The 144,179-nt window shown below is 41.9% G+C and overlaps 4 protein-coding genes across 6 annotated transcripts; 3 read left to right on the top strand and 1 right to left on the bottom strand.

Moving 5' to 3' along the window:
- Nucleotides 1–1,689: 1,689 nt before the first annotated feature.
- LOC147896504 (pentatricopeptide repeat-containing protein At4g13650-like) lies at nt 1,690–4,272 on the top strand. The gene has a single exon (XM_087381772.1). It carries the CDS (start codon nt 2,085–2,087, stop codon nt 4,149–4,151), a length of 2,067 nt encoding a protein of 688 aa, XP_087237898.1. The 5' UTR covers nt 1,690–2,084; the 3' UTR covers nt 4,152–4,272.
- A 30,356-nt stretch (nt 4,273–34,628) lies between these two features.
- On the bottom strand, nt 34,629–71,228 carry LOC147896503 (transcription factor MYB3R-1-like). Of its 3 annotated transcripts, XR_015541731.1 has the most exons (10): nt 70,472–71,228; nt 70,331–70,385; nt 69,978–70,035; nt 69,669–69,763; nt 69,453–69,556; nt 69,183–69,311; nt 67,415–69,074; nt 51,917–52,010; nt 35,396–35,532; nt 34,629–34,967 (listed from the first exon to the last, which is right to left on the bottom strand). XR_015541731.1 is itself a non-coding variant. In XM_087381038.1 (9 exons), exons 1-8 carry the CDS (start codon nt 70,588–70,590, stop codon nt 51,963–51,965), a joined length of 2,268 nt encoding a protein of 755 aa, XP_087237164.1. In that variant the 5' UTR covers nt 70,591–71,228; the 3' UTR covers nt 34,629–34,967; nt 51,917–51,962. The 3 variants fall into 3 exon arrangements, 2 of the variants coding, with proteins under 2 accessions (XP_087237164.1, XP_087237166.1); XM_087381038.1 differs by lacking the exon at nt 35,396–35,532; XM_087381040.1 differs by lacking the exon at nt 34,629–34,967 and having other exon boundaries at nt 35,287–35,532.
- A 14,572-nt stretch (nt 71,229–85,800) lies between these two features.
- LOC147896502 (uncharacterized) lies at nt 85,801–107,453 on the top strand. The gene is made up of 9 exons (XM_087381887.1): nt 85,801–85,806; nt 86,701–87,024; nt 87,113–87,166; nt 87,315–87,390; nt 87,480–87,559; nt 87,649–87,698; nt 106,584–106,668; nt 106,812–106,910; nt 106,995–107,453. Exons 1-9 carry the CDS (start codon nt 85,801–85,803, stop codon nt 107,214–107,216), a joined length of 996 nt encoding a protein of 331 aa, XP_087238013.1. The 3' UTR covers nt 107,217–107,453.
- Nucleotides 107,454–124,897: 17,444 nt separating this feature from the next.
- LOC147896501 (pentatricopeptide repeat-containing protein At1g08070, chloroplastic-like) lies at nt 124,898–127,297 on the top strand. The gene is made up of 2 exons (XM_087381643.1): nt 124,898–125,101; nt 125,200–127,297. The coding sequence occupies exon 2, from the start codon at nt 125,276–125,278 to the stop codon at nt 127,208–127,210; it is 1,935 nt and encodes a 644-aa protein (XP_087237769.1). The 5' UTR covers nt 124,898–125,101; nt 125,200–125,275; the 3' UTR covers nt 127,211–127,297.
- Nucleotides 127,298–144,179: the final 16,882 nt, after the last annotated feature.

Here is a 144,179-nt window from a genome sequence, read left to right as displayed (position 1 = left end):
AGAAAAGTCTTCGGCCCATAGTAGACGAGGTGCTCAGGAAGCAAACATCATGGATTATCAGTATGAATCCAGAATTTTTGCAATTATGATCAGTGCCATAATCTTAAGCACCAACAACAGGACAATTATAATCCCATGCCCATGTAATCCATCACGTCATGCACATGACCTGAATCAAACACTACAGATCTAGAATTGGGAGCAGGTTTGACGTCGCAATTCCTCCGGACGTAGCTGACAATCGAGTTGTGGAGAAACAGTACTCAGGCTGCACTGTTGGAATGAGAAGACTCGAGGAATTCTCGACTCTAGACATGCGATCCAAGAACTCGAGTGTGGTGCTACTCATTAGCTGATTGGTTGGCTTGATCCTTCTTCACAAGATCAATAGAAGACATGTTGCTTTAGACAACAAAGCAAAACCATTGGGCGACAGGGAGGAAATTCGTGCTAGTGTTCGTACCTTGTAGCAAACGTCATGCGGCTTCATCGTATGCACAAGCCGCTTCTTTAGCAATGTCAAAGGTGCCCAGATCTTTTGAGTGGCATCTTTGATCTCGACCACCCATCTGGTTGAGGGTCTCTGCTACCCTCTCTCTGCAACATTGCTCACATCGAGAAATAGAGAAAGGATTTCCACTGTAGATGACGGAAGAAATCATGATAAGAATTTGGTCGATGCTCGAGTTGGAATACATATACACTCATTGAGATTTAGGTAATATATCATTCTTTTACATATTCGTGATATTCAATCTTGGCGCTAATTTTTTACGACGATTACAATCTCAATGCACGAGGAACAACTCGTTCTCTCGGATTATAACTATTTGGGAAAGGAAGCGTGCCGCCTCCTCGCCCACACTATGTGTGGTTACATACATACATACACACATACATACATACATACATACATACATACATACATACATATATATATATATATATATATATGTTTTCCATTTCATGTTCTGTGTTTTCTTTTGCTTTTGCATATTTTAAATTCTTCTTTTTTCTATTTGTGTGCCGTGGTGTTCGCAAGAAGGGAACACTTAAACACATACGCCATTTGGTCGGGACTGCTATTGTCAACTTAGTTTATTTGACCTGTAATCCTTTCTTCATCTTTAATTTATAACCAACATATTGTAGATCACTCTCTTCATTCATTCCCCTTTGGCAGTGTACCGTACCCTAGTTCAATGTATGCTTCATACTTGGCTTTAGATCATCCAACTTTCTACGATTGAAAGAGAGTACTCTTGGTGGCTGATCTCCATTATGCATTCTGTTGAATACAAGGAGTATCTCTGTCCTTGTCTGCTACTACGTCTTGGTTCCCTTCCCATTCACCATGCTCACGTCCAGCCTCTCCATCCACTCCTTGCCCCCCTTCTTCCCTTCCTTGTTCACAGGGAAATGCAACAAACCTTATGGGAAACGCACATGAAAAAGAGTACCAAATTGTAGGAGGAAAAAGGATTGCACTTGAAGCATAAAGGAGAGACCTCGTTTCCGCCTGCCCGCCCCTCAACAACAGGAGGATTGCAATCTAAAGCAGGAAAAAGGGGTGCAAGCAGGAAAAAGGGATTGCACCTGAAGCATAAAGAACAGAGACCACCGCCCACGCCCAAAAACAACAACAACAAAGCATTCAACTCATAAGCTTCAAATTCTAAACTGATTCTTTAGCAGAAATTGCTGTAAGAGAGTGTAGAGTACTATATGCGCCTCAAAGAATCTCGAACTTGAACTACCGCTTAGTTAGGCGAGATGAGCCGGTTCAGCGGTTCAGATTAACACACGAAGCTGCAGATTTTCTGGCAGGGATCGGCGTCAATAATAGCAAAGGGAAAATTAACGTGGCTTCTAATAACCTGAACAAGGACTGGTGCCATAGGCTTTGTCTTGATGTCTTGGACGGCCTTAAGAAACCCAGCATACAGGAGGAAACTGCCACCTTCGCTTCTACCCTATGGCGTTGTGCCACTGCTCAATCCCTGGCAAATGGCAGGCTCGTTCACGGCCACATTATCAAAGGAGGACACCAGGCAAACAGCTATTTAAACAACCTTCTTTTACAAATGTATGGAAAATGTGGAGCGTTGGAGGATGCACGTGCATTGTTTGGCAAAATGGATCAGCGGGATGTGTACTCCTGGACTGCTATGATTGGAGCCTATGTAGAGCAGGGACAGGGCAAGAAGGCGTTCCAACTGTTTCAACAAATGCGTTTGGAAGGAGAGACGCCCAACAAATTCACTTTCCTTAGCATACTTCCTGTATGCGCAAGCCAGTCAGCCCTACCTGACGGCAAGCAGATACATGCATTGATTACGGGGACTGAACTTGAGTCAGAAGTACTTGTCGGGACCTCCCTTGTCAGTATGTATGGTAAGTGTGGAGGACTGGAGTATGCACAAGATACGTTTGACAACATGCATAAACGAAATGTGATCTCGTGGACGGCTATTATTACTGCATATGCCCAGCAACGTCAGGGCAAGAAAGCCCTCCATTTATTTCAACAAATGCTGCTTGAAGGCCTGTTTCCAGACAAAGTTACTTTTATTAGCATTCTTGATGGATGTCAATGCTTGGCCGAAGTTGCCCAGATCCACGTCTACACTACCGTCACTGGATCTGAGTCAAACGTTGCTTTAGGGAATGCTCTTGTCAGTACGTATGCCAAGTGTGGCCACCTGTTGGATGCATGGAAGATGTTCTGTAGAATGCACGAACGCAATGTGGTTTCATGGACAACCATAATTGCGGCATATACTCAGCATGGCCTTTCCAAAGAGGCTCTACAAGTCTTCCAACAAATGCATTTAGAAGACGTGATGCCTAATAAAGTGACCTTAGTCACAATCCTTTCTACATGTGCCAGCCTGGATATCTTTGCTGAAGGCAAAAGAATGCATGCCTGCACTGTGGGCTCTGAGTTTGAGTTAGATGTTGTAGTGGGAAACACCATTCTGAATTTCTACAGCAAGTGTGGCAGCTTGGAGGATGCACAGTCCATCTTTGACAGAATGTCCGAGCGAGATGTGATCTCGTGGAATGTCATTATGACAGCTTATGTCGAGCATGGGCAGTCCAAGGAGGCTCTCCGGTTGTTCCACCGTGGGTGGCAAGAAGGTCTGAGTCCAGACAAGGTTACATTCATCAGCATTCTTGAAGCATGTAATTGTCACGCACTCCTCGCTGAAGGCAAACAGGTGCATCACTATCTGCTGGATAATGGTTTTCAGCTAGACGCTGTACTGGGCACTGCTCTTGTTGGCATGTATGTCAAGTGTGGCAGCTTAGAGGGTGCATGGAGAGTTTTTTACAACATGCAGGAGCGGGATTCGATTACATGGACTGCAATGATAACAGGTTATGCTGATGATGGGCAAAACAATGAAGCTCTCTACCTGTTTCACCGAATGCAGTTGGAAGGTTTTATACCGAACAAGGTGACATTGGTTAGCATTATTTTTGCCTGTGGCAATCAGGTGGACGTAACTGAAGGTAAACAAATGCATGCCCATGTTGTTGCTTATGGTTTGGAAAAGGATACGGCCATAGGGACTGCACTAGTCCATATGTATGGTAAGTGTGGCAGCTTGGAGGAGGCAAGGAAGATTTTTGATGAGCAGTTTAAGGGGAGTATCGGCATCTGGAATGGCATGATTACTGCATATGCCCAAAACGGTCAGGGCAAGGAAGCGCTTTGGCTCTTTCAACATATGCAGAAGCACGGCCTGATGCCAGATGAGATGACCTTTGCTAGCATTCTTTCTGCATGTAGCCATACTGGCCTAGTGGATGAGGGTTGTTTCTACTTTCTTTCCATGATTCTAGATCATAGCTTGAAACCAACAATGGATCATTTTGTCTGTATGATTGATCTTCTTGTGCGGGCAGGGCAGTTAGAAAAGGGAGAAAACTTAATCAACAACATGCCACATCAACCTACCACTACATGTTGGACAACCTTGCTTGGTGGCTGCAGAATGCACTTTGATGTGGAGCAAGGTGGGTGTGCTGCAAAATATGCTTTTGAACTAGCGCCAGACAATGTAGTACCCTACGTGATGTTAGCTAACATCTTTGCTGCATCTGGCAGGCTGAAAATGTTGCAGAAAGGTGATCTTGAGAAGTAGAATAGTTGCAGATTAGCAAAGCTAGAAATCAACGCGCCGGAAAGGCATTCTGTACTGACTTTCAGGCACTAAAATACACACAACATCAACTTGTGCAGTCTAGAAGAGGAACCTTGGGAGCACATTGTCTGTGGCAATGAGTTGGTCGTCTCCCTTGTAACAGCTAATAATCATGGTATTGGGAACACCATTAGGTTTCTGAGTCCTTCTGTCTTGTATCATTATTACTCTACGCTGTACCATTGGGATTTTCTTGCCTGGGGATTGTTAGAAATCACCCAACAGAGGGTATGCACAGCGGAAGACTGAGAGAATTGCCCAGGAGCTCACACAGTTTGGTGTGGGGTGTGGAATCACAAACTTCTTAAACTAATGTGCATAGAATAGATGTGCAGACTCATCAATAGACAATGAACCAACCAGATAGAGAAATTACCAAAATAATATATTTCCGTCCAAAGCTATGGACACAATACAAAAGAGATAGATCCAGAGTCCCACCAATGGTGTGGTCCTCTGACCTTACCACAAGATCCTTCTCCTATCTGCCGGCTATCTCTAGACTCGAGCCCGCGTGCTCCACCTCGAGCGTCTGTAGACTCTCTGTCCAGAATGGTTCTCTCTACCTTACTGCCTGTAGATCAGCCTAGGTAGGTAGCACTTACTAGCTCAGTCTGCAGCCCTCTTTAGGTCTCCTCCACCTCCTGGGAAAAGGCCCAAGGAAGCCCTGTCTGCTGTAAATCTGCTGGTCCGGAGAGGAGATATTAGGGCACAAAGGCCCTCCTTATATAGGGCACAAGGCCCTCCAGAACCAACCGACCAGCCAGCCCTAATTGGGCCGACTGGCTGGTCTGTAGCAGCCCTAACCAACCAACCAGATGGTTGGCTGGTTGGCTGCCTCTCCAGCCCTATTTAGGGCCCTTTGTTACATGCATGGCCCAGCCCCTTTGGACTGCTTACCCCGCCACCTGCCAGCCCTGTTTGCAGGCCATAGACTTGCCCAATACCTGCTGCAACAGTGCGACTCCATGCTGCTACTGTTCCGCCTCTGCTCAGCCCTTGTCCGGACCCTGGCGCACTCTGCACACCTTCTGTACACTGCCCTGCAGCAGTCCGTACTGATCCGTACAGTGGCTGTACCCTTGCTGATGTCACCCGCCATGTGGTGTCATGTCCAGGGCCTGTTTGCAGCCCATACACACACGCTTTGCTGTGCCTCTTCCAGGCTGTTGTGCTGCCCACATGGCAGCCCCTTTAGCCCTTTCCCTGTGAGGTGCTGCCCATGTGGCAGCCCCTTCTCCACCTTGAGTCTCCTGCCCACGACAGCCAAGATGTTGTCCATGTGGCAGGCCATTCCACCTAGGGTTCACCCCCCCCATGCACTCCTCATTTGGGGGCTCACAGATGGGGAGGTGACCATTCCAACAGGGATGTGTTCTCTGTTTGATTGTGTGGCGGTCATGGGCCCATTTGATATTATGGTCATGGTCATAGTGTGTGCACATTAGATTAAGCAATGAAGGCTAACAGAGTTCTGGCTCCTGCAAAGAACAATGCACTTTGTATCAAACAAAGAAAGTAACAGCATGATAGATAATGGAGGAACGGCTGTCTCAAAACTCAGAGCCAGGTAGCACAAAAAGCAGGTCTCAAAGTGCAGATAATGTGCAAAAATTCATCATGCAAATGGTTTTAAGGACAAATAGAAGATTCTGACAAGAGATGCTAATGCCATGGCATAAGGTTCTACTTCAAAGTACAAAAGTTTAATACTTTAGATTACAAAGAGCATCAGGAAAAATTGTATGTTAAATTTGCATTTCCAATGAAAAAGATATGTTGGAATTGAAACCCTTTGGCATAAAGAGCATTTGTACTTGGGAGATTAGAAGCCCAAGATGGCTAGCTAATACCTATTACTCATGAACAGCACTGAGACAAAGAAGGGCAGAAATTTCATGAATTAAAACCTAAGCCACAATCTAAGATGACAGTTGCAATAAAAGAGGCAGGCAATGCCCCTGAAAGGAAGATGAAAAGCTAACCGAAGGTGTCAGTCTTCCTTGATTTTAAACTGTCCTAAAGTTGGAAGTATCCTAATATGCAATCACAGGCTTCAACCACTGTCGTACCGGTTTGAGCCTTTGCTTCATGATCTGCCAGTACATCTGAACATTTGACAGCTTATTTACATGTTTCGCATATAGCTCTTAACGCCTATCTTGGTCACATGGTTTGAAAAGCTAATTTTTGAATCTCGGTGATGTGGATCCCAATTGATAGTAACAACTGTTTTTTCACCACCCTGTGTATTTAATCAACCCTATGCATGGAAAAGTTGGACTTGGAAGCTGATCTCCTAAACGAATACGATTGGCGCTACGAATGGGGTGGTGCTTCGTCATATAATCTTGCTCCATTGTGAGGAACTTGAAAGCAGCTACACGTGGTCCTCCCAACAATTCATCCTTTGACTTTCAGTTCTCAAGCGTATATCGTCAATAGTCCCTATTAAAAGTAAAAGATCCAATTGTGGCCTTAACATCCGCGTTAGATCTCCATTGTCTAATTTTGGACCTCTTGCTCAAAATATAAAAGTGTGCTACTATCCCTAAAACTGATTCTTACGAGTGTTATCTAACGGCCCTCACGTTACCTTTTTTTGGGTACCTTTATATATCTTCTATTCTCTATATATCTTAAGGAGAAGGTGGCTCGGGGATGAATTTGGAGCTTCGAGGAGCTTCGGCAGTTCTAGAGCTTACGCTTCGTTCGATCGTGATGCAAGTTTACCGACCCAACCAACGTGGTGCAATTTAGAGGCTCGAGAAGAGCGTCGTGGGAGGCTCGAGGTGCGGTTCAGGAGCTGTGGGCATGTGGCAGCAGGCAGAGGACAGATAGCTGAAGTTCATGACGGCGTGGGGCACAGAGATTGCCACATGGCACAGATAGCGATGTGGGCGTGATGTGGTGCGAGTAGAGCGACATGGCGCTTGGGTGTAGTTTGGTGACTGTGGCTGAGCCAGCACACTCGTAGACGCAGACTGTCAAGACCTCCTTGCCAGTGACACATGCGCGGCACTGACAACCGTGGAGCAAATGCATTGTAGAGAGAGAAGAGAGATGAGAAAGAGGGGAGTGGTTCTATAGCTTTCGACGAGAGCTTGAGAGGGTCCGCGTGAGTAGAGAACATGTAGAAATGTGCCACGACGGTTGTAGTTGTGTTCTGGGGTGAGGCCCGCGTAACGTCGTAGACTGTAGAAGAGAGATCGGCCACATGGTGCGGGTGTAGAAAGCGGAGGCGCGGTCGTGAGAAATGGGACCAACGTAGATGACACGTGGCAAAGGGAGAAGTCCATTGACAATCACAATATTGGACCCGACATCACGCACGCGTCCCGACGATTGCTCAGTGCTCACTGTTGATGCACAATGCAGTGGATTGCAAACAATCTGGCCATAAGCACTACGCAGTGCGATGATATGGTGGACGCAGCATGGTGCATGATGATGTGGCGAAGAAAGCACAATGCATGATGACGTGGTTGAGCAGACGGAAAGGCAGCATGACACGTGCCAAGTGGCAGCTAAGCATGGGTAGTCTGACGCGACAAATAACGTGTCTCACACGTGGAGAGAGAGAGAGAGAGAGAGAGAGAGAGAGAGAGAAGAGCTAGAAGATATATATATATATATATAGAGAGAGAGAGAGAGGGGGGGGGCGGCAGGGGGGAGAAGAGAGAGAGAGAGAGAGGATGCGCGCAAAGAGCACGCAAGAGAGGGAGGGAGAGAGAGCCCTTGCACTAGCTTAACTATCTTGGGAAAAGTTTGCCATGACCACAATTGAGCATGTTGTACTTCACAGCTGTTGTTGGGTAAGTACCTATAAATGAATGCCTTTATAACTAAATATGGGATAAAGTGTATGGCTCCACTTTGTGACTTAAACTTCACTTGTGGCTAAATTGTTTTTTTAATTATCTAAGAATCCATATGGTTGTCCATATTCCTAGGTTCAAACCTCTAGGAGGACAAGTGGAGGGTTGGCACAAGGAATCTTGCCACCTCATCCTACTTTCCCCATTATTTAACTAGCTCTCTTGGTCCTTCTATACCTCCCCCACATGGGCCTATCCCATATGGAGGGAATAACTCAATATAATATCTATCTCCACCTATTTTATATTGCTTCTCCCATGGACTTTGAGCCATATCTCACTAAATGCAGCCTAGGTGGAGGGGTGGCACATGGAGGAGCCATGCCACCTTGCATTTTATAATATTACTATCATAGATTATGTACAACACACCTTATGGGTCCTCTTACATGGAAGGGTGGCACATGGTCATGCCCTGCCACCTCAACCTTGGGCCCTATGCACACCATATTTTATTATACTATTGTCACATATACAAACACACATACATATTAATGCCTTTTTCCTTAGACAATTTTATCCATAACAGTTCCCCTCCCCAGGCAGGGAATGCACAGCATTTCCATGCCTGGGACCATCACGCACAAAGAAAGGCTTGAGGTAACGCTTGTTGATCACCTTCTTGCCATATGGTTCATGTAGCTCCTGAACTTGTACAGACCCATTGCTACGTTCTTTGATGACTTTGTATGGACCAGCCCACAGTGGCAGAAACTTCTTATCCATTTGGTGGTCCAATCTGTTATCAAAGCATAGCACAACATCCCCCTCAGCAAAGTGTCTTTCCCATCCCTTGCGAATCTTAGCATCCAATCGGGCCTTTTATCGATTCTTTTGGATCTCTATTTGGTGTAGTGCAAGGCGTCATTTCTTATAGTCGATGCAGACCCGCCACTTGTTGTTTTTCTTTCGGATGACTACCACTGGTGAAACCCATTCAGTATTGTGAACCGGAACAATAAACCCAGCCTCTACAAGCTTCTGCAACTCTAAGCGCAAAGCATCGGTCTGCAGGGGCCCTAATCTCCGATACTTCTGAGCCACAGGCTTCGCATCTGGCTTCAGCTCTATCTTGTGCTCTATGGCAGTCACATGGCGAAGGTGGTGGTAGCTAGTTGCAAAGAGGTCAGGGAAATCTTTGAACATTTCTAGAAACTCATCTTTCTCACTTGGAGTGAGATCTGGGGAAAGCATAGATTCAAGATGTTGAGGACTAGCTGTTATCTTTTCTACAGGTGGCAAGGTCGGAGACACCCCCATCATGTAAACTTCCTCCTCTGAGAATTCCTCCCCCCCGTCTGATTCTTCCATGGACTCAGACACTGAAGATGAGATAGTATCACTGTCATGCTCCTCTTCTTCTTCCGGTTCCATGGCACCACCTGGGATCTTCTCCTTCGAAGCACCAAAAGACATGTGTCCTGTCTTCCAATAGCTGACTGCATCACTTTTTCTCAACCATGGTCTCTCGAGTATGGCTGGGTAACTTCGGCCTGTATCCTCAATGTCCACTACATAGAAATTGACAGTGGTGGTCAACCCATTGACAGTGATGGGCAAATCCTTGATGACTCCCATGGTGGAGAGTCGTCGACCATCTGCTACCTTGATTCGAGTGGAGGAACGCCTTGTACATTTCAAATTCAATTTCTTCATGATTCGGGGCACCATGATATTACATGCAGCTCCCCCATCAACACACACATTTTTGACATGGCAATTATCTATGATGACATCTACTGTATGTGGGTGCCGATCAATTTCTTCAGAGATAGAAGATACCTCTCGTACCTTTCCCTTTTTCTTGCTCTTCCTTGTTGAGAGACCTTGCTGCAGCTCACGTCTCACCTTAGGGCTTAATGCTATTAGTTGAGGGAGTGTGATGCTCAAAGACCGATGAGCAAGGTCCTAAACGACCGAATAGTCCTCTTGCCCTGAGCCGATGGGAAAATCCGAGGGTGACCACTTACTCCTGCGAGATCTTTTAGTCTTCTCTGTTGGTGGGTCTGCCATCTCAGCATCTGAGGGCTCTGAGAAGGACACCTTCTTCTTGGGGCGGCCCGGTCCACGGTTTGGAGAGGGGTCCGAGGTGGCACGACTTCTTTTCCCGAGGTCGAGGATCTCTACATCAGAATCCTCAGTGCCCGACTCACTTAGAAGATTCACCCTTGGAATATTGGGACATTCTGTGCGATAATGACCGTTCTGGTGGCACTCGTAGCATACAACATTAGCACGGTCTCTTGGAGGGCAGTTGGCTTGATTTTTTATGCCCACCATCTCAAGCCGAAGATCATTCAGGGCCTTGGCTAGGTCATTGACTCCAGGTTCTGTTGCAGGGGGGGCCTCTTTAGTTGGAGGGGCCACGGGAATAGAGAGGAGGGGGGCTCGTGGGCGAGGCTGGGGAAATCTTCGAGGCGGAGGGTGAGGATATCCACCTTGTTGAGGGTAAGCATCTAAGGGAGGACCATACATTTGAGGTGGAGGCAGTGGATACATCCCTGATGAGGGGTGGGGGTATGCCCCTGAGTTAGACCCCCCAGGTTGTTGTTGCAGGAATTGAGGGGGTTGCGGAGGGACAATCATCTTCTTTGAAGCAGGGTCAGACTGAACTTTATCAAACTTTTGAGCAATCTCATGTGCTAGCACCATAGTTTATGGATTCTCCCATTTAAGCTTGAGGCGGAATTCATCACTCGCTCCTGCTACAAGGTAGCCCAGCACATGCTGAGTCATTCCAGCGAAACCCGGCATTGTCCTCCTGTGTGGCAATCAAACGGTCCAGGAGCACGGCCACTCGATCCACATATCGACATGCCGTCTCACCTTCTGACTGCTTCAAGTTTGCCACCTGCAGGTACACATTCTCTAGCTCCTCTTCTTTGCCGAAATACTCAATCATTGCTGCTGTCAACCTTGGCCAGCTTTGGCGAACGGCTTTGGCTTGCTTCTCATACCACACTTGAGCCAAACCCTCTAGAAATGTGGAAAGAACCAATAGCCATCTGTCTTCAGTAAGAAAGTTGAGAGAATCACAACGGCGCTTAAAGGCCACAAGATACTCATTTGGATTTTCTTCTACCCGTCCACAAAACACGGGAATGTCAGCCATGCTTGGAAGATGGAAAAGAGGGGCTTATCTATGGACGAACAATAGTAAGAGGAAGCTTGAACTGAAAATCGTCCACAAAACACGGGAATGTCAGCCATGCTTGGAAGATGGAAAAGAGGGGCTTATCTATGGACGAACAATAGTAAGAGGAAGCTTGAACTGAAAATCGGGTGAAGATACATCCAAAAAGCACACATAGGCAGGGTAGGGTGTGACTGGTGTAGTGTGAAATATTACACGAGAAGAATCTTCAGCATAGAATAGCACATAGACAATCTTAAAAGGACCAACCCTCATGATATCACATCGATCTTTACAAGCGAGGGTTAGAGGCGCGGCGTTGCATGAGGTTGTTCATCAAGGCAAACAAGAATGCCATGACAAATGTCAACAGTTGGAGAGCTTGCACATCACCTTTAGCTTCTTCCAGTTCTTGTAGTCGCCATGCTATTTCTTCAAGGGGTGTGCGGTCTGGCATCCTTCTTTTGAGCAATGTCCTTGAGAACCCTCCTGATGATCTTCCGAAGTCGGTGAACTCGTATCAAGTATGCCCAACACTTAGTTTCATGATGACCACAACCTTTGCATTCCTTACAAATGATCACCCTCCTTTGTGGCTTGCGGCTTTGTTGGGGTGGCGCTTCCACTCGCGTCATGCGTGATTGAAGGTACAAGCTTCACGTGCCAAGAAATCAGCAACAAGATTTCGAGCTCGAGGGATATGCTGAATTTTTACCTCTTTAAATTGGTTGCAAACTTCCAAGGCTTGTTGATGTCGTGGAACCAAGCCTTTGCTCCGCACCTTCCACCTTCCACTAACTTGTTCACACACTAGTTGAGAATCTCCTTGCACCTCCAATTGCTTGGCATGATGTTCTTGTGCCTTTTGTAGCCCAAAAATGAGCGCCAAGTACTCAGCTTGATTGCAAGTACTTGCAGGTGAAGACTTGCTGTAACAATACTCACCACTCGGTGAAGTGAGCTTCACACCCACGCCAGCCGCCTTGGTTGAAGGTTTGTAAGCTCCATCAAATTGAAGAATCCAAGATGTCATCACACCAAGACTAAAATTCGGACATCCCAAGTTTCTCGGTAGTCCAAGATAGGTAGGAGGAGAGGGTGGGGAGAATTCAACACTTGAGCCAAACGTTCAGCACTAAATAAACTTGCAATCCTTTGTTGATAGTTTATCTTAAGCCCAAAAAGAATTACAATTTGAAGCTCGAAATGAGGCACAAAAGGTTGATTAGGTACAAATGGATTCCTTGGTCGAAACATTACCAACCATAGCCGAGGCCTAGAAACCTTTGTAATGAGATTGTGAGTAAACCATTCAGGATGAGCTTATCCACAGGAATCAACAAGCAGATGCACCAAATCTCCCCCCAAGCTTGGGGAGCATCCCACCCTTCGATGAAGGACACTGTTTTAATTACCTCTAAAGCAGCAAGTAACCTCCCACTTAAAGGACAATGTGCCTTTAAGAGAGAACAACTAGTGAGCATACTATCCAATGCCCATCAATACACGACAATACTCAAACTGCTGACTAGGTAGACTCTTCGTTAGCATATCTGTAGGGTTATCATCTGTATGAACCTTGACAAGCTCTATGCGCTTGTCCTCAAGTACCTCCCTGATGAAATGGTACCTGACCTCAATGTGTTTGGTCTTTGCATGAAAGACCGGATTCCGTGCTAGCTGAATAGCACTCATGGAATCACTATGCAATGTCGGTACACCTGTATGAATCCCCAAATCTCCCACTAGCCGATCAAGCCATATAGCCTCCTTGCAACCCTCTGTGGCTGCAACATACTCAGCCTCTGTGGTAGACAAAGCCACGCACTTCTGTGCACGAGACATCCACGACACTGCACCACCTGCAAAGGTGAACACATAACCAGAAGTGGATCTCCTACTATCCACATGCCCTACATAGTCTGAATCTATGTACCCAAGTGTACGCATGTCTCCTTTACCAAAGCAAATGCACATCTCCTTGGTACCCTTCATGTACCTCATGATGCACTTAACTGCCTCCCAATGGCTCTTTCCTGGATTAGCCATATACCGGCTAACAACTCCCACTGCAAATGCAATGTCTAGTCTAGTAGCTATCATAGCATACATAAGACTCCCAACTGCTGATGCATAAGGAACCTTGGCCATCATGGCCCTTTCCTCATCTGATTTGGGACTATCTGTATGACTCAGTTTCACATATGGAGGCAATGGAGTACTCACTACCTTCCCCCCCTCCATATTGAAACGCTGCAATACTTTTGTAACATACTCTTTTTGTGAAAGCCAAAGGAGTTTCCTACTCCGATCACGCGTGATGCGCATACCAAGAATATGACCTGCAAATCCCAAATCCTTCATATCAAAGGCCTCATGCAACTTGGCCTTTAAGGCATCTAGCTCATAAGTATTCTTGCTAGCCAATAGCATATCATCCACATATAGTGCCAGGATTATCAGGCTACTATCCTTAGCCCTTTTAGTGTAGAGGCAGTGATCAATTTCACTCCTTCTAAAACCCTGGGACCGAATGAAAGCATCAAACTTCTGATACCATTCTCTAGGTGCTTGCTTAAGACCATAGAGACTCTTCTTTAGCTTGCAAACTAAATGCTCGTTGCCCTTTTCTTCAAAGCCTTCCGGCTGCACCATGTAAATTTCCTCATGCAAATCCCCATGCAAGAAAGCTGTCTTGACATCCATCTGCATAAGCTCCATATCCTCTGATGCCACTAGTCCAAGCATGCATCTAAGTGTGGTCATCTTCACAACCGGAGAGAATATCTCATCAAAGTCCACACCCTTCTCTTGCTTGAACCCTTTAGCAACCAAACGGGCCTTGTACCTAGGCACATCATCACCTGTGACCTTCATTTTGTAGACCCATTTACATGGCAAGGCTTTCTTTCCATGTGGCAAAGAAACCAAGTCCCAAGTCTTATTCTTCATAAGTGAACTCATCTCTGATTGCAGAGCATACTCCCACTTGCGTTGATCCTCACGCATCATAGCCTCTTTGTAGCAAGAAGGCTCCCTGCAATCAGTAAGCATCACATAGTCTACCCCTGGAACAAACCTATCAGGTGGTCTAGACAATCTAGATGATCTTCTCAAGGGCATTTCAGCTTGCTGTCCCATTTGCATATCAGCCATATTTGGCTCATCATTTCCACCAATAGATGATCCATCATCTACCCTTGATTGTATACCTGTGGGAGTACTTGGTGGTACCATTTCTTGCACATTTGGTGCATGGACAGCTTGCTGTCTATCAACATATGCAGGTGGATTCACATCCTGGAAAGTGATTCTCCTCATTTCCACATTCCTCATGGGTGCCTTATGCATCTTCTTCTCATTGAAGACCACATCATGGCTACGTATGATCTTCTTTGCTTCTGGATCCCAGAGACGATAGCCCATCTCTCCACTTTCACCATAACCCAGAAAGATGCATTTCCTAGACTTAGGATCTAGCTTCTTTCGAAGCTCTTTTGGCACCTGTGCATATGCCTCACACCCAAATATACACAAATGAGAGTAAGAGGGCTTCTTTCCACTCCATGCCTCTTCAGGAATACCACCATCCAAACTCTTGCTAGGTGATCTATTGATCACATGCACTGCAGTCTTCATTGCCTCAGCCCAAAAACCACCAGAAAGACTTGCATTGGAAAGCATGCATTGCAACCTTTCTTGAATGGTACGGTTCATCTTTTCTGCAACTGGATTTTGCTCTGGAGTACGGGGGGATGTAAGCTCCCTCTTAATCCCACGAGTATCACAGAAATGCTGAAAGTCATGAGAGAGATACTCTCCACCATTGTCAGTCCGTAGGCATTTAAGCGTTCTACTTGACTGATTCTCAACCAAGGCCAGCCATTTCTGAAATACCTGGAACACATCACTCTTCCGAGCTATAGCATAAGCCCACACTTTCCTAGTTGCATCATCAATGAATGTCACATAGTATTCAGCCCCGCCTAATGACCGTGTAGGCATGGGACCACATACGTCTGAATGCACCAAATCAAGCATTTCAAACTCTTTCTTTCCCCTTCTTTTATGGGCTGATTTAGTCTGCTTCCCATAGAGACAATGCTCACAAAATTCAAAATCAGAGAAACTCAAATGCGGTACATAACCCAAACGGCATAAGAGTTTCATTCCATTCTGGCTCATGTGCCCCAACCTGCAATGCCACAAAGAAGTGCTTGGCTGCTCGGTTATTGCAACAACATGATCAAATATCCTTGATACATGTAAGGGATACAAAGTCCCACACTTGGCACCCCTGGCCAAAAGCATAGAGCCCTTTTGAATTTTCCAACTCTGAAAGCCAAAAGTGGTGTGAAAACCAGCATCATCTAGTTGACCCACTGAAATAAGACTCTTGGTCAACTTAGGCACATGTCTCACATGTTTCAAAACAAATGCAGACCCATTTGCAAAAGAAAACTTTATGTCACCTGCTCCCACTATGTCACATGCATAGTCATTTCCAAGATGCACACAACCTGTCTTTCCACTGTCATAAGTGGAGAACCATTCCCTATGGGGAGTAACATGGAATGAAGCACCAGAATCCAAAATCCAATCCTAAGAATATGCATCATCTGAAGTGGCAAGCAACTCTGCAGATAAACTAGACATGAAGAGAACGTCATTGTCACTATCATGTGTGACTGCATTGATCTCCTCGATCTTCACTTTTCCTTTGTCCTCCCTTGGACTCTCTTTCTTTTGATTTGCACCCCAATTTGCATTCTTTTTCTTATCCTTTTGCTCTCTTTTCAGCTTGTAGCAATCCTTTTTCATATGGCCCTTCTTGCCACAATGGTAACACTCAATGTTCCGTGCCCTGGATTTGCTACGAGACTTCCCTCTTTCTTGGGACTTCCCCCTGAACTGTGATCTGCCACTTTGCACATTTAAGGCTGCATCCTGCTTGTTGCCATCCATAGACTTCCGTCTAATCTCCTCGGCCAACAAGCTACCCACAACATCATCAAATTTCAGTACTCCACCAGGTGCAGAGTTACTGACAGCTGTACGGAAGGTATCCCATGAGGATGGCAATGAACATAAGAGAAATATTACCTTAGTCTCTGCATCAAAATTCATTTTCTGAGCCTGAAGCTGGCTGAAAATAATATTGAATTCATTCAAGTGAGAAGCAATGGAGACCCCTTCCTTCATCTGCAGCTCAAACAACCTCTTCATGAGGTAAACTTTATTAGAGGCAGTTTCCTTCTCATAAGTGGCACACAGTTTCTTCCACAAATCTTCCGTAGTCTGCTCATTTACTACTGTGAAATAAACTGACTCTGCAAGATGAAGTCTAATAGTAGACTTTGCTAATGCATCCAACTCATTCCAATCATCCTCAGACATATCCGCAGGCTTAGCTTCAATCCCTGCCAAGGGTTTAATCTGCTTCTTTTGAATAAGCACATCCCTTATTTGTTCTTTCCACAAAGAAAAGTTTGTCCCATCAAACTTTTTAATGCTGAAAAACTCCTTTTCAGACATGGAAGAGAATGCCATGATGCAAATAAAGCAAAATCCCAAATGCTAGTGCCTCAAGAGAGAATCACACCAAATACTAGGTGCACCCAAATGTGTATGCCACAATAGAGTGAAATATCACCAAAATTCAAAGCTCAAAGCATCAAAAGATGCATCTGACTCATGTGCATATACTATGCATCCATATGAGCAAATCTGGCCCAAAAGAAAATGCCAATGAGTGCCAAATGACTCAAGCATAAACACTGTCCACTGGCATATGCATCAATAATATCTCATCCAAGAGAGCATAGCACTATCAGTGCATCACCTGCAATGTGTCAAAGCTGTCCCTCAGCTTAAAATAGCATCCATGTGCAAAGCGTCCATAAAAATAGCATCCCACAAGGCAATTTGGGCCTATCAGCACATCCAACAAGGACCGCAATGCATCCAAATGGCCTATAAATCATCCACTGCAACCCAATGCATACCACGAATGAGCGCACACTGCTCAAACTGCAACCAGAGTGATTTGCATAAGGTATGCTCAAGAAATCATAGTCCCACGGTAATGAGCGCTACTAAAAATAGAACCTAAGATGCCTGAAAACATGGGTGCCATCGCATAATTGGACTCAGCAAGAAAATCTGCAAATATCTCTCTTCTGTCAGAACTCCAAAATCCCAACCGATGAGTGAGAAATGGGAGTCAATACTTATCCACTACCATGTGGCATAAATCTAAGGTTTCAAAACCTTAGAATGAAAAATGCATAACAGAGAGACGAAATCGAATACACAGAGATCTATAACTCTGAAAATCCTCCACCGAATCGCACAAGAACTGACAGGTAGGGGTTTTTGGGTGTCCGGAACGCAATGGGACAGACGGTTTTGGAAACCGTGGTCTCAATCACTGGGTCCAACACACGGGCTGAAAAACGTTTTTGAAAACATAGCTGTTTGTAAACTCCACCGGAGTGCGAATGATGAGCAACATAGAAGTTTTAGGACCTCCTGAGTCCACCGGAACTGACAGATCTGCAAATGGTTGCTCCAAACTTGAGTTCCAACACCCGGGCAAAAAACGCAGGAACTGACACAGTGAGTCAGAAATCCACTGAAATGATCCCAGATTCAAGAATGAAGGTGTTTCCAAGCTCCTGAAGTAATGTGGACACCAAAAGCAAGCAATAGTTGTCTCTACAAGTCAATACGGAGTCTCTGTCATCGAACGGAACAGGGAAAAGCTCAAAAAACGACTTTTTCTTTCAAACCACTTAACAGGCTCTCAAAACCACTTCGTAAAGCCAAAGTGACTTTTCCAAAGGTTTCTCCAAGGTCTCTGCACACTCAAATGCAAGTAAAGTCACCCACAAAGCTTCCCACAGAGCTTCTCCTTCCTCCCACAGAGCTGCTGAGCTTCCAAGCATTCACGCATGCTCAGCTAGATCACCCGGGCTCTGATACCAGTTGAGAGTGCTCTCAACGGAAGCAAGAACGGAAGAAGGAGAGAGAGAGAGACAGAGAGCCACACAAGTTTGGTGGGTGCAGAACCACCCTAATCTTCTTTTTCATTCATTTATATATGTGTTTGAGTATTGTACATAACCGGGGTTAAGGCACAGTGACCTTTAACCCCCACAGCAAGTAGTTCGATCACCGCACAATGAGTAGAAGTAAAATCAAAATCCTCCCAGCGTATCAGTAGTTCTTCACCATGAATCATCCACGGTGTATCATTCCACCCGTCATCTCCTTCAATAATGCACTGGCGTTGAAGGTCGACATGAAGATCAAGGAAGACATCTCGTGCATTGGTAGCCGTAAGGTGCGGAGGAATAGGCACCAACTCCTTAAATGCGTCGAGAAGTGACATAAATGTCCACCCTTCTCGTGTGGCGTGCGTCCGTGAAGTGAGCTTGGAGAAGTTCTGAATCGGCGATCTAGCAAGAGATGTGGATAGAGCACATAAAATGAAGTATTTTTGCTTTTTATAGCAAGAGCAAACTCCCTACGGTTAGAGAGTTACAGTTCTAGCGATTTCAATATATGAACAAAAATCATTACATTTGTACCACTTTCAACTTGTTGTCCCAATGATAAGACTTTCTTTTGTGAAGGGGGAGGTCTTGGGTTCCAATCCTACTCTTTAATAAAAAGAGAGGAGAGGAGAGGAGAAGGAGAAGAGAAAGAGAAAGAGAAGAAGAAGAAGAAGAGACGAAAGAGGGGGGGCGCGGGATCTGCTGTTACAATTTTGCAGGAGCTCAGAAAACTACCTGCGACCAGAAGCCGCAGTAGTCCAGAGAACTGTCGCGCAGGTGAATGCAGAAACTATCCGCAACCAGAAGCTGCAGCAGTCCAGAGAACTGTCGCGTGGGTGAACGCAAAAAACTGTCCGCAACCAGAAGTTGCAGCAGTCCCGAAAAAAACTGTCGCACAGGAAACGCGCGAATCGAATGCACGCGCAGTAGCTTAGAAAGAGCACAGATGGTATAGTTTTGTAGATGTGACCCGTACGAGTAGAAGATTCGCCACTAGCCGTGGAGATTCGTATCCCAGTAGCCACACCAAATCTATTAGCCAGAAAAGAAACCGAGACCAGAGGCTAGAGGCTAGGCATGGCGACGCTCAAGGGCCATGGAGAAAAGGAGATCATGAGAGCAAACGGTTGTCATAGGAGGGAAAAAGGAATTAGAAATGGAGGGAAGGAAGAGGGAGACTATGACACAAGGGGAAAAGGAGAGGGGGAAGAGAAGCATGTACATGGTAGGAGGAGGAATGTAGAGATGGAGACATCAAGGGAAGAGAACCATACTTTATTTGAAAGAAGGGATGAGAGGAAATATCAAAATACTAGCTAGGTGGCTTTACAAGAATGAGCGTGTCTCATCAAGGAATAGCCTCTTCCTTTTATAGCCAAAAGAGGGGGTCTCTCCTCATTAATGTATCCTCCCACATGCATGGTGTGTGTGGAAAAGTCTCCCATGTGGGCTAGGCGGTTACTCACTCTCAATCCTTCATATCAAAGGCCTCATGCAACTTGGCCTTTAATGCATCTAGCTCATAAGTTGTCTTGCTAGCCAATAGCATATCATCCACATATAGTGCCAAGATTATCAGGCTATTATCCTTAGCCCTTTTAGTGTAGAGGCAGTGATCAATTTCACTCCTTCTAAAACCCTGGGACTGAATGAAAGCATCAAACTTCTGATACCATTCTCTAGGCACTTGCTTAAGACCATAGAGACTCTTCTTCAGCTTGCAAACTAAATGCTCTTTGCCCTTTTCTTCAAAGCCTTCCGGCTGCACCATGTAAATTTCCTCATGCAAATCCCCATGCAAAAAAGTTGTCTTGACATCCATCTGCATAAGCTCCATATCCTCTGATGCCACTAGTCCAAGCATGCATCTAAGTGTGGTCATCTTCACAACTGGAGAGAATATCTCATCAAAGTCCACACCCTTCTCTTGCTTGAACCCTTTAGCGACCAAACGGGCCTTGTACCTAGGCACATCATCACCTGTGACCTTCATTTTGTAGACCCATTTACATGGCAATGCTTTCTTTCCATGTGGCAAAGAAACCAAGTCCCAAGTCTTATTCTTCATAAGTGAACTCATCTCTGATTGCATAGCATACTCCCACTTGCGTTGATCCTCGCGCATCATAGCCTCTCTGTAGCAAGAAGCCTCCCCGCAATCAGTAAGCATCACATAGTCTACCTCTGGAACAGACCTATCAGGCGGTCGACACTCTAGATGATCTTCTCAAGGGCATTTCAACTTGCTGTCCCACCTGCATATCAGCCACATTTGGCTCATCATTTCCACCATAGATGATCCATCAGCTACCCTTGATTGTATACCTATGGGAGTACTTGGTGGTACCATTTCTTGCACATTTGGTGCATGGACAGCTTGTTGTCTATCAACATATGCAGGTGGATTCACATCCTGGAAAGTGAGTCTCCTCATTTCCACATCCCTCATGGGTGCCTTATGCATCTTCTTCTCATTGAAGACTACATCATGGCTGCGTATGATCTTCTTTGCTTCTAGATCCTAGAGACGATAGCCCATCTCTCCACTTTCACCATAACCCAGAAAGATGCATTTCCTAGACTTAGGATCTAGCTCCTTTCGAAGCTCTTTTGGCACATGTGCATATGCCTCACACCCAAATATACGCAAATAAGAGTAAAAGGGCTTCTTGCCACTCCATGCCTCTTCAGGAATACCACCATCCAAACTCTTACTAGATGATCTACTGATCACATGCACTGCAGTCTTCATTGCCTTAGCCCAAAAACCACCAGAAAGACTTGCATTGGAAAGCATGCATTGCAACCTTTCTTGAATGGTACGGTTTATCTTTTCTGCAACTGGATTTTGCTCCTGGAGTACGAGGGGATATGAGCTCCCTCTTAATCCCACGTGTATCACAGAAATGCTGAAAGTCATGAGAGAGATACTCTCCACCATTGTCAGTCCGTAGGCATTTAAGCATTCTACCTGACTGATTCTCAACCAAGGCCAGCCATTTCTGAAATACTTGGAACACATCACTCTTCCGAGCTATAGCATAAGCCCACACTTTCCTAGTTGCATCATCAATGAATGTCACATAGTATTCAGCCCCGCCTAATCATCGTGTAGGCATGGGACCACATACGTCTGAATGCACCAAATCAAGCTTTTCAAACTCTTTCTTTCCCCTTCTTTTATGGGCTGATTTAGTCGGCTTCCCATAGAGACAGTGCTCACAAAATTCAAAATCAGAGAAACTTAAATGCGGTACATAACCCAAACAGCATAAGAGTTTCATCCCATTTTGGCTCACATGGCCCAAGTGGTAATGTCATAAAGAAGTGCTTGGTTGCTCGGTTATTGCAACAACATGATCAAATACCCCTGATGCATGTAAAGTCCCACACTTGGCACCCCTGGCCAAAAGCATAGAGCCCTTCTGAATTGTCCAACTCTGAAAGCCAAAAGTGGTGTGAAAACCAGCATCATCTAGCTAACCCACTGAAATAAGACTCTTGGTCAACTTAGGCACATGTCTCACATGTTTTAAAATAAATGCAGACCCATTTGCAAAAGAAAACCTACTCCCACTATGTCACATGCATAGTCATTTCCAAGATGCACACAACCTGTCTTTCCACTATCATAAGTGAAGAACCATTCCCTATGGGGAGTAACATTGAATGAAGCACCAAAATCCAAAATCCAATCTTGGGAATATGCATCATCTGAAGTGGTAAGCAACTCTGCAGATAAAGTAGACATGAAGAGAACGTCATTGTCACTATCATGTGTGACTGCATTGATCTCCTCGATCTTCACTTTTCCTTTGTCCTCCCTTGGACTCTCTTCCTTTTGATTTGCACCCCAATTTGCATTCTTTTTCTTATCCTTTTGCTCTCTTTTCAGCTTGTAGCAATCCTTTTTCATATGGCCCTTCTTGCCATAGTGGTAACACTCAATGTTCCGTGCCTTGGACTTGCTACGAGACTTCCCTCTTTCTTGGGACTTTCCTCTAAACTGTGATCTGCCCCTTTGCACATTTAAGGCTGCATCCTGCTTGTTGCTGTCCATACACTTCCGTCTAATCTCCTCGACCAACAAGCTACCCACAACATCATCAAATTTCAGTACTCCACCAGGTGCAGAGTTACTAACAGCTGTACGGAAGGTATCCCATGAGGATGGCAATGAACATAAGAGAAATATTGCCTTAGTCTCCACATCAAAATTCATCTTTTGAGCCTGAAGCTGGCTGAAAATAATATTGAATTCATTCAAGTGAGAAGCAATGGAAACCCCTTCCTTCATCTGCAGCTCAAACAACCTCTTCATGAGGTAAACTTTATTAGAGGCAGTTTCTTGTTCATAAGTGGCACACAGTTTCTTCCACAAATCTTCCGTAGTCTGCTCATTAACTACTGTGAAATAAACTGACTCTGCAAGATGAAGTCTAATAGTAGATTTTGCTAATGCATCCAACTCATTCCAAACATCCTCAGACATATTTGCAGGCTTAGCTTCAATCCCTGCCAAGGGTTTAATTTGCTTCTTTTGAATAAGCACATCTCTTATTTGTTCTTTCCATAAAGAAAAGTTTGTTCCATCAAACTTTTTAATGCTAAAAAACTCCTTTTCAGACATGGAAGAGGATGCCATGATGCAAATGAAGCAAAAATCCCAAATGCTAGTGCCTACCAGAGAGAATCACACCAAATACCAGGTGCACCCAAATGTGTATGCCACAATAGAGTGAAATATCACCAAAACTCATGTCTCAAAGCATCTGACTCATGTGCATATTCTATGCATCCATATGAGCAAATCTCGCCCAAAAGAAAATGCCAACTACAATGGCAATCCAAAATGCCAATAAGTGCTAAATGACTCAAGCATAAACACCATCCACTGGCATATGCATTAATAATATCTCATTCAAGAGAGCATAGCACTATCAGTGCATCACTTGCAAGGTGTCAAAGTTGTCCCTCAGCATAAAATAGCATCCATGTGCAAAGCGTCCATAAAAATAGCATCCCACAAGGCAATTTAGGCCTATCAGCACATCCAATAAGGACTGCAATGCATCCAAATGGCCTATAAATCATCCACTGCAACCCAATGCACACCATGAATGAGCGCACACTGCTCAAACTGCAACCAGAGTGATCTGCATAAGGTATGCTCAAGAAATCATAGTCCCACGGTAATGACCGCTACTGAAAATAGAACCTGAGATGCCTCAAAACATGGGTACCATTGCATAATCGGACTCAGCAAGAAAATCTACAAATATCTCTCTTCTGTCGGAACTCCAAAATCCCAACCGATGAGTGAGAAATGGGAGTCAACACTTATCCACTGCCATGTGGCATAAATCTAAGGTTTCAAAACCTTAGAATGAAAAATGCATAACAGAGAGACGAAATCGAATACACAGAGATCTATAACTCTAAAAATCCTCCACCGAATCGTGTAAGAACTGACAGGTAGGCGTTTTTGGGCGTCCGGAAAGCAATGGGACAGACGGTTTTAGAAACCGTGGTCTCAATCACTGGGTCCAACACACGGACTGAAAAGAGTTTTTGGAAACAGAGCTATTTGTAAACTCCACCGGAGTGTGAATGATGAGCAACATAGAAGTTTTAGGACATCCTGAGTCCACCGGAATTAACAGATCTGCAAATGGTTGCTCTAAACTTGAGTTCCAACACCCAGGTAGAAAAACGCAAAAACTGACACAGTGAGTCAGAAATCCAATGAAATGATCCCAGATCTAAGAATGAAGGTGTTTCCAAGCTCCTGAAGTGAAGTGGACACCAAAAGCAAGCAATAGTTGCCTCTACAAGTTAATACGGAGTCTCGGGAAAAGCTCAAAAAATGACTTTTTCTTTGAAAAACAAAGTGACTTTTCCAAAGGTTCCTCCAAGGTCTCTACACACTCGAATGCAAGTAAAGTCACCCACAAAGCTTCCCACAGAGTTTCTCCTTCCTCCCACAGAGCTGCTCAGCTTCAAGCATTCACGCACACTCAGCTAGATCACCCGGGCTCTGATACCAGTTGAGAGTGCTCTCAACGGAAGCAAGAACGGAAGAGGGAGAGAGAGAAACAGAGAGCCACATAAGTTTTGGTGGGTGCAAAACCACCCTAATCGTCTTTTTCATTCATTTATATATGTGTTTGAGTATTGTACATAACCGGGGTAAAGGCACAGTGACCTTTAACCCCCACACATGGTGGTGCTTTTGCCCACTTGGGTTGCTAGCCGCCACTGAGCCTTGATGGTTGTTGCTCCTACTATGTGTTAGGAAGGCAATGTTGATGTCAATGGAGTCCAGTCGTGAGCCTTGGTGTTGTTGCACTACTGCTTCTAAGTCGGTTGTAAATTTGAGTTGCTCTGAGCTACAGAGAGTGAAATATGTTTGTTTTAGTTTTAAATTTCCATGAGAGATTCATAGGTGGTTCGTTCTCTTATCTTCTAAGTTCTACAAAGTGCTCTGAGAGAGCCTTGGCGCTCTTGCATTCGTTCAAGAAAGTGGGATAAATCAAGCCACAATGTCTAAGGTTTTTCATGACTAAGGTTCATTGGTTTTTTGTAAGCTTTATACCCTGCAATGTTTTTGTAAGAGAGATAGAGGTCATGCTAAGGAAGCAAAGGCCACGTAATTAGCGAGACCTCCAACAAAAAAAAAGACTCTTGCCACCTCCTCCTTCCTTTTACAATTGTTGAATACAAGTGGAGGGTTGATACAAATATGCTTGCCACCTATCCCAAAATTTAAATTCCTCACCCATTGATCTTGCATCAAATCACATTTATTACCTCCTCAAATTTCATGCAAAAGCTCTTGGCCTCATTTTTCCACATAATTCAAGCATCCATCCCTTAGGTTAGGATACAACTTGGATCCTTTTCAATTTTGAATTTGCCTATTGAGAGCTATCAAAAAGACTCTTGCCACCTCCTCCTTCCTTTTGCAATTGTTGAATACAAGTGGAGGGTTGATATAAATATGCTCGCCACTCTCCCAAATTTTAAATCCCTCACCCATTGATCTTGGACCAACTCACATTTATTACCTCCATGGGACCATTTTTGTGGAAGGGTGGCACATCCAAGTACCCTACCACCTCATCCAAATTTTTGGCAAGATGGCACAAACAGCAACAATATATCTTTTTCTACAAAATGGCATTCTCACCCCTTTTGTATCTTTGCATCTAGTTGAGCCTTTTAATGACTTTTTAGATCTGAATGTGGAGCTAAGCAAGTCATGCATCTCATCCAACTTATCCAATTGCAAAAATTGGGGTTTAGATTCCTTGCCTTCAAGAATCCACTTATTATCTATTAAGCTTAAAGTGGGATCTCAACCTCTATAGATAGTACCAATTCAATCCCTTATACCAACTCAAAGGAGGTGTAACTAGTAGTAGAAGTTTTATGAGTGATATTGTAGGCCCACATGGATTTGATAACTTTTTGGTACCACTAGCTTTGATGTCCAACATGAAGCTTCCCAATAGATTTAGAAAATATACCATTCGTATGCTCTACTTGACCATTTGAAGTTGGATAGAAAACATTGGACATGTGGTGCTTTACATTCACTCAATCATCAACAACTTCTTTGAGAAAGTTGGATACAATCTCCATAAGACTCAAAAATTGCATGCATATGTGATAAAGATAAATCACACAACATTCTCCCATTTGCAATAGGTACAACTCACACTTCAGCCCATTAGTGACATACTAATTGGCTATAAGAATATACGTTTTCCTTTGAGGAGTCACAAGAAGTGGCCATACAAATCAATTCCCCATTTTTGAAAGGCTAAATGGAAAAAAGTAGATGATGTTGGCTAGGCCCAACAAATCCTTCTCTCAAAGAACTTGAAAAAGTCACAAGTTCTCCAACATGTTTCTACATCTTTGAACATGCAAGGATAATAAAATCTTCATGTGAAATCACTGTCGGAGTATATTCAGTAGCATAATGCCCTCCTCCAAATTTGTCATGATAATGCATCAAAAATTATGAGCCTTGTTTGAAGTAATACTGCATCTTAGTAGCTCATCAATGCCTTGGTGATATGAGCTTCCATTAAACAAGATAGAGTGTCTCCTATCCTTATCTTTTTTCATTCATGGTTGGTGCTTCTAAGTGGGAAAAGAAAAACTAGCCTAAAATTTTAGGACACTTCCATACAATCGATAATAGACAATAATCGTCGATCCAAGGCTAAATTTTTCAATACAACACACAATGGAAGTACATATTTTATCCACTTCAAAATGGAAATTTATAATACAAAACACAGGGGAAATGCATGCTTATCCACTTCAGAGTAGCATTGTTCTATGTCAAGCATGATGCTTAAACTCTATATTCTCCTTACTATAAGAGAATGAAAAATGCTTTGGGCCCATCTGAGTTGTGAAGAATGGTTTTGCAAAAGAAATTGCATCCTTGATTTGATTGGAACAATAATCACATTCTTCAATCCAATGAAAATTTATGCTATCTTTCAACAAAGAACTCATTGAACATGTCATCTAGCATATTGATTAATGAAGTGTAGGTTATAGCCAATAAGATTCAACAAGTATCTTACTTTTCCTTTGGTTGTCACTGGAGAGAGCTTGAGGATGGCCTCAATTTTTTCAAGGTGAGGCAGCCATACCTTCCACCAAAACACTATTCCTTGCACGGCTCTTATGATGCTTTCTTTAGGGCTATGAATTCCATTTTCTTCATCCATTATTTGAAAGGACAATTTGACATTTATGCATTCTAAGAAAACTTCTAGGAAATTACCCAAGTATGGGGAAAATACCATTTACATGAGCCATTGGAAGGTGGCAGGAGTGTTGGTCAGTTCAGATGACATTTTTTCAAGGTCAGGCACCCATACCTTCCATCAAAACACTATTCCTTGCATGGCTCTTATGATGCTTTCTTTAGGGCTACAAATTCCATTTTCTTCATCCATTATTTGAAAGAACAATTTGACCATTTAAGCATATTATTTTCTTTTGAAGAAGATATAAAAATCATCTAAGAGAACTTCTAGGAAATTACCGAAGTATGAGGAAAATACCATTTACATGAGCCATTGGAAGGTGGCAAGAGTGTTGGTGAGTTTGGATGACATTACCTTAAAACAAACGATCACCCAAGGAGTGGTGAAGGTGGTCTTGATGACATCTTTTTTTGTTATCCAAATTTGATAGAAACCCAAATTACCATCACAAAATCTATACATCTCATGACCACTTATTTTCTCTAGAATGATATCTTGCAATGGAAGTGATCTCTCTTAGTATTTGCGTTAGTCAACGTAGACCCACCAATTAATTATGTTATTGGGAGTGACTACCGTTGGGAAAGCTCACTCAATTTATGGATATGGATGACAAGACTTGCTTCTACTAGCTTCAAGACCTCAGCACATAGGACATCTATTTGCAGTTCAAGCATATGAGAAATGTGAAGTGGGAACTCAAAAGAAGTGGTGAAGTATGACCACAATTGGCACAAGAAAGAGATGCACTATGGTAAGACTCAAGGATTTGGGGTTAATTAAGGTTATAAGGTCCCTCAAAGACCTTGTGACATTGAAAGCTATGGACCACCCTAATGCCATCCTCCCTAATCTCATGGCTCATCTAACTACTAAGAAGAATGACATAATTGAATAGACTATTTCTACCAAGAAATCATCCACATAAGCCGGTACCACAACAACCAACCTCATAACCTAATGATCATTATGCTTGTACCCTATCATTTGTCCCATTATAGAAAGTTCCCACCACCCATGTATGGGTTGGTGGATGAACTCGAAAAGGAGATCAACTCTCCTACGTAACAAACCACCCACACTATTGATATTAAAGCAAGAAAAGGAATGCAGAGGGGGTGGGTGAATCTATCCATGCTAATGAAGTAGCCCAAAAAAGGGGAAGACAACGAGAAGTATGAATGCATATGTTATGGTTGAAAGGGAAAAGGGAAAGTAGGCAAGAGATTACACAAATACACGCAGCCAAATCGGTTCCCAATTGGCAACAAAAAGAAAAGCAATACATGGCTCGAGAAGAAGAAGAGAAATGGTAGCACAAGAAGAGAACAAGAAAAAGATGGACAAAGAAGAACATTGCCATCAACAGGAGGAACAAAGGAAATAGGAGGTAGAAGTTGAACTAAACAATCTAGAAGGCACCATACCAATAGAAGGAACTTCCAAGAGATGAAGAAGAAAGATCCCTTTAGGTTGATGCATGGTAGACACATTCATGAGGATCATGCAATAGTAGGGCAACAATCTACCTATACTTCCCCTGATACTTTCAAATGGCAGGAGGAGGACATGGAAATATTGTAGGCAAAGTTGTTGACCATGGAGCTACTAGAAAGAAGAGCCTGATAGAATAGAGATGCAATAATCAAAAAGAACCAATATCTATAAGCAAACTACACATCATCATCATATGTTTGAAGCAACAAGTAGGGAGGCAAAACGACTAACCATTGGGATCTAGCAAACTTGAAGCTTGCTAGAGTAGTCAAGAGAGAACTTTCCCTTAAGCATGCACTTTGGTTGTGCTCCACCCTCTGTGGTTGAGCTTCCAATTGTTCACCTCTTTTCGATTCAAGAGAGCCTCATTTCTTTCTCAAGCCATCTATTTTTGGATGTTGCAAGTTGAGTTGGAGTTATACAAGTTGCAAGAGGCTTTAGGAAACACCAAAGGTTGCAAGTGCGCAGTGCCAATCGGCACTGTCTTGTCTTGTGTATGGAGACATTCCTTAATCTTGTTAGTTGTCTTCCTTAATCTTATTACATGTGGATCCATTCCCCTCTTTTTCTTCCTTAATCTTATTATTTGCCTTCTCTCACGTGTGGAGTAGTTCGTATCTTTCTCTTCTTGTCTTATTAGTTCAAGATTCTTGCTTGGACATGATACTCAAGGCAAGGCCATACCAAGTGGATCAAGATGTGGCCAACTCACTGGGGCAATGTTGTGTCAAACCAAGTCCCCTCGAGTGAAGCCATGTTCGATAAATCTAGGTCATGACCCAAATCCAATAAATATGGAACAAACTTATCCAAACCAATCTAGTCAAATAGTGCCAACTCAACTTGGACACAACCAACTCAACTAGAACAAAGCACGCTCAACCTAGGCAAATCCAACTCAACTTACCCTAGACAAGCCATCCAACTCACCCTAGATAAGCAAATGAAGCCAATCCATTTAAACCAACCCTACTTAGAATTCCAAGCTTGATCAAGTCAATTCATTTCAAGAAAACTTATTTATGTAATGTCAAATTAATTTCCATCTGGTCAATCAAATTGGGCTTGGCCAAGCTAATCCAAGAATCAATTGGTATTGGTGCAAGGACATCATGATAATTGTGAAGAAAACAAAGCAACAATTACAAGCTTTATAAGGAGGACAGCCAAAACCATCTGCAGGTGCACCAACCCTAACCACTTCACTATCTCAATAAAGACAAGATGGGTAGTGGGGGAAGAGCTAGATCACTGGAACAAAATGGAATAGCCTCTAAGAACATATAATAAAACAACAAAATGGAGAATTCTCCAAGGCCAAGAAAGGATATATGATTATCAAAATGATCCCCAAAAAGTACCAAAAGGATCACCAAATGCCTAAAATGATGATGCCCAAACTCCAACATTAGGGAAAATGAAATCAAGGGGAAAAGGAAGGGAATCCAAACGAGAGTAGACCTCCTCTTTACTACTACCCTTTGTGCTAGAAGATTTCATGATGTAGCTATCATCGATTGGGAGAGGATCCTTGGTCTTTGGAAAGGGTAAGGAAGATGAAGCAGGGGGAAGGGAATCGGAGTCAATGAAGAGGGAAAAGAGGACAGGGGATTGATGTCAAGGTGGAGAGGGGGAAGGAAGGGCTCAAAGAGGAAACAAGAGAAAGATCATGTTTACCTAATGCTTTGTCACGTGTATATGAATACATTTGGCCTTCACATTTTGAAAAGAAGCCTAGATTGCGTGAACTATGAGTAGGGACACGGTGCACAAATTTTAGCCACCCGCTTTAAGGTGTGGTAGAGAGGAGGAAAGCCCAAGAGAGAAGGGATGAGGAGGGGCACCAAAGGGGCAAAGGGGGTTGAAGATGACGTGGGGGGGAGAAGAGGATCAAGGATAAAGGTCTTAAGAAGTGGTTGGGGCCGCAAAGGAGATGTGGAAACAAGATGAGGTTCGGGGGACGAGGACAAGATTGGGAGATGTTGGAGGTGCAACGAGAGTGTAAGGGTGGAGGGTGAAGGGTTACCTAGGTGTTCTTGTAAAGAGATTTGAATGTGGCAACCTCCATAGCTGAGTGAAAGGGTTAAAAGCATCCCTTCATTAAGAAGTTGGCAAGGATAAGAAGGGCATGTAGATGAGTGGGAGCACTCATGTCCCTAAACTTCTTGGTGATGGATTTGAGGTGTTCATGGTAGTGGAGAGAAGGTGATCATAAGAAACATTGCAAGAGTGAGAGGTGAGGAAGCTAGAAAGGTCAGCAACCAACCTAATCACAACCTTTTAGTCATTTGTTTTGACTATGTAACTAGTGAGGGAGGTAAGAGAGGTAAGTGGGGGAAAATCAACTCTATATCTAGAGGTAGCGAGGAGGAGGAAACATGTTACATGAGGGCCAAAGTAGGGGTTCAAGCAAGGGGTGGCCCGTGGTGTGGTGGGAAACGGGGTAGGAGAGGAGGGGGGGGGGGGCATCAATCTAATAAAGGAGGAGAGGCACTCGATATAAAAATATGCTCCAAGGGGTGGGCAACCTAATCAAGGGAAGTAACATGATAGCAAGAGAGAGAATTAAAAAATAGTGGGGCAGAAAGAGGCAAGTTAGGGGGCATGAGGGAGGATGGAGGGGCCTAGGGGCAGGGGGGTAGGAGCAAGGGAGTAAGAGCAAGGAGATGTGGAAACAAGATGAGGTTCGGGGGGCGAGGACAAGATTGAGAGATGTTGGAGGTGCAACGAGAGTGGAGGGGTGGAGGGTGAAGGGTTCTTGTAAAGAGATTTGAATGTGGCAACCTCCATAGCTGAGTGAAAGGGTAAAAAACATCCCTTCATTAAAGAAGTTGGCAAGGATAAGAAGGGAATGTAAATGAGTGGGAGCACTCGTCCCTAAACTTCTTGGTGATGGATTTGAGGTGTTCGAGGTAGTGGAGAGAAGGTACATTGCGAGAGTGAGAGGTGAGGAAGCTAGAAAGGTCGATAGCCAAACTAACCACAACCTTCTAGTCATTTATTTTGACTATGTAACTAGTGAGGAGGTAATAGAGGTAAGTGGGGGAAGATGAACTCTATATCTAGAGGTAGCGGGGAGGAGGAAACAAGTTACATGAGGGCTACAGTAGGGTTTTGAGTAAGGGGTAGCCTGTGGTGTGCTAGGAGAGAGGAGGGTGGGGAGGTCATCAATTTGGGCATGAGGGAGGATGGAGGGGCCTAGGGGCAAGGGGTAGCAGCAAGGGAGACTAGAGGAAAGGGGCAGTGGGAGAGTGGGGAAGAAGGGGAGGTTAGAATGAGGAGATAGAAGCATGAACAATGGGATAGAAGAGGGAGGCTTTAGGGGTCATGAAGGAGGATTGAGGGGCCCAAGGGCAAGGTGTAGGAGCAAGGGAGAACTAGTGGTAAGACTAGAGGAAACACGGAATGGAGCAATGGGGAAGGAGGGGCGGTTAGAATGGATGAGATTAGGGGCTTGAGAGGATGTGGAGATGTAGGAGAGATTGTGCCCCAACAAGGGTAAGAAGGCAACAATAATGGGCACTACTCTTAACCAGATTTAAATTTAAGAGTTGTAGCAAGCTTAAGTAAGGGAGAGCTTGTGGGTGCCATCTTGTTACCATTGATACTTGATCTTTCTTGAACTACATTGTTACTCTAGAAAGTAAAATTGCTCCTAAAACATGGATCTCATCTTAGGCATTTATGTACTATATGGACATCAGAAGTGCATGTCTAAGCCCACAAGAGCTAAGGAAGTAATAAGTTTACAAGCATATAAGGATAGATAATGGACATGGAGAAATCCACCTATGTATAATAAAATTGAATGCCAAAAGTCAAGGTCCATTTGCAAAGCCCTACATACTAAATTTAAATGAAGGCGCAGCAGCTTAAAAGCGTATGGCTATTGAAAAAGACAAGCCCATTCAAGCTTTGCTTCCATCACAAATGTGATAGAAAAAAATGCGAGTGCATATCATATTATTGTGCGGCACCTTTAAAGATTTGCAAGGACTTAGCATAACAAACAAAAATACCTATTCAAGATTTGATGGGTAAAGAATAAAAATACTTAATTGTAAGGCATTTAATGATGAATGGGCAAACAAGATGACAAGATATAACAAACAAAGACAAGTACCTATTCAAGAATTGATATGTAGATTAGATAACGAAGACACCTTTAAAGGATCTGCAAGGACTTAGCATAACCAACCAAAATACCTATTCAAGATTTGATGGGTAGAGAATAAAAATACTTAATTGTGAGGCATTTAATGATGAATGGTCAAGCATCAATGATGTATGTGTCACGCCCACAAAAGCAATAGAAAATCCACCAAGCACACAAAGAAATACCTTGACTAGATCTAGCAAATTGCCTATTCATTATCTTATGCCATTTGGTTTCAAATAAAAGGATTAGTGGCCACGCTCACATAAATTTATGGATTTAAGACCTTCCTTAGTTACAAATGCCTAGTTGACACACACATTTCTATTAACAAATGCTAAAAGACATCATAGAAGCTTTTCTCTATTTGTGATGCTTATATTGAGATTGATGCAAAGACAATGCTTACTTTCATAACTATGCAATAACTTATGTTGTGAAACTAAAACACTATAGAACCATGTTCTAAAAAGTTTGCTTTAAAACCAACAAGCTACATTGTTTTGAATAATCCTATCCACTTTATGGGACTTTTGACCTCAGAACATAGGCCTCATCTTCTTTTGATAGGCTAAAGTAATCATTGTTTTGCTAATGACTACAATATGCAAGGTTGTTTCAAATTTTAATTTAAAAAAGCATAAGGTACACTTTGGTAACATATCCTATGTAACTTCCATATCAAGACAAGAATTTTTTTTCCTATACAAAGGTGCAAGGGATGTATTGAAATGATCTAAAATCTAACAACACCCTCATTGTAGTCTACACCGCCAAAGACCAAATTTTTCACGAAATGTAAAAACATTCAAGACACACAAAAATTGTTCTAAAGAGCAATACAATGTTGGTGATGCATTGGTATCCTGGGAACACTTTTATAGACTTACCATTTAAGAGTTGTCTCAATTTCTCTTTTGATAGTTTGGCAATCAATGCACTAAAGGGAAACACTTAAAAGGTTGTTTTCTTCAATCTCCTTGTTAATTGTTTCAAAAACTAAGAAATAAATTATCCTCTAGAGAGAGAGAGAGAGAGAGAGAGAGAGAGGCTCCTTGTTAATTGTTTCAAAAACTAAGAAATAAATTATCCTCTAATTGAGAGAGAGAGAGAGAGAGAGAGAGAGAGAGAGAGAGAGAGAGAGAGAGGCAAGGGGAGCACTCTCTTGTTAGAATGCTCAACTTAAAGAGCTCAACCAATGAAGCCAACAAGACTACAACACAATGGCCTAACAAAAGTGACAAAAACACCCTGTCCAATGATGCTCAAAAAATCAGCACAAGATGCAAAAATAAATGGGGCAAACCTCGAGCCTCAGGGTTAAGCGAAGATGCTCACTTAGCGAGTGATTCCATGAATGAGATAAAACGAAAGAGTCATCCCTAGCGTAAAACAAGCTAAAGAGAGGAGATGATCCCAATAATGAGGATGTAGAAGACTTCGCCTTTAAACTATAACTCGCCTTGAATGTGACCATGAAATTTTTTATTAAAAAAAACTAAACCTAGATTTAGCCCTTGGGATCAAAGAAAATGGCAATCACCATGAAATGCAAATACAAACAAGCTAGACAAGCTGCCCTTGAGGTAGGAAAAGATCTAGTAGCTAGGAGAAGACCTAGTGAGTGGCCCCAATTGCACCCAAAGAGCACTCCACAACATGCCCTGCAGGCAAGACCTCACTGAGAGTCCTGACCACACCTCTCAAAGCCCACAAAGGAGGGAGGGGGAAGAAGAGCCCAGGTGCAGCACCAATTAAACTTTTCTTTGTGAAGTGACCTACAAATAGACTTGTTGAAACAAGCAACCAAAACAATCTAGGCTGAGAGGAGATAATGATTGATGGTCTGATCTCAAACTAATGCTTGGTAAATTTTAAACAAGGCGGCGTAGCCCGTTCATTAGTGCACTTAAAAACCCCACTTGGGTGTGAATTAATCATAACATCTTTTCATGTAGGTACCTTAATCACCTGCCTAGGTACAGTCAATAGGTTTCCCATTATTCCCACACAATACGAATTAGCTTGAGATAGCAAGATCAAAAGCAGCCCATTCTCCCACAAAATAGTAGAAACGAATGTAATCACATGAGACAAAAAAATATTGCCTAGTCAGAAATAATAGGAGTACTTTACCAGCATTCTCTCACAATATACACAGACGCCGAGGCCGGGTGCCTCCACAGGACATCCAACCATAAATTTAAGGACATTAGAATGCGATGTTCTCTTGCAATGGCTGCACAAACATAAATAACCATAAGTGTTATTAAAAGCAGAGCACAGCTAATAAACTCCAGTACAGCATAGATTAATTTGCATAAAGTTTTATATGCCTTATTTTACAAGATTACACCACACGTCTTTCAGCAATGTGTCATATCATTGTTCAAGACAGTAAAAACAAGAGCATATGTTCTAGCGATGTTTCCAGTTGAATTACAAGATAACTGCTTTACAAAGACTGTATTTGTAGCCAACCAAATAAGCATCTACAAACAACTTGCATCTATCAAAAACATTTAAGCCCTAGATGAGACCACCCCAAACTATCCAACTTAAAATATAAGACCATAAAACAAACACTTGCAATCATCTACATCAGATCATAAAGACAGGCTGTCAAGACCAGGCTCAGTTTGCTATATTGTCCTATGTCAATTGTACCTTCTAAGCCGCCATGGTCAACGCAAGTGGTTTTTTGCACTGAAAATTTAGGCTCTGCATAGACTGCTTTGTTCCAGTAGAGTGTTTCGCCATGTTTTTCCCCATTGCTTTTAAAGCATTCAAACTATTCTTGGCTCCTACATTGAAAGAAAACACACAATCTCAGCCGTCTTTGATGAGTTTCCTTTCTCCTTTCATTATTCAGTGATATCTTATTATCTTGCCTATCTGCTAAGACCAGCAAGATGATACAACATTTCCCTTAACAAGTTCTTGACATTGCTAAGAAAGCCTCCATTGCCAGATTATCTGAATTTGGAGGGGTTGACAAAAAATCTCAGCTGTCTTTGATGACGTGTCACCCTCTTCCTTCATTATCCAGTGATATCTCATTGATATTTCCTCTCTGAGACCAGCAAGATGATACAAACTAGTAACGTTTCCCATGACAAAATTGTTTTTGACATTGCTAAGAAAGCCTCCATTGCCAGATCATCTGAATTTGGAAAGATCGATACCTAAGGCCAACCTTGCAGTGGCCACACTATGCCTTTCATTAAAAAATATCAGTATTTCCTTTTTACTGTCCTTGGAGAGCAACAAAATCACACTATCCATCTATTCTCATCATACGGAAAGAGGAAAGTAATCTTGTAAAGCCAAATAAAAAGTTTCATGCCAAGACAAATTCTGCCTTCACATATGTGCTTTCCACACGGAAGGTTATGTTGTACCAAAAATTTCAAACACCATTCACTGTGTCGATACCTTGTGCTATGCCAAGAAAAAATTCTACTTCACATATGCACTTTCCACGTGGAAGGTAATCATGTACCAAAAAATTCAAACGCCATTTCCTGTGTAGATATCTAGCTTGTGATATGTCTGGACCAAGAATCACTAGGATATATCTGGACTGAGGACCACTGTTTGACATTTCCTTCAGATAGGTCAAGTTTATTCCCGAAAACATGAAAGCTTCCAAGAATATCCAAGAACTTATACGTTGGACAATTTTCCCAATTTTGGACAGACGAAGAGCAATAGAGAATGAGCTTTTTTTATGCTTTGGGAATGATGTACTGTGTTGTTCAAGGGAAGTTTTCGGGCACTTTCTTTTTCATTCAAAACCCTAACAGAGCCATAAACCAATTTAAGAATCACAATCCACCTATACCAACCAGTGTTACAGTGTCCTGCGACATCCATATTAGAGGCCAAGTAGCACAACAAATGGCCAAGAATCACAATCCACCTATACCAGCCAGTTTTACAGTGTCCTGTTATGTCTATATTACAGTGTACACACGTCAATAGATGGCTATTTCTAGACAAAATACACAGTAGAGATTGCAAACCTAAGGCTCTTGAGTCTGCATTCAAGTCATCCTACTCCAAGAGATTCTAGAAATTCGATAGTATGGTCTTTTATCCATGCTCCATGCCCCAGCTTAGCTGTGTAACACGATAACACTGCTTTTAAAATATGGTAAAAATCTCTCCAGCCTCATTTCCTTGATACATGTCAGCCCTACTCCCTTAGCACTGCAAAAAATAAACATCTACAATCATTGTACCTGCACACAACTATGAAAGAAAACCTGGGAACACACATTGATTCCAAAAATATTCATTCCCAAGCCAATGATCTACACACAATTCTCACCACGTAAAGTGTCCTCCAGAGACAGAATCTGTCTGCTCCATCTTAGCTGTTGATGTGCTCTTCTGGACTCCTCAGTATAGCACTCCCTCATGCTACTGCTCTGGACTCAGCCACACTGCGATTCAGTTGATCTTCATTTCTATAAGCTGCTGAATTGACTTATCTCACCCTACCCCTGCCCAAGACAAGACCTACCAACCTACTCCCCATATGCCAAAGGCCGACATTACCACCTAGAATCACCTGAGATCTCCCGTGATCCCAGAGTTTTTCCTTCACAATTGAGATTCAGCTATTGTCCCGCACAAAAACCCACCACATTGAGCTACCTTTGGGAACTAAACCTGTGTGAACCATAGGATCTGTCAATCTGTCCTCTTCTCAACATAGCAGTTCCGGCTTATCTGTCAATCTGTTCTCTTGGCCTCTTCCCACCATATCAATTTCCAAGCTGGTGCTAGAACTTTTTACATTTAGCCATTATGTAAATATCTCAAGCTCTAAGGCCAAAAACGAAATTCGTATCTGGCTGTTACAGCAAGTTGGGAATAGCTGTCATTTTATTCCAAGGGTACATACTATAATGTAGGAGGCTAGTGGATGATCAGAGCTTCAAGCTACACGGTGGAGAAACCGGAGCTCTAGAGAAGGAGAAAGTACACAAAACGGAATTCACCAGAAGGCTAGGTGCATTTGGGATAGTTAAGAAGGGTGAAGGTCACGTACTCATAACCCAGCCTGTAGGGTCAGCTCAAAGCAGAAAGCTAAAAAGTGAAAAGCAAAAAACAAAAAGGCTAATGAAAGCCAAATTGTGCATAGTAGCAGTTCCACTTCAATTCAGTTAACTGACTCGAATCCTTAGCAATGAATTGAAAACAACTATCATAACTGCAAAAATGGTCTGCACAAAGAAAAAAACTACTGTAGGAACTTAACCTTAGAGGTTCAGAGAGAGATACTGATCCTCATGACCTTCAGCTTGGTGTGCAGCACACAACCACCAAGAGATTGGGGAAATTTTATTGTACGATAACTGACATCTGAGTCATCATGAATCTTTGTGGAGATGATTTATCCTTAGGTTAATTTAAAAGCTTTTTTGAGTAAGTGAGATAATAAGAATTGAGTGAAGAACAACACAAAATTAAAAATAAGTGTCGAATCGCACAATGAGGGGGATCCCACTGTAAATGCAAACTTGCATTCATATCCCAAATTGGTTTCCTCAAACCCCCTTCAATAGAAACGTACCATTTTGTACCGAAGGATGGAGAGTTTCAGGTAACTGTTGGCTTTCTCTGCCTGTAAGTGTTTCCTCCACTAATCATTAAAGCTCGGGGAAGTTACGAGCTCCAATCAGTACAAGTAAAAATTTAACTAGCATGACAAACCACAAGGAGCTCAGTTACAGAGAGGCTGGCCACAGGCACAAGAATGTCCTGGAGGTCACTCAGCTTGCAGAGGAGCACAAATTCAGAGAAGCTGCACAGAGCTGAGGCGAAGCAACAGCAAAAGCACTTAAGAGGTTGGCGCAGCCCAAGTAGGAGGGAAGGCAACAGCACAAGAAGAGCCTTGGGCAGTAAGGCAGAAGGGAGTGTTCTTGTAGGCAGCAATTGGGGGTAACCGAGTGCAAGGGGAAGGGAAATAAGAGTCCAGTCCAAGGCTGTAGACAATAGTTCTTACAGATCACTTTTGTTTCTTCTCAATTGTAAAGTGAAGATAAGCATCCATGTGAGGGGTGTGTCCTCCCATGTGAAGGTCCCTGAATGTGACATATCGTTCGTGGAATTGGTCAATACCACTCCTCTTTTTGGACTCTCACTTTTGTTTCTTCTCAATTGTGAAGTGAAGGTAAGGATCCATGTGAGGGCTGTGTCCTCCCATGTGAAGGTCCCTGAATGTGAAATATCGTTCGTAGAATTGGTCAATTCCACTCCTCTTTTTGGACTCCTTTTATGCTCTCAAGTTTAGGTCTAGCCGATTGTACACGACCATTCCTAGGGCATGAATCCCTTACTAAGTGGGACTAACAAACACGATGAGACTTGGGAATGTGAGAATAGTGAAGTTGTCCATGCGTGAAGAGAAAAAGAGGTGCATTTCATTCCCTTTGACCCTTGTGGTAGGTGACTATGCTTGCTCATGGTTCTGAGGTGCAAAGAGCCTTCCACATGCATTGAACTTGCTTGACTCAAATAGTGAGTGACGTTAATTCATGTGATGAATTCCTTGCCTAGGGATTAGCGAAACAGTTAGTGAGTTAAGTTAATTCAAGTGGTGAAGTCCTTACCAAGAGATGAGCTACGACTCGGGAAACGTGGAAAGACCCCAACACCTTATTTTTCCAAATAAAAGAACTTTCTATAAATATGCTTTGCAAATAGGGATTAGCAATCTGCGAGGGTGCTGACGAGGAGAGCTACTTTGTACCATACTCCTCAAGGTTCTAGCTCACTGCTTGAGGAAAGTGCCAATAGCCAATGTGAACGACTACATAACCAACGAGTCGCATCTTAAACTAAAATACCCACGGGCCAAGACTTGTAGAAACAATGAATAGTGCTCTTCCGAAAGCCCTAGATTTCTATCCCTAGATCGAGTGCGTGGTACATATGATGTTTGTCCATATATTGACAAGAGTGGCAGCAAGTTGAATGCGATATCTCCCCATCACAAGGCTGCCATGCACTACCAAGGTATGCCATGCTATCATGTTAGCTTCTATCCTCAACCACTATCGACTCAGGAGGCCTAGCCTAGCGACCGGTGTTACATCTTGAATATCATGTCATCTCCCCACTAACCAAGTAGTAGGAAATATGATATCTCTATCACTCTCAACCTGGCACCCTTAAGAACATGTAATATACTCTCCCCTTTGCCAAACTTACAGTCTTGTAGTAGGAACCTCTCTCCTTTGCAAACCCACAATCTTGTATTCTTTCTTTACACTCCTTAAAATGCTGTCTGTGAGTTTTCCTACTAACATTCATTGGGGTTGTGAACCTCTTCACCATCGTCACTCCTAAGAAGGAGTACATCCTTCTTAATAAAAACACATGGTGCCTAACGCAAAGCATTCACAGATCCACAGTTGTCATCGAAAGGTCCATAGCACTAGATCTGCCTCTACAACACACACACAAACACACACATGTGACTCCCCTAGATGCACACATGCACCATAGAGCAAGCCCTTGATCACACTTATCCCAACATACCCTGAAACCGACTCGTTGCTGAAAGACAGCCATTACAACTCATAAACGACAGAAATTATGCTTTCATAAGCTCTCCCTCACTCCCTCTCTCTGAAGATGCACTAGGGCCCAGGACAAAACGTCGGGCTGGACCCCCCCGAAGGTCTTTATTCATGAGAGAAAATCTGTTACAGAAGTTCAGCGTAGAGCTGTCTGGAAATCTCTTTTTTTCAAAACGTGTAAAATCCACTTTATTACAAGAGCTTCAAGCTCAATTCAAATTGGCAATATGCCACTTGTCTAAAATCTAAACTAAGTCCTATTACATGCCACTAAGGGCTATTCTGGAGTCTTCAAAGCTCTCCGTCACACGAACCGCCTCCTAGATGCTTGTCAGGCTCCCGTTACGCTTAGGAAAAATAATCCTTCCTAGTACCTGCAACAATTAATTAAAACGCACCACCATGGTACCCATTAATTGTTAGCGCTTTGCATGCAAATAACACACTGTGGACTAATTCTAGTCACGGTGGGCGTCCCCACTGAACACATGTGCACATCTAACAAATATAAAAATTTATATTTATTCTCTGGTTGACCAGAGTCAACACTCTTGATTATAATTAAGGAGCTTTGACCAAGGGTCGAGGCGCCTTAATTATAGCCAAGTCTCTCCAACCGAAGTTGGCACAACTCTCCAACCTAAGTTAGCACATCTTGGTTAACCGGAGTTAACCCTCTTGGCGTATGCCAAGTCTTGTTGACCGAAGTCAACACTCTCTGACCGTAGTCAGCTCTGTGGTTCTCTGGTTAACCGAAGTTAACCCTCTTGGTAATAAACCAAGTCTCCTTGACCGGAGTCAGGTTTACTTGACTAGAGTCAAGTATCTTTGACCGTAGTCAATCCTTTGACCATTTAAAATAACTCTTGACCATAATTATCACATATAAAACTCTTTAATTATGATCAAATAAATGGTCAATTGTACTTTGACTTAGGATATTTACATTGTGGTGACATCCCCTCGGCTTCTATTCAGTTGACCTCAACTGAAAAGCTTCCTTGTAAACATCCAAAAGTTGTGGATGGTCCGATAACATGTCTTCGTCCATCTACTTGGCATCAATTGCCGTATAATTCTTGAATTTTACAAGATACCTGTAAAATTGCTTACCCTGAGGGCCTTTACGTACAGTATGGTACATAATTTGCTCTGGTTGAAGGACTTCCTCCAGCTCATCCACTTCTGATGGATCGTCTGATACTAGAGTTCTGTAGGCTCTGGTCCCTGGAATTTCTTTAGAAGACTCACATGGAATGCATTGTGAATCCTCCAATGCTCTGGCAATGCTAATCTGTATGCAATCTCATTTATTCTTTCTGTAACCCTGAAAGGGCCATAGTATCTAGGAGATAACTTTGCATACACTTTCTGTTTGCCTTTAAACTTGCAGAGCCTAGCTTTTTTAAACCTCAAAAGTACCCAATCACCTTCCTTAAGATCCAACTGTCTCCTATGCTTATCTGCAGCTCTTTTATGTTTCTCTTGAGACCTTTCAATTGCTGTCCGGACTTGGTTGTAAGCTGTCTGGAGGTCTCTCACACACTGATCAGCTGCAAATATTTCATCTTTGGTCCTCAATATAGGTGGCAAAATCACCTTCCCATATATGACTTCAAAAGGGGCTTTCCCTGTAGAGCTATGTATTGTATTATTGTAAGCAAACTCTACTAACGGTAGGTACTTTTCCCAGTCTGAACTTTGGTCACCCACGTAGCATTTCAGCATATCCAAAACTGTAGAATTTGCTACTTCACTTTGACCATCTGTCTGGGGATGGAAAGAAGAAGAAAAATTCAGATTCGTCCCCATGTTATCAAATAAAGCTCTCCAGAATAGACTGGTCATTCTGGGATCTCGATCACTAACAATGGACTTAGGCATACCATGATGTTTAAAAATTTGTGCCATGAAAAGCTTAGCCATATGATCTGCCTTTATGGTTTTGCGAACTGGAATGAAATGAGCCTGCTTGCTGAATCTATCAATGATAGTCCAAATCCCATCATTCCCTGACTTTGATCTTGGCAAATCAAAAATAAAGTCCATTGTAATACTTTCCCATGGTGCCTGAGGCACGAGAAGAGGCATAAGTAGGCCAGGTGCCTTCCGTCTATCATACTTCACTTTCTGACACGTAAGGCATTCAGTAACAAACTGATGTATATATTTCCGCATCCCTGGCCAAAAGAAATACCTCTCTAGTGCTAGAGTTGTTGCTGTAATTCCTCTGTGTCCAGCATAGGGAGGTGCATGGCATTCCTCCAAAATCTTTTTCCTCATCTCCTGGGTGATGCATAGGCAATCATCTTTCATTAAATACCCATCTTTCAGGGAATAGTGATTGGGGAATTGCCCCTCTTGCATTTGCTGTAAAATTTCACCAAAATCTGAATCATGAGCATATTGCTCCCTCATGCCTTCCAGGTCCTGGTGATAAGCAATAGTCACATTATTGACCTAGGTCTTCAGGACAAGGCATCTGCCACTCTGTTCCGAATTCCTAGGGTATGGACAATCTGAAAATGATACATTGACAGCATGTTTGCCCATTTCATATGCTTCTCGGAAAGCTTGGTCTGAGTCAAAAAGTATCTCAGACTTTGGTGATCTGTCTTGACAGTAAAATCTGCACCCAAAAGATAGTGCTTCCATGTATGGATGGCATGAATTACAGCCAATAACTCTTTCTCATAGATTCCTAGATATCTTTCTGCATCCCGAAGTCGCCTGCTTTCATAGGCTACTACATGACCATTCTGATGCAATGCAGCCCCAATACATTCTCCACAAGCATCGCAATCAACATCAAAAGACTGATAAAGATCCTAGACTACCAGAATAGGCTCTGTAGTCAACTTCTCCTTGAGTGTATTGAATGCTTTCTTCTGTGATAATCCCCATGTGAAGGCTGCATTTTTCTTAGTAAGGTCATGTAATGGAGCTGCAATATCAGCAAAATGTCTGATAAACCTTCTGTAGTAAGAACACAGGCCTAGGAAACTTCGAACTTCATGCACAGTTTTCAGCTCTGGCCATTCCTGAATGGCACGGATCTTCGCTGGATCCATTTGTATCCCATTCTTGGATATTATATGCCCCAGATAGTGGATTTCTTCCAAGAAGAATTCACTTTTCTTGCTGTTTGCATAGAGCTGATGATTTCTCAGCTCTTGAAACACTATAGCAAGATGTTCTCTGTGCTCTTCTTCTGTCTTAGAACAAACTAAGATATCATCAAAGAAAGTACCCGTAAAATGCCTGTACTTCCGGAAGATGCGATCCATCATTCTATTGAATGTGGTTGGAGCATTTGTCAACCCAAAAGGCATCACTAAGTATTCATACAACCCGAATGTAGTGCGAAATGCTGTCTTGTGCACATCCTGAGGCTGTATCCTCACTTGGTGATAGCCACTCTTTAAGTCTATCCTGCTGAAAACTGAAGCTCCATTTAATTGATCCAGGACATCATCAATACACGGAATAGGGAATCTATTCTTGATGGTCATTTTGTTCAGTGCATGATAATCGACGCACATACGGAATGAGCCATCTTTCTTCTGTACTAACAGTACAGGGGAACAAAAAGGAGACGAGCTGGGCTGAATCAACCCTTTGGACAGTAAATCCTGTACCTGAGTCATAATCTCCTCTCTCTGAGTCGCACTGACTCTATAAGGTGGTTTGTTTGGTGGCTCACTACTAGGCATTAACTCTATCTAATGATCTTCTGGTCTCTCTGGGGGTAACTCCCCTGGCAAAGCATCAGAAAAGCAATCTTTAAAGTTTACAAGAAACTAAAACTTATCTTTGTCTGCATCATTCATTTCAGCATGCATTTCATTCCCTTTTTCTTTAACAAAAACCATGTACGCAGAAATTGCAGACTTTATTGCTTTACCACATGAAACATCAGATACAATGGGGATAGTGTCCCCTTTATTCCTGGCAATTAAACGCTGATTTTTCCCCCTATGCACAAACTCCAGCACTCTTTCAGGAAGAGTCAACTTCACTGCCTTGCGGTGAAACCAAGGCATTCCCAAAACTACATCATAATGTTTCAGTGGAGAAATGAAGAAGTCTTCCTGATCCGCATAACTTTGAACATGAAGACGGAGCTTCCCTATCAAGGGAGTGACTGGCACAGGATTCCCACAGAACATTTGATCGGCATCCAAAGCCCTGCCTAACTCCTCCGTCTTTATTCCCAGCCTCAGGGCTAGATCCTCTGATATGAAATTATCAGTAGCCCCTGGATCAAATAAAATTAGCGCTTGCTGGTCTCTAACTTTGCCCCATGATAGCAGCAATTCTCGTTCTTCTGGGTTCAAAGCATGACCCAGTATGTCAGGAATTCCCCCCGCCATTGGCTTTTGCGGTCCTCGTGGCTTCTCTGCCTCTTTTCCCTTCGAAGTTGAAGGCTTTTCTGGGCACTGGGCAGCCACATGCCCCTCTTTACCGCACCTGAAGTATTTCCCATCTCTACGGAATTCCGCTATCTGTTCAGGGGTGAATAGATATTTGCCCTTATAAGTTCTTGAAAACTGAGTACCCCTCGGCTTCTGAGGCTGAAACCCTTTCTTTTCAGCCTTGGGATACTCTTTCTTTTCGGATTTTGAAAAATCAGTTTTCTTTTTATCAGCACGTCCTGTATGCAAGGATGGCACTGTAGATGGATCTTGTAGCGACACAAGACTCGCTATTGAGGCTGAATGCATAAGGTCTTGAATATTCTTTGCCCCCAAAGCATTCACTACTGCCTGAATTCTTGGAGTGAGACCTGCTCTGTATTTTCTCATTTGGGTGCCTTTGGAAATCTTTTTGAAAGGTGCAACCTGCAAATAAGCATCCCAAAACTTTTGGTTGTACCCATCCACTGTATCTCCTGCATCCATATGCAAGCTGTCCCAATCTTGAAGAACATGGTCTCTAAACTGTTTAGGCATAAACTACTGGTAGAAGGCTTTCTTGAAGTCCCTCCACTTCCTTGGGGCTGACCCATCTGTGGTCTGTGCACTCCACCATGCACTAGCTATTGCTGTCAAGTGCAAACTGACCATTCTTAACTTGGAGGATTCTGAAAATTTTTCTGTACCGAATGCAGCATCAAACTGTCTGATGAACTGCAATGCTTTGTCTGTATGACCATACTGTCCATTGTAGGTCATAAACTTGACAGATTTTCCTCCCTCTTTAAATTCCTTGGTCACTTTGGACATCTTTCTCTTTCTAGACTTCTTGTGTTTTCTTCTTTTCCTGGATGGTTTATCTGATAAGGAAGAAGAAGACACAGAAGTCGAACTCGAGGTAGACGGTGATGGACTGGGAGATCGGTGATGATGCCTCGATCTCTTTTTACTATGGGACCGTCTCCTATAAGATCTCTCTTTCTCAGACTGTACACGAGAGTGTGCCTCTGGCATTGGCATTGGCATGTCATATACTGGATTAGGCATAGCTTCTGCTTGAAACAAATGCTGAGCCCTTGGATCCCTTTTGAGATTTTCCAGCTCTTGTATACGAGTGCGTACCATCGGTTCAAATTCTTGTTGAGTTTGCGGCACACTTCTCTGTCTTGGATGTACATCCCTATCTTGTGAATCCCACTGGATAGGTGATTGATCCATATTCTGGGATCTGCAGATTTCACACACCGTGTAGGTAACTGATGCACAACTACCTTTGCTTTTCCAACAGAAAAAGTACCTCAACAAGAGGTGTTTTGCATTCACAATCTATGCCAGTACTGGCTGTCAGTTCAAGGCATATACCCACACAGTTGCCAAAGCATCAACAACTATATTGCCCTTTTCTGGCTGCTGCAGATGGCTTCAAAAGGCATCTGTTTTTCCCTCTTTTCACTGCTCAAAGGCATGCATACTCTTTTTCTGCAAATCTCTAATTTCTCTGCTTTTCTGCTGCTTTTCTGACAGTAGAAATCTACTTTCTCTGTTTTCTCTGCTTTCTCTGTTTTTCTGCTGCTTTTCTGACAGTAAAAGTCTGACAAGCAGATGAAAATTGCTAGCAGAAACAGTCTCTGCAACTGTTCTCTCTTTTTTTTTTTTTTTTTTTGAAAAGAACAGTAACCAGATGGAGTAACTGGCTAGTTACTCTAACCAGATTGACTGGTTTTGGTCTGGTTAGTTTGCAACTGGACTAACTGGACTGGTCACAGTCTGGTTACAGTGACCAGACTGGTCTGGTTGGGTCAAGTTAACTAGACCTCTGACCAGAGTTAATTTAACCACTGGTTTGCCACATGTCAGTGCCACGTCAGCATCTGCCACATCAGCTTTCTGTCAGCCCTGCCACATCAGCACCTGCCACGTGTCAATGCCACGTCAGCTACTGCACTGTCTGCCACGTGTCAGTGCCACGTCAGCACCTGCACGTGCATGCCACCTGGCTGCCACGTCATCTGCTGAACTGTCTGCCAGCATGGACTGCCACGTCATCAAGCCCACTCCTCATCTGCCACGTGTACACCTAGCTGGCACCCTGGCCACGTCAGCATCCACGTGGACGTTGCGTCACCTTCGCAGTTTCGTGAAGCGTTAGCGTAGAGGGCATCGCCAAAGATCGCGTGGATACAGCGTCAAGGAGTTAGCAGAGCTTTCCGTCCACTGGCCAAACCAGACGATAGAGGGACTCGTCGCTCCTTCGCACCTTCTCCACGCCTTCGCCAGCACCTCGCTTCAAACATTACGCCTAATCATTTCCAGCCCGCACCATAGCGTAGCCTCCTCGAGCGGTATCGCCTTCACGAAGTATGCAAATTGACACAGGAAGCCAAAGATCGCCTCGCACGTTCACGCGATACCCAGGCAGCTACGTCGCTCATTGTGTTCTGCAAGGCAACGCAAATACCCATCATTTTCTCACACTTTCACTTCGCAAAAATACCCGGAAGATCATGACGCCGTTCTGCTTTTTTTGCATAGCTAACCGTCGATGACGACCTTTACTTTCCATCAGGTGTTCTAGGCCAAAGCCTGCACTCTTCAGTCTTGGATCGTCACTTTCTAGGAAGAAAATGAAACCTTACGCTCTGATACCAATGAAACCGACTCGTTGCTGAAAGACAGCCATTACCACTCATAAACGACAGAAATTATGCTTTCATAAGCTCTCCCTCACTCCCTCTCTCTGAAGATGCACTAGGGCCCAGGACAAAACGTCGGGCTAGACCCCCCCGAAGGTCTTTATTCATGAGAGAAAATCTGTTACAGAAGTTCAGCGTAGAGCTGTCTGGAAATCTCTTTTTTTCAAAACGTGTAAAATCCATTTATTACAAGAGCTTCAAGCTCAATTCAAATTGGCAATATGCCACTTGTCTAAAATCTAAACTAAGTCCTATTACATGCCACTAAGGGCTATTCTGGAGTCTTCAAAGCTCTCGGTCACACGAACCGCCTCCTAGATACTTGTCAGGCTCCCGTTACGCTTAGGAAAAATAATCCTTCCTAGTACCTGCAACAATTAATTAAAACGCACCACCATGGTACCCATTAATTGTTAGCGCTTTGCATGCAAATAACACACTGTGGACTAATTCTAGTCACGGTGGGTGTCCCCACTGAACACATGTGCACATCTAACAAATATAAAAATTTATATTTATTCTCTGGTTGACCAGAGTCAACACTCTTGATTATAATTAAGGAGCTTTGACCAAGGGTCGAGGCGCCTTAATTATAGCCAAGTCTCTCCAACCAAAGTTGGCACAACTCTCCAACCTAAGTTGGCACATCTTGGTTAACCGGAGTTAACCCTCTTTGCGTATGCCAAGTCTTGTTGACCGAAGTCAACACTCTCTGACCGTAGTTAGCTCTGTGGTTCTCTGGTTAACCGCAGTTAACCCTCTTGGTAATAAACCAAGTCTCCTTGACCGAAGTCAGGTTTACTTGACTAGATTTAAGTATCTTTGACCGTAGTCAATCCTTTGACCATTTAAAATAACTCTTTGACCATAATTATCACATATAAAACTCTTTAATTATGATCAAATAAATGGTCAACTGTACTTTGACTTAGGATATTTACATTGTGGTGACATACCCCCCCTCAAGGGTTTGCCTCTTGCAATGTCAAGGATACATCTAGTCTCATAGTTTCTCATGCCATCTCATGGTGGTCACACATGGCCATCTCATGGTGATCAAGGATAAATCTATGTCTAGGATCTCATGCTAGCAAAGGTGCCCAAGGGTCAAGGTTTACAAAAATGGGATAGACTAAACACATATCACATGGCCTACATCATATGGTGACCAGAGGTGATTTACAAAAGACAAAACATATGATATTCTTTTTGGAGTACTACTCCAGGCAAAGAACCTCAAAATTTGACCAAGTAATGATAAACAAAAATTCAAAGACAAGCTGCTCAAAAGGCAAAGTCCTTGTCTTCTACCACAAAGTTGGATGCTTCTTTTGCTGATGGAGTTCTCTCTTCAACCATATTTGACATAGTCCTCTTTTTCTCATTACAAAACTTTTCAGAGTGATTATTCTTTCCACAATATGAGTAAGAGTTGATTATATAACAATCCTTCTTAAGGTGATTGTTTTTCCCACGGTGTTTACAAGCCTTGTACTTGCTCTTTGAAAACCTCACTGCAAGTGCCTCTGTATGCATTTTGCCCACTCTTGAATTGTTCTTCCTTTCCTCTTCTTGTAAGGCACTAATGATGCCTTCTAATGAGGGTTGAGGTAGATTCTTCAAAGTAGTAACCACATAGTCAAAATCCTCAGACATGCTCTTTAAAAGCACTGCCATAGCATCATCCTCAGTGACAGGGGAATTAATTGAAGCTAGTTGTGTCATAATACTTCTCATAGTGTTAACATGGGCAGCAACATTACCTCCCTCCATTCTAAGTTCAAAGAACTTAATTTTTAGATTTAATTAAGAAGTATGAGAGCTAGTTGTGTCATAATACTTCTCATAGTGTTGACATGGGCAGCAACATTATCTCCCTCCATTCTAAGTTAAAAGAACTTAATTTTTAGATTTAATTTGAAAGTAAGAGAGCTAGCACCAAACAATATATCTAACTTGTGCCATGCTTCAAAAGGGAATTCCAAATCTGAGATGTGGTGTACATAGTCATCACCCAAACCTAATGCAATGATGGCATAGGCTTTCTCAATTCTCTTTGCATCTGCAGGTGTAGAAGTAGAGTCAGTGGCTTTTCCTTTACCTTTTGTTGTAGTTGATTCACCTTCCTGAGAGGTTTGAGTTCCTTCTTTGACTAAGTCCCATAGATTCTCCTTCATAAGCATAAACTTTATCTTCCAAATCTGAGATGTGGTGTGCATAGTCATCACCCAAACCTAATGCAATGATGGCATAGGCTTTCTCAATTCTCTTTGCCTCTGCAAGTGTAGAAGTAGAGTCAGTGGCTTTTCCTTTACCTTTTGTTATAGTTGATTCACCTTCCTGAGAGGTTTGAGTTCCTTCTTTGACTAAGTCCCATAGATTCTCCTTCATAAGCATAAACTTTATCTCTTCATCTGCCAAGTATGGAATCCTTGGCCATTGAACTTGTCAATTTTATAAGTATCCATGAGAACTTTGTCAGGCAGTGTCTACTCTCTTACAGAATGACTAATCTTATGGAACAAAGAAATCTCCCTCACTATACAAATGTAGATTGCTAGAGATAAATTCAGAGAATGCTAATTGTTTAGCATACTCGTACCTTGTTGGTTTCTCCCAAAGTTTCTTGGCTGGGGTCTTCTTCACTTTGAATTTTGTCCTTCTTGTAGTCTTCTTCAAGTGATAAGCATTTGAAGATCCCTCAGAGCTTGGCATTTGGACAAAAGATCAGTCCGAACTCAATTTCAAACTGAAAATACATTCTTTGAACTGTACTTTGGCATTACTTCAATCCTCAAGCATCACTCTAGCATTTACTCTAGCATCAAATGTCCAAAACTGTAAAAAATGCATTGCAGTAGACTAGCTCAACTTGGAGGGCACAATTCACACAACTGAAGAAGAGATTGAGAGGGCTTTCTGTACAAAACTAAAGCTTGAATATCAAAGTAAGTTCATCACAAAGCATTGCTGAAATAGTGCACCTTTTTGTCTGGGAGAGTTGCGCCTTCTTTGACTGTCTTTTCTCTAATTTCTCCTTGCTCCAGCAAGCATTGACCTTCAAAACTCATCAGCAGCAGGCTCTAGGCATGGACCAGCTTATGCTAGGAGGGCTCAAGCAATGGTTAAGCAGAGAAGCAGAATCGTGCATTTTTTCGTCAGAGTTTGCTTGAATCACTGCGGGTAGAATACTTCAAATCTAGGGAAATGCTCTGGGCCAGAGGGGCGCCCCATTGTGTAGGAACTCCAGCTGGAAGGGCTTGGCAAAAGTTGCAAGGAATAGGGAGAACAGAGCTAAGCCATTTCTGAGAAGGAAGTAGGAAGAAAGCTCAAAAAGAGGTGTTGGAGAAGATGATGAGGTGGCACTATCAAAATGAATTCTACAAAGCCTACCAGCTCTCAACTCTGATATCAAATGAAGAGGAGTGAGGGGTAGAAGAGATGCATCATGGCACAAAGAGTGAAAGCACAAGTGAGGAAAAATCCATTATATTAGAATGAAGGAATGACCTCCATTTTATAGAAAGAGAGGATGGTGTAGGCACCTTCCCTATATCAGTGGCAATCAGTCCCTACATCAGTGGGACTGGCCTAAATCAAAGGAACCTCCCATGTGGGGGCCTTTGGCTTACATCATCACTTAGGTCACACACTAGACACATCATAGCACTAGATGTGCTACAACACACACACACACACACACACGTGACTCCCCTAGATGCACACATGCACCATAGAGCAATCCCTTGATCACACTTATCCCAACACCAATGAGACAACATTGACTTGAAAAATCAAAATCCTTCCTCTATTTTTTTTTTCATTTCTCCCCCCGACAAACTGGAAATTTCTATAACAGGGATATCCTTATCGATTATCCTAAAAATCTGCATGGGATGTAGGTGTCAATGAATGAGCAAGATCTTGGCACTAAAAAAGGCTCATTGACAAAAAGCAAGAAAAAAACAATCAGCAAGCAAAAATGTGTCAACACATATACCTTTCTCCTCTTTACCCCCCTTAGACCTTTCTCCTCCTTAACCCACACACATTAATAAGCTTTGGTTTTAATGAGATCCTATAAAAAGAGAGTAACAATAAAAGTAACTTTACATTGAGTGCAACAATCCACTTATCTCAACTTTTAATTTATTTTTTAAACTAAAATTGAAGGATAAAGACACATCTATTCACACAAAATCTCATTCTTGGAAGGAGAGCAATCCTCATTCAATCCCTTCATAGTATGTTACAAGGTTAATCAATTCATCCCACTTGGGATTCCCGTCTCATACATGAAACCTACATCCGACAATTTTTGTGAGCTAAGCTAAAGCTCCCTTTTGCCTACTTATAAAAGTTGCCTATTCACTCCTGCAACCACAATAAATCATACTTACATAATATGTTCTACCTTGGATAGATGACCATATCTCAAAGGCTAGGCAACAACATCAAAGAGTATAGGATGATCTAAGCATTTACCTTGATCTCAATAGATAGTTGATCCTTCCTTTTGTGGAGTTTAAAATCATGATTGTTTGACACGTGTTGAGGTGGACCGAAGTGTTTGACACATCTAAATATATCAATCCAACAATCCCAAAGGCAAAAATCGAAGTAAGCTTGGATCCCAATTCATAAAAATGTATCTTGAGTGTGAAATTCAAAATCTAAAACATTAAGTCCTTTAAAATATCTATATACAAATGCAAAAAGAGTCCAAAATCAATATAAAATGCACGACTATGCAGTAGTCTTAATTTTTTTCTCAAAACAATGTAACATGTTACTTGCAATGCAAAAGTTGTATGCAAACAAATACATAGTGAGAATCTTTCAAATTGACCTAAGATCTAACAGTAAGTCCATCCTTGCCATAAAGAACATAAAGTACCAAAATGCCGACCCATATTCAAACAAACCATTATTATTTGAAGAATTAAGCTCACCATATAGGCTTCCAATGAAAGATACTATAATTTGAGCAACACTGTCTCATGGAATAGAATGGCATCAACTCAAGGAAACAAACATACATGAACCATCTTTTAAGGGGGCCAACTACAAATTACCTATATCTTTTTAGGATACACTAAGATGTCATCTAATGAAATGGTATGTTCCAATTACTCCAGGGTGTTCTAAAATGAAAGAACCCCTCAAGCGACATCTTGCTGACCCCTAAAGCTTCCTCAAACTGCTAGCTCCCTTCATTGACCTCGGTAAGCCAACATCTTGTTGACCCCTGAAGCTTCCTAAAACTCCTTCTATCACCCTCAATAGCCTTCCTGAAACTCCATCTTCGCTCCTCTTCCCTCTCCCTTCTATCTACTCCTTTGAGTTACCAATGTTGTCACTTCTTCCTCTTCTTCTCCAAATGCTCCCCTTGCTTGTTTGCTTCTTCCCTCTTCTTATCTTGCCACTCCTCTCACTAGTTGTAGGCCAACTAACATGTGTTTTTCATATGCCTTCCCTTGTTTGAATATGACGGCTTACTTAATATTCCCTCCCTTGTCATCAATCTAATCCTCCTTGACTTGTGTCTTTTTTGCTAGCCCTGATGTTCGCTCACAAGCCCCAAATGTACTTGTGGGGTGCCCTCACGACCACTTGCCCCTCTAACCGTGTAAAAGAAGCAATTCACAGCCTGCCTCCCCTTTTTCCATCCCTTCCTTATGTTTCATTGGCCATAGAAGGATTGTTCACTCCACTTGAAACTCTTGCACTAATACCTAGACAACTAGTTGTAGCGCCTTGGTAGGGGCATCCTTCATCCACCCTAGCCGCTAGACCCTCCATCCACCCTAACCCCTTTGCCTTTATGCTCCCCTTTTCTTTTATTTCAATTTTATTGTCTTCTCTTGCCTTCCTTTCTCTCTCACCGGCTTCTTCTGCTTGCTAGCAAGTATTGGAAAATTCTCTTTGATTTCTTGGAAGACTGTTGGTGGTGGAAACCCATGCATACTTTACTTTTGACAGTCTTCCTTATGAAATGATTCTGGAATAGAATGCATGTCTCTTCCAAGGGTTCTGTCTTTCTCCTCAATTGCTTTCGTTGGAAGTCCTTTTTTCTACTTGTCCACATCAGTCGTATGAACGATCATAAAGCTCCAAATCCATCTTCAAATATAAAGTCTAAAATAAGGGAGCCATAGAATCGTAGAAACACTTAGCGAATGATCAATATATTAAACCCATATAACCAATACTTTGGCATATCATGCTCCATAAGCTTCTCAATCATGGGCAGTGTCTCCTTGAAACAAAGTCCACTAAACCTTTCTCGAACTAAAGCATAGCTTTAATATTCAATCGCAGCAAATCTAAGTACTTAGCACATCAAAAACTACTTCCAATATTGGCTAGAAACTCAGTACAACAAGAAGAACTCAACGATGGAGCTAGAACATAAATCGCAATAGAGGAAGAGAGTCTGAGAAAAAACACGGCGCCACACTATGGGCGCCACACTATGGGCCTAAAATAGGGCCCCCCCTGCGGAAGGTCTTTATTGCAATAGAATACAATTTTAGAGCTTGCTCACAGGGGAGCATGAATTTGATACAACTTGGATTCTCCATCCATAAGATTGCTATCTATAAACTTGGCACGTAGCTGAAAAGCTAGGCTTTTCCAAAAAATCTTGGGCCTGCTTTTAGCCAAAATATGCTTACTTTTTCCTAGATATGTCAAGGACTTTAGAGAGCAGCTCAAACGGTATCCATCACATTGTATGGCCTACCTGAGTCATATTAGGGTTTCGCTAACCACGCTGAGATAAGTGGGCCATGGGTAACCCCAACCACTACACCTTCAATCAACTTGTTTCCTTGCTCTTGCAGGAGGAGAGTCATCAAAATTGGGCTCCTTCCATTATGCAGATCAAGCCTTTGCCACGGATCACTAAGGCAAAGGCAAGGGGGGGGGGAGACGATTTCAGCAAGCCCAAACCTTCATCTAGATGGTCTACCTGATTCATATTACGGCTTCCACTACGATGTTGAGGTTAGTGGCCATGGGTAGCCCCAACCACCACGCCTTCAATCAACGAAAGACCAGACCTTCAAGTCCAAGTCTAATGTCTTCCCTTTTTTCAAGAACATTTCTTGCCAGCACTGAGAATGAGAGTGGAAAGAAGCTCTTGAGTCTCCACACTCACAAGGGGGGGTGAGTAAATGTCCCGTAATTTTTTGATTTTCTAGCAACTCAGGGCATAACAATACCATACAAAACACTCCACAACAGAATGGAGTCGCAAAGCGGAAAAAAGGACATTGATAGAAATGGCCAGATGCATGCTTAAGGTTAAGTCTTTGCCCAACAAGTTTTGGTTGGATGCAATTATCTCCATAACAGAATGGGAGTCGCAAAGCGGAAAAATAGGGCATTGATAGAACTAGATGCATGCTTAAGGGGAAGTTTTTGCCCAACAAGTTTTGGTTGGATGCAATTATATGTGCCAACAATGTGCTCAATAGAGCACCCACACGGGCATTGAAGATATCACTCCTTATGAAGCATGGACATGCCAGAAGCTTGTCATTTCACACATGCGGCAGTTTGGGTCCTTGGCATATATGCAAATGTTCCCTCTCAGTTAAAGTACAGGCTAGAAGATAAGGCTGTCAAATGCATATTCATACAGCTCACAGAGCAAAGGATACATGTTGTATCAGCCTAACAAGTGTCAGCAGAAACATGGTTTTTGCTAAGAATGCAGCTTTACCTAGGTTGCACTGTAAAAAAACAGCCATCGGTAATGCCTCATATGTGATTGATTCCTTGCTGGGCCTCTTTCAGTCAAACACAGATTCAGATCAGATTTTGCAGGGTACAAAGCCCAACGCTTCTAGCAGTTCACAGCCTCCTCAAGATGCCAATGTTTAAGCTTTTGATGATCATGCTCTTGAACAGGCCGTTGAAGAGAAGGATGTCTTTAGATTGCAGAAAATAGTCCCAAGGTGGCTCTTGGAACTTGCCAAGACAGCAAGCAAGCTGAGCCTTTGGCTGCCTGCACAAGAGATGGTCAGAAACAGATGCATGGCAATTATTTTCTTGATGTCGCATGGATTGCCACTTGCTTTGCAACGAAGAACCTTTATGCCATCAGGATGCATTTGCTCTAGCAAGGAATGGATGGATGCCATGAGAGCTGAACTGAAGTCCATTCATGCAAATGGGTGAAGTAGAAAGCTGATGGTAGAGCCTGCCACTTTGCGAAAGGCTATGCACAACAACACAGCATTGAGCTCTGCTCCCACGTCACACATCACAACCATTCAATGTGTCATTGCCATTGCATCACATAGGCATTAGGAGGTGAACTTGATTCCATTGATGCAAAATGGGTGACGCGGAAAGCTGATGGTAACGTAGACCACTACAAAGCCCGCCTCTTTGTGAAAGGCTATGCACAACAACACAGCATTGACCTCTGCTCCAACGTCACACGACCATTTGATGTGTCATTGTCATTGCATCACGTAGGCATTAGGAGGTTTCACCAACTTGACATTAAGACAGCTTTCCTTCACGGCAGTCTACTTGAAGAAGTCTATATCAATCAACCTCCAGTCTTTGAGGTTGAAGGTTCTGAAAATCAGGTTCGCCGGCTGGAAAAGGCCCTTTATGAATTGAAGCGGGCAGCCTGGGCATGGTATGCCAAAATACATTCACATTTGTTATGCCTTGGATTTCAGAACAGCCCCACAAAGGCCACTCTTTATCCACAAAAGAGTGAATCAGAATTTCTGATTTATGTGGACGACATAATTGCAGACATGCGCTTGGTTGCATTACTATCTTGGCATGCAGTTCGCTAGTTTAGAGGGGGACATAATGATGAGCAAATCTAAGTAGCTCTTACAGCACTTCTAGTTCGAGGATTATAAACCGGTATTGGAGCTTGGCTTCCGTTTCCCCTCTGAGGATGGGATTGATGCTACCCTTTACCAAAAGGTTTTGGGGGGCTGCCTTATCTATTTATGTCACACCAGGCCTGATCTGCAATATGCAGTGTCTCAGTTAAGTAGGTTCATGCACGAGCAGTGAAACGTGTCTTCCAATACTTGCAGCATTTGGGACAAATATACGGTGATATGTCTTCACTGATAACGCATGCTTTCACAGATAGTGACTGGGCTGGTTGTTACAACATCCGTGTGTCTCACATTGGCAAGTGTTTGCCCGCAATTGCTACTTCTAGATGTGAAGTTAGTATAGGGCAGCCTTCAAAGCTACTGTAGAGTGTGTTTGGCTCCGCAAGTTACTTGCAGATCCTGATGTCAGCCGAGCATCTTATACCATAATCCAAACTGATAGCCAGAGTGCTTTGGCCGTTGCGGGTAATTCAGCCTTTCATGCACGTATGAAGCACATAAAGGTACGATATAGCACTATATTCGAGATCAACTATTCGAGATCAACTGCAGGCTAAAGACATAAAGTTGTCCTACATTCCTACAGAGAATAACTTTTCATGAAGGCTCTACTGCAACAGTAGTTTGAAGCTTTTCGACAAGCTTTACACTTGGTACCTTTCGTCACGTGATTTTTATCTCCTTGTACTCTCATAGATTTTGCTATATCCATCACAGATGAACATATGAAACCATGATTTAGCTTCCACGAATGGATACTTCAGCCATACAATGGAGAGGAATTTGTTGCTGGTATAGCTTTGTAGACTAGTTACGCCTGGTTACGACATCTAGTCCACTTGGGACACAAGCCTAGTTCACTTAGGACCTGTAGTCCTAAGTTGAGTTTGGGCCCTATTAAGGCCACCTTTGCACTTTCTCATTATACATTTGCAAGTGCATTGCAGTTCCTTCAGCTTGTTTGTTGCTCCCTTGCATTCCATCTCCATTCCATTGCTCCCTGCATCCAACCATCCCTCCCACTCATTACAAACTACAAGCTGTCTTAGGGCTGATTTCACCACTTGGAGATGGCCAACATGATAAAGTGTCTCCAAGTACTTCAACAAATCCTTTGCTGCAAGCTTGCAATATACTACAAGCATGATGTAGAGGTTTCTAATAATGAAACAAACTGATGATATCCCTGGAAACTCCAATTATAGGATGCACCCAACCAAGCTTGCCCATATCCTTTAGAAGATTATTCAAGCAATGGACCATGCATGGACTAACAGTGAGCAGTGGATACCATGCCTCAAGAATTCAAACTGCTGCCCTATGAGCATTCTCCCTGTCTGAAATGAACTGAATGACATGCTTTAGCCCCTATTTCAACTCTTTCATTCTCTCTCAGGTCTTTCCACCTTAAGAGTTGTCAATTTCTTCAAGAAGCATGATTTCCCTTTCAAATATGCAAAAATGCTTTGAATAGACTGCCTACACGTGATACTCCATCCATCCCCATCAAAGACACACTAGTGCTCTTCCATTCCTTTTTGACATGTTCTATTTCTCCCCATCCCAAATATTGGCTCTCAGGGCCTCGTATGATGGGGGAGTGTAAGAGGGACCGAAAGATGTAATTGCTTTGACCATACCCAAAAAATCATGGAATATGGGCTTTCTTTAGAGCAATGTCTACACTAATAAAACAATTTGCCCACTACATCATCCACTTGGTCTCTTCCTTCCTCTAGAAGTTACAAAACCTCCAACTGTAGACATTGGCAGACTTGTAGAACCTGTTCTAGCAAAACTCGGTGTACTGATATTAATTGAAGAACAAAAGTACATACACGAGTAATTAGTGTAGCACGAGCTCGCCTCTTCAATTTCTTGCTTGGAGGTGGTGCATCCATCAAGGCTTGCAACCGTAAGGGCATAGTATCAAGCACTGAAGGGAAAATACCAATGCATTTGCTTTGAATTCCCGACAGATGAGCTTGTACTCTAGCATAACTCCCCGTCTTGGATTGCCCACATTAGCACATCCACTTGCATGATCCTTCTGCAAGCCGCTCTTCAGCATTCCATCTCAACCTGCTTCCACTAAGGAGATTGAGCATTAGGGCATGGAGGGGCAATCACCTCAAACTTAAAATAGTTCAGTTATCGTAAGTAGTAACTATAGAAGTCTATAGGCAATAGAAATTGCTTGCATCATCCAATCTAAGTCTTGCAGCCGGCTATCTGTAGGCTATATAGGATGAGACATGCAAATACCAATGCGCATTAAAGCAACATCGAATTTGGAAAGAGTAATCTTGAAATCAATTGCCACACAATAGAAACACGTCATTGATTTACACTTATTACGAAGGAGGCAATATGACAAAGAAGGTGGCGGGTATGACAAACAAGTAGGCAAGTGTAATGAGCACATAGGCAGGCTGTGACCAACAAGTAGGCAGTTGTGACGAACACGTAGGCAGCTCTAACTAACAAGTAGGCACCTGTGGATATAGGTAGGCGGCGACGACAAACAAGTAGGCAGCGACAACACAAAGGTAGGCAGCTATGGATACGCATAGGCATCGACAACGAACAAGTAGGCAACGGCGACGAATAGGACGATGAACACTTGATGACAATGAGCAGAGCGGACCTGCCCTTGGCCACAAGCAAGAGCAGTCCATATTCTTGTGTCAGGTGAGTGAATCGTGATGAAGGTTGAGCATAGAAGTTAAACGCTTATAGCGCTGAGCATGGGCTGGAAAAGCACCATTGTTTGCAGCAACGCAAAAATGAGAGAAGCTTCATCTTTTTTCATGGATTTCTCATTCCCCGAGATCATACGCTATGATTATCACTCATGAGTTTTCATTTGATAGTGAAAAGCACAAGGGTGGCGCGGCATATCAGGCGAAACAATAAGAAGTGCGCTCTAGAGAAATTGTCCATTCAATTTGTAGCCCATATTCTATCTTCATCCATACAGAAACAAGTGCGTGGTATAGGGAATCCGAATTTGTTACCTCTGCTTCTTGCCTCTTCAATGCTCTCGCCCTCTCTAACTACTCTTTTTTCTCAGCTCGTTTCATGATAGTGACAAAATCATTTTGAGTCAATATTTGTGGTTCCGAGAAGTCTATGTATGACTCTGTCTTCCTTGCCACCTACCTCTGGATTGTCTACCTTGGCATGGGTAGAAATCCAGTGAATTCTTCAGCTACCCCCACATTTTGAACAACTATGTCATTGCCCTCCTCATTCTCTGATATTTTTACCAAATCATCCTTTGAAAGATCCTTGAAATAATTAGGAACTTCCTCTACAAAGAAATTCGACTCATCCTCTCCACCCCCATCCTTTTTTATGCATTCAACAAGTGATGAAGGAACAATTATCAATAGAAGGCATTTCTGAGCCCATTTCAGCACTTGTCAGTCTATTACGGTCTACATCTCCATCTCTTCCAACATAGCCATATTGCAAGGATGGGATGCTAAACACTACTGTCTAGTGTGAGAGGGGAGAGTGACCATCTCCATGCCCATTTCCCCAAGAAGGCGTAACTTACACCAATCCAACACAAGAAGATGTTGACTGAGGTTCCCAACAAAGTTCTAAAATTGTTTTGAACATAGATGAAAAAGGAAAGCAACCATCTAGGCCTTAGGTTGGATTCCCATGCACCTATTTCCTTTGCATTCCTTTAAATAATTCCTTGCCTTATAGTTCCCTCTAAAAGGATACAAGTTTTGAATGGCTTTACATGCTTCGTTGACACGGCACATAACTGTCAGCGGAAACCCACATCCTTGCTACCCTTCCCACTTGGCACCCATTCTCATCACAATTTCAAATAAGACTGGGACTATAATTATGCATACCATACAAGAGTGCAAGCTTGTTGAAAAACTTACCCACTAGTCCTAGGTGGATTGGTTTATTGAGTACAGGAAATGACATGGACGGATGGGAGTAAACAAGCTCAAAGGAATAAAGGCTAAATGCCATGGTTTTATGCATGCTATGTAATGTATTAAATGGCCAAGGGTCATTACATTTTTGATATGGGAGAGTGCTTACAAGCCTTCCACTTTTGGCATGTAATTTTGGATGAGTACGTGAGTAAAGGAGTGACAAAGAGAAAAGTATGGTAAAAGGATGCTCAAGAGAAAAGTATGGAAAAGGGATATTCAAGAGATGAATACGTGACTTTGTATCAACGGCTCATGCTCTTATTGCAATATTATAAATACTCTTGGTGTGGGATCACGAGCGACACACTGCCAGGGGGGAGATATTCAAGTTTGCAGCTCAATCCCTATTCAAGCCCTGATCCACTCTTAGCACAAGGCCGGGGCTGCAGTGTTTTAAGCCTTTCCACCACCCTCTTCTAGGAATACCTTTCCACAAATAGGGGTCTACCACCTTCACTTTGAGATCATCAGAGGTTGCGCAAGTCGTGAATGCTCACATATCCCACCCATTCTTTTATGTGATTCTCCAGTAGAAGGCTGAGGACAGGGTCAAGGCCTTGCCTTTAAGTGTCGGTCTGTCCAACCAACCAATCAGCAAGGGAGGAGGCACATCCCATATTTGTGAGCAACAGCTATTCAAGATAATGTTCCAGATTCAACCTCTCCCATTGCTAGGTGCATGTCCTTAACAGTCCAGCTTCTTATCTCTCGTGTAGGGGGCCTTCCTATCATGATCAAGGCTGAGGCTGACCCACCCTTTCTGAGTCAATATTTGATCAAGGCATTTTAATCGAGGGCTAGTGAGAACTGCTCCCTTGGAGTTAGGTGTAGCTCCTCTAATTCAGACCATTCCGTGCAAAATTATTATATAAACAATTAAGAGTAAGCACTAAGTTGAATTGACTATACCCCGGTAAGAGTGCAGTGCTAGAGGCGATAACTACACCATGAAGCACGTAGGGAAGCATGCAATCAACTCAATCATGCAAAGGGAAGGATGTAGAATAGGCATTCGCATCTAAGGTGTGAATGGGAGTGCAAGCAGGTGAAGGGAAGAGTGCAACATAGGATTGCGAAGCAGCAAATAATGAAAGAAGCAATGGCTACAAGAGGAGCATATGGGGATTACATGGAAGTGACTAAGCAAGCTACTAAGAAGAGACGTGTGCTTTATCTTTTGTATCTACGTTGTAAACTCAAACTTGGATACCACTTATCCGTATTGTTCTCTTCGATTGGCCACGCTTGGAGCAGCACAATTCTAAAATTGCAGTTGTATTTTCCCTCTGTCGTTTGAGATTTTGTTACAATTTGAAATCTGTTTGCTAATCTCCCACACTGCTCTACAAGATCAATGGTGGAGATCGTCTAACACTACTATTGATCCACTCCCTTACATCTATAATTGGTTCCTTCAACCCATTTGGATCTAGCAGGACGGGGCCTAGAGTTTAAACAAGCCTCCTTGCAATGAGGGGCCCAGAAAACAGACAATCCAAACATATACACACGGCCCTAAAAAGGGGCATTAGCCTTTGGACAAGTCCTCATGCACCCGTGTTGCAAAAGTCACACACCTACAGGCTTAATCATGCACAGCTATTTGGAAGTCAAACACTTAGTCACAAGTACATGAACACAGATGATCCCCGAACATTGCACCTACTGTGGTAAAAGATTTGCACCAAAGGATGTAAACCAATGAAATTGAATCTAATGACAAACGGTTGGGTGAGCATTTAAGTTGTTTGCAAGCGAATATGGTGACATAGTTCTTGAACAAAGGCGTGCCACTAGCCAAGCACATAGAGTTGCACTATAAAAACGTTCTAGACTGAAGTTGCACATTTTGGAGCTCCAGCACACAAAAATTTGTTAATGTTCGTCCTCCTAGCCAATTGTGTACGAGGGAGTGTTCGGAATCCGGATCCTTTCTACAGTTCGCCTTATGTACCACCTATCTTACATGTGTGATGGCGTGTATGTATAATGATATGGCATTATGTTACGTTCTGTTCCCATTCGCTATTATTTTTCCATTCCCGTTCGGTCAAGGGTTGCCATTCTGCACAATGTTGCTATTTCTGGGTAACTATGCTCCCATTCTTTTGCAATACAATGTCCCAATCCATGAGATGTGTCAAATGAAGCTATTGGGAAATTGCTTCTAAATCTGATCGTTGAAGTCCCCCTTACTCCGCTCTCCTTCACCATGTGCTTTGCAAAAGCACGTCCTGATCCATAAGCATGTCTCAATGAAGTTGTGGGGAAGACAATGCTCCGTAAGCTCTCAGCAGAATGGCACTTCAATTGTGCAGGTCTACAATGAATTATTGCATATTCACCAACTAGTTCGAAGTGCAAACCCCACACAAAAATTGCCCAATGATAACTATGTCAAAGATCCTACTTCTACATGGATTACATGGATATAGATGGTGTTAACAATTATCATTTGTAGGATTTCAATGCTTGTCTCTGATATCTAGGTCAGTGAGCATCTCATCAATTATTAAGGAGAGTTAATGACAACAATCTGAACAGCCTCACAAAGAAAATTACATCAATGACAAATCCCAAGCAGCAAAGTAGCTTTGCCTCCCATTGCAAAACAGAACTGAGCAAAGGCTACAGCCAAACATTTTACTAATCCTTGATGGATCGCAAACCATCAAAGCAGATGGATGCTTGCGGAAGCTCTAAGAAAGCCAGTACAAATCGAACTAACTGAACAGCCCAAATAAAACAACACTGAAGACTAATGATAGCTGAAGAAGAAATATATATCACCAAAGGAACTCAATACAAGATAAGACATATCTGAGAGAAACTGTGGAGGGAGCAAACAGCAGTCCTCCAGAACAGCCAACTGAAGTGGGCTCTGCACTAGCGCCACTAGCTGGAACTGAACCAGATCTGGGTCAGTAACCTATTGCCAGAAGATCTGGAGAAAATAATACAGCAGCAGTAGAGATATAAGACGATGCTGATCTGGAGCAGCAGCAGGAGAGGATGATGGAGCTGAAGCAGAGGAGGCAGAGGAGGCAGAGATGTTGAAGCGAAAGCAGGAGTGGAGGCAGAGGATGCTGGAGAGGATGCAGGAGTGGAGGCAGAGGAAGCTGGAAAGGATGCAAGAGTGGAGGCAGAGGAAGCTGGAGAGGATGCAGGAGTGGAGGCAGAGGAAGCAGAGGCAGCAGCAAGACTGGAGCGCAGGTGTGCAGTAGCCTGTTCCAGAAAAGGTGAGTTGAATAGCCAGGGGGCTACAGCCTTTTATAGGCCTGACCTATCTGGTCGGCCAGATCTGGTCGCTTAGGTCGGCCAGTTCTGGTCGGCCAGATCTGGTCGGCCAGTTATGGCCTTTTTGACCATTTATTTGGCCCCGCCCTTGGTGTTTGGAGATTTGCCAGTTTTGGCCTTTCTGGCCAGTTGTTTGGCCCTAGCCTCTGCATTTGGAGATTGCCTGTCTTAACACCCCCTCTCAATGTCCAAGGTAGAATGGTTCCAGGGGTAAAAAAAGGTTCTAGGGGTGATCTATCTTCTTTATCAACCCTTTTTTTTTTTTTTTTTAAATAACAAGAGGGTTTTCATTTAGATGGAGATGCCTACAAAGTAGGTTTTCATCTTCGCTAAATGCCCAGAAGTGATGGTACAATTAGAAAGTACAAAAAGAGAGGTACTTAAGGAGTGCCCTCGCAAGGGATTTGTTCACTTCCTTAAGCACAAGTATACAAATACTACTAAGGAGAAGAAGGCGGTACACCAATCCCAAGCCGTGGGCTAAGATGCTCAAGAATAGGTCGGTTAACTGGCTTGGTAAGAATGTCAGCATGATTATCGGTAGCTGGAACATATATCAATCGAATAGTACCCAATTCCACTTGCTTGCAAGTAAAATGAAAGTGTACACCAACATGTTTGGTGCAGTTGGAGAAAATGGGATTACCGGCGAGAGCCATGGCACTTTTGTTGTCGGCGTAGAGGACCGTTGGTTCAGTACAAGGAAAGTGTAGCTCTGCTAGAAACTGCCGGAGATATATGGCCTCTGTGGTACAATCATACAAGGCCCGGTATTCAGCCTCAGTAGAAGATCCAGCAACAGTTTCTTGTTTACGGCTGGACCAAGAAACAGGTGCCGAGCCGAACGAGAAAATGAAGCCGCCATGAGAACGGCGATTGTCCGAGTCGCCAGCCCAGTCGGAATCAGTGTATCCCTATAGTGTTAGTCCTGGTCTGAAATGTAAACCATAAGATTAAGTACCACGTATGAACCGCAAGATACGAATACATGCATGCCAATGAGTGTGCTTCGGTTCATTAAAGTACTGACTGAGAATAGAAACTCAGTAAGAAAGATCCGGACGAGTGTGAATGAGCCAGAGCAGCTTGCCAACAGCCTGACGATAGAGATGTTCATCAAAGGGAGGAGACTCCAAGTCTTTTGAGAGCTTGACTATGGGATCCAAGGGAGTGGCAGCTAGCTTAGGCTCGTGGGGAATGATCTGATCAAGGAGTTGAAGAGCATATTTCTGTTGAGAAACACACCTTGCTCTGATACCATATAAAGAAAGTTCTTGGAGAAAAATAAAACAACACTGAAGACTAATGATAGCTGAAGAAGAAATATATATCACCAAAGGAACTCAATACAAGATAAGAAATATCTAAGAAAGAAACTGTGGAGGGAGCAAACAGCAGTCCTCCAGAACACACCTTGCTCTGATACCATATAAAGAAAGTTCTTGGAGACAAATAAAACAACACTGAAGACTAATGATAGCTGAAGAAGAAATATATATCACCAAAGGAACTCAATACAAGATAAGAAATATCTGAGAGAGAAACTGTGGAGGGAGCAAACAGCAGTCCTCCAGAAACATCTTCAGTTGATGATCTATCTTCCAAGCTTTCCAGGTCAAGGCTCAGGTGTCGATAGGCACACCTTGCTCTGATACCATATAAAGAAAGTTCTTGGAGACAAATAAAACAACACTGAAGACTAATGATAGCTGAAGAAGAAATATATATCACCAAAGGAACTCAATACAAGATAAGAAATATCTGAGAAAGAAACTGTGGAGGGAGCAAACAGCAGTCCTCCAGAACAGCCAACTGAAGTGGGCTCTGCACTAGCTCCACTAGCTGGAACTGAACCAGATCTGGGTCAGTAACCTATTGCCAGAAGAGCAAAGGTTTGCTGCACATCTGGAGAAATAATACAGCAGCAGTAGAGATATAAGACGATGCTGATCTGGAGCAGCAGCAGGAGAGGATGATGGAGCTGAAGCAGAGGAGACACAGATGCTGAAGCTGAGGCAGAGGAGGCAGAGATGTTGAAGCGGAAGCAGGAGTGGAGGAAGAGGATGCTGGAGAGGATGCAGGAGTGGAGGCAGAGGAAGCTGGAGAGGATGCAGGAGTGGAGGCAGAGGAAGCAGAGGCAGCAGCAATACTGGAGCGCAGGTGTGCAGCAGCCTGTTCCAGAAAAGGTGAGTTGAGTAGCCAGGGGGCTACAGCCTTTTATAGGCCTGACCTATCTGGTCGGCCAGATCTGGTCGGTTAGGTCGGCCAGTTATGGCCTTTTTGGCCATTTATTTGGCCCTGACCTTGGTGTTTGGAGATTTGCCAGTTTTGGCCTTTCTGGCCAGTTGTTTGGCCCTGGCCTCTGAATTTGGAGATTGCCTGTCTTAACACCAAAGGCCACCACCAGGTAGGTGATAATGGACACCCTTGTTTGACCCCATAGTGCTCATGATCTCATCTGTCCATCCAGATCCTGTCCGGAACAGTCATGCACCAGGAGTAGTTCGCATTTGATGGGTCCCCTGTTGAGGTAGTTTCATCATACACTTATCTTGGTATCGTCTTTTTCGAACCCATCTTCACTATGAGACCCACGATGCATGCACGTCTAAGTAGAGGATATGCTTCATTGGCTAGACTAGAGAGGCAATGCTTCCGCTCTCACTTTTAGGATCCATGGACCAAAGGGTTGCTTTTTGACTCCTTGGTCCGCTCAGCAGGGATGTATGGCAGTCCATGCTGGGGGCCAGACTTGTCGGATACAGAATGGGTCAGGGTGGAGCCGCTACAGGTTCTCATGTTATCACGGATGATCCGTGGTAAGCCATCCGTTCCTCACCAAATCATTCGGGCAGAGTTTGGGTCACCCCCATTACAGCTAGATGCTGCATTTCAGGTCATCACGTATCTGTACCGAGTCAAGGAGTATGGGGATTACACCTCTGGGCATAGCAGGATTCTCCATTGAGAAGTTTGCTTATCAATCACGAAAGCAAAATCAGTATATCCTCATCCTAAACGGAAAAAAAAAAGAAAACTATCAACTAGCTGGGCTGATTAGACTGGTGTCGTGATATATATAAAATTTGGGCCCCTCCAAACAGGAATACTGCTGAGCTGGCTGAGACTCGAAGATGAAAATGTCATTACACAAGCCCACGTTCCAGCAATTCTGGCAGCAAATAACCCCATTGGTGCAATTGCCTCTACGTGCAAAAGAACATGTAAAAAACACTACACTCATTTCACTATCAGCTTTCAGTGGAGAAACTCTCGAGGCTCCAAGCAAATTTGGTACCATAAATACACCACAACTGTGCAAAAACATGTGTAACCACCACAATGACAATGCACATTGCTTTCACTGGCAGCTTTCACTGCCGTAACCCTTGAGACTCCAACCAAAGTTCCATAGTTATCTTTTCTAATTAAATTTTCCTCCAGTCTGAGATATTCTCTGTTACAAGACTGGCGAAGCCTGCATGTGAAACATACAGATATTTGTGGCCTTCAAAACTCTCCACAAAAAATACGGTAAATGAAGCATATATTTAAAGTTTCCCTTCACTGTCAAAACAGATAGTACAATCGACAGCTGTAAACTACCCAAGGGCAGGGTAGATTTGGCAATTGCTTATACTCGGTATGATTAACTGTGCAGATGTAGTTTGGACACTCAAAAGACAAAAGGTGACACTCCTACGAATCACGCTGAAACAACTATGCTACGGTTTTCAGTTGCCAGGTGCATATATAAAGCAAACCAAACTCATGAAAAGGCAGCAGTGTCAAACAAAACTTTTGCATTGAGAAAGACGTTAGATTGGCCCTCGTACCTTGCCTTTGCTCTGATCCACATCACCTACAAATGGTATTTCACAATCTTCACTTTTGTCCAGGGACCTTGCTCTGTTAGAGCCTCCAACACTAACCTCCCTCAAATTATTGGACGTTCTTGTTGCGTCCTTAACATTTTGTACAATGCTATTACTTCTTGGATCTCCTTCTAGCACCTTGGAATTTGTACTTGGAGAGAATGAAACTGCAGGCTGAAGATCAAACTCTTTGCCTCCAAGTTTTGTAAAGTTCTTGCTCTTCAAACAGTAAGGAATGGAAACAAGCAGTTTCTCTCCTGAAGTCTGAGAAAAAGAGCAAGCTAGCGCAGGGCTGGCAAGTGGTGTATGAGCTGGGTCACTTATTTGCGAAGCAAGTAGCCCATCTGCATCTGGTGTCCGCAAACCATTGCTTGTGGATCTGCTGCCATCCACATTTCTACTTTTCTCCGGAACTTGCTGTACTGGTGTAACTACTTCACGTGGTCGTTTTCGCAATATAGAAGGGGTACTACCAAAGCTTCTTGCTGCAGAACGAAGTACAGCCTGGGGACTAATTTCAGACAAAGGAGAACCCCCCCACGGACAAAAAGGAGACGTGACATAATTAACTGTTGACATTAGCATTTGCCGCACACCAAGAGGACTATAAGCCTGCTGAGACAAACCCATATTTGTGAGGTCATAGTTGACAAATGGACCTTCACTGTTGGAAGATTTTGGAGGCTCATAAAACAGAGACTCTGGCTGTAATAGTGAGGGATCCTTGCTTGGAAAATCCGTCAGACCTCCATGGATGCTCAAATTTTGCAGTTTCACATTTTCCCCATTTGCAACTATCAATCCTGTGTGGCCCTCATGGGATTGCTGGGTAGATGCAATGTCACGGAGCAGAAGACAACCACCCTTACGAAAATCTTCCTTGCTTTCAGCTTGAGGAGAACCAGAGATTGCTTTCGAATCCATGGATTCCCTAAATGCATCCTGCACATCTTTTTGAGGTCCAACAGTTGACTGAGATTGAGGAAAGGAAGAAGAGATACGAGAGTCAAAAAGAGCTGTTTCTGGACCAGTACTTGCCATAGGATAATACGAAGATGAGCCACCTATTGCTGATTGCGGGGGCAAGGAAACCGGATCTAGACTGGACCCAGACACTTCATTCTCAAAACTAACAGCCTCTTGCTGAACTGCTTGGCTACTACATGCTAATTGCACAGCCATTGTGGGTGATGCCAGTGTTGGATTGGGCAATACTGTGTCTGAATCACTTGCATAAGCTGACGATGATTGATCTGATGCCATATCATCTTTCATTTGTAGGAGACGTGGAGTCTTTGTGATCATATCCCCAATGTGCCTTTTCTTATCACTCAAAGTTGACAGCCTTTCCTTAACCACCTGTACAAAAATGCCCCCTCTGTCTGATGGAGTGCAGGAGTTTGATGCAGCAGCACACCTACTAGCCAGCTCCTTTTGCAAGTCCATGTCGTCTGGCTGGATGCCTCTCACCTGCATATTGGCTAATACAGTGTCAGAATCCCCACCCGTGGATGTGCCCTCCATCACCATTGATTGCTCAAAAGCACTTCCTGCCAGCATCAGACAGTCCAGCTTTTTTTTGATCGAGCTGTTCCAGTGATTTTTAATGGCATTGTCTGTCCTGAACATAATCATGACCACGAAAGTAAAGTAAAGGGCATGTAAATAAGCTTCAACACAAGTGCAATTCAAACAACAAGACAGCAGATAAACACCAGTTAATACGTACCTTCCTGGTAAGCACTTAGCAATCTCTGCCCATTTATTCCCGTACACCTCATGAGCTCGAACAAGGGCTAGCTCTTCCTCTTGAGTCCATGCATCCTTTTTTATGTTTGGGTTCAGATGATTGTGCCATCTGTGAGGCAGAATTCAATGTGAACAGAATAGGTCCACAATAACATTGTGTTTTCACAACAAGTTGATCGCAGGGAACGATATGACAACATGTGAGATGAAGGTACTATGCTTCTCAAGTAAAGCCAAGAATGTTGCTGACCTTTCTCGACACTGTTTACCAATTCGACCAGGTAGAGAACGTGCAATCACAGACCATTTCTTTGCCCCATGCTTGCCCACAAGTTCAATTATCTTTTCATCTTCCTGAACAAGAACGACAAAGCAATCTCAGCCTGATCCCTCAAACATCCACGACTGATAATACTATGATATATATGCTCGAAGGATTCCGATTGAATTACAACTAGATAAAAACCTCTTTAGTCCAAGGTCCTTTCACCAGGTCAGGATTAAGGACTTTTTGCCAGCGATGAAGGCACTGAACATCCGTTCGCTCCTTGAGCAACTCCGCTACAAGAGAAAGGAAAGGAACATATAATGACTCATAAGCGCTACACAAAGCATTGTTCAAGAACAATCTCAGAGTTCCAATGCATGCTCTATGAAATCTAGATGCCCTTCTAGAGGCTCCAAAAAAATTTATCATTTGGGCCAGCTGCCTACTGGGTGCAGAAACTGCTCTCTAACAATAAAGCCATTTCCAGGAAAAATGGCAGAAGAGTACCTATTCTTTTCCAGTTCTTGCCCTTATAACGGTGGACAGCCCTGCGCAATATTTCATCCTGCCACAGCCGTAAAGAGTCCCCTTTCAACGTGTACTGAGTCGATTTCAGAAATCAATTGACTAACAAAAACACCATGTCTTAAAAGCACGGTCCTTTCCTGAATGGCCCTCGATCACTAGGCTGCGATTGGATTCTACCGACAAATAAAAAAGTCTTCTTTCACGTGATTGGTCATGAAAGGCTCTTCACAGTTAGATTTCGGCAGCCTATCCTTGCGCTTGAATTCAATTTGAATGAGCAGGCATGTGGGTTCACGAAATTTCTCGAGCCCAAAGGCACCTTCAATTCTCACCTCTTCCGGCGTCCAGCCACCTTTGGAAGATTTCCGAGTTGGACCACCTGTTCGCCTGTGATCATGAAGGATCAGTAATCGAGCTTTCAGAGAGATGCGTACGACGGATCCGTCGAGACTAGCTATTAACAGAAAGCCTACCCTTGCACGGGCGGCCACCCGCGATCAGCACTGTCGTCGCCATCCGATAGCGAGGAAGAAGATGGTGGGGATTTCTCCTCTTCGGCGTCACCGTTTTGTATAATTTTGACTCCGGCCATTCCACTTGTCCGGTGGCAAAAAGAAGGAAGTACCGTGCGTCTTGCTCCAAAAACGAAGCCCTTCGGGCAAGAAGTTCCGGTCACTTGCGAATTGGGCTCTTAGCTTGCAAGAATTGACGACACAGATTACAAACTCAGGGTGGACTGTTGACATAACCATAGAGCATAGATGGCTTTACAGCGCTTAGGACAATTGGAGAAGGGCACAGCGGAAGCAAGTTGGGGGGATAGCAATGGAAGGTATCAGGGGATGTAAAAACCATACGGAAGAAATCATGAAACTGGAAGGCCAATTTGAAGCTTCACCGGAATAATTACGAGGAACAACACCTTCCCCCTCTAGAAATAAAATCCTCACGAGACTGGACGGCCAATTTGAAGCTTCACCGGAATAATTCCGAGGAAGGACGCCCGCCACCTCTTCTCTTTCGCGCATGTTAAACGTGAGGACAAGGCTAATTGGAAGGATTGGGGAAATTTCCAAGGGATGGGGAATGATAACAAAGGAAGCAACAGAAACAGAGGGAGAAGGGAGCCTGCAGGCTGGGGCAGAGTGTTGCGTTAGAGGTGGGGAGATCTGTGAGAGGTTGGAAGGTGTGGCTATGGCGGATGATGACAGAGAAGACGATGGAGAAGACGACTCTAGAATTGATTGAAAAATTGAATACCAACGGTGCCCTACCGTTAAGACCCCTCCGTTATCGCTCCGCCAACCTTAGCGGAGCCGCCACATTTACTCTTCGTGCTAAATTTAGCGCCCGCAGTGTTCTGTTTAGCGTTTTCTTTCAAAACTCAAACGACCACTAGAATCTCTCTTAAGGTTTTCCTTTAGGAGTGCATACCTCATAATGTAGATAGGACGAGTAGCATGACCCCTCTACTAGGTCTCAAGGTTGGAATCCTTGGGTTCCTTCTGGTTCAAGTAATAGGTTTAATTTACAAATCTCAGTATTTGAATGTTTTTTACAAATTGGATATTCAGCATTGCTTTTCCTGGAGAAGTGCATACCTCTTTGTATGACACTCTTACTACATTAGGCAAACAAAAAGCTTACCACTCAAACATAAACAATGCTAATGATTCAACTCTTTTTTTTGGCGATAGCAAAAAAGAAAAAGGAAGACAATCTCTGCAAAGAGGAAATCTAACAATCATCCATTTAAGACTAACAAGCCTACGAGTGAGGCTCCTAAAACACATCCTCAAAGAAACTTCCAACACTTTATGCCAACAAGCCAACCCATAAGACTTCTAAAACACTATCCGGTTACAGCATTTCCAAATGCAACTAATCACCACTGGTCTAACTACCTGCCAAGCTTCCCACACCGTATGATTCAAGCATTCTTTGTCTCCCAAAAGCGTGAGTTTCCATCTCAAGGGAGAAAAGATATGCATGCCACTTTTCCTCACCAAGATAATGTGTACCACATGTTTCGTAATTCCACCCATTGTAGTGGTTGATATATGCCATTTCCTCACCAAGATAATGTGTAGTGCCACATGTTTTGTATCACCAACTAGCACGGTGGTTATACTAGATAATTATAGCCTCCATACCTGCATTGGTTGACATGATCATCGTGGTGGTTGACTTGGGCCCCTGCAAGTGTATTCATGCCACCGCAATTGTTGGCTTGACTAATTTTGAGCCTAAGTCCTTCACGAAGAATCCTATTCACAGCTTCAAAGATGCACGTGCAATCCATGTGTTTTGCATTAGGAACTTGCATGGTGTTTGAAATAGATTAACTTTGTGGCATGCCCCCAGGCACAATAGAAGTGATGATGCTGGTATTATTGGTGCAGTTGAGAAGTCAGGCCATAGAGTCTCGTGGAGCATTAGCCATCCAACCACTGACGCCACCCATGGCACGTGATTATTGCCCAAATCAAGCTCCTTACCAATACCATTTACAAATTCTCTCAAATCCCGAGTGTCAATGTAAACTTTGTTTGTCAGTCAATCATCTTTTAAGACATGCAATACACTGTGCATAATCTTCCATTCAACTTTGATGAGGAATATGATTTGGCATTTCTCTAGAGTGTGGAGTTTTCTCCAACAATTTTGCTAGTATCCAATATAGACCTTGCACATTTCTAATTGCGAAAACCAACTCAAATGAACCTTGCTTTTCTGTTCTCCCAAGAAGATTATGAAAAGTATTGTAAAACATCAACTCTAGTCAAGTCCTTCAACATAGCAATGCAATCATCTCTAGTCAAGTCCTTCAACATAGCAATTATTTCTATGCAAGGGCTCATCCTAGCAATATAGGCATAAAGAGAGAGAGAGAGAGAGAGAGAGAGAGAGAAGAGAAGAAGAAGAAGAGTCTTTTTACGTCGTAGGAGCAATCCCAAGGAGCGAGTTCTTACTCATCCGATGTGATCCCGGGGGATCGAACACAACACACCCAACGACAAGAACCAGAGCCTTAACCACCAAGACCCATGCGGGTTTTACAAAACTTGATGGGGAAGGATGGCTTATACACCAGGAAGAAGAGTCTTTTTACGTCGTAGGAGCAATTCCAAGGAGCCAGTTCTGACTCATCCGACGTGATCTCGGGGGGAGAGAGAGAGAGAGAGAGAGAGAGAGAGAGAGAGAGAGAGAGAGAGAGAGAGAGAGAGAGAGAGAAGCATATGCACCATGCACACATGTGTGCTGATTAATTGTCAAGGCACAAACCAGGGACTGTAGAAGATCCATCTAGTTAAGGAATCCTTTTCAAATTTACCTCAACTCAACAAATTGTTAGTGCTTCTATTGTCCACAACAATTGGCTTGTTTTATTTAAGAATCATTTCATATGTCAATGCATTCAAAATGTTGGCCATGGGGAAAGACTTTGAATTTTATGGCAGATTTGAAAAGTTGATGTAAGTTATTGAACCCACACATGCACACTTTTCTCTCCAACACAGTAAGTGAACCATTTTGTCTCTCGAGGGACAAATAGAAGGTTAGTTGCATGAAGTTTCTTTTATGCAATGGATACTAAGCAATATTAGCATCATGAAGCAAACTAAGAACTTTAGAAGATCCATCCAACAAGGCCTTGAACCCATGCACAAATATTTTCTCCCATCATATTGCAATGTGCAAACCATTCTATCCCCAAAAGGAGTGGCTAAAGCTTTTTCCTTAAGCCTCACCTCTCCCCTTGAACTAATTAATGTGGAATTTTCACTTTTTGTCCTTATTGGGGGACATATAGTTTAAGAATTGGGTCCCTCGCTATGATAATTGAATTGTATTCCATACATTCAAAAGCACACATTAGAATTCATATTATTGCATTGCAACCACCCAAAAATTAAGTTGGCCCTAGAGCCTTCCTTTATACTACACAGCTTCCTTTGTACTACCCCACTCTTCCTTTATCCTACCCCACTCTATCTCTCTTTATGCACACATAAAAGCAACTACATGACAAGTACAACAAACGTGCCGAGAGCAACTACAAATTTTCATTGGAAATAGGTGGTCCAACTTTTGGGAAAGTAACAATCAGTTAACTAACGACATGGAAGGGAGGGCCTCTCTCTCTCTCTCTCTCTCTCTCTCTTAAATTCTACTTTAGTCCTCGTGTCTTCTTATAGCACACCATTTAATGCTAATGAGAGACTCAAGGTCTCCAACATCGAGTTCTACAATGGTTGTTGTCTTATCTATAATATATGTAGACCTTATTAAACTCACTATTAAACTCACTATTGATGGGTCATTAGCAATGGGTTTATGGTATTTAGAGTACAATTAAGGATTTATGGTATTTAGAGGTATTTAGAGTACAATTAAACTCACTATTGATGGGCCATTAGCAATGGGTTTATGGTATTTAGAGTACAATTAAGGGCCAAATGATGGTCTTGAAAGCATGATTCCTACATAGACTTGTTTGTTGGAAGGTTTCATCCATCCACCAAATTGACATTAGTTTACCTCTTACCATGCTTCTTACTAGCATGAACCATTACATTAGCCTGATTATTTTTCTTGTGGAGAAGAACAATAATTCCATGATGATTAGCATATCATAGTACTTCGCATGGATACCCCTTTTTTCTTAACTTTTCTCCCTCCTTTACTCTAAAGCATAATTTTACATTCAAAACCTCTCTCGTCCTCTTTCTCATTTTATGCTCTCACATGTTTTCATTATATAATTTAATCATCCCATCAGACACGGCCCATATCCAATTTTGCACATTAACCATGTGTCAAAAACTTAGCTTTATGAGTTCGTTGTGTGAGCAACTATTTTATTGTAATCTCGATAACAAGAGAGGGGTGTTTATGACACCTGTCTTCCCAACTAAGTTAAAATATGGTTCTTATCATTTTTCTTGTTGGATGGTGGCAGGTAGGCAGACTCCCCTCTTCAATAAAAGTGATGTTGCCAACGACTTATCAAAGCTTTACTGCTCACATTTTCTCTTTTAGAAAAAATTGTTCATCCTTTATTGATGCTACTTCGTTTTTTGTGATGTTTATTGCAAAGTTTATCTATTAAACATTTCTCTTTCCTACTCCAAATTTGTCTACTCTTCACTATGGAAAGGGGTGTTGTAAATGTCTACCACACACACACACACACACACACACACACATGCATGCACGCACGTGTGCGCATGCATTGCTATCTTCTTAGCTTGGCGTATGCAGACATATGAACATAGACATATACTCCTCCGATACCCAGTGGGACTCTATGATCCTCGTGCCACCATATACTAATCTCATTAAGTGTGAGTACACCTTCCCTATGGAGTTATACCTTAGCTTTATTTGGAATGTCTAATCTTTTCCCTAGTCCACATTGGAGCATTTTATTTAAAAAATTAAAAAGATTAGGGTATTTTTAACAATTTAAAAAGAAAGTCATAGAAGAACATGAGAAATAATAGAAGCATTAAATTGAATTTAAGACTAGGGGCAATAAACGTGAACGTGGAAGTGAATCTAAAACTTAGAGCATTAAGAAAAAAAAAAATTAAAGGTTTGAGAGAAAAAATATAAGAAATTCTAAATAATCAGGAAGATAAAAAGAAAACAAGTTAGAAGAAAACACTTTAGAAAACCATACTTGGGAGGGGAGGGGGGGAGAATTTAGATATAGAGAATTACATGTGACATAATAATTAAGTGTAAAGGAGGGAGAAAATTAAGAGAAAGTAAAGTTAAATTTGAAAATAAAAGGAAGACAATGGTAGTAATATAGAAAAAAGGATCAAGGGAAAGTAATTTTAGGGTATAAGAGAGGGGGGAGGAGCATAAAATTTGTAATGAGGGAGGGGGAGGTATATAAGATATAGTGATAGATAAGGTGTAGTGGGGGGGGGGGGGGGGGGGGGGGTAATTAGAGTACGTAAGAGCTATAAGAAAGGCGTGAAAGATAGTGCTAAGTGATATATAAGGTATAGTGAAGGAAGGGGGGGGGGGTGTTTTAAGTAAGAGGAAGTGGCAAATGGACCTGTGAGTCCATGGTCGAGGTGACCGCAGTGATCATTGAGGGGACCGAGTTGCGCAGTCGAGGAGCTTGGAGAGTCAGTGATGACAAGGGAGACTACTGAGCATAGTCAGGTGGGACCGTGGGAGGTGGCAAGGAGTGCACTCAGTGTAGTGCTGTGGGAGTAAAGGGCGAGCGTGTAAAGTGAAATAGACCATGTGAGGGAGTGCTTTAAATAGGGAGAGATAGAGGTAGTCGGGCGAGTCAGGTAGGAGAGGGAAGCTACGAGGATGGGGAGTGAAAAGCCGTGTGAGGAAAAAGGCCGGGCGGCCCAAGAAGGTTCAGCTGGGTTTTTTGGTTAGAAGCCTAATAAAAATGGCAGGGGGTTAGAACTTAGGTTAGTTAAGAAGGCGGGGGGTACCTATCCTAAAGCCACCTGTTGAAGTGACAAAGAGCCATGGGGAGACAGGAGTAACTAATCTAGGTGAATTACTTTACTATAGCTTGGTTTGATAGTAACTAAAAAAGGGGGGTATTAAGGAAAAAGGTTCAATAGGGCTAAAGAGGGGTTTATTAAGAGTAGGAAATTTTTTAATAAATAGAGGGATAAGAATTTAAGGATAAAATTAGGACAAATTTAGGAAAAAATAAGGAGTAGCTTTAGAAAAAATTTCATGGAAGAAACGAGATAATTAGAAAATCGAAAGTGTTAGAGAGATGAAAAGGGGGAAAGATTAGGGACAAGATAGGGAGATAATTAGGGAAAAATATTAAGAAAATTAGATAAAAATAGGAGAAATTAGAAAACTTAGGAAAAAAGGAAAATTGGGGAGGAGGTGTAGGAAAAAGTGGGAAAGTTTTTACGGGATTTTAAAGGAGAATTAGGAAAGAATAGGGTAGACAACTTTTTAAAAAGCCTTTTAAGGAAAATAAAGAGAGATAAGAAATGATTAAAAATAAGAAATAAGAAATAAGAAAATATTGGGAAAATTTATTTTTTAAAATTAGGGGGAAAAAGGGGGGGGAAAATTAAGGGGAGAATAAGGGAGTTTGAGGGGAAAAAAATTAGGGAATGTAAGGGGGGTTGTCGAGGGGAGCTCTAATGAGCAAGTGGTAAAACCAATGGAGGAAGGGATAGTAAGTGTGTGTGTTTGTGTGTGTGGTAGGTAAGACAACAACCCCTTTTGCATACTTAAAAGACAAAGGAGTTATAGAGTGAAAAAAACAGAACATTATAGAAAGGAAGAGTGAAAGGAAGTGCTTGAGTGAGTAGGTAAAAAACCTACAATAATGTATAAGAAAGCATGTAAGAGTTTGTTTGGCAAAGAATGCCAATAATGTTTGAGCAAAAAAATATTAAAAAAGTATGAAGTTCTGGCAAGCATCTCTTTTATTGAAATGGAGAATCTGCATACCTGCCACCATCCAACAAGAAAAATGGTAAGAACCAGCTTTAGCTTTAGTTGGGAAGACATGTGTCATAAACCCTCCTCCCTTGTTATCGGGGTCACAATAAAAAGTAACACTATAAAATGCTATTTTTGGAATGCTTGTTGATATTCAAGTGCTTGTAATTTTGTCCTCATTCAATTGGTGCTTGCTATTTTTGTCCCCCTCTCTCTCTTCTTCTTCTTCTTCTTATGATTTATCCAATTGGTGTTCCTCATTTTTTTCTCCCCCTTTCTCTCTCTTCTTTTTGGCCTGCCATAGGCGAGGACTTAGTTGAGTCGATGGTCAAGATGCTAAAATTAATTATTTTGAGCTTTATTTTTCTGATTGGTCGACACTGCCCTCCCTGGTGCCCTCACATGCAGTAAGTATCCCAGGCCTCTACCATGCTCGGGGTGCTTGTCCAATCGTTTCTTGCCCGGTGTCTTTTTGCCATGCAATTTGGGAAGGCTCCGCCATCTCCTCAAAATGCGCCGCTGTTGCTTTGCATGCTCCTTCCCTATGGAGTTCATTTGGGAGCTGAGCAGCTCCACTGTCTTAGTAGCAGAAGCCTCCGCCTCCGCCTCCCCTCTCTACTGATAGGCTAGCCCCTGGCCTCTTCACCTCCTAGTACGTCCACTCTGGCGACTTACGAAGCGGGAGGAGAGTCTTGGTTTTGAGATTGGTTGAATAGCTGCTTGAAGAGGTCAGTGAACGTTTTCACTCTCTACATTGCAAAGTTGTGCAAGAAGTCTTTGCTCTCAGTCGGTTGATTTTCGAGTCTGAACTCACCACTTTCAACTAGCAAGGGCTACCACTTTCGATTTTTGAGTCAAGAGAATGGCTACTGAACAGGAAGAAAATCAAGTCTCGGGCGACTCTATGGATACAAGCAGCGGCCAATTTGAGAAGGGTTCGTAAGGTTATACGTTCAGCTATTTGCATTCCAAATTTTGCCTTATAACTTCTAAATTCTTGATTCTTTCATTCTCCAAAACCGGCCATTCTTCAGACATGATGAGCATCGCTGAGCCCAAGCCCGGGTGTCCTAATGAAGCGACGTCTCGGCTAGAAGGTTGGCCACTAATTAGCACCACGACAATTTATTTTTTGATTTTGTCCATCGTTTTATATAGTTGACATTCCTTCTTGAATATCCAAATAACATTAGCAGCTGCAAAATGGAACGCACCCCGTTATTTCGAACAAAAAAACGCCGATGTTGGAAACACAACAACTAGCAATGATTGAAACACAGCAGCAACCCAGGAATCAAGGTATCCTTTGAGGATTCAGGGTATGACAACTTATGAAGCATTCACTCAATACAAGCCATGCATTGGGCATCTCTGAATATTTAGTTACAAAGCATATGCCCACGTACATGATAATCATCGGAGAAAATTGGATGCGAAGTCACATAAATGCATCATGGTTGGCTACAATGAAGGAAGCAAAGAATACAAGCTATACGATCCCATCAACCGAAAGGTCATCATCTCTAGAGATGTAATCTTTCATGAGGAATCAGAATGGAAAACCTCGAATACACAAGAAACAGAGACACAGATTACACAGTCATCCACAGAAAAGGTTGATGAAGAAGAGCATGAATTATCAGAAGCACCTCGAGAAGAGCTATAGCAACTCATATAGTCTACTAGGGAAAGCAAACCTCCAGCCAGATTGACATATGCTCAGAAAGGCAAATCAATTCAGGTTGAAACCACCAACTACGCTCTTATGATTACCATCATGGCTACAGAAGAACCTAAGTGTACCATCATGAAGAAATAGAAGCTTTGCACAAGAATAATATTTGGGAATCATGTGACCTTCCACCAAGAAAGAAGGCCATAGTAAACAAATGGGTTTACAAAGTGTACAATCGAGATGGAAGCATTGAAAGATACAAATCCAAACTAGTTGCAAAAGGATTTGCATAGCAGTATGGTTAAGATTATGCTGAGACTTATGCTCTAGTAGCAAAGATGAATTCCATATGGTTCTTGATATCACTAGCAACACTCAGCATATGGAATCTGTACCAGCTCGATGCCAAGAATGCTTTTCTCAATGGTTACCTAAATGAGGAAGTCTACATGCAACAACTAGCAGGTTATGTTAAACTGGGAAAAGAAAATCAAGTTTGCCATCTCAAGAAAAGTCTATACGACTTAAAGCAAGCACCTAGAAGTTCGTACAGCAGAATCGATAAGTATTTTGCTAATATGGGATACATAAAATCCAATGCAGATCATACTCTCTACTACAAAGTTAAAGGGGAAGACATTACTATTGCACTTTTGTACGTAGATGATTTAATTGTGACCAAAAGCAATGATAGCTTCACCAAAAAGCTAAAACGAGACTTATCTGCAGAGTGTGACATGAAAGATCTTGGACATATGCTCTATTGTCTTGGAATTGAGTTGTGAAGAGACTCAGATAGCACCTTCATGAGTCAGCTAAAATATGTTGACTCAGACAGCACCTTCATGAGTCAGCTAAAATATGCTGACGGTCTCTTAAAGAAATTTCATATGGCAGATTGCAAGATGGTAGCCACTCCCATGGAACAGAGTTTAAAACTTACAAAAGATTCAAAAAAGCCTACCGTCAATGACAGGTACTATCGGCAGCTTATTGGATCTCTTATATATCTGATTATCACAAGGCCATATATTTGTTATGCAGTAAGCTCAATTGCAAAGTTTTGGCAAATCCAAAACAGACTCACTGGAATGCAGCCAAAAGAGTCTTGAGATACATCAGAGGTACAAGACACTTTGGAATAGAATATAGAGGAAGTCATCCAAGGTTGCATGGATATTATGATAGTGATTATGCTGGAGATCGTGAGACAAGGAGATCCACACAGGGATATGCATTTTTCCTTGGTCAAGGTGTTATATCATGGTTTTCAAATAAATAGCCAACTGTTTCTTTATCTTCAATTGAAGTAGAATATAGGGCACTCACTACAGGTGCATGTGAGGCTATATGGCTCAGAAGACTATTGTTAGAAACAAACTACTTTGATAAATCAAAGCCAATGAATCAAAGCCAACAACAATATACTATGATAATCAATCGGCTCAAGCATTGGCCAAGAATCTAGTATATCACTCTAGGACAAAGCACATTGATGTCAGAGAGCACTTCATCAGAGAAAGAGTGTTACTTGGTGACATCATACTGCAACATTGTGATAGCAAATAGACAACTTTACCAAACCACTTGGCAAAGAGCTTTCTGAGAAGCACCGACAAGCTCTTGGTTTGACGTAGAGGAAGGGCATTCCCATTAAAGGGGTGGTAATGCTCAATCCTTCTTCGATTCCCTAGAATCATCATCTCGAGGGAAGGCCTACTTCATGATGTTGATCTTGAGGGAAGGGGTCAACATCATGTGTTTAATATTGTGCATAGCACTAACACATAGAGTGCTATAAAGGAAAGGTTTAGATGCCCTAACCCTAACCCTAAAAGGGTTTGTATATATTCTACATTGGATACCTTGCAACGCTTTTCCCTAGGGACCCAAACTACTCCACCATGGCTTATGACTTTGGGAAATGAGAATGGACCCCTATGGTCATGCCTAACTCATCCCTAGACTAGGGCTCACAATGGGATCACAACATACAACAAATGGGTCAGACTGTGTGTCACAATGCTCCCTAGTGACAATCCCTCCTCCTTAACTTCTAAAATGATGGTAGCTACTAAGGGATTGAGTGAATCTACTAAGAGGATGTGATCATGATGACCACCAACTTCTCCTCGAAATTTGACTGAATGTTTGTGATGACAGAACATCTTAATAAAAACTCATGGGAACCACCACTACCACCCCACGAAGACTGGAAGCCTAACTGCTAAGGCCATTCATCCCACCATAATACTACTGCAAACTCCTGATAACAAGCCCTAGCGACCCGAACTACTCCGCCATGGCTTGTGACTTTGGGAAATGAGAATGGACCCTATAGCTTGTGCCTAACTCATCCCTAGACTAGAGCTCACAACGAGATCACGACATACAATAAATGGGTCAAACTATGTGTCACAATGCTCCCTGCTGTAGGGGCGCATGTGATATTCACTCCTGCTTAACTTCTAAATGATGGTAGCTGCTGAGGGATTGAGTGAATCTACTAAGTGAATGTGATCATGATGACCACCAACTGCTACTCAAAACTTGACTATCCTCCCAAAGAACTGGGAAATAATAATCTTCCACTAGGACTAATATGGTACTGTTCCAAGAGGTTGAGGAATGAATGTTCTACTATGATAACATGATGGCTCAATAAAAACTCATGGGAACCAGTACTACCACAAAGACTGGAAGCCGAACTACAATCTAGTGTACAGTTAGTCAATTTGTGGTGTGCTCTCTAGCTGTGCCCTCTCTCCTCATCTCCACTCCTCTCCTCATCTCCTTTCTTCTCCTCATCTCCACTCTTCTCCTCTCCCCTCTTCATATTTTGTCAAGTCATGTACCCATAAGATAGGGTACTTTGTCTTGAGCAACAAATTCTAGCATGAAGACTACGTGTATGCTTGTTTAAATATAGCTCTTTTCATGCTGCATTGTTAATTCTGAGCTAGAGAATGCCCCTAAATTGTTAGTATGATGTCGGTTCCTAAATGTCAGTCTCTTCTTGATGACTACTACTCTTACTACAAACCATTAGACCTTTTTCACAATAGAATAAAGACTTGCTAGTTTGCAACAGTCAAACAAACTTTGACTTAAGGGAAATTTTTTTACTCAAGTGGTCTCTCCCAATTTGTTTCGATATGAGCTCCACCCACGGTAACTCCTTATAAATTTTCTTGAGAAGAAGAATCCTTTTGGCAAAAGGAGATCCAAATTGCAAGCTCAAAAATGGTGAGAAGGCTTCCAAATTTTCCCAAAACTCCTATGTAGGCAGGACACCATTTCAATGGTGTGAGTATCACATCTGTAGAAATATTTAGAATAGACAAGATGAGGATGGCCACTCCAAGGGCAACATGGAAACAATTCCACTCTTTTATGGTCTTGTGAGACTTTTCAAGATGTAGCAGAATCACCATAACATGATATCAAGGCAAAACCACCCATAATTCCCATCCAACAGTGTTAAGAATGCTCACCAAAACTATAATTGGTTGCAATAATAAGCACATTAGTCAAATCAACTCTCTCGAAAGAGAGTTTCTTAATAAAGCTTTTATATTGGTATCCAAAGCTTGTATGAAACATTCACCATGATTAGAAACTTTTACAAAAAAAAACAAGTGCACAAGTGTGCGTCGGCATTGCCACCTAATATAGCAGACAATAGAGAGAAGCAAGCAAACTTTAAAATGGTATTGGGCTATTGCAAGGCAACTTTTGTAGGATGATCTCCACAAATGGGAATTTAAAACACACAAAGTAATCATTTTTAAAAAATTACATGTGGAAATTCACAAAGGGGTTTCCATCTACTGCTATAGATTTCACAAAGGGGTTTCCATCTGCCAATAAAGTGTCACCAAGATTTACACCTTTCACTTTAAAATTCAAAAGAAAATATATAAAAGCATACCATATTCTATCAAAATTGTGAAACTAAAAAAAGTAGCTCCATCAAATTTTGGCATGATATTATCTTAATATATAAGTATAGCTTCAATAAAAACATCCATGTGCGATGGTGATGATTGACCTACTCAAGTGATCATTCTTTTTTGGAACACTAGATCCAAATTATACTTGCAACCTCCTGCATGATGTTTTTTCCTCAACGCATCCTAAAGCGAAGCACTCTCACACAAGCTTCAATCCTTTATTGCTTTTCTCCAGATTAAACCACTAATTCCCAATGGAGCAAAATATAGACTCTCTTTCTGGCACAGTGGATTAATAATTAAATATTCTTCACCTCATCTCCCTAAAAAAGCATTCTAGTTTTGAGTTACCCGGCTTGCCTTCACAAGAATGTTGAGGATAAAAACCACAACTTTCCTTTAGACTACTACTATGACCACTGGAATGGACTCAACACTTTGCAAAGCTCCAAACCATTCACATCAAAAAAATACCTCATTGTTACTAATACTCCTCTAATACTCCAGCCATCTATATCAGCCTATGTGGGAGTGAAAAACATGACTTTTATTTCTATGCTTTAGAGATGGAGTGACTAGGGATGAAAAGCATAAGACTATTTGAAAAGCAAAAACCTTGATCTCCTCTTGTTGAAATTGCTAGCAAAAACTCAAAATTGTAAGCATTAAATCTCTCTCAAGTAGAAAACTACAAAACTACAATCTATAGATTCTAATACAAGTGATGAAACTACAAAATCTCTATAGGACGGCGGTCCAAAGTTCTTGATAAAATTCAAAAGGAAAGAGTTAAAGTCCAACAATTTTAGCTATAACCAAATTTGAAAGGAGCCATGTGTTCTTTTTAAGACAAGGCACTAAGGCCATGCCTTTCGGAGTGTTATTGTAGGTGTAAGTGTTAGTGTGCATTATGTAATGTATACAATGGAGTGGTTTGGTACCTGCTTGTTTGCTAGGGTTGTCAAGGTTTCTTCATGTATGGTCTAATTGAGAGTTGTAAGTTGTTGTTGGTTCTTTGAAATCTAAGTTGAAGCGAAATTAGTCCATCATGGTTTGTATATTTGTTGATTGTGGTGTTTTTTGAGACGTATCTATCCTGAAGTCACCACTACGACCCAGGTTCCAATAAGGTGGCACAAGTCACCACTACTACCCAGCTTCCAACAAGGTGTTTTTTGAGATGTAGCTATCCTGAAGTCACCACTATGACCCAGCTTCCAACAACAAAGTCCCCATTTAGAGAAACAATAAAGTAGCTCGGATAAATATCACAATAAAACTTTCGAATAACTTGTAAAAGGGAAACGGGAGGTGTAAATTGGAAGGAAAGGGAAAGAGAAAAACACAAGTGAAGGTGAATGATTATGGGGAAAGGTAGATAAGTGAAAAGAGAGGAGAGAAAAGAGATGAAAGAGTGGATGGGACCTTAAATATAAGTGGGGATGTGGTACCCTCATTTAATATCACATGTTTTTAATAAAGGTGGTGTCATACAAGCTAAATGACAAAATAATTCACTACCCCTTATGTAAGGCCAAAAACTTAATCCACACAAAGTGACAAAGTCATTTAGGACCCTCACAAAGAGAAAAAAACCTAAACCTAAAACTCATTATAATGGCCTAAACTACCACTAATCCTAACACTAAACACCCATTAATTGACCACATGAAGACAAAAACCTAAACCTAAAACTCATTATAATGGCGTAAACTAGCACTAATCCTAACACTAAACACCCATTAATTGATTACATGAACTAACTTCTAAACAATGGGGCTAATTCGCACTCATTAGCCAACTACATCCCTTAAGACCCTTGCAAGGCCAAAAAGCTTATTGCTCTTAAGATCAATCCAAGATCAAGAGCCTATGCCCTACGATTGTACAAGTGACTCAAGGAGCGATCACAAATAAAAAACTTGGGCCTACGCTGCTTACCATGCTGAATATCAAAGCAGTATGAAAGGGGGGAGGGGGGGATAAGGGTATGGAGTTCATTCCAAAAAATAAAAAAATATTGGCTTTGGTATTATGCTCATTGGAGTTGTAGATTTTAGAAGAAAGTAGTAGCGTGAGACCTGTAGTGATGACCTGACAAGGTTCAAACCAACGACATACTATCCCCTCTCCAAAGCCTCTGAAGCAAACACTATAGAATTCTTTGTGCCAACACTAGTTTATGATTTTAGTTATAGAGATCACTAGAACTAGTGTAGCTTCTAGAGCACCCAACCCATTATCAATCTATGTTAGGTCTTTATTATAGTCTAATATAAGCAAAAATTAAAAACTAAAAATCCTTGCATTGCATAGTGTTCTTTATAGAATACACCCACACATGAAGCAAGTGAAGGGTCAAAGAAATGCACCATTTTCATCACCACACTTTCATAATGTTTATATTTACCACAATAGTCACCCATGTTGCTATCAGAAATGTAAGCAAGAAAAATGCCAAGCAAAGCATGAAGAAATAGATGTAGACCATGCATGCACAAAGAAGGCCAACAGATGCATGAAGACTTCGAGGAATGTAGCATTAAACAAAACAAAGGAACTAAAATCAACAAGAACACAATACTAGGAGGCACTTGAGGCTTTGCTTTGAAACTCAATTTTGGTTGACATTAAGGGTCATACTTCCTGTGGCTTACATGTATGGTATGCCCATGGCTTCTCTTGTTCTCTAACTTCAATTATTTTAGCACTTTGGTCAATGAAGGTAAGTTTGGCACCCAATGTAATGCCATGGAGGAAAACTCATTAGAAATAGGATTTTTTTACAAGTTTACCTTGGGACAGTCGAGAGATACGTAGCAAAATGTGTTTTAGACCATAGTATCGCTCATGTCTCTCCTCACTCTCCCTCCATATCCTATGTGCATTATAGAAAAAAGTGCGATTGATTGAAAAATGTCCAAAAATCGGTTAGGTACTAAACCTTGTGACATAACCCATGCTCCCAGGTGGATCGTAGTGTGTAAATGATATCCTGCCAGATGGTGACTAGGGTAGCCGAGGGTGGAACCGGGTGCTCACCCATCACGAGACTGCAGCAAGCCACCCAAGGGTCTATTCACGCGAACTGGGTAGGTTGCAAACCAGTAGGAGAAAAACTTGGTTGCTCGTGAGCCTCGATAGGGACAGGGTGGTTTGCGTTAAGAGACTCTAAGCCCGTGTCTCACCTTGACTAAGGGTCTTAGCACATGGATGGGACTAGCATGGGTTTAGGATGGGAATATTTTTGTCATCATTACTCCCATCCTACACCAAGTGGTCTAGGATGGATTTAGAATGGGAGTAGCCACTTTTTCTCCCATCCTGGACCATGGCCTCTAGACCCTTGCAACCAGAATGGGTTCCCCTTTTTTAGGGATTCAAAAACATGGAAGGATGACATGTGTCCTTGTCCCCAGAAGGTCCCCACCTCTTAAACACATGAAATGATGCCATGTGTCCTCTTCCTCCTAAACCCATCCCTAGTTCTTTTTTAGTTAGCACATGGTGGGATGGGAATAGGATAGAAATATGCATAGGACTACTTCGGACCACCTTTTCCCATTCCCATCCTATTTCTTCCCATGTAGGCTTTATGAAATTTGAATATTTGTTTTAGAGACGAGCAAATGCGGAGCAAATGCGATCTTTCTCATTGCCCCCGAGAATGAAGGCCATCTTTGCAACCCTAACTCGCTGGAGGCACCCTCACCACATATGCCCAGCTCACCGTAGATATTGTGGGAGGCTTTTCTCTTTTCTCCACGCTTCGCCTTCTCCAAAGTTTGCCATCAGGAGATGCCTTTGTACACTCTCTGCTCAAGCGAATGGTTCTGATGAGGACCCTCCATTCTCTGTGCACTCCCAGGTTGGACAAACTCCGATTGCTGTTCTGATTGAGCGAGAATTTGCTGAGCTTACCATAAAGCAGGTAGCTGAACAGGTAAGGTAAATAACCGCATACATCGTGTTCAGCTTCCATTCAGGAAGTAGATAAGTGGAAGATCGTTGATATGAGACATATCCGGCAGGTTGGTGGAATCAGGGCGAGGCAGCATGCCAATCCTTTGAAGGCTTCATTGATGGTAGTGTATTTTGTACCTTCATGTACAAGTTGAGAAAAGTACACGAACACCTTAGCTGTTGGAAGCACTTGAATGTACAATGCATTTTGATGTCGACCTTAAAAGTGATTGCTAAGTGAGGGCATTAAATTCATCAGTGGCTCGACAGGCACCAGTGCCTCCTCCTAAATGGGAGAATATTTTTCCAGATTCTTCACTACCTATAATGGTGGACATTGGCTGCGGTGAGCGCTCTCGTCTCGTTTGAGAGTCTCTGATATTTCAATAACTTGAGAACTACTGTTAAAATCTTTTATCATCGTAAAATTTGCAGGTAGTGGAAGGTTTCTTATGATGATGGCTAAGAGGAGTATGGGATCCTGTAACTTTCTAGGTCTAGACATCCGTTATCAGGCAAGACAGATGGCCCAATTGAAGTCAATTGTTTGCTAGAGTCTGTATTTTTCTTTGAAGACGTGCATTAAGTTACGTCTTTTGTGCAGCTGGTCTCTCGTGCGAAACGTTGGGCTAAGGAATTACAGCTAAAAAACTTGTAAGTCAGATTGTTGGTTATCTTGTAATCTGGAAGTTAAAAATTAGCCCCTATAAGTTTGCCCTCACCAATGAGATAAAACACCAGACACTTTGATGATTCATCTTAAAATAAACATCAATAGATAATGTCTCCACACATTAAGCATGGATAATGGAAAGTAACTCCTAGTAAACATCATATTTGAGCGTAGTTTCTTTCAACCTTCGGCGTACATAAGCCACTCCATGTCCATTATGCAAATGTTCTTTCCAATGCAATTGTCAATTGTACCACAAATGGTCTTTGCAAATGCTGCATAGTGAGAAGCTGGCCATGAGGATTGAGATGGACTCCATACTTTGCAAAAAGACTTGGGATCTTGTGGCTAACCTTGCATGATGAAAGGTATAGTTCTTCAAAGTCAAGTTTAGGTCTAATGGCTTATTGGGCAGTTGTTTGGCTAGATTGGAGGCCAAAGGGTACACTCAAGGGGTAAAATTTTGTTTTGGCTTCAAGGACGACAACCATCAAGATGGTTCTTACTCTCAAGCTTTAGGAAACACGGTGTATAGACCTCTTAAAGGTTCTCTCCGGGCTGGAACACGCCTCAAGGACATGATACACTTGCATCAATGATACTTCAACGGATTGGATTGTGTGAAAATCCTTTAGAAGCAAACCTCTATCTCTTCTTAGAGGAAGGAAAAGTTGTTGTACTCATCTGTCAAACTTGATGATTTGATTGTGATAGACTAGTTGATTATCGGATGACGTGGGTTGTTGAAAGGATGATTTGACAATTGCAAAGAATCCAATGTTTCATGCCCTAGCAAAACATATCGAGGTTCAATACTATGTTCTTTGAGAAGCAACAACATAGTTTGATTATTGTTCAATCAAGGACAATGCAGTTGACGTCTTTACAAAGGTGCCTTGATGAGATGGGAGACACGTGGTTGCCTTACGAAGATGCTTTGTAGTAGACCTCCTTATAGTCTTGAGATTGGACATTTGGAATTCAATGCTCCACCTTTTGGACACTTGGTTAGTCCCTAGTTGCGTAGGCCTCCATATAGTAGCTTGTGAATGTTAGAAACTAGCCAACAGAGAGTACGCACAGTGGAAGATTGATTACTGACGTCTCGACCATCTGGATATGTGGAAGAACAGAGTTCGCCATAGTCCCTATGATTAATGCCAGGGCAGACTCATCTCTGGCTGAGTCTGCCCTTCACCTCCGGAGTGTCGACAGAAACTCAGTACGAAGACTTTGTATAAATGGATGCTCAAGTATGTGTGGGTGTGTGGATTTGTATGTGTGAGAGCATATTTTTATACTATGGTCTACACCCACTGTTGGGCGCTGATGACGTCAGTGGGGATGTCATAGTAGCTAGTCCCTGCTATGCATGATGGAGTTTATGGTTTTCAACCTTGTGAGTGACTATCATGAGATTGAAACTGCACTATGTTGTGTTTTTAGAGGATGAGTTTGGGAATGTTCCTGGATTCATCTAGGTATATGCTTCTGCCGTATTAGCGGACATGCAAATTTCACCTTGTGAAGTTTTCGTCCAAGTTGCGGCCTGCTGGTGTTGTGATAATTCTTTCTATTGTTCCTGGATTCATCTAGGTATATCCTCTTTGTCTATTGCCATGAGTATCTTCCCTTGCCTATCCACAATGTCCTTCGGCTTCGCCTCCACTCCCATTGTCAGCTTTCATAGCTTCCGAGCCACTAAAAGACTCGGGATCTTCACTTTCCAGATCGGTAGCTGGTCTCGTCTAGTTTCCAAGACTCTCCGAAGTTAGGGATAGTGAATGTCTGAAAACTGGGGGAGGAGGAAGGGAGAGCAGGGGCTGAAGAGGCTATAGCGGTCGACATCTCTGCTGTTATATACACAGCAAAGTCAACCAAACTCAAATTTTTCAGAACTCTGAACGCACCTGACTAAACCTGAGTCACCCTCCTTCTCACAAGGGCACAATGCTCCAGTCGTGGAAGTCGATCTGAATCAAGGCCGTCTTTTAGCAAGGTCCCTGCCTTCGGGCTCCCACACCTGTGAGCCTCCTACTTGGGCTCTGATACCATGTTAGAAATTACCCAACAGAGGGTACGCATAGCAGAAGACTGATAGTAATGCCAAGAAGCTCACACAGTGTGCGTGTGGGGTGTGGAATCACAAACTTCTTAACTTATGTGCATAGATGTGCAAGCCAATAAATAGATAATGCTCAGAGAAAAATATAGAGGCAACTCTTTATATTTCCGTCCGTCCACAAAGTGGAACATGATACAATACCAACAGGTTCTCCTACTAGATGCCAAGCACTTCCAGATCTCTGAGCCCGCGTGCTCCACCTCGAGCAAATGTAGACTCTTTGTCTAGAGTGATCCTCTCCACCTTGCTGTCTGGAAACCAGCCTAGGTGGGCAGCCCTCTGTGTGAGCTAAGTTTGTAGGTCTTCGGCCAAGTTCACCTCCAAGATGAGGCCCAATTGTTGCTGCCGGTGCTGCTCCTTTCTGCTCCTCAAAAGTTGCTCTAGATGATGTATTTGTAAGTCCATGTAGAAACAATGAGACACAAATGTAGTTGTTTATTCATAGAGTGGTTACATATATAGGCAAGTGCCTCTATGTAGGTAGATCCCAGATCCACAATCATCTCCCTGATTATCTCAATCAATCACCTCCTATGATCACTCACTCATCACACCAACCTGACACACCTAACTAGAACCTTCTAGCACACCTACACTCACACTTCTTGCATAGGACTCCAATCCCATAGGCACACACACACACACATCAATTTGTCCCTTTATTCCCCCTCACACATTGATGACCTCATCCCTTAGCAGTAGTACATGGGATGCTCCATGACTTGCCCACTATCATGTGGCAACACTCATGGCCCCAACCTGTGACTCACTCATAGGATTCTTGGTTTACAATTAGGAGATGGACACAAACTATGTGTGTAAAGCCCAAAGAGTCCAACAAGGAAAAATCTCAAAAGACTAACAATCATTTAAGGATGGACTATCCATGGTAGAGAATCATTATTGACCTCATACACACATAACTCAAAAAACATATGGATCCTTACCCTTGTCAGATTTGACTTGGGTGTTGTAAGCAGTGAGAGCTTGAGTTTTGACATTCTCTGGTTCTTCTTCTTCTTCAATTTCTGCTTCCTCAACAAGATTGGTTGAACATCTCTTTTTGGCATAACATTCCTTTTCAAAGTGTCCAAGTTTGCCACAAAAGTTACATTTCATTTTGCTCTTTCCCTTAAAGTTGCTTTAGTTGCTTCTGGCCAAATATGCCCCTTCTTTGTAATCACTTCTTTGTTTGATCTTTCTCTCCTCCTTCAAGAGTGATGCTTCAATTTCTACCAGACTTATCTCTAGAATATTGGTGAGTGTGGTTACAATAGTGCCATATTCTTCATTGAGACTTCTAAGTAAGATGGCAATTACAATATCTTCATCAAGATTAAACTTGATGCCAGATAACTGTGTCAAAATGCTCTTCATTGAATTTAGATGTGAAGAGATGGACTCCCCCCTATCCAATCTTAAGTCAAAGAACTTGATAAGCAAGCTATACTTAGAGCATCTTCCCTGTGCTCCAAACACATGCTCAAGATGAGTCCATGCAGCATGAGCAGTCTCACATCTATCAATATGATGAATAAAGGAATCACTCAGACCAAGAGCAATTATAGCAAGAGCTTTTTCATCTTTTGGAAGCCATGAAGCTTCTCCTTCTCTAGTTGTAGGTTTAGTTTCTTTGCCATTTGCTACCTTCCATATTCCCTTTTTCATGAGAATAAACTTCAGTTTTGTTTGCTAAGTGTGGAACTCCTCTCCTTCAAACTTATCTATTTTCAGTTTTGAAGCCATTTAGGAAGGTCTTACCAAATTAATTGCAGTGTCTAATCCCTTTACAAAAGGTCAATCTTTTTGAACAAAAAAGTCACCTTCACCATACAGATGCAAATTGCAAGATAAGAATTCTGAAAAACCTAATTGTTTGGCATAATCATAACCAGTTGGCTTCTCCCACAACCTCTTAACTGGAGTCTTCTTCACCTTGTACTTTGTCTTTGTAGTCTTCTTGATTTTGGAAGAGCTTTGAGAACTTGAGGTTGGCATGTTGTCAAGAGATTAGCACCAACTGAACTAACATTCTCTGAACTGAAATGACATACTTTGAATTGATTTTTGGAAGAATAATCTCTGAACTGAGTGTTTTACTCCTCAAGTATTTAGTGTAGCATAAAAACTCCAAAAAATATACTAGAAATGCTTGCAGAGTACATGTAAACTTGGAGGATGAAATTCAACTAGATGAGAGCAGCTCTTTGAGGGCTTTTGTTGCGCAATGAAAGATATAGGACTAGAGAAGACCCAGTACCAAGCTTGGGTGAAATGTCGTGTCAGGTCGCCATAGCCAGAATCTCCAATGTCGACTGGTTTTTTCGTCTATACGCCTCAATTACTGAAGCATTTGCCTTCAGATTTGTGCTTTGGATAGCTCTTGGTGTCGCCCAACTTTCTCTGAGAGGAATTACAAGATTGTTGACTGAGGTGAGCAGCATTGCAGAAGTGGCGCGTAATACTCAGAGCGGCAGTGTGTCTTCATGGCGACGTATTTTAGAGATCCCACAAGTTAGAAGGGTTGCTCAAAAGCAGGGAACGTCTAGCTGAAAGGGCTTCGCAAGATATTGCGTGGATGGAGAGAATAGAGCTGTCAAAGCTCAAGGTATAAGAAGGAAAGTCATGGAGGCATTGGAGAAGGAGGAATCTAGTTGGAATCTGCTAAGAATCTCATTCTTGGCACTCAGATTCTAACCAGGCTCTGATACCATGTGTAAGTCTATGTAGAAACAACGGGACACAAATGTAGTTGTTTATTCATAGAGTGGTTACATATATAGGCAATTGCCTCCATGTAGGTAGATCCCAGATCCACAATCATCTCCCTGATTATCTCAATCAATCACCTCCTATGATCACTCACTCATCACACCAACCTGACACACCTAACTAGAACCTTCTAGCACACCTACACTCACACACTTCTTGCATAGGACTCCAATCCCATAGGCACACACACACACACACATCAATTTCCCCCTTCAGTATTATGAGGACAAAAGCCTCTTCTTTTATAGGCCCCCAAGGGGGCTGGCAAAAACCGACCAGGCAATATTTTACAAGAACTTTGCTACTGAAACTAGAGAACACAAACTGAAATCTGAAAATCAGAATTGCAGCACTTATCTCAAAGATTCTTTGTGATAGAACAACGGGAGAGAAGAAGGAGACGCAACATGCGCAACACTAGGGCCCAGAAATAAGAGCTGGACCCCTCCGAAGCTCTTTATTGCAATAGAATAATACTTTGTACATTGGGCTCTGAAAAGAGCATGAAGTTGAGAAGGAGACGCAGCATGCGCAACACTAGGGCCCAGAAATAAGAGCTGGACCCCCCCGAAGCTCTTTTGCAATAGAATAATACTTTGTACAACTGGCTTTGAAAAGAGCATGAAGTTGAGTACAACTCTTGAATGAATCTGGGAGGCCTCGGGCCTTTCTTTTATAGACTAGGCCTAGCAAAAAGCTAGGGTTTGCTTGCTAAAAGCTACTTTTACATAAAAGCCAAGGTTTTTAGGTTTTCTTTTTAAATCTAGTGCTTTTGGCGCCTTTTTAATCTTATGGGTGTTGGTAAACTGAAAAGAAAGAGTAGAGTGGACACAAACTCAGAATACTTGCATTATAGAATGAAGAAGAGTGAGGTCCTTATGTAGGCACCTCATACATGCTCACTGACATCACTGATGACTTCAGAGCTCCACAATCATCTCCTCAATCTGCTCCTAGATTCTCTCAATCACCCTATGTGCCTTTCCACCACCTAACTGTGCCCCTAGCACTCACACATAGAAACCCAGGCGTGCGTGAGGCATACACCTTGAGATATCCCATCAAACCCCCCCTCAAGGGAATGCCTCAGGCTATGTCAAGGATACAGCTAGCACAAGGTGTCTCATGCCATCTCATGGTGGTCATGGATCTATCAATGGCTAGGATCTCAAGCTAGCAAGGGTTCCCATGGGTGTAAGGTAAACAAAAAGGGATACAAAAAGACCTTCCAATGGTTATCTCCCCTGCATGTACATGCACACAATGTCTGCAGGAGGTACCATGGAGCAAAACATACACATGGCCTACATCATAAGGTGACCAGAGGTGTTTACAAAACACACAAAACACAATAGTTTATTTCATTCATTTTGGAGGACTATCCAGGCTGAGTACCTTGACATAAAAAGAGAGATCTGGAGCATACATAGAGATGATTTAAAATGCATAATCTTCAAAGGATGCCTCATCTTGTGGAGGCTCATCAACTGAAAGTAGATTTGCATTTTCTGTCTTTGCTTTGGCTCTGCAAAACTTCTCATGATGGTTGTTTTTGTCACAGTGTTTGCATGTATTGATTTTGAAGCAGTCCTTTGAAAGGTGATTTGTCTTTCCACAGTGTTTGCAAGGTGTAAACTTGACCTTTTGGATTTTTACAACATAAACAGTGTCATTGCCTTTCCTGAGCTCCATATGCCTTTCTTCTTCTTGGAGAGCAGAGATAATACCTTCAAGATTAGGATTAGGAAGATTTTTCAAAGTGGTAACTATATGATCATAATCTTCAGGCATACTCTTAAGTAACACTGCCATAGCATCATCTGTAGTAATAGGAGAGTTGATAGAAGCTAGTTGAGTCATAAGACTCCGCATGTAATTGACATGAGCTGCCAAAGCAGTGCCACTAACCATCTTCAATTCAAAGAAAGAGATTTTAAGTGATAATTTAGAGATGTGAGAGCTAGCACCAAAAATCATGTCAAGCTTATGCCAAGCTTCTGAAGGAGACTCTAAGTCAGAGATGTGATGAATATAATCATCTCCTAAAGCAAGAGCAATGATACCATATGCTTTCTCCTCTCTAGCGGGATCCCTTGCTGGGCGTGTCGGAGTTGAGGATTCTCCAGCATTGGCGGCTGTAGAAGGAGCGGTTGAAGTCGGTTTGACAAGTCCCCAGAGGTTTTCCCTCATCAATGCAAATTTCACCTTCATCTGCCATGTGTGGAAGCCCTTTCCATTGAACTTTTCTATATTCAATATGGTAGCCATGAGAGGGTCTAACCCAGATATTGGGCAGTGTCTTTCTCTCTTACAAGGCAAAAAACAACTGAAAGGCTTCCAAATATAAGCACTTGATGTAGCAAAGACTAGTGACCAATATTCAATCAATGATGGTTTTTCTTACATGCTTCATAGAGGTGGTTAAAATGAAAACTTTCCAATCAAAACCAGGTATAGCAATTCAAAGCAAAACTGAAGCCACACTTGTACTGATGTTATTGAAAGTTTCAAAAAACCAGAAATGCTAGAATAGCATCTTATGTAGCATCATCTTCAAAAACTTGTCAAAACTGTCAAAATCAAAAGACTGAACTTGGAGGGCTTGTATCTTACTCTTCAGAGCAAAGGAAAAGGGGGTTTCTGAGGCAAAAGAGAGCTGATATACCATAGAAGGTCCTCTGAGAAGAAAAGGCGCAAAAACACGTCAGGGCGCCATAGCTAGTCTCTCCAATTTCGACTGGTTTTTCTCTGTTTTCAGCTTGAATAAGCAACCATTGCTGCTCAGATTTCAGCACAGGATAGCTCTAGGTATGGACTAGCTCCCTCTGAAAGGAATTAGAGAAGTATGGAGCATGCTGAGAGAAAACGCAGGAACAAAGGTCGACGAACTGTGTGTAATGGCGACGAAACAAGCACGTATTTCTCCAATTCCTTTCAGCCAGGGGTTCGCCCCTTCGAGGTGGATCTCCAGCAGGAAGGGCGTGGAAAATGGTAGAGAACCGGGGGAGAACAGGCTTAAACAAACTTTGGGAAGAAGAGGAAGAGATGGTGAAGAAGAAGATGGAGAAGAAGATGATGATGTGGCAAAAATGGATCAAGGGGGATCAAATGGCTCTGATACCATGTTGGTAAACTGAAAAGAAAGAGTAGAGTTATGGACGAGGAGGAAATTCATCGTTTTGCAAGAAATGCACTCATCTCCTATGGTAGGACATGTGGGTATCACTAAGACATATGAAAAGATCAAACAAAGCTTCATCTGGGATGGCATGTGGAGGGATGTGGTTAAATATGTTGTTGAATGCTTGCCTTGCCAACAGAATAAGGTGGACAACAAGCTAGCCGCAGGTCTTTTACAGCCATTACCTATTCCAGAAGGCAAATGGACTCACATAGCTATGGATACATCAGAGGGTTACCTTCTACAGAGAGGGGATGGGATAGCATTTATGTCGTGGTATAGCACTATGACAGGTTCAATAAATTGCCAAGCAACCTGTAATGAATACCGAGTCTTAGTCTATCCCATTTATGGGAAGGAGGTATCTGTCCTTTGAAGAAGGAGATTATGTGCATTTACGCCTCCCTAAGAACCGTTATGCCTCACTGAAAGGTAACACCAACACGAAGCTTGCTCACAGGTATTACGATCCCTCGCAAAGTTGGAGAGGTGGCATATGAGTTTGAGCTTCCCAGTACCTCCAAGATTCATGATGTTTTCCATGTGTCCTTGCTAAAGCTGCATGCAGGACAGCATGTCCAAGTTCTTTCTAAGCTACCACTTGTCACTAATTGGTATTTTTCCCAAAAAATAAAGAAGAGATTGACTATGGTCAAAGAAAACTGACTTTGGTTCACTAAAATAAGTTTTATTGCTTTTACTTTTGCTTTGAGAACTGTGGGGATGACCACAAGGGACTAGGATTAGTCCAAGAACTAGGAATGCATGCATTTCGCTAACCTCTAATGGGCTAAAGTGTTGGAACTTGTTTGTGCAATGTGTAGGACCTAAAAGGACCCAAACGTGGGGAGAAAAACACAAAAAGGAGGTCCCACAAGGCCTAAAAGCATGGACAAAGGGGCGTTTCTTTAAAAGGAGGCCCATTGATGGGATATCTCAAGGTGTATGCCTCAGGCACGCCTTCGTTTCTATGTGAGTGCTAGAGGCACAGTTAGGTGCCCATGAGCACAGTTAGGTGGTGGAAAGCCACATAGGATGATTGAGAGAATCTAGGAGCAAATTGAGGAGATGATTGTGGAGCTCTGAAGTCATCAGTGATGTCAGTGAGCATGTATGAGGTGCCTACATAAGGACCTCACTCTTCTTCATTCTATAATGCAAGTATTCTGAGAGCATTACCACTAGCCTCCTCACGTGCATGAAAAGGCATAGCAACTTGATGCTCCACAAGAAAAGATGTAGGCATACGACCTTGCATGCCACGAGTGGGCTGAATGTCAAGTGATTGCATATCATGAATATCATGATCAGTAGCACCACCCGGATCAAAAGGAAAATCAGTTCCCTTCATGGCTTCAGTGTCAGGAGCCTCGTCCGAATCATGTGTTCTTGCCATCTCATCATGAGAGGCATCCAAGGACTCTATGGCATCAACTAATTGACATGTCCCAGCACTCCTGAAACCTCTGATCTGCAAGCAAACAGAAGAACACACACGACGTGAGGAAACTGAGCAGGCTGCTCACCACCCAACTTGTTCTTTAGGTTGGTTCCTACTCCTACAGGGCAGCCTAAATATCTGACAATCTGCTGTGGGGATCCAATTAGGTAGTACTCTGCTTGTCCAGTCTGGTCTTGGCCTCCAAGAGAGCCAGAGGGCTTCAGTCTTATTGCTGTTGACTCTGGAGTCAGAAAGGGCTTCAAATTCGTTGAACAGCTCCATGAACCTGCTGACATTTGTCTTGGAAGCTTCCAGAAAGCTAGTGTTGTCATCCGCGAAAAGCTGAGTGCAGAAGTTGGTGCTCCCTGGAAGTCTTAAGCTCTTGATAAGCCCTCTATTCATGAGATAGTCGAGCTGGCACAGTAGTGGTTCTGTAGTTACCTACGAGATGTGATTCCGAATCAAGAGATGTCCCCTCCGAGCCACGAGCTGAGCTACTGGCACGAACTCCCAACCAGATCCTAACCAGCCTGGTGTCCCATACCACCAGGTGGTGCTGTGAAGCCTGGGATCTGCTGCTGGGCCTTGGGCTACGCTATGATGCAGGGTGCGTCAACGACTCAATCCAGGATCAGACCTAGCACCTGGGAACGAAACTTGCTCCCATCGGCTCTCTAAGAACTAAACCTCTGGGCCCCTTATATAGACTCGGGTCCCAAGCGCCAAAAATAGCGAAGACCTCTAACTGGTTTGTACCCTTGCCACTCAACCCGAGAATCAAGCCTGCCTAGCTCTAAGCCTTCCCAGGCTATCTGAGCTAGTCTTGTGTACCTAGTACATGTCATATACCAATCCGTGCACATGACATACTTCCCCTCCTCTAAGAACTCACTCCTGAGTTCGCTAAAAAACCCGGAAATGTCCACTGGAGGTTCTGTAATGTCTCCCATGTTGTATCCTCCTCAACACGATCCTTCCACTTGATCTTGTATTCCGTGATAGTTCTATTACAAATGTGTCTTTCACGAAATTCAAGAATACACTCAGGTTCGTGTGGAATAAAAGTCAAATCTGTAATTTCTATTATTTCTTGAGGAGAAACAAGTTGATCATCCGCACCCAGTACTTCTTTCAGTCTACTGACATGAAATATTGGATGTACTTTAACATCAGGAGGCAATTCTAGTCGATATGCAGCTGGTCCAATTCTTTTAATGACCTTGAACGGACGACAGTATATGGGGGATAACTTCGGAACCAAACCAATACTTAGGCTCTTGGATTCCTTGGGAATTCGCAAATATACCATCGTTTCTTCAAAGAACTCTCTAGGTGAACGATGTCTATTAGCATAAAATCTATCCCGATCTTGGGTACTTCTAATAGACTCCTTGGCAAACTGCAACATTTCCTGCATGTCTAGCAAGAAGGTCTTTGTAGCATCATTTTGGATTCCCTTTAACCCAATTATAACTGGTAACTTAGGTTGAAACCCGTACATAAGCATAAAAGGACTGTAACCAGTACTCGAATGCTTGGCATTGTTATAAGCAAATTCTATCATAGGTAGATAATCTTCCCATGAAGACTGTCTCTTAGAAACATATGCCCGAAGCATATCTTCAACCAATTGGTTGACCTTCTCTGTACTGCCATCGGATTGTGCATGATCTGAGGAACTCATACTTAGAGTAGTTTCTAACTTCTCAAAACCAAGTGTCCAAAAGTTACTTGTAAACTTCGAGTCCCTGTCACTGACTATGTCAGAGGGCAAACCATACAGCTTAAACAGGTGGTCCACAAACTCGTGAGCCAGCTGAACAGCTGAAATAGTTGTTCTGGTAGGTAAGAATCTAGCCATTTTTGTCAGACGGTCGACTATGACCCAAATGGAGTCATGACCCTTGCGCGTTCGAGGTAAACCAGTAATAAAATCCATGGAAATACTTTCCTATTTATTACTTGGAATCTGCAATGGCTGTAATAAACCTGCGCTTCTAAGGCGTTCTCCCTTAGTAACCTGACAAACCCGGCAACCTACCACATAGTTTTCAATAAATGCACGCATCTTAGGCCAATAAAAGGAATGCTTCACAAGAGACAGAGTCCGATGTATACTCGGATGTCCAGCACTAGGAGCATCATGACACTCCGAGAGAATCTTGGATCGAAGTTCCTAAACATTTGGCACACAAATCTTTCCATTCTGGAACAGCAAGCCGTTCCTAATCATCCACTGACCTCTCGCCGCCTGTACCGTAGGTAGCACAATCCCTGAGTCCTGGTCAACCATGGAGCTCCCATCCTGGACTTTCTACCAATAAGAACTGAAATGACTATCAGCTGCGCAAAGCCCTCAGAAGGATTGAAATAGGTCTGAGGATATTTCTGTAAATGACATAGCATTTACAAACTTGACTCGACTTAAGGCATCCGCCACACTATTCAACAAACCCTTGCGATAACGTATTTCAAAATCAAAATCTTACATTAATTTTGTCCATCTAGCTTTCCGTCCCCTCAATTCAGGCGCATCACACACATACTTGATTGACTGATGATCGGTCAATACAAGAAACTTAGAACCATACAAGTAGTGTCTCCAAACCTTCAGGGCATACACGACTGCATAGAGTTCTTTTTCTAGTGTGGGCGAACGATATTGGGTGTCGTCTAGCTTCTTACTCTCAAAAGCTACAGGTCTGCCCTCTTGGAATAAAGCTGCCCCAATCGCAAAATCACTCGCATCGGCCTCTAAAACATAAGGCCGGGTAGGATCGGGTAATGCAAGAACGGGTGCTTCCTTGATAGAAAACTTCAAGGTTTCAAAAGCCTTGTTCAATGCATCATTCCAAGAGATCGGCTGGGTAGACCTGCGTCCACGACCTTTCAATATGTTTGTCAGGGGTGTCGTGATGTGTGAATAATCACGCACAGACTTCCGTAGAAATATCGTAAATCCTAGGAAAGAACGAAGTTGTTTCACAGTTTGAGGGATAGGCCATTCTAAAACCTTCTGGATACGATCCAGATCAATGCTGATACCTTCAGAAGAAATCTTGTGTCCTAAATAAATGATCTCCTTCATAAAGAAGTCACATTTACTCATCTTGGCATAGAGCTTATGCTGTCTTAGAATAACTAAGACAATCCGGAGGTGTCCTATGTGATCCTCTAGCTTTTGCTATATACCAAGATGTCATCTAAGAAGACTATAACGAATTCGCCCAGAAAATCTCGAAACAAATCGTTCATCATTTGCTGGAAGGTGGCAGGAGCATTGGTCAGACCAAAAGGTAATACAAGAAACTCGTAGTGGCCATACCTAGTTCGGAATGTGGTTCTATCTATGTATTTAGCATAGATACGGATTTGGTGATAACCCGTACGCAAATCAATCTTAGTGAAATACTTCGCTCCGGCCAAACGGTCTATTAGATCATCGGAACGAGGTAGAGGGTATCGATTCTTAATTGTCACTTTATTCAATCGTTTATAAGATATACACATTCTCCATGTGGAATCTTTCTTCTTTCTTAAGAGGATAGGTGCTTCCCAAGGTGATTTACTTGGTCGAATATAGCCCATATTCAAATAATCCTGTAGCTGTGAAGCTAACTCATCCTCCTCAAGCTGGCTCATCCTATAAGATGGAACACTAATAGGTTGAGCCCCAGGTACTAAGTCTATGCGATGATCTACTGCTCGTTCTGGAGGTATACCTTCCGGCAGTTGAGCAGGGAATACATCCATGAAATCATCTATCAACGTTCTCAATTCACGGTGTTCAAACACACTTAAATCATTCTTGTTATTAACAGAGACAACAAATGAAGAAAGCGGAATCAAAACACACTGATAGACATCATAATGAGACGTGTTTAATATATTCGAAAGCTGCATCGCAGATACAATAGGTCCCTGAGAAGAGGGAATGTTATCACACTGAATACAAAATTGGGTGTCCTTATCCAAAAAAGAAAGAGTATGGTCCTTCCATCCAATCCGAATATCGTGGGTTTTAAACCACTCTATTCCGATTAACAAGTCCACATGCTCCAAGTGCATGACATAGCACGTAAGAGCTGCTGTGTATTCTTGAATCCGGAGAGAAAGAGCTTCAATCTTGCGATCCCAAAACTGCTTCCCAGCTGGAAGCTGCACCTCATAGGTGTGATCGCTAGGTATCGTGGACAGCCTCATCTTCTGCACAAGTTTGTAATTAACAAAGTTGTGAGAGCTGCCCGGGTCAAAGAGAATGTGAACTCTTTGGTCCCTAACTTCTCCATAAACTCGGAAAAGATCATGGGAACCAAATAATGAAGTATTAAAAGTGCAATTACAAGAAAGTGGGCAGGTAATGACATTTACAAAAATACCTGTCATCGCAACTTGATTAGCTCCCTTGGCTTTGGTACCCGGACCCGCCTGGAGCTTTGGTCCCGGCGCTTGCTTCTGGTTCTTGCGCTTAGGACAATCATTCTTAGTGTGGCCCGCTCCTCGTAGAAGAAGGAAGGACGTTGCTAAAGAAGGAATACCCTTGAAGAGCTTACACAGAAGGGGTCATAACTTTAGCTCAGATTGAGGAGCTGTAAAAGGGAAAAATGTTCAGAATCTCATGATCTATGCAATGGTAGGCTTAAAATTATACTTTTTATAGTTATAAAAGAGAAAAATTAAAAATTTCAAGATGTATATGAGAGTTACAACTTCTTCCTAATTCATATTATGGTAAGGAGGAGTTCAATAGAGACCACATTTCCTTAAAAGTACTTAGGTTTGGAGAATTGGGAATATTTTGAAAATCCCTCCCTTGCCTTCCCATATTTGATAATGTATTAGAGATTAATTTATGATCAATTATAATGGCTTCAAGTATGAGGTTTCCAATATCTTTTTCCTACTCATCCAAAGAATATGGTATACATTGTTATATGACAGCTTCAAATATGGGATTGCTAAAGATTAGGGAAACTCTTTTAAATTGATTGAATTACCATAATCCTCAAAAGAGAGTATGGTAGAGAGGTATTTATAGGAGTTTCTAAAGTGTTCACTGTTTGTTCATATATAGATGATATTCTCTGAAATGAGGGTTATAATGAAAAATAAGTAAGTATATGGCTCCATAAATGAGAAATTAAGAAAGAATTGTATATTCCTTTGAGAAATATACAAGCATGGTTGGTGTCAAAAATTATCGCTCGGACTTTTCTGCTCGTAGGTTTTTGCTTGGAAACTGTGCACATCCGGGTTGGAGTTCCTTCCATCACAATAAAGCCTTTCCTGACATAAATCCGGCTGCAAGCTGTATTTTCTTGTCATCTGGGTAAGGGTGAAATTGGAAGTGTACTTGCCACTTGTGCAACCAAGTGTCAACAACCTCCTTGGTACGAGGCTTCTGATCTCCAGGAAAAGGATCTGGAGTGATGTTCGGACCTAACACTGAAGCCATGGCATCCACATGCGTGAGCGCCTAAACAGTGCTAGTCAAAAGTGTGAGTGTAGTCTGAATCCCTTGGAGTTGCTGTGTCAACCCCGTTTGATTCGTGTTAACTTGCTCAAACTTTCCATCAAGAGCAGTGGTGACTTCAGTGAAGGCTTTTTTCGTAATCAGATCATCGTAGAGACCCTGGTCATCCTCCGCATGGTAGTTCAGATCTTGGTCTCCCATCGCAAGCTCAGGGTGGAGCTTGGAAGGCCAAAGGGAAAGGAGAGAGAGTCATGAGGAAAGGAGGGGTCCCCCAGCAGGCAGTAAATTACGATCTGCTTGGAGATTTCGTTAGAGGGGAGAGCGGTGAAGCAGAGGAGCAGCAAGGTAGCGAACCGGAAGGGTAGGAGAGAAGGGCTGTTCCGAACTCAGAAGTGCGAGATAGCAGCCTGAGCTAACGGGTGGTACTAGGTGAGGGCGGGTGGAGGGTTGGCTATGCGCACTCATGGACTGGGGATTAGAGCAGGCGAGATGGCTGCCTTAGCAAAGAGCGCCTCACTGCAGGCTTATAGCAGCCTGCAGGCCAAAAATAAAACAGTCCCCTACTTTTGGTTGGCTTCTGCTTTTTTAAGCTGTCTAAGCCTAATTTGGATGCAGCTCTTGCACGCCAAAAAAAACAGTCCCCTACTTTTGGTAGGGCTTTTGCTTTTTTCAGCTTTCCAAGCCTAATTTGGACGTAGCTTTCCCCTACCTGATTCGCATCCCAACCAGTCCCTCGAGACTGTCATCTGCTGCGCACCTCCATCCTCACTCCATCCATCAATACCCGCTCCCTAACTCTCATCCTGAAGGTTGCCTGCGGCCTTCCATCACGTCCTGTCCTTGCTCTCTGCTTTTATTGTGAAACTCGCTCTTACTTCTTTCCTGCGCTAACTCCTACAACTAACGAACTGCTCCCAAGCTCTTGCCCTTAAAGACTACCTTTCTCATGGCCTCTCATCCACTCCACCTTGCTTCTTGCGAATTCACCTTTTCTCTCTGTCTCTCCTTCCTTGTTTCCACCATCTAACCGCCACCCTTAACCTTGAACCAATAAAGCACGTGCAAGGTAATAAACCTGAATTTCGAAATTAGGGCATACCTGGAGGAACAAATCGTCCAAAATTCTTGGAACAGAAGTTCCTACCTTAGGAGTTGGCTCTAATACCAACTGACACGTCCCAGCACTCTTGAAACCTCTGATCTGCAAGTAAACACAAGAACACACACGACGTGAGGAAACTGAGCAGGCTGCTCACCACCCAAACATGACATCTATGGGATGTGATCTCGAATTAGGAGATGTCCCCTCTGAGCCACGAGCTGAGCTACTGGCACGAATTCCCAACCAAATCCTAACCAGCCTGGTGTCCCATACCACCAGGTGGCGCTGTGAAGCTTGGGATCTGTTGCTGGGCCTTGCTACGCTATGATGCATGCGCGCGTCCGTGACTCAATCCAGGATTAGACCTAGCACCTGGGAACGAAACTTGCTTCCATCGGCTCTCTGAGAACTGAACCTCTGGGCCCCTTATATAGACTCGGGCCCCAAGCGCCAAAAATAGCGAAGACCTCTAACTGGTTCGTACCCTTGCCACTCAACCTGATAATCAAGCTTGCCTAGCTCTAAGCCTCCCCAGGCTACCTGAGCTAGTCTTGTGTACCCAGTACACGTCAGATACCAATTCGTGCACATGACATAAATCCTCATAATCAGAGAGTTCAATGATCATGCTAAGCTTGGCTGAACCAGTGTTCCGCATCTTACACACATCCCGATGCTCAAGGGTCCATTTCCCGCCACACTTAAAGCACAAGTTTGCTTTCTTCCTGCCGTCAATTATGGCCTTGGTATACTGCTGAATTGCTGATTTTGCATTTCCAGCAGTAGGTTTGGTTCTTGGCTTGGCATCTGCTGGCCTGTATGGCTTAGCATAGGGCATCTTACTCCCTGAAACAGTAGGAAACTGTGGAAAAGGTGCTGCTGCAGATTTCCTATCATTCCAATCATTCACCTTAGGCTTCTTCTCAGCCTCATTTGCATTCCCGTATGCGTTGCCCCCTACCATCCTATACTTACTGGCATATTTGGGCTCAAACACCTCTGCCAATTGGGTTGCACGCTCAATTGTTTGAGGGTTATGTGCCTTCGCATCTGCATCCAGGGAAGGACTCAATCCTTGGATGAAATGCAACAACTTCCCTTTCTGAGATACGTCCTATACAAACAAGAAAAGCCTCCAAAAGCGCTGCAAATACTCTTGGACTCTACCAGTCTGCGACAATGCATAGAATTCAACCAAGTACTGATCCAAGATGAGTGGGGATACGAAGGTAGTAACCATCATTTCTTTAAAACCCCTCCATGTGGTTGGCCTTTGAGGTGAATCCCTCATACACCGCCACCAAGTATGTGCATAGTCCTGCATGTGCATACCTGCAAAGATTATGTGGTCCTCATCGTGCTTTGGGTAGAAGCGAAACTAATCTCTCAGCTTCGTAAGCCACTCCTCCAGCTCAGTAGGTGCATGAGTGTCCCTTTTGAACTTAATGCAGTGTGAGTTTGTCCTTGACATCCTTGGCTGCATAATTCCTGTGTGCGTAACCTCCAGAGTGCGGCAATCCTGCTTGAGGCTCACATAATCGCAGAGAGACATTTCAAGTTTGATGCATGTCTCTTATTCATTGCCAGAGAGCACATCCCTTAAAGGAATAAAATGTGAATTTAAGGTTTTTACAATGTTTTGAAGTTTGTATTCTCTGATTAAGAGTCTTTTGAGATATCATATCATGTATGGTTGTTTAGTATTTGACTCATGAGTTTTTGTAACTGCTGTCATCTGAGTATTCTAAATCTCATTGTCAGATGTCATAGCGTTTTCAAGTTTTTATTTTATAAGAGATATATGTTTTAATCTATGATTTCATGTGCATGCATGCTGATATTTAATATGCCCTAGGCCCTTTCCCTTGCCTCTATAAAAAATCTATATAATATAAATGATATACCTCTAACGCATAAGAGGCATTCGAATGCATATCATACTGTGCCTCTGATGTATGCTTCTAACAATTGGTACAACCATGTGGTATGCTACATCAAGGTATGGACCATGCAACAATGGGAGAGCTACAGATTACTATGAAAATGCTCCCATTTGATCATATAACTTTGAAAATTTTAGTATTGAAGCTTGAATGGGTTTGTGCCTGAAAGTTGGCCAGAGATCTGGACCAGAAAGAGAAGTAATACTGGTTATCCCTTCATATGGAATGAAGATATTCAGTGTATTGGCTGGACTGTCAGTGCAAGGCATGTTTAACACCCTCAGGACATCAAAGTAATGCACCTTTTGATTTGGTTATGTATCCATATATTTCTAAAGAAAGGAGAGTGCGTTGTGAGGAATATTTAAAAAACAAAAGGATTCCTTCTTCCTCTGTGTGTGCGCTCGTTTGCTGCTCCGTGCGCGACTCCCTCCTTCCCATCCACTTTCTCTCTCTTGAAGTGCCCAATCTATGCTGTGTTCCTAGTGGTTGTTCTCAGCCCATCTTTTGTCTGTGCTGATAGGCTACGTTCCTAGCTATTAAAAGAGGATAAACTCTTTTCTGTTTATAGCATGCAAGTACTTTCAAAGTGCAATAGTCATAAGTGCTTGCGCCTTTTCTGTTCTACGAGCTTTAACATCATTGTTCTAATGTAACTGCTGGATGATGAATAAGAATTATAAGAGGAGGATACCGTGAATTAAAAGACGGTGTTTTGTTGGGTTTGAATTCTGTCATGGAATTACAGGATTGGTCTGTAAACAAGAGTTGGCTTGTAACATAGCTTGAGTAGAGCATCATCAAGTATTTTTGGGTGCTACTCTTGCAGGGATTTTATGGTTGCAAATGCAACAGTATCATTTGGTTCAATACTCTCAACGTACCCAGGCTCCCTTACATCTGTGACTATTCTGGTGAGACAACTCTTTCAAAGCCTAAAATGACTTTGAACTGCATAAACCTTTCCTAAAAGTTACTCAGCAATGTGATACTACTATGATCATATTTTTGTTTCTAAGAGGAGAATAGATGTGTGCTGATATCTCATTTCTTATAGTGTCCTGATCCACATTTTAAAGTACGGCACCACAAACGACGCATTGTGCAGAGGCCGTTGGTTGATGCAATTGTCAATGCCTTGGCTCCAGGTGGAAAGGTGGGATACAGGTCTTTGCCTTCTCTTTCTCAGACCTGTTGCAGTAACTTAAGTAACTAATATGAATGCCTTGATGTGAATAAGGTCTTGTTGCAATCAGATGTAGAAGAGGTTGCAGTGGACATGAAACATCACTTTGATGCTCAAGAAGGAGTCTCATTGACATGCGAAGTCAATGCAAACCCTTCTATACATGATGAAGATGGCTGGCTTTTAGAAAATCCTTTGGGAGTGCGGACTGAGCGTGAGATCCATGCACTTTCAACCGGAGGGAAAATGTATAGAGTATCATACACAAGGCTCTAATAAATTTAAATCTGGGAGCCTAAGGGTTCCCACTATTTGTAGTTTGCATCATATTGTTCTCCCTCCGATTTCCCCAACACAACCACAAAACCCCCTGCCCTTGCCTTTCCCAATCTCTCTCTCTCTCTCCTTCTCCTTCCTTCCCCACCAAGTTTTGTAAAACCTGTGTGGGTCTTGGTGGTTGAGGCTCTGGTTCATGTCGTGGTGTGTGTGGGTGTTGGATTCCTAGGAATCGCTTCAGATGAGTCAATTTGGCATTGTTGCTACGAAATCAAAAAACCTCTCTCTCTCTCTCTCTCTTAATGTCTTTCTCTCTGTCTCTTTGCTCTTTCATTTCTTACATTTGTTTTCCTAAAGTTTTGTTTGTAAGATTATAGGTTTTTTGAGTCTTATGAAGGTGTATACGTCTTTGATGTTGACAAGCTTTGCTTTCTCATAGCAGTAGGTCTGCAAGGGAGAGTTGATTAGGTAGGGAATTCTATATACAAGATTTATTTAACATTTTCAAATTCTAAAGCTTGATTGTGTGTTTTGTGACTTTATCTTAGCTAGGAGCAGAGAGAAGAGTCGCCATGTACTCAATTTCCCATAGCAAATTTATGGACACTTTTTTTGGGGGGTGAAATCCATTTATATTAATATTAAAAAGTAGCCCCCAAGGAGAGGACAACCAGTTACAACATCAAAAGATGTTAGGAGTCAACAATGATAGAAAGATTGTCGTAAGGATGCTTTGAAGAATTGGTATTTAGCTAGGGTGGGATCACCAAAGACCCTATGGTTGCGGTATTCCCATAAAGTCTAGAGTGCCTAATAAAAGAAGAGATCGAAGCCCCACCAAAGTGGATGAACACCAAGCAATCAGAAAGGCTTGCCAACACAAGCACTAGGGAAACAAGCCTGAAGCTAATGTTGAAGCAAAAATAGAAACTTTCGAGGTTCTGGACAATGCCGAAATAGATGAAGTATAGTCTCTAGCAAAGATGGGGACGATGTGCTAAAGTTGACCAATTGGTAAAACCCCAAGTAGAACAGGCTAAGAGAAGATCTATTGTCCAAGTGGAAGTTTGCATGTTTAAATTTGCTGTAACCTTTTGTGCCACCACCAAGAAGTATATTTAATAGTCTAAATGAGATTTGCATACAGAGAAAACCCAAGTAGGCAATATCATCTTATAAAGTGATGCAATGCAATCATGATGTTTGCTACTAGCAAAGGACAACAATGAGGATCAATAGAATGAAAGGCATAATCTTTGATTCATAATGATAGCAACTTATTGTCTTGATATAGCCAATGAATGACATATTGCATTTTTAAATCAAACTTAGTGATCGCATATTTTGTGAGATAAAGTCCCATTGTATAGGATCAATAGCTTTAGTGATATCCACTTGCAATAAAAGAACATCCTGTTTAGTGAAATTTGCATATTCATTTGAAACATATGCATTTGTAATATGTGTAGCTACAGGTATCAAAGTAAACCCTCATGCAAGTAACCTTTTAGCCAAGTCATTGCCATCTTAGCAACTAGATATAGATCTTCAGTCTACAAAAGACTCACACAAAGGCTTTTTAGGGAATAATTTAATTAAGCCTTTCTCCCAAGTGGTTGGTATTTTTTGAAATTCCCATGCATGATTATACAAGAGTGGGTGAAATGACATCTTGATAGTGCAAAAAGAATTCCACTATAAGACCATCCCAACCAGGGGATTTCCATTTGCCATAAGATTTGTTGACATTTTTAATTCTTAGAAGTTTAAAACATTATTTATGTATAAAGAAATGCTCTAATTGATGTGAGTAAATGGCCCTAAAAGGCTTATAATGATCAATCAATGCGATTGCATTAGATTACTTTGCCTTGTATAGAAACAGTATAGCTTTCAACCCACCCGCAAACCTATTTGAGATTGTGTGTTTAGTTATTCCTAATAAGCGGCCCTTTATCTACGTGTCCTCAATGCATCCTTATGGGTATGCCAAAATATCGTTCTTGTCCTTTTCGATGAGTGCATGGGAAGCATCATTAATTGAGTTGAATTATCTAATCTGATTTGAATTTTGATTATGTTGTCACTAAAACTATTTTCAAGACTCTGTGTATGATGGTGAATCCACTAGTCGCACATCTCATACTATCAACCACTTATTGCCAAATGTACAGCCTATTCTAACATGCACATGTTTGATTAGAATTGTAGACTAGCTTTAGCTTTGAGCCCATCTTCAAATAGAATTTCTCCTTCACATGTGTGAACATGAAATTATCATGTCACCTTATTAATGATAAATGACAACTCATTACCACAATAAAAAACATGTGCATGTGTGAATGAATTGCACGTTATAATTATTTCCCGTGAGACGTGACTCCCCTCACCTCCCTCTGCAAAGTTGAAAGTTGCCAGTATACTTAGCAATGTACCCCATTTCACATTCATCTATTAAGAAAATTTTGGTGGATTTTATACAATCAGAGTCCCAAGTCGCAGCATATGCTACCATGTGAAATACGTCTAATGTTGAATTTGAACATCCACATACAAAAGGAGGGTGAAACATTTTTTGGTAATATTGAAGAGCCTTCTATGCTTGAATTTGGCACACTATTACCTTATGCGTTTCCATGTCATGCTCCATTTGGGGAATTGAATGAGAAGGATGACTAAAGCATTTTGGAAGGGGGGATCATTGGATGGACAGGTGTCTAACGTGCAAGCAAGAAGGTGATTTATAGACCCTCTATGTATTCTCATAACAAGTTGAAACCCACTTTGCCTCTTCCCCTCTTTTGATGAACCCAAGTATCTTGATAGTTATATATGTAGAAGTTAGGTGGGGAATATTTAGCCTCACATCATACTAGATTTTAGGACACTTGATCACCAGCCACTTCCAAACTCGGATTTCACTAATGAAAAAGGTGATATTTTAAGCAAACAAGATGAAAGCTCGTAAAGCATTCATAAGGCTTGCCTCAAATGTGCAGCTTGGAAAAGAGGGACGGAGGGAGAGAGAGAGAGAGAGAGAGAGAGAGAGAGAGAGAGAGAGGGGGGGGGGGGGGGGAGGGGGCTTGCCTTGAAAGATAAAGAGAGAGAAAGAGTGAGGAATAGATGGAGATCACATGCCCTCAATCAATCATTAAAAACAAGATCAGGAACACGGACCAATAAACCATTCATGAATAAAGACTAAAAAAAATTATGAAAATTTCCCATCTGCAAGACGAAGCCTTCATTAAGGCCTACACAGAGGCAGGCAAAAAATGGGGACACTTGCCCATAAAGCCACATATTTTGAATAACTCCCACAAGCTAGGTGCTATCATCTGCTTCTCCTAGAGTTGGAGAGAATTGCAGGCAACCCATCCTCATCATTCCCTATAGTCGCGACCCTTTCTTTGCCTCATATCCATGCTTTGCGACCTCTCTGCACCTCTTTCATCGTCCTCTTTTTTTTCTTTGTTATAGCACCCTCCTGCGTGTGGGTGTGTAAGTTTGTGTGCATATGTTTGGTGGGCTACCTAAGCTTTCTTTTTTGTGCATTTTGGTTGGGTTTGTCACTATCCTTTTTTAATTTCTTACCGCATCCCCCTGCATGTGGCTGTGTCAATCTGTCTGTTTGCAAGGAGAGGTTTTTGAGTTTGTCTCGATTTATGCTCCACAATCTTTACTACCACTAGAGCATCAATCTAGAAGGCTATTCAACAATACCCTTGGAAGCAAATTGCTTTTTTATGTGGGGATTTCAACAATGCACTGCAACCAGGAGATAATATAATTGATCATTCGCATATGCTTGGCTCTGAGTGAGTACAATGGAATCAACTACTTCTCTAGCTTGGTCTTGTGGCCTCTAGAAAAAGACACGACCTTTGCTTCATGGATTTACTTATCAGCATAATGCACAATCCGCATACATAGCTCAATTGGTTCGCTAGTATATGCTTCATGCATATTAATACAATACTTTCACTTGTCATATGTGGGCTAATTGTGCCTTTCTGCATCTAGATCATACTCCTCTATGGTTGCAGCTATCATTTTATAACTTGTAGCATGACAGATTGCCAGATACAAGGTTTCTTCTAATAAATCATTGTTATTTGCCCCCTAAGGCATATAGAGATATAGACATGGTGCATAATGCTTTTGTTTCTTTCTGGGCACACTATCGCATAGATATGGATTATGTGTGGATTATTTTTGTCACCTGTATGCAACATGTGATTAGGGAGTATGGCAAGCATTACATGCACAGTCTCAAAGAGAGATGTTGCTAGGGCTAAAATCTCTTGTTACAAATTGATGGAAGCCAATCAACTTAAGGTTGATTGGCTTGTCAGATCAGACATTTTCTACATTGGGAATTATCTCACTTAAGGTTGCTGGCCTTGTCAGATCAGACATTTTCTACAATGCAATGATCATAGAAATGTTAAAAAGTGGGAAACCAAGGGCGAGTAGAGGGCTTTTACTAATAAGGGCTACTCCTCCAAGAACTTTTTTAAAGGCTTGCATTGTAAGAGGCAATCTACAGTATATTTGCAACATTAAATATGGGGATGGTTCTTGGACCAATTCAAGGACGCAACTTGCAATGAAACGTGTCTCTCATTTCAAGAACTAATTTGGGTTTGGAGCTACTCTAACACATGCCATGATGGGTGCACAGCAGGCACTTTTATGACATGTCAATCCTATTATGCCCTTTAACACTTTTTTACCACTCTGTGTACTATATGTACATAGTGCATATTTCCTCATGGATCAATCAAGCCAAAGTGCAAAAATGAACAGTGTATTATTCTATATATTCTATTGAGAATCTAAAGGAGCAGTGGGTCGATAGGCTGCAGTCTTTGTTGAAGGATTGAATTCGTGGTCTTATGCTCCTCTGACAAAAACTCAAGGCGGTTCTTTCTCTCATAAACCTCTAAAATCTCTTAGAAGGTCCTAAAATCTCTCAAAATGAAACTTCAATCTCTCAAAGGACATCAAAGATGGAAATGGCTATCACTTGAGCTCCAAATATGAGATTTGGGAGCTTTCTGGAGCAAAATAAAGGGTGAAGGAGCTCTACAAGATGAGAGCTAGATGAGAGATGAAGAAGGTGCCTCACAAAGAGGGCTTGTGCCCCTTGACGAAGCAAGGGCTTGCATGCCTTGATGAAGCAAGGGCTTGACTCTCTCTGATGAAAATCTCTCTCAAAAGAAGATGCCTCATGCAAGGCGGTCTTGATGCATTGACAAGATGCAAGGGCTTGGGAGCACTTGGTGCTCTGATACCATGATAGCAAAAATGAGAGAGGGGGAGAGAGGAGCGCTCACGATATAGCTACCTATACACTAAGTTGTATTGAACATGAACATGAAGATATACATGTGAAGCCCTTAGGGATAGGGATAGGGTTAGGGTTTTCCCCTAATGCCCTAGAGGTATGGTGCAATTTACACCCTCCTCAACAATCCATAATCAGGTATCATTATTGTCAACATTGCATAGTTTTGTTAACATCATTGTACCCTTAGGCCTTCCACTAAGATGTCTTCATGGGGTTGCAAAGCCCGAGCTCCATGTTACAGGCGAAGGCAACCAGCAATCTCTTGGCATCCAAGCCCAAGATGGCTCCTGCAGCTCCACGGAGGTAACTCCATACTTGGCTCGCATGTAAAGCTCTCCACTCTGCCATAGTTCAACCTGCTTAGCAAAGGCTATGCCAAGCCCAGCCTCAACGAGTGAGCAAGTGAACTCCATAGCCACAACTGGAGTCTCATCAAACAAGCGATTTCATCAACAGTGGTTGCTCCATGCAACGGACTGCCACGAGTGATCCTCAATAGAGCTAGCCATCATCAACATTGCAACGCCCACAGCTCTTGCTCCCAGGCACTTAGCCATCCATGGTAGCTTCAAGCAAAGCTTCAGCACATGTTTGCCTCCAACATGAGCAACTCTTCATGCCTCGGCAAGCAAGCTGCATCAGCCAAGTCCTCTGTTCAATGGGACAAACCAGTCTGCAGCTACACCTCCACCACACACGAACGAGCAAACTGGCAGCCCCCGTAGACAGTCAACCATACAGGCAGCCAAGCCATATCCCTCAGCTACTCTCTCATGAGCGCCATCTCCATAGCCCTTCAGCAGTGCCACAGCCTCTACTTCGACGCTCAGCCTCAACGTCCATTGCTCTAAACCCACCAACGGCGATGGGAAGTTGCTTCTTACCTAGATGCAATGCCAAGGGAAGAGGAGAAAAGGACATTTTCTACAGCCCTTTTAGAAGCACTACATAGTAAATGGCAATTAGCGAAGAAAAGGACCAAATATGAATATTATTGTGAGAATATCAACCCCAACTATTGGACCACATACTCTCAGAAAGAGAACAAAGCACACAAATATATATGCACACCTATCTCTCTCAGGGCAAGAAGAAGCATCGCAATCATCCGAACTCGATCACACTACCTAGAAGTGGAGAAAAAAGCATGGGAAGGAGTATTACCAAGAGATGAACTTCATAGAATCCTCGAGAGGCAAAATAAACTCCTTCCACATAGCATGTACCTAATAGGGAATTAACCCACTGTCCCACATCATTTGCCGAAGGGAGTTTCCTAGGGAAAAAGATGATGACTGCAGTCTGGGAGAGCTTCTTCAGAGGATGCACAAGAGAGGGCAACTTCATTTTGTATGTGAGTTCCAAAGTAGGCAACATCCATTTTCTTCTACTTTGTTGAAATTCCTCATTCAGCATGTCGAACACATAGGAAGCATCTTCAGATGAAGGGGCCGGGGGGGCACAGTCTCCTTTGACTATCTTTTGGGTTCTGGAGAGAAAGCCCTCTTTGCAAAATGCTTAGTGTGTTCTACCAAGTTGAAGTAGAAATCAAGGTAGTCGATATAGAGAAAAAAGTCAGCGCTGAAAAAGTATAGTTGGAGCAGGGAAATAACTAGGGGAGATAGTGAAAATTCATATCGTATTTTGAACAGTCAATGCGGTATAGGAAAAGTCGGGGCAAGTAGTGAAGAATCAGGGCAATATATGCACAGTCGGGACAGTACTTGTAGCTACGGGGTAGATTTTGCACAACCGAGATGGTTGATTATATATAGTCAGGGTGGTATATTCACACTCAGGGTAGGGACTTGAACCAAGCAAAAAGAACCAATAGGAAGTGGACGGGGTAGAAACAAAAGGGGGGGTGAGGTTGAAGGACTCAGTCGGATAAAAAAAAATAGAGCAGCGAACACACACACACATCTATATATCTACATAGATTTATAGATAAATAAATAAATAAATAAAATATATATAGAGGTATACATATATTTATAGATATATAGATGCACATATAGTTTTTTTTAATAGATGTCTAATCAAAGGAGGCATCGACTATGTAAGGTTTTACTATTAGACATCGAGTATCTTCTGTTTCCTCTAAACTTTCAAGGTAATCTTCTTGTGTGCTAGTCATGCTTTGCTATGGTATACTTGGAATCCTAGCTTTTTTGCGTGGTCTTATAGGCAATGGTCCTAGAGTTTTGTCATTACGAAAATAGAAGTGGTTATGTTTCTTTGAAGTTGCATGCTATAAAGAATTTGTGACTAAGATAGATTGGTTAAGTATAGTGATGGTTGAGAGTGTGTGTTGCTACATATAAGTTTGCTTCTTCCTTTGATGATATTGTTCTTATTTAAGATTTTTTAAATTAAATAAATATATAGATTTAGATGTTTGTTGTTTTACACACACTTCCTGCCCTTTTCCCCCCTTTTGTTTAAACCCTTGCTTTCCCACTTTTTCCTAACCCCCTGCCCGATTCCCTTTCTTCCTAAGTTTTCCAATTTATTTCTATTTTTTCTTTTTACTTTCTTAAAATTTTCCTAATATTTTTCCTAATTATCTCCCTCCCCCCCAACCCCTCTTCCTATCTTTTCTATTATTTTCTCCCAATATTTTCCTCCTTTTTTTCCATTTTTCCCAGTTTTTTCTAATATTTCCCTTTTTTTCAATATTTTCCTAACTTTTCCCCATTTTTTTCCCATTATTTCCCTATTTGTCACTAATTTTTTCTCTCCCTATTACATTTGTTCCTAATATCTCCAATTTAAAATTTTCCTCTTTTTTCCAAAAAACTTCTTATTACAATTGTTCCCTAGTTTTCCTAATTCTAAGTATTTTTCTCATCTCCCTATTTCTCCCTATTTTTCTCTAATTTCTTCCTAATTCCCCCCCCACCCCCCCTTCCCCCCCCCTATTTTCCTATTTCTCCCCTATTTTTCCTATTTTTTCTCCTTCCCCTAATTTTCCCTTTTTCCCATTTCTTTCCCTATTTACCTTTCTTCCATTTTTCCCTTCTTTTACTTGGCTCTCCTTTTTGCTTTCTTATTCTTACTGATTTTCTTTCTTCTTAATTTTCTAATTTTTTCCTTTGTCCGTCTTTTCCACCTTCTATTTTTTTTGGTTTTTTAATCTTCTATTTTAATATCCTTCGTTATATTGACTTCATTAAATTTTTCTCTTATTTTTGCAAAACTCCTTACTTTTTTCGTTTACTTCTTATTTATTTCTTAATTTCATTGTTTGTTTATTGGTTCTAGCTTAATTAAACCCCTAAACTAATCCTAAATCCCTTTAATTATACCCCCTAACCTAACCTAATTACTACGCAAACCTCTGCCACCCCGCTGGTCTACTTCCACTACCCTTGATGCACTACACACCTCCCCACCCCTTAGTCTCCCCACCGCTCTATTTCTAACCTACCCGACTCCCCGATTACCCACTATCTCTCCTACTTAAACCGCTTTGCATCTCGCTCTTACCCACTTCAAACACCCTCGCCTTCTGACCCTCTAGGCTCTCTTGCTCTCTTTGCTCGTGCAATATCTCCTCCCTACTTGATTACCAATCCCGCATGCCATTTGCTACACAATAGCCACCCACTGCCTATCTACACACGGGCCGTGGCGACTGTCCTTCCCCTCAATACGCCTCGACTGTGGCTCCGTAGTTGTCCACCCCGCCCGTGCAAACTTCACTTCCCCCCACCCATGTGCTCTTTATCCCTCTGAGCCTTAGTGCTACAGTGCCAGCCCCTTGCTCCTCGCTATCCCCACCCACATACTCTGGAGTCTGGACAGTGGGCTCTCTGTGTGATGGCCGCATGTACACTACGACCTACATTTCATGCCCCATGCGGAATACTCCATCGGTTGGACCGCCACAAGCCCTCGATGGACTCATAGGTCCCTTCCATGCATTAATGCTCACTTTCTCTCATTTATATCCTTCTTTATAAAATTTAAACCCCCCTTCCCTCTTTCCAGTTCATAGGTTTTTAAATCTAATCTTTACCCCCCTTCACCTCACTAGTTTCCATTATCTCTTTGCCCTTTTCCCCTTTTAATTAAAAAAGAAAAAAATATCTTCCCTCCTCCTTTAAAGTTTGCTAACCCCTTGTTGAACTTATCTCTTTCATTCTACTCTCCTAAACTTACCTATAATTTATATTTAATTATCGACCACTCTCTTATTATTATTTTCCCCCTATTTTCTAAATCCTTTCTCATTACTCTCTTATTTCCCTAATACTTCCCATTTTCTTTTCTCCTGAAATCACCCCCCCCTTCCCTCTTTCTTTTCTTTTCACTATATCATCTCTCTACCCCTACAATCTATCCCTTATTTAACCCCCTCCCCTTCTCTTCCTCCCTTAGTTCTTTAACCCTTCCTCCCCACTTAATTCTTTAAACCCCACCCTGCCAAGCCCCCCGCCCTCTCTCTATCTTTACTAATTCCTCTCTACGTCTTTTCACCCTCCCCTTCTCCAAAATTATATATATATCTTTTAAAATTTACCCCCTCTCTTACTATATCTTTTCTTTTCTTTTCTTTATTTTTTACTATATCTTCTCTCCCCCCTTACAAGCTATCCCTCATTAAACCCCTCCCCTTCTCTTCCCCCCTTAGTTCTTTAAACCCCTCTTCCTCCCCCTTAATTCTTTAAACCCCATCCCCTTCCCTCTTATCTTTGTAACCCCCTCAGTTTGATTTCTTTATATATACTTTTTACCACCATTTTCAATAGCTCTAGCTTTTCTAAAGCTCCCACTTAGGTTAATTATTTTAATTCCCCCCCTTTTTTTCAGTGGTTCTTCCAATTACTTTTTTAGAAAATTTTCCCTTTTGTCCTATTAATCTTAGAGATCACATTGATTTCCTTTTATAAATTTTCTATCTTCCTAATGTTTATTAAAAAAAAGGTTTTTATTTTACATGTTCGCACTAGCTTGATTAGTCTTCCAACAAAACCAACCGATCACTATAGCCTTTCCTACGGGCAGGCCAAAAAGTGGGAATTCACAAGCTAATAAACTTGCCACTTGTATTGAAAAGATTACAAGATGGCCAACTATATTGCCCATGCCCTCCAGAGAATGCCTTCCAACACACACCCCTAGTTTCGATAGCATCACCTTCATAATACCTAGCAAAGCATCCTCTCTATAACTCACACCAGTTCCAAGACTAAACACCAATTTGTTCCTAACACTCCACACAACCAAGAAGACCGTAGCACATATGTACACACACATAAGGTCGACAACAGTTTGGCCATATCCCCCAACAGAGAAAATATTCAAGCAACCCATTTGTGTTCTCTTTCGTGAATCAAGAATTCAAATGTGCTTTTTTTCCTCAACTAGAAGCTTTGTACCTAGCCCTGTAGTCTAGAAACCTCATCCCTTTTTTATCTCTCTATACCTATGTGTTTTGCTTTCTTTTCTTTTGCTTTTTCCTGGCAAGCATCACTGACTCTTGCTAATGCCCACTTTGACCACACTAGCCATTTGTTCTCCTCTGGCATATCCTTTGATAACCAGATATCTTGAAGCATCTGCGCAAACCCCATGTCTTGAAAGAAGAAATCATAGACTCTAACCAATCTTGTGTTGCCCAATCTATCCATGGGCAGAACATGCAGCAATACTAAATCATGGTCTGAAGGAATAAAGCAAAAGCCCTAGTCTAAGAGAACTATTAACTAAAAAAAAAAAGAGAGGACTGATTGAGAAATGATCCAACTAAGATGCATCATGGAATCTAGCATGGAGCAAAAAGCTACCACACTCAGCCATGTATTTGTTTAAGCCTCCCTCTCTCTAGAAAATCTTATCTTTAGAGAATTTAACAATGTTAAAATATCCTCCAACAATCGAAGCAACTAAAGAGAGTCTCTAAGCATCTTCAATCTAGAACTTAGTGATCGTCTATACTAGCAATATATTGTAGCCATTAGGGTCCCTCATATTCCATGAAATGATGGATAATCTAGACATAAAATGGAAGTGAGGGGGAGTCACCTACAACTATATACATATCCCTTGGTGAAGGATCTGACCATAGACCTTCCCTAACTGAACGTTAGTGGAAGGGCATCAGAAGGTGCACTATTGTGTAGTAAGATCATGGATATCATACTAACATGCACATTGGTTTGAAGAAATGTCACCATGGAGTGTGAAAAATAAGTAAAGCAAGGCAATTCCTTAAAATTTTGGCCAAGGTACCATCTTACATGTGTTCACCTGGGATACAACCAAATAATGAACTGAAAATTTCTACATCATGCACATAATTTGTCTAGCAATCTCTAATCAATCATCTCTCGAGTTGGTATCTCACTCCCATGTGATCGTGTTTGGAATGAAAAATGTGACCCTCTTTGGAAGCAGCTGTAGAACCTAATTACTCTTCTATTACACATGATTGTCTACAAAAATTTGTAATTGGCTCCAATTGAAGGCCCTCTCTGATAAGGAGTCAAAGGAGTTATAAGGAGATGGGTCTTGCATGATGTTCAGCCATGCCACATAATGATGTTTAAGAAAAATAATTTCTAACCTAACAAGCTTTCACACTCTCTGTGAAACTAGAAGCTCAAGAGCAACTAGAGGCTCAAGAGGAGCTAGAGGCCCCAGAATGGCTAGTGTCTCAAGAGTGACAGGAGACTGAGAAGGCTAAGGAGCAGGAGACAGATGTGAAACATGTTCAACTCGTGCAATCCTCAATAAAATGTCCTCTTTTGTGGGGAAAGAAGAGACACTGGTCTAAAAGACCCTTGTATGTGACCCTCTATTGCTCCATCAACTATGGAATATGAGGTCATAATGGACAAATGATGTGGCAATGGATAAGCTAAAGTAAGCCTAACCCTAGTGAGACCTATACCTATAAGCAACAAGGCATAGGACACCTGTCACCAAATGAATGACTATTCTTACCACAAATCATTTTCTCTACTAGCTTGTGGCATGAACTAATATCAACCAGTAGTCTAGGGAAGAGCATCCAACAAGTAATCTACCTCGGGCTAGCGGCGGTGAAGGTAAGAAAGCATTTGCATGGGTCATCGATATTACTCTACTATGATAATGTATCAGTGAGCTCATGAGTGCTCTCTATGCCTACTCAGCGGTCCGTAACTCAAATGAGAAATAAACTCTGCCTAACAGCTTAAAGACTATGACTATGACACCCAACATTGCCATGTTGGTGTACAAACAAGCCAAATGATGTTTATACAAAAACTTGTTGTTTTAAAGTGATTCCTTGAAGCCAATGTATTTTGTTTGTTTTCTCAAGCCACATTTCTTCAACAAATTAAATGCGCACTCTTAAGTAAATCCATTTTTTTAAAAACTCATGCTTTGCAAAATGTGTTTTCAAAACATAAACAATATGCTTGTAACTTCACTAGTGTTGGCATGTACATAAACACGTTTTTTTCCCTTTGCAAAGTAAAAAAATCAACCACGGAGAGACCTAGTAAAACTAGTCTTACTTGCACTCACAACCCAAATTTGCTTTGAACCACTCCATTAACACAAACAATGACCTCTACCCAAATTTTAACAATGGCATGTTTATAATCATGTATTTCAGATAGCTCGAGTGTCCAACAAAAGCTCAACAAAGGGAAAGCTATTACAATATTTGACCCAACCACTGCTGAGGTAAACAAGTTTCCTGACATTGTAGCAGTGGTCGTGCCTGAAGCAACTTGTACAAAAAGTAACAGTCTCCCAGTATTGCCCATAAGTGCTTTGGCAGACTACATACCTTACCGATTTGCCTTTGAGGGTAAAGCCTATATCACCCTCCACGTGCTGCATGCATACGTACCACAACTACAAGAGGTCCTCGAGGTTGGTGGCTTTTATAGAATCAAGGGACCAACAATCACAAAGCATGTGGCGGGCGAGGGAGGCACTTCTTACCTTTCTTACGTGTGGATGCTACAAAAACAGTGATCAAGGGCAATCCATTCGAGGGTCACATCTCTTTTGTGCCAGAGAAACCGATACATGATTACGCGCCTTGGGCGGCAAATCAAGTCGAGACTACATGGGCTTCATTTGTGGCTTTGATGGGAACCATTGCTTTAGTGATAGTCAAGATAGACCTAGATGCCGACTAGATGATCATCGCAGATGGACCAAACACTGAGGACCGGGCCACGGTAACACTACCTTGCCCCAGTTATCGTTTTTGTGCAGACAAGTATTTGATTGCTACTTAACTAAAATCAAGTTTCTTCTTTTGTAGTCAACTTTTATGTTAGAAAGGTGTCACACACTAGCTCGTCTAGTGCAAGAATTCATAGACGAAGGCATTGTGATGTATGTCACCAAGAACATCTCTTTCATGCGTGCATGCCGTGCACTTGCCATTTTCATCTTTACGATCCTCGCAAGCATACTAGAAGGTGCCCCTCATGCATCGTTGCTCCGCACATTCGCAAGCCAAGTTTCCTAGCTTGGTTATGGGAAAAAGGTTTGAGCCCTTGTACAACAAACATCTACATTTCCTGATTTGCGCTTTGTTATTAAGCAGGTGAACGGAGTCCTTCATTTTGTAGGCCTAAAAAATCCCCTTGTCGAGCACCAGTGCGGCTCCTGTGGCAGACCATGTGTTAGGGTCCTTGCTCGGCCCTTTTGTTACAGTTTGCAACACGATCAAAGATGTTCTACAAGTTTCATCCTTGAAAGGTTTTGTCGTGCAATGCAATGGATTGCAGGTTGCATTGCAAACTCAAGGAGCGCATGTTGATGTCTTGCAGCTGAACTACCCTTTCATTGAGTTTCACTGCCACAGTGTGGTCGCAACAAGGAACATGCTTTATGAAAAGAGGCCTTCTAGAGAATTCATCATCAATAGTGCTGGGTTTGTGACAGCTTTCACCGCCAGTGTATGAGAGCAAGTTTATGTCCATGCTTTGCCACTTCGCCCTTGTACAGCTGCACTCCCACCACAAAAAAAAATTCTAGATTCTTAAGTTTCACTTCCTTTGTACACACTCAGCCTTTGCTTTTGTAAATACATGCAGTTCTTGGGTTCATGCTTTGCTACTTCGCCTTGGCATAGCCACAATAAAGTTGCTTCGTTCATTCTCATCCTTTGCTATTGTAGATACAAGTGGTTCCTGATGGTGGAGTAATTGTTCGCATGTTGTTTCCTCATTGTTGTGCTTTTAACATTGCAAATGTCTCCTCCCTAAACTCTAGGGAAATCAAATGACGAGGAGATAGAGAGGTTCGTGGACAAAAACATAACAACACATAAATCAATGCTTCCAGAACTATTAGGAGAGATACAAACACACAAACATAGGAAGACATGCACGAAGAAATCACAAATTTGTAGGTTCGGATTCCTGAGATTAAGAATGAGTCATACATGATTGCTTAGGCCTTTGGAGGACTTGGTTGCACGCAAGAAAATGAAGTTACGATACAAAATAATATCAAACATCTTGTTGGACAAGGATACAACCCGCATGGAGTATCATACATTCCTGGGGAGAAAACTGGTTTGGAAGAAGAAGAATACATTGAGGCCATTCATTCCCACATTCACCAACCAACAATTTTCTCGAGAAGGGAGCCAAAGGACATACATGCCAACAATTTCAATGAACGCATGGCAAAACTATGGGGTGCAAACACGAACATCCAGCTCGTTTTGAACCCTCACGGTGCCGCCTCATACTACACTTCCTACATGACAACAATTGACAAAGACACATGATGCAGTGCAAGCCGTGTTGGTCGAGAGCATCCAAACCAATAGCCCAGCCAATGAATGAGTCCGCAAAGTTGACAATGCAATACTAAACACTCAACACATAAGCGCTCAACAAGCAGTATACCTATGCCTTTCCTTGCCTCTTTCAGTCACTACTAGAGAGTTTGTTTACATAAACACAAGCAAGCCAGAGGACTGAACATTGCTCTTGAAATGACAAGCCAAATTGCAAACCATGGACTAGGCTAGCATGGATGTGTTTTGCCCTGACATAATCTCCAACTATCAAAGAAGGCCCTCCGCTTTGGCTAACGAATGCTTGGCCACTTATGCAAGCATGATCACTATTAAACAAGGGGTTTTAAAGTAAGGAAAAGGGCCAGAGTGATACGCTTCAACAACTACAACAAGCACAACAAACCGGAAGAACACTACAAGGAGTAGCGTTTGCTATATTTGCCTTTCGCTGACTTCGAGCACTCCCTAAGTGAAGCATTTCCAACTTGGCATGACATGTACACAATAAACAAGACCGTGATAGACAACAAACAAGCAATGAACTCAACAAGATCAGCCCAGGTTCCATCCAATGAATGCACCAAAACGACCACCTCCACGAGCCTCTTGAACTATTCAGAAACAAAAACAAACGAGTTTGACTTCGGGACAGGCCTACGCATTCGCCCAAGCAAGAAACCAGAAGCACACAACAGATAGCCCCCAACATACATCTTGCCAAACAAAACATACTATGAACTCATGCAACAAACAAACCTAGACCAGCTTGCCATTATAGATGATACACTCTTAATAAAAAGAACATCACCACATGTTAAAATTAGGCTATTCTTGTCAGGAAATGCGGGCTCAAGAAAAACTTTTACTTTGATGCTAATTGTGCAAGCGCTACACTGAATATACATCCACAAAGACACGGTAGACCCAGAGCTACCTAGAGCACTCCTTCTAGCCTACACAAGAAAAGCCGCAAGGGGAATATGTGAAAACATGTTACACGCAGCTCTGCACCTGCCAATACTGGCAACTTCCTATACTAGCCTGCATGCGGACAAGCTACAAACTCTCTTCAGTCAGTACAAAATTGTAGAGCTCGTGGTTATCGACAAAATCTCTCTTGTGGGGCTCAATACTTTTGTGCTACCGACATGCGCATGCGCGAGCTGAAGCACAACGACGATGAGCCATTCGGGGGGTGGACATCATTGTTTCTAGTGGCCTTTGCCAAGCAAGCCCAGTGCGTGACGCGTGGGTGTTCTCGCAACATTCAAAACAGACAGCAGTCATGGGGTCATGCTGGAGGAAACAAATACACTACTACGAGCTAACACACCCAATGCGATAAGAGAAAGGCACATTCTTGGACTTGCTTAACAAAATCCATGTCGGGACACAAACTAGTGATGACATCGACACATTAAACAATACATATTAGAGGGCAATCCCAGAGAAGCACAAAGTGCCATACCTTTTTTACACAAATAAATGCAAAGACGACCACAACAACTTTGTTTTCCAAACAATACAAGCTCCACCAGAAATATTTGTTGCAACTGACCATAGGCACAAATCATGCAGCAAGAAAATAACCATTCTCGAGGAGCTACGATCAACAAGGGGCTTGCACAAGCACTTGAATCTCAAGGAAGGAGAGTGCTCGCAGTTGACCCAGCTACTTTACACAACACTCTCCAGGATCAGAGACCCCAAAATCTGTATTTGCTACACAAAATCGAGCAAAAGCACATAAAAGTGGACAAGTTAGTTGTACATGAGATAGAACGCCTCCAGACATGGCCTTTCACTAAGAACAACCTAGGAACCACAAAAGAGGGCGTACAAATAATTCAAAGCCTTAACACAAGATCATTCGGTGCCCATATGCATGACATAGTACATCAAAAACAATCATGGACCCTATAATACTTTGTCTCCAAGAGACCCACACTAACCAAGACGACAACATATGCCTGCCCGGATTCCGCCATGTTGCAGAGCAGCAACCCAAGGGGCCGGTCTCACCACATACTTTAAAAATGACATAGAAATGACACAATCTAATGAAATTTGCGCCCAAGGTTGCGGGCGTCTCTTCACAAAATTACGAATGGGCTCATTTGAAGAACTAAATATTATTAACGTCTACAAACCACCAAAGGTTGCAACGAGCACGCTTATTCAAATCTTGGAGCAAATTCAAGCAGACATTCAACCAGCAACCAACAAGTTCATTGTGGGAGACCTTAACATCGACTACACTACTAATTAGCCCGAACAAGCAAAAAAATTCTCATTTCATGGAAAACATTGGCATGAAACACTTGATCCACGACAATATATAAAAGCACTATTGACCATATCTGGGCAAGCAAAAACACAACACATATTTCGTCTATTGGTGTGACCATTCCCTCGTCTTCTCATCATTAACGTAGCTGTACAACCATTCATACACGGATGACCCGTCATTTATTAAAACTACCACTAAGCTCCAAAACAAAAGGCAGGCCACGTTCACCTTGTTCTTCTCGTTCTCTCTCTCAGCTTCCATGTCAAAAATCAATTTGTGTGTTTCCCTCTTTTACATGCAAAATATAGTCTAGAAGGGACGAAGCGAGACTTGTGAACACTTGGTGAGGGGCAAAAGAGTAACGTACGTCATCAAGTTTTCTTCGGCCTGGCAGAAGGTTACCTACAGAGCGCTTATGGCTGGACGACTTCGTGCATCGCTTCCAGTGCTGGGACAACTGAAAGACCAAAGTAAGTAATCGATCGGTGTGGACTAATGTTTTGCACAGGCGATATTTGACCATCATGGTCCCAAACTGAAGTTTTCCTGACACTCTGAGTTTCAACAGACAACCGCAAAGCCTCCAGATTTCGCGAATAGCAGTACTCAAGAGGCGATGGTTTAAGGCAGGTGGGGTTGATGACATGTTCGAGGGAAAAGAGGCACAAAATGGTAATGGGAGCAGAGTATTTGGTCGGCATACAAAGCAAGGTCAGGCGTTCCCCAAAGACCCTGGATTGGAGGAGCTAGCATGGTCCAACAACGTGTGCAAGGCCAGCTTTAGGTCTGGAGTGCAGGCCATTAGTTGGCAGATGCTGAACTTAGAGGAGACGCTCAGTAATCTGGACTGCCGGATAGATGAGCTGCCCTCGGTTGAGGACTTTATTTGCATCTTGCAGAAATGCAGGAAAAATAAGAATCTAGGCTATGCCAAGCGTGTGCATGTACATGTCTGCAAATGTGGGCTGGAAGCTCATACAATTGTTGGGAATTATATCGTACCAATGTTTGTGGAATGTGGAAGTGTGTCTGATGCACAGCAGGTTTTTGACAGGCTGATTCATCGGAATGAGTATTCATGGACCTCCCTTATGTTAGGCTATATCCAATGTGGGCAAATGCAGCATGCGCTCAACCTGTACGAGAAAATGCAAGAGGATAGGATACCTTCTAGCGTCCATACGCTTATGGCCCTGCTTAAGGCGTGTGCTAGGCTGAAATACATAGAGAGGGGCCGAGCAATACATGCTAAGATTGCAGAAAAGGGCCTCGGAAGATACCTCTCCGTTGGCAACACGTTGATCGACATGTATGCCAAATGTGGCTCACTTTCAGAGGCACGGAAAGTATTTAACAAGCTGCCAGCTCAAGATGTTGTTTCGTGGACTGCATTACTTGCAGGATATGCTGAGCATGGGCCTGGTCTGGAAGCGCTGAAATGCTTTGAAAGAATGCAGCTCGAAGGTGTCTCTCCAAATGCTATCACCTTCATTTGTGTCTTGAAAGCTTGCGGCAGCATGGGAGCTGTATGTAAGGGCCGAGAAATACATGCTGAGGTCACACAGAAGTTTGGAAGAGATCTTTTTGTTGGCAATGCCTTGGTCGACATGTATGCTAAATGTGGCTCTCTTATAGAGGCACAGGAAGTCTTTGACAATCTGGCAGTTCGAGATGTTGTGTCATGGAGTGCTATAATGAAAGGATATGGTATGAACCACGAGGGTAATATGGCTGTAGAATGTTTTGAGGACATGCGAGAACAGTCTGTGAAGCCGAATTCTATTACATTCACATCTCTCCTGACTGCATGCAGCCATAGCAACCTGGTATTGAAGGGCCAGAAGTATTTTGAGGCTATGAGAGCAGAATACAAGCTTGCATCGACGATAGAGCACTATACTTGCATAGTTGACCTCCTTGCACGATCAGGACATTTGTATGAGACAGAGGACTTTCTAGAAATAATGTGGTGTCATCCATCTAAAGGAACATGGACAGCGTTGCTCAGTGCCTGCAAAACTTATGGGGAAGCAGAACTAGGATTCAGATGTTTCCAGCAGATCATCAGGAAAGATTCTGGATTTTCTGCTTCATATGTGCTCATGGAAAACATCTATGCAAGTGCTGGTAGGTGGGATGATGTATGTGGACTACAGGAGCTGAGGAGAGCTGCAGGGGCAAAGGAGGGTCCTGCAATTGCTTTGATAGAGGTGGACAAGGAGGTGCATGAATTTGAGGTGTGTACTAACCAACGTAGGGAAATTTCAGCAATGATCGAAAGTTTGAACTCACGCATGAACAGGGAAGGGCATGTGTTAAATCTAGATCTGGTCTTCAGACCTGATTCTGATGAGGAGAAAGAAGCGGTGGTTTGTGAGCATGCAGAGATTGTGGCCTTAGCTTTTGGGCTTCTCAACACTGCGAAGGAACAAGCTCTACGGGTGACTCTGAATTCGAGGATGTGCAACGAGTGTCATAATGCCAGTAAAATCATATCCAGAATTGAAAGACGGGAGATCATTGTCCGCGATGACTGCTGCATCCATCATTTCAAGCAAGGACAGTCTATGTTCATGTAGAGAAATGTGGTGATCTTCCACAATTCAGACCTCTTTAATGGAGAAGAAAGATCTGTTGGGATTCACTTGAACATGAAAAATACATGTGTTTTATCACATTGCTTATGAAACCAAAAGATATCATGCCCCAGTGTTGAGATTGGTAGTGACCTTCCTTATGAAAGATGCAAGCTCCAATTCAATTGGCTGGCAGGGCAACTGAGGTTAAAGAAAGAAATCTAATAGAGGGAATAGATAGCACTAAAATGCAGGGCAGAAGAAGTCTTTTTTGGTGTAGGGCTTCCCTTGCTTGATGTGCTTCCCTTCTTGCTGTTCTTCTTCTCGTAGCTTCTTAGTCTTGCATGTGCAGGCATTGTTTTCTCTCTCTCTTCATGCTTTGAGCTCACTCCTCTCAACCCCATTTTCTTGGGTTTCAAGATGAAATTAAGCAGCTCTTAAACAACCTGACCTGCTGAGCCTAAAGGCTGAAATCCAACTATTATATAATTTCCAAAAGATAAGAGATTCAATCAGGAGACCTTTACTGCCGTTTCAAACCATGAATTCAGCGGTTTGACTGACATTTATTGCTTATACAAAGAAGGGGCACTGCTGTTGATTTCATCATCTGACTTCAGGTCCCCAAGTTTATGAGCTGCTGGAACCTGACTTATGAGGAAGGTTAAAGTCGAGCCAATTGAGTTTCTTAAGATTTTTTAGGAGCGAAAACTGCTTAGTATATATCAGCATACTTTTTGTGAAACTGTTGATACTCGAAACAGATCTATCTGCCATGTGGGATTCTTAAGTAATAAATAAACCAGAGAACCAAAAGAATACAGCTATCCAGAAAACATCAACCCATGGTGGAATTCATCTACCAGTTGCTTCCAAGACATCCTCCTATTCGGGAAGATCCTGAGCACATTCTAAGCTGGCATATATGTCAGCTGTCTCGTAAATCTTGACTCAATAAAAATGTCTCATGTATCTTTGACTCATCAAATAGTGATGAGTTGCTCACCCAAGTTCCTCTTGAACTGGCCCGCCAAGCTAACACATAGGGATCAGTAAACTAGTCCTACAAACCCAAATAAACCATAAAGCATGAGCCTTGCATTCCCAAGAAACATATGCATTGCATTCAATGAAGTACACTCTTTGGCCACCTTCTAGACGTGGGCAACCCACAAATAGATGAAGCACATCTTATGTAACCCACCCCATCCAGCTTGCCACTTTTCATGTGTCTCTCATTTGTCCATTTTGCACGATGGAGAATCGATGACATGAAACCCCCCATTTTCTCTAGAATCACTTTACGCCATTTCCATCAGAAGCTAAGGAACCAATAACATTTACCTTTCTCCTTTGCTCGTGTAGGGACTACGTATCCCTTTGGCAAATTTATATAAATCTCTTCATTAATATAACCATTCAACAAGACATTCTTCATATCCATTTGATTAAATGGCAAACTGTAATGTGTAGCTATAGAAATGATTATTGTGGTTGTGATCATTTATGCTGACCATTATCAGTCTTGTATGCGCGTGCATGGACCTTTGCTACAAGCCTTGCTATGCACTGGTCAAATTAACCATCTTAAGTGAGTTTGACTCAGTAAGCCCACTTGAAATCCCCTTGCAATGTATGCTATGCTTATCTATAGGCAATTGAACAAGTGTCCATGTCTTATTGTCAATGATGGCTCGATATTCCTCATCAAATTAACCATCTTACATAAGTTTAACTTTGTAAAACAACTTGCAATGTATGCTATTCTATCGGGTATTCTATCTATAGGCAATTGAACGAGAGTCCATGCCTTATTGTCAAGAATGATGGCTTGATATTGCTCATCCATTGCCAATATTTGCAAGCAACTAAGGACTCTACATTGACTGTAAGACAAAAGATGTAGAAGTACACTTCCTCAAAGAACTTTAGGAATGACTATCTACCAGCAAAGGGTGACAACAAATACAAAGAGGGTCGTGTGGCAAAACAAAGAAACAACACAAGCATGACCACGCATCGGACATAAACAGCAAAGACTGGCAAATGATAGAAGATTGACCGCACAGTGACCAAAAGCAACAAATACAACACGACGGACCACATGCAAGACACATGAAGTAACATAAAGAAAGCATACAGTTTGACATACAACACCATCAAAGATACATGACCGACTTTAAATGGCTCAGACGGCAAGCAAAGACTAGACTTCAGCGATAAACAGAGAAAAAGCAAAAAGGTTGAAAAGAATTGTACCTTCATTAACAAGATGATTTCCATGTGGCAGCCCATGTGGCGCATTAGAGAAGACACGTGGCATCCTTAATCTGCCACCTGGCAGATAAGGTATGGATTTTTGACACATGGCACCACTTGTTGTCTTTGTGCCAACATGGACTTAGGTAGCACATAATGTGTGTGTAGAGTAGCGGCAAAGCTGCACTTGTACTTGCATAAGTCTAGGAATAATCTCTCTCAGGAATCCTCAGCATGCGAGTTCTACCCTTCCGTCTTTCCATATCAAAGGGAAGATTCTATATTGGTTGCACATATTCAAAAACTTTTTAGCTAACAGAGGACTAATGTTTGCGCATCATGGTGGAGGGATTTGAAAGTAAACTGAAGGGCCAGGGTGTGTGAGAGAGAGGGAGAGATATAATATATTATATATAATTTAATACATGAGAGAGGGAAGGGAAGAAGAACATGGGAGGGCGTGGGATGAGGAAAAGAAACTTGAATGGGAAAAAACTGAGTAGAAAAAAGTGCTTATAAAATACTTACAGGCACACACTTTAAGTACTTTCCTAATACTTTTCAATACAATGCACAAGGCACGGATGGAGTACCCAAAAAATCAAATTGGGTACTGTGAAGTACTTAATGGTACTCATTGAGAACATCAAACTATGCATGAGAGAACCAAGTAGCTTACACATTAAAGGATATTAATGTCATTCTTACATTTATACCAACAAAATTCTCCATCAGTTTTAGACTAAGAGTCTCTTGGGAGTGCATATACCACCTACATTATACTAGGTGAGATAGTCAGCATGTATTACATCAATTTAAGACTGAGAGTCCTTGGGTTTGGATTTAAAATCTCTGAAGTTTGATAATTGCTTTTCCATCTCTGTAGGGTGTGACCAGGGTTGGGATGGTGCGGGTGCTCGGGGTGTCAAGGGCGCGATGGGAAATGGGATGGTGTGGGTGCTCAGGGGGACGGGAGGGTGTGGATGTGTGGGGCATCAAGGGTGTGACGGGGGTTGGGATGTTGCGAGTGCTCGAAGCATCGGGGGCATGATGGGCATCGGGACGCTACAAGTGCACGGGGCACATCGGTGGCGCGACGGGGGACGGCCTAGCCAATTTGCCCGCTCATGCCTCCTTTGCTACTACTCCCTCCCCGCGCTTCTGCTTGCCCCCCCCCCCCCCCCCCCCAAATACTACCTCGTTGCTTCCCCTCACTATTGCTTGCTCTTCCCCCTCGTCCTACTGTCTTCTCTCCCCACATACTATAAGAATGAGTGAATGCAAATGCAAATCATTCATTCACATTCTCTAAAAGAATATAAAGTATTCTTTCAAAAGAGGTATAAGAATAGGTGAATGTAAATTATAAATCATTCATTCACATTCTATTAAAATAATATTAAATATTCTTTCAAAATAAAGTTTAACAATGTTAAAATTTTCTTTGCATGTGTTGGCATGTCTTGAGCTTCACTCTCTGACTTGGAATTCTCTCTCTAGCCTTGGACTTTGGAGCATGTTACGTGATCATGTACAGATTTTCCTACATGGAGTGCACCACTGCCCTTAAATCATATGGGAAATCCTCACGACTTGTAACTTCTCAAGGTCCTCCCACTCATCCTCTTAGATACCTACTGTCCAAATGGCTCCCACTTGTAGGTTGTTGGCTTAACCAGAGAGTCAAAATAGGTATCAAAATAGAATATGTTATGTGAACAAAAGCGTGTATATGCTCATATCCATCTTGTCTCTTATAAGTTCAATTCAATATAGAACGTTGTATGCTTTGAAGAGTACATATGCTCACATTGATCTCGTCTCTTATGAATATGTTATGTAAAATGAATCCATAAACATTAAAATGCATAGTTTTTGGAATCTACCTCTTATTGTATAATGTGCTTCTCAATTCGTAGGCATCATAATGCACAATTTCTTTTCCTCTCCCCCTCTTTACGTTTCTTATGATGGAGAAATGAAAAATTAGCTAATTTGAAAGCATTGCCATGCAATTCCATAGGTACATCTTTGTTTCCAATGGCATGTGGGCATACGAGAATGTGGATCAAGTGGAAAATCTTTCCATCTTCAATTGGTTGCCTGGTGTGTCTTGAATCTTCTAATTGCGCGTCGCTTCCCCACTTGATACGTCCCTACCATAGAGTATCCCACTTCAAACCTGAATAGACAAGAAGTGGAACATGATAGTGAGTGTATGGGTTTGGGGCTCCATGTGTCTTTAGAAGACCCATTAGGTAATAAACTTGACATGGAAAGATTTGTAATATTATAGCATCTATCTATGGTGGTATGCAAATGTGATATTATTGATTACTAAACTTGTAGTTCTGAATGAATTTTTGGTATGCATATGCAACTCGTCTTGCAGCTTTCCAATGGTATGTGGGCATATGTATCATATGCATCGAATTATTTCTCTTTCCATCTTCAATTATGCTCAATGTTAGAATAAGAGGAATGAATATGTTCATAGATATAAAAATGATCATGTATAGAACATAAAAGTGAATATATCCACAAAATTCCATTACATACTCTCAAGGAGTAGAAGAACTAGGGCCCACGCTTGCAAATCCTTGAGTGCTTGGTGCTTAGTTAATTGGGTAAAATTGAGCGTGTCAAATGCCTCATCCATTCTATATTCCCAAACATAATTTTGTATCTTGTAATCTCAGCCTCCAGCATCTGGTTGAGAGCTTCTAGTTCTCCTTAGCTTGGGATGTAAGTCGAGCTTTTAGGACGTCTACTATAAGACCTTGCTAACAAATAGGAATCGCGGACATAGCTAGCTCAACCAAGTCGCTATGAGTTAGCACGCGAGGCCTTTGAGATTCTATTTCTCTATTTAACTTGCTTAGTTGGTTTTCCCTTTCCTATTCTTGAGAGGCAATGTTTGTCCATCCAATTGAGGTGTTGGTGAATACATTATGGATGTACACCTGTTGGATGAAAGGTAGGAATTTGATGGGGTTTCCTCTATGGATCATCCATTAAGATATTGACCCCCTCTGTTGCTCTTCTATGATTGGTGAAAACAAGACACTCAATCACATTACCAAGGTGCTAAAATCTATTACAACGTCACAAGACAGTTTAAAAATACAAGATTGCATGTCTCTCAAATTCAATGTACATTGCTTAGCTTTGAAATCAAAGCACATGCCTTATAACATAAAGCATGGGACTTGTAATTTAAAGTGAAAAATGTTGATAAGAGAAATTAGGGAACAGTGGGTGCCTTCTATAGTAGCCTCTCCTATTAAAGGTCCATCAACATATTCTTAGATCCCTACCACTTAATGCAACCCAATTGGAAACAATAGGGGATGATTTTTTAGATTATGTCATCTTCTTTCCATAGTTCTAAGTGATAGAGTCTCATGGGTAGATGATCATCAACTTGGCTAGTCTACATCACTTCATTAGGCACTCCAAGAAAAGCACACCAGTCATGCTCTATATGCCTTAGAATCAAAACATTAATCCAATTTTTTGCTTTGGAAATTTCAATATCCTTACAACACTAGTAATTGTGCTCTTAAAACTTGGAGTAATATTAACTACATAAGCAGTGGGTGCCATAATTTGTTGAAATTTGAACCATAGAATACTTGCTACACAATGAATGATAACATCATGCTTGCAACTAGAACTACTTTTGAGATATGTCATGTCTCAGGTTTTTATAGGCTAGAACTTCATTTGCTCCCAAGCTCTTGACCAATTCCAAGTAAAGAGTGCCACGAGTAGCAATAACATGAGCACCACAACTACTCTCATGTTTCAAAATCACAAGAGCAAGTAAGGTGCAAAATACTAAGAGAATCATTAACCCTTCCACACCACAAATAACTTCAAAAACAAGTGCAAATAAGGGGCATCTTCTATCACTTACCTCTACTATAGGAATGTAAAGTAGGAGTATGACATCCAAATCTCAGTTTTTGAAGAGCAGAAAAGGGACATCACCATACCTCACGCAATTTAGTTTTGAGCAGAAAGTTGGATCACCCTCAAGACTTCAAACTACCATTAACCAAAGTTAGGACTAGAATTTATAGCAGTGACAACCTTTCTCATGATCTCAATGCGCAACATATAGGAGTACAATATAAGAGTGCCTTCTGTCCTCAAACGTCTCTCTAGTAGTAGTTTGAAGCAACTGACCTCTATGACATTGATCCCTAAGCCTTAAATAGGCAGTAACAAGCTTGTCAAAGCCCCAAATGGTAGCTACAAGCATGTCCTTTCTTTGACCATCGATTGCACTTTGTAGCTTGTAGAAATGCCTTTGTCCTTTTAAAAATTGTATCCATACCTTCCAATTCTAGGGCTAGAAACTTCTTTACATAGATGTAGGTTGACACTTCATGGATCTCGTAGTAATCATCCAATCTTTCCTTCAAAATCTCCCAAGCCTCAATCTTTCTTGTGCCATATGATTCCAATCAAAGTAGAAGAGAAAATCCACCAAAAATCAAGTCTGCAAATCGAGCAACCAGGGGATCCCATGCCTCCTTGTAAAGCTTGAATTTTGGGCATTGAATATTAGAAACAAATCCTTAAATAATAGCCTATTGGGGCACCTCCTTTTGCTCACTTCCTCTCCATTTACACTCCTCAGTTTAGGTTCCCGATTTCTATTGTTCTTCCTACAAGCACACAATCTCACAACCAAACTCAAAAAATGGTGCAAAATAGGAGGAACGTTTTCTACATACACACACACACCCCCCAAAGATCTCAAAAGTGATGCAAATATAGGAGCATCATCCTTCACAATACCTCTAGTAGCATCTCAACGTGGCCATCAAGAGAAGCATCTCAAGCCAAAACTAGTAGCTCTTTGATACTAGAATCATTTTTTTGCGATTTGGGGTTCGGTATATCTCAACGTGGCTTATTTGCATCATCTCAATGTTCCACTAGAGATCATCATCATCTCTTCATGTTAGATATAGATCAACCATTTGTACAAATGCTTTTCATTCCAATATGGAAATAAAATCATTGAACCTCATCTATTACTACACCCATGGCTCTAATGATGCTTGGATGTTGGGCATATCCCAAGCATGTGGCTTCCTGCAAGGCTCTCACTTGCAAATCCTTAGGTGTCTTCTTAGGTCTTGAACGACTTTGCTCTAATAAATTTCAAGCATAAACTTTTGTTAAGTCGAATAGTTGATGTAGATGGTGCATCTGCTAACATTCCCACTAATACCTGTGCCCATAGCTGCTTAGGTCTGAGTCACACATCTCGTCATTCAAGCATGGGTTGTGGTTGATTTGGCCTTGCAACTCAAGCAAGTTGTGAAGGCGTTGTGGCTTGAACAAGTTCTGTGGTACTAGTGGTAATGGTGAGACCGTAGGTGTAGGTGTGAGTGATTGTGAGGGAAAGGATGCACAAGAGGTAGCAAACACAAATGAACATGCATTAGGTGGTATGAATCTAGGGTACAAATGTGGCAAAGGATGTGCAATGAATGGAATGTATGGTTGGTGTGGATGTGATAGAGGATGTGCTAAAGGATGTGCAATGAATGGGAGACAACTAGAGGATGTGGACTATGGGAACCTAGATGGAATGGAGGATGTGTTAAGAGAGATGGTGGTGGATGCAATTGTTGCAAGTGTGGATGCACTTGTGGTTGTGGGAGATGTGGGTGCTTTTGTGGTTACGAAGGATGTGGTTGCACTTACAGATGCAAGATGTGGCGACTCCTTTTCCTTTGAAGGCATGCCATGCATTTTTTAAGAAAGCGTGATTGTTCTGCATATTCCCTTCCACCTCTATAATCCTCTGAAGCAAGATGGAGGCGAATGTCTTGTGTCTCAAGTCAGCAAGCTTGGGTTGCAAGTACCTATTTTTTACAATTCCAGTTTGAAGAAACATATGAAATCCAATGGATAGAGCTTAGCCACTTGTTTGAGGCTAAGTGGGTTCCCTATCATAGTCTCATCATCTATGGGATGCACAGCAAAGACACCTTAACTCTCCTTTCCTAGACAAACTCTTTGCTCGCCTAATAGTGCCTAAGCCTTAGCATGATTCAACTCCGCTACCAAATTAGGCTCTTGAGGTACAAAGCCAACATTTGCATTAGGATCTCGCTTCAACATCCCACCCCTCCCACTTCATGTCACAAGTGGTGATGTTTTGATCTATTTGACGAAGACAATATTGACTCTCGAGTGCAACGTGGTGCAAGTACTAGTCTCTAGATTCGCTAGTGAGGAAATCTAAAAATCATTCTTGCATGGTCTTCACTACACACTCTATTATGGTGTCAATAAGATGTTGCATGCCAATTATATTATGATAAAATCCATCTCAATGATGTCTTGGTTAACAGTCATTAAGAAGTACACATTCCATTTTCAAGACTTTCTTTTGACATTGGGTTAGCCTTGGATGCTCAAACTACTTCCTCTTCTCACCCACAAGAGCCATCTAGAAATGTTGGTAGAGAGTCAATAAGAAAGTTGCAACATAGAATTTGAATTGAATTAAGTGCCAGTTATGGCATATAAACATGCAAGCAACTTCATAATTTCACAAACCCCGACTGCAACACACTACTCTTGCCTGAGACAAGTGTTTGTCTAGGTCATAGATAAATAAAACTCTAAATATTTCTAAATTTTAACTGAAAATTACAATGCTTAACTCTCAAGAGATGATTACTAGTCTAGGTCCAAAACAAAATAATGCCAATACATTCTAGGTTTCAACTCAGACTGCAACACACAACTGAGAAAGAGATGATGTGCCATCTTGGGTCTTAAAAACATAAAATGCGTAGAGTCCTAAGTTTTAACTTAGATTGCAACACACAACTCGAGAGAGAGAGATGAGTGCCAACTTTGGTGTTTAAAAATATAAAACAAAACTATGCAAACGCGTTTACAATATAACTAAACCAAAACACAAGTCTCTCTCAAGAGACCAATCCAGCTATGTCTTTAAAAGCTTAAAAACAAAGCTATGCAAACACGCTTGTAATTGACCTCAGACTGTAATACACAATACTCCACATAGAAATGAGTGCCATTCTGATCTTAAAACTCAAAGCAAAACTTAAAATAAACAAGCAATACACAAATCTCAAGACCCTAATTGTTCCCCTTTTAGTGATTCTACGCAATCACCCTCCCCTCCCTCATTATATTGATTCTACTCATATGTAGATATAAAAGTGCAAGAAACTAAAAAAGGCACGCTGAGTGATAATAAGAGAGCAGATCGGTTAAACAAGGAAGGTGGAAGTTAATTAGTATTTGTTCGAATAAGCAAAAACATGCGGCAAGAAAGTTCTTGTACTTCAATTTATTCCAAATAATAAATAAGGTTTATACATATGAATAAGGTTTATTAGTATAAATAAAAGAACATTATTCATTTGAATTGATTTAATAAAAAAATTCACGTTTTTAGTTATTGTTTTTAATTTAAAAAATTTAGCAAGCTAAGGTTTATTCGTATGGAAAAAAGAACATTGTTCATTTGAATTGATTTAATCAAAAAATTCACGTTTTTAGTTATTGTTTTTAATTTTAAAAATTTTAGCAAATTAATGCAATGTAGATTCCCAAAACGACAATTGTCATGACACTTATTGCATTGGTAGCACATTATGACTACCTAGTATATTAAAAAAATGTAAAAGTTACTTTCTTATGTGGAGATGTGTGTGAGGAGATATACATGATAGAGCCATAAGGTTATATGGTCAAAGGTGAGGAAAAAAAGTATGCAACTTGCAAAAACACAATATGCTTGAAACAAGTACTAAGAGCATGGAATACCAAAGTACGTAAATAATTGTTTGATATAGGGTTTTAGTCATCGAATTTAGATCCATCAATCTACATCATAAAGATAGAAGAGAACAATTTGCTTATAGCTCTTTAGGTGGATGATTTAATCATTATAGTGTTCATGGTAAACTTCTCGCAAATGTCAAAGTCAAGTTATACCTTGGAGACATGAGATAAATAAATGACTTTCTATGCATTAATATAAGGAGAGAGAAAATGCAATTATGCTTACATTGGTAGAGTACACTTTGAAACTTCATATGCTAGACATTAATGGGGTGCAATCTCAAATTGTAAATGGATGATAAAGCACTTGACATAAATGCTTATAACTACAAATCATTTAGTAGCCTCATTAGCTTAACAATCACAAAGCTAAAAGTATCCTATGCATTGATGCTCTCAATTTGTCTATGCAAAATCCCAAGACACATTTTATATAGAAAAAAGAGTCTATTATGGATTGAGATACGATAGATCATTATATTCAACTATACTTGGATACAACCACATCAACAAGAAATGTAGATGATAGAATCTGCATCTGTGGATACTTTTTTAGTCCCAGATCGGTATCCTCTTAAGAGATTGCAAAGCAAGAAACAAATCATTATAGCTTTATCACCAACCAAATTTGAATATAGTGGTCCAACCAATGCAACATGTAAAAATAGTATAGTTTAAAATATTTGTGATACTTTTAGAAGAATATACTATGCTATACTCCAACAATATATGGAATGTTCTACTAAAAAGTTTTGATGTAAAGAAAAAGCACATAGATTTGCAGTACTAGAAACAAACCAACTTCATTGCCTAACACAAGAATAATTTGATACTACTTATTGCTCCCATCAGGAATTTGCAAAAATTGATATAGAAGAGAGTAAGCAACAATTCCATTGTATATTTTTTTGCTATAAGCCTTTAACCCTAACCTTGATTCCTTGACACTTCTTAGCATTTCAATTTTCATGTTTCCATTCCATTCTTTATTAATTTCTTTATAGAGTAGGTTGATCACCTTTTGGTGCTAGACCTGCAAATGAAACCATTGAATTAGTCAAGTATTTTTTTCTTGAAAGAGCCTTAAAAAAATACTGCAATTATAAAAATTTATATTTTCATTAGTGGCCAAAAAAAGCACCACAGTAAAACACGGGGTGATAGTTATTACCTTGCATGAAAACACAATAAATAGTCCAAGCAAGAACAATTCTACTGGGAAGTAAAACATAATGCAAGCTCCCCTTAATTTGCTTTGAACAATACCATTTTGGGTGGGAATTTATAAGTACTATAAATGGGATAGTGATCAGTGTAGTATGCTTCAGTTGTCCCAGAGTAATTGCTTATTATAGGAGCATTTGTCCAAATATGGTCAAGTTGAGAGGCATAAATTGTTGTTGTTGTTTTATTTATTAAGCGTAGACCAAAATTTTTTGTAAGTTTTATCAATTTCTCTTATTTTGAAGCTTTAACATGCATGTCAATGTTGAGGTCCCCTAGCACGAACGTTGGATAATCAATTGCCTTTTGATTTAGTATTCGCACCAGTATTGCAGCAACCCTGATTCCTTAGCATCTAGCCTCTGTCTTCTACTGTTTCCAGCACGCCATCGAAGCTTCTTTCATAGGAGTGCACGGTTGGGAGGCAGTGCCATCTATTGTATCAGTTCTACAGTAATCAAATTTTTGATTCTCCATACTATCTTGTTTTCTCTCTTGCATACGAGATCCTGTTATCTGTTGAGCATAGACATTGTATTATTTTTCTTACACCATCAAACACCTTAGCCAACAACCAATGCTTCTTAGAAAGCTTCTCCGTCTCTATCTCAGTTCTCTGTAGTAGTCCAGGTCTGATTCCCTTGAGTACTTAGGTAACAAATTACCTTTTGAATTTGCTATGTAACTTGCATGCCCCCAATCGCAAATATTGATCCACACTTGGTTGCTAGGTGCATAGTCCTACATAATATTTCCACCGTGCAAGCCATTGTGAAGCCACCCATACATATCCAAAGCCTGCAAGCCCAAGGGCAAAAGAAAGTTTTGGTACAGAAGCCATGGTTTTGCTTATGTACTTAGAAAGAAATAGCCCTGTACCCCGACCAAATTTTGAATCCATAGCAAGCTCTCACGTTTTACAAAACATGCCATGCAATGATCCCCCATGGAAATACAGTGTAAATGCCCAATGCCATACATAGACTAGCATAGCAATAACCCGTACCAACACACAGTGCTTTACCTATGTAGATGCCTCCTTTATAAAACTTGCTATGCCTCTATAGTGCCATTGAAAGTTTTTGCAATGAAATAGCTATTCGCATCTCTCTCCATAACCCCTTGTATTTTTGCTATAAAGGTCTACCTCTCAGAACCAAAACCGATTTCCTTATCAAGAAGAAATTCATATTTATCTTGTTGCAACCACACAACATAGCTACTTGTTGGAGAACTCTATCTCAATGACATTGGCATTGCCATTGCAAATCAAGCAAAGAGTAGTTGGTGATTCCATAGCCATGCTTGCTAGAGCTTCAGGGACCACAACACCCAGATTATCCCTGGCCACATTAAGTTTCTTTTTTGGCTAGCATAGCCAACTTTGAACGTGATGTACATGCTCTCCGCTTGAACCGCATGCCATCCCAAAGAAATTGCTTCTTACATGGGAGCACAATATCACTAGCGCAGTTTGCATCTAGCCTTATATTCCCTATAATTGTTGTAATATGTTTGTATAACTCAGTACAATCAATCTTAATTTGCTACACTTCCTAAGCGAGAGTGCAAAATCATTTGCTTATTCTCTTTACAATGCTTTCTTTGAAAGCATCTAGCAAAACATCATCTAGCTCAAGCTTTTGAATTATTCTATCCTCCATTTAAGAAACCATCGAAATTACTTCTCTTTGGACATGCACAAACAACTTCTTCCATTCACCCACTAGAAATCCATACCAACACATGTACCAGATAATGCGAGGGACTCAAAGAAATTCAAACAATGCTGAAACACAACAAAGCAAATGATATACCCCGCTACCCATGCCCTATCGCACTTAAAAGTGCTAGAAAATGTAAAATTGCATAGCATCTCTCATGCTCTATGCAATTGTCACATTGGACACAAGTTTTGACCAACTAGATCATGGGGAGCATATTCTTGCACAAATTTGGAAAGTAAAGTACATCCTTGAGTACCTTCTCATTTCCATTGATAGTCTTAAATGGCATCGAGTCGATGCATGATCCAATATAGCCATTCACAAAACTATTTTTGGGGCATTTTTTGGGCTGCACTGTGATGCACTGGTGGACAAGATATCAAATTCAAGACAAGTTGCACTCTCACATGATTTCTTCCCAACGTATTGAATTCCACACTGGCGTAATGACTAGACACAACCTATCAAAACTTGCTCACATTATCGTTTTGAACCCCATGTAGGGCTCAACACATGGCACTCCAAGCCTTTACTCCACGGGCGTAGAACCATTCTAAACACAGTGCAGAGCTTGACATGCATCACTCCATAGGGGCCTTTACTCCATGGGCATACAACCATTTTGAACATGGTGCAGAGCTAACAAGCACCACTCCACACCTTTACTAGATAGGAATGCATGAATACAAGCCTTTACTGGACAACAATATAGTGTATGACATGTGTCGGTCTATAAAATAGTAGGACTACCACACTGGTTCTTATGTGCCACCATTATGCTGGCTTACAGTTCTACAATGATCGTGCTTGTTCAACCAGGGAGCTAGCATTGTTTAAAACTAGTGCGGTGATCTATGGAGCTTTTTTTATAGCTATTTGGTGCAAATAAGTAAATCAACCACTATTTTATCTTATGATGTACCAAAATTTCCCTGAAAATCATTGCCCAAAGTAAGAATTTGTGTGACCCATTGGATAAAACAAAAGTTCTAAAGCTGAATGCTCCCTTAAGGGACCCTAACATGCAAATCAACATAGCAAATAACCATGGGAATAGATCTCATTGACCGCTAGGAGGGCTAGCATATATGCCAACCCAGCACCCAAGTAGCACCCCAACCATGGCAGTGGCGGCAGATGGAATGCACTTTTTAGCGTAGTTTGAGAAGTTTTTGGGTCCTTTTTAGGGCACATCCAAATGCACATTTTAGTGTAGTTTGAGAAGTTTTTGGGCACATTTTAGGGCACTTTTGTAGCTCTTTTAGAGCATGCTCATGATCGCACAGAGAATAACACAAAGAAAAAAAAAAAGATTGCACAGAGACACTCATATTAGATTGTCACATGTGTTCAAGGGTATATTAAAAATACCTTAGCACCCCAAAAGAGGCATACTCTTCTACAAAATCACAATGTACTAAACCTTGCTGCTAGAAGGATTGCCTAGATGCCCTGGAGCTTGGATGGTGGAACCTTGGAACTTTGCACTACTTACTTGGGCTTATGATTTCCCTCTACTTCTTTGAGCCTTCAGAATATCATGAATTACTTACTTGGGCTTATGATTTCCCTCTACTTCTTTGAAGCCTTCAGAATATCACGAATTACTTACTTGGGCTAATGATTTCCCTCTACTTCTTTGAAGCCTTCAGAATATCATGAAGAAACTTTCTTTACTTTATCCACACCCAGGAAAAAAATTAGCTAGTCAAAGAACATTGAGTCCCAATGAACATCAAATGGAGGCACCCTCTTCTCTATAATGACCTCTTCTTTGAGTGTTATAATTCATTGATATGCTGCTACTATTTTCATAGTAGCTACCTTTAGAGCCAAAACAACCATTACCTTTTATCTTGTCGCAAACCCAACAAATGCCACAAAAAGAGGTGCTGTCCTTCCACCACCCATGAATAGAGCTATTAGATATGCGGGTAAGCTATCATCTTCTATCTTAGACTCCAACCTTTGACTTATACACATCCAATGCTTCTTATAGTCATGAGCAATCTCACTGTAGCACCCTCTACTCTACATATGGCCAACAAGTTGCACCTTTGGTCCCCTACCCACGTTTTCTTCTATCCTGAGTAGATCAATTACCCTCCTTTTATGATACCAACAACTATATCCAGTTGTCAAAATCATGTAGAACTATACCCATGAGTAGAATTATCTATTGCCTAGGATGCAATCGAGCATGCTCTCATGAAGTGCACCTCCTAAGTGGTGGCTGTTCATATCTCCTCGGATATATTTCGAGATTAAATTACATTTCTTGACTTAAATATGCACTATATAAAAACCTAATCATCACTTATAGGCGGTGTAGGCAAGGGGGACGTGGTGCTCTTTCTTGATTGACTTGGTGAAACCAAAAAGTAATCTTTTCAACACACAAATTCACCACATAATCAATTGGAAAAGGAAAAGCACAATCACACCATGAGAGCGACATCAGAATGGGTACAATCTCCCCCCCCCCTAGATGAGTGGCTCACGCTTCCTCATCTAGAGTATTTATGATATTTCATAAAAGCACCAAGGAGCCAAAATTATCCCTCTCATCCAAAAATGAGGGATTTGCTTTACATAGCCATCTTAGGTCCCAAAATGAATTATGTCCTCAAAAAAATATATTGCTCAACTTGCAGTAATAAAACAAATACGAAATTGGCCCATGGCCATATATAATGCGCTATGCGACACCTCGATCGGTACCCTCGCACTAACTCCAATCCTCGCTATGAGTTCCATCACCTGTACTGAAGCTGCCAATTACATTAGTTATTAATAATCGATTGAACGAATCACCGAATCAACCGATCCCAACATAATTGCGCTCAAAGCACAATAATCAAGCACAACACCAATAATACTAGTGACATCAGTATTAACATGGAATCACCCACAATACTGACCATCTAGCATGGCAAAACACAAGCTAGTCAGGCATCCCCAACTAACCACACAAAGTATCCACTAGGACCCCCGCTGCGTCTGGTGCGCTGCTATGGAGTACTTTGCCATAGTCACGCTTAACTAAAGTAACGATATCCAAAGCAAGATATATCAAAAAATATAATTTCCGTAACATCCCTCTTGCTTGGATTGCAACTGACCTCTGTTGCATGTTTGATTATAGGAACTAATGAGGTTTGGAAAAGTTTGAAAGAACTACCCAGGATTCACTGAGCATCATCTCTTGGATGATTCTTAAATTTGAGCAAGTATTTAATATAGACATTTCCTTTTCGGGTCGAGGTTTGTTGATGATCAATAATGCATTCAGGCTCTAGAATTTCTTCTTCATCAACAATCAATGGAGCCTATTCATAGATAGGATGAATAGGTAAAGGTCCTTTGAAGGGCTTTAAGAGGCTGATATGGAAAGCATTATGTATTTTCCAATTATCACAGGTAATTCGAGCCTATAAGTTAGATCATTGATTTTCTGAATCACCTTGAATGGTCTATAAAAACGTGGGGACATCTTGATTACTGGCCATTTCTCAACACTCTTCAACCTTCTTTTCTCAATCCAAAGAAGTACATAATCGCCTTCTTTAAAAAGCATGTGTTTCCATATCTTATTAGCTTGTTTTGTGTACTTCTCTTAAGCGATTGCAATGGCTTCTTGAACCTCTTTGAGAATATTTTGGTAGTCATGGGTAAATGCATCTGCTGCTTCCACTCTATGGGTCAATCGTGTGATAGGAATAGGTAAAACCTTCCCATAGATAATCTCAAAGGGTGCTCTTCCAACTGCAAAATGAGGAGTATTATTATAAGCAAACTGTAAGAGATGAATGTATTTGTCCCAAGTCTTTGGTTGACTTCCTGCATAAGCTTTTATCATATCCAAAATAGTACTATTTGTAACCTCAGTTTGGCCATTCGATTCTGGATGA

This window comes from Dipteris shenzhenensis, chromosome 11 (genome assembly GCF_047967505.1).
Source record: "Dipteris shenzhenensis isolate YYH24624 ecotype China chromosome 11, Dip_SZ_1.0, whole genome shotgun sequence".
In the NCBI taxonomy this organism is placed as follows: Eukaryota; Viridiplantae; Streptophyta; class Polypodiopsida; order Gleicheniales; family Dipteridaceae; genus Dipteris; species Dipteris shenzhenensis.
The sequence above is the reverse complement of the archived record's forward strand: the minus strand, read 5'-3'. Positions and strand labels throughout refer to the sequence as shown.

Coding starts and splice junctions, on each gene's coding strand:
- LOC147896502 (XM_087381887.1), top strand. Junction 87,025..87,112: donor TAAAGCAGGTAGCTGAACAG/GTAAGGTAAATA, acceptor CATATCCGGCAG/GTTGGTGGAATCAGGGCGAG. Junction 87,699..106,583: donor GAATTACAGCTAAAAAACTT/GTAAGTCAGATT, acceptor CTACTCTTGCAG/GGATTTTATGGTTGCAAATG.
- LOC147896501 (XM_087381643.1), top strand. CDS start 125,276: ATGTTCGAGGGAAAAGAGGCACAAAATGGTAATGGGAGCAGAGTATTT.
- LOC147896504 (XM_087381772.1), top strand. CDS start 2,085: ATGTATGGAAAATGTGGAGCGTTGGAGGATGCACGTGCATTGTTTGGC.
- LOC147896503 (XM_087381038.1), bottom strand. CDS start 70,590: ATGGCCGGAGTCAAAATTATACAAAACGGTGACGCCGAAGAGGAGAAA. Junction 70,036..70,330: donor GTGGCTGGACGCCGGAAGAG/GTGAGAATTGAA, acceptor CGGCTGTGGCAG/GATGAAATATTGCGCAGGGC. Junction 52,011..67,414: donor TGGATCAGAGCAAAGGCAAG/GTACGAGGGCCA, acceptor TGATATATTTAG/ATGTGTCAAACACTTCGGTC.